This window comes from Carlito syrichta, unplaced genomic scaffold, assembly GCF_000164805.1.
Source record: "Carlito syrichta isolate Samal-C Ts95f unplaced genomic scaffold, Tarsius_syrichta-2.0.1 Scaffold302584, whole genome shotgun sequence".
Lineage (NCBI taxonomy): Eukaryota > Metazoa > Chordata > Mammalia > Primates > Tarsiidae > Carlito > Carlito syrichta.
The window spans coordinates 1-144,179 of NW_007246680.1; the positions used below are offsets into that span (position 1 = coordinate 1).

A 144,179-nucleotide genomic window follows, 5' to 3' on the forward strand; every position below is an offset into this window, starting at 1 on the left:
GACCAGCATTACCCTGATACCAAAACCAGACAAAGACCCCACAAGAAAATTGTAGACTAATATCCCTTGTGAATATAAATGAAAAAAATTCTCAACAAATACTAGCAAACATATTATAGTAGTAGTATATAAACAGAAATAGACAGCAAAAATAACCATATCCTGGGTATTTGTAAATGTGATCATCCTGCCACCACCATGTCTCCACCCCCTGGCCCTGATCCCCTAGTGATAATTCAAAAGGAAAAACTTACACTATGCCTATATACAGTTTACAGAGCCACCTTAAGGGGAAAATGTGGATGAAGACATAACAGAAAAATAAAAACACAAAAAAGAATACCTGGTGCCCCTAAAAATCCGGGATTTCCTGGATATCCTTTCCGACCAGGTGGTCCCATCTCACCTGGATGACCGGGCATTCCTGGTAGTCCAGGTTCCCCAGGAAATCCTGACCTATCCAAGCCAGGAATCCCTGGGTCTCCCTTCAGCCCTGTTTTGCCTCTTCTGCCTATATATATATAAACACATGATTGAATTAATGAATGAATAAATAAATTAACTCACAAATGCTTTTCCCCACTGACTCCAGAAATACTTTATGGCTGTAAATATTTAGTTGTGTGATTTAGGGTAAATTGCACATTTACGTGTGTGTGTGTGTGTGTGTGTGTGTGTGTGTGTGTGTGTGTGTGTGTTATTGTCCCCCACCTGTAAAACTTCTGACTCTATCATACTGTTTCAATGATTCATGCAGTAATAAATTATCTATATTTATAAATATATCTATTCCCGAGTCATACGGGACATTCTGGTATTGCACTTTTTGACTGTCTCTCAGTCCTTAACCTGCAGAAGACACATAGAGCCCCTCACATGGAATTAAGCAGCTGGATGCCTCTGGAAACAATAAGAGTGCCTTTATAACAATTAAGATCTAGGCCAAAAATTTATTTGTGAACATATAAGCAGGATGATAGACCACAGACATTAACTGAGAATTTTTCCCAAAGACATTTCATCAGATCTGACTGAGATGATCCAAAAAGATAGAGGAAGTTATCCATTGTCTGAAACATCTAGCTTACATCATCAGATTTATTTTGATACTATTTCTGTTGTTTCTTGTAAAGCAGTCAACCACATATTTTATTTTATAACTTGTTAAACTGGTACCTTTGCATACATTTACTCTATTTTAATGATAATAAATTTGCCACTTTAACATACTTATAGAAGTATTAAAGGAAAAACATTGATAGTTCACGTGTATACGAATATATATGTAAATATTCATCCATCTATCGTCTATCTATCTATCATCTGTCTTCTATTTTCATATTTGCTATAAAAGATACAAACCAACACACTATACTAACTTCAGGTTACTTTCTTTGTGGGTATACACACTGCTATGTGTAACAAATCCATGACAGCAAGGTTTACATTTCTGAAATAACATTTCTTATTGAACAGTGGTCAAGCCTTGTTGCTGGACAGTTCCCATGTCAAGCAGCAAAGTACAGAGCAGGAGTTCCTACGTCACCTGCCCATTTGGGGACTGGTTTCAAGGCTCTCCTCCTACCTTGTTGCCCTTTGAGTCCATTTAAGCCTGGAAGTCCTTGGGCTCCCCTGGGCCCCTCTATGCACTTTCCTGGAGGTCCTTTATCTCCAGGTGGTCCAGGCTGCCCTGGATCGCCTGCACAAAAAAGTCCAAGATCATATTCAGGTGCCAAAACTTAAGGTCCTGGTATTGCTGTACCAGTCATTCTTCTGTAACTTTTCCCCCCTAAATCATAACTCTATGGAATTCCATTTCTATGCCTTTTGTAGATGGTACTCATGAAAAAGGAAAGAATGAAGGAAGATAAAAAAGGAAGAAAAGTAGGGCAGGAACATGGAATGGGAAAATAATTAGACCTGGTGGTTTCTATTCACTGAACTGAAAGCTTTTTTTTAAAATTTAAATTATATTTAATTTTAAAATTTTTATTATAAAGGTGGGGTACAATTCAGGGTTAGGTATACAAACATTGATTATGCAGGTACCCTTGTTGATGAGGTATGCCCCTCCCTCCCCTAGCAGTTTCCCTCAACTGCCAATTCCCAGCCTCCTTCCCCAGACAGTTTCCCACTACTGCCAATCCCTTTCTTATAGTATTATAATTTAACTAGAAGCTTTATTTGAGAAGAATTCTTCACCCCTAGAGCACTTGTGGATTTAGCTTGCTGCATGTTAGCCAAGATCACAGTGAAAAAAGTAATCACACTTGCTATTGTACCTCGTGGCCCATCAAGCCCTTCATTTCCTGGAATTCCAGAGAGACCTGGAAGTCCAGGGAGTCCAATTTCTCCATGTTCCCCAGGATTCCCTCTTTCTCCTGGAAAACCTGGTGTTCCTGGTTCTCCAGGCATGGATAGTGCTGGTTCTCCCTATGCACAGAAATTATGTTAGTTTTGCTACGTAATGCTTCCAAATCCTCCCTGATATTGACTGATCTCTGCTATGGAGGCTCTAAGTCCCTGTGCACAGCCACCACCATTCCATCAACTACCCTTTTTCAACTCTAGTTGCTGACTTCTCTATAAAATAATGCTTCGGGATATGTAGCCTCCACTTTTCCAGAAGACTGTAGAATTGTCTATAAACAAAAACCTAGATGTCTTTACTTTTGATAGATTTTTCTGACAGTTACTCACATTCCTTGCTAGGGTTCTCCCATTTTAGATACTCAGAGTGTTTATGAAGCCATTAAAGAAGAAACAGAGATGCAGACCCACCTTGTAATACCTTCTATTTTCCTTTCTAAAAAGGAGGATAGTCCTGAGAAACTTTAAAACAATATTTAATATCTTCATCATCCATGAATGTATTGGGTAATTTCTACACCCAAAGAGGCCTGCCTGGTGGGGACATTCTAACTGGACTATTGTGGTCGCCCTTCTCCCCTATGACAGTGTGAGTTTAAACTCTTGCTGACCTTGGCTCCTGGGCGGCCTGGCTCCCCTGGTAACCCAGGCTCTCCCATTTTTCCAGGACAACCCAGTAATCCTTTTGTTCCTGGCAAACCTTGGTCTCCTACAAAGAAAAAAAAAAAACATTGTAGGATTAGTCTTACTGAAAGATTCTAAGCAGAAACTCTCTTACATCTCAACAGCTAGAGGTTATTTTAATGAAATTTGAGTGATGAGAAAACTATTTGATAAATTAGCAATGAAGGACAATATCAGTTCCCAGTCAGATGACATTGGTTCCCAATTTTAAAAAATGACTTTTTCCATTTTTGTTATTTAGCATGCCTATAAGTTTGATTCAGCAGTTCTTCAAACCACTGATGCTGGCGGATCATTTGACTTTGTTTTTGAAGTATTTTTTCCATACAGTGTGCTGCTAAATGAATTTTTAAAATATATATATTCATCTAAACACAACCCCAGATGAGATATACAGCTTCTTCAGCACCCAAGGTAGACTTTCTAAACAGGGATTGCCCAAAAGAATTAAGTCCTAATGCCCTATAGCATCCATTGTGGATTAACTTCTTATGCAATTATAGTAGGAGAATTGAGAAAGGAGTCTCACACACCATCTTCTATGTTGTGGTTTAGAAGAAGAAAGTCTGTTGAAGCAAGGCTGCCTTCAGAGAGTTCCTTCATGCCCATAACTTGACCAATGTTTAATTCATGGTTAGCTGATGGGATTCATAGGTTAAACTGTGAAACTGTAAATCTCCACTTTTAAGAAGCACTAGAGTTAGTTTTGGTTCCCATCATCTACAGTCTTCTTTCAGAGAGTGAATACTTAAAGTTACACAGCTAGGATGAAATTTATTAATGCAGACTCTAAGATTAACTAGGTAAAAATATGAGCCAGGCCTCATTACTTCACAGATCATTAGGAAGACATCCAAGAAACTGGATTCAATATCATTCTTGAGAACACACGAGAAATGTGATTGCTTTCCATTTCAATATTCATAAATTGAAATAAATAGTCCCATATTCAGGAAGAATTCATGTATAATAAACATTGATACCATATTAATGTTTTGGGAAATGAAGCACCCACAAATGCATTATCTTTAGAAATTTTAAATAATATTGAAACAAACATGAAATTATCATAAAACCTCCAGTTCTCTGTGACAACCCAGAGATTGAGGCTATTCATACGTCATCCTGCATACGACTCTCATATACTCATCAGTGGAAGGCCTCAGGCCATTGTTGGAACTCTTAGCATCTAAATTTTTGTGAGAGTATTTACCCTTTGAGGGGAAACAACATTTTTTCCTAAAGAAAAATAACTTTTGGAATTTACTATGAGGAAATCAACTACTTGTGATTTAATAGTTTCTTATTAAAAAATAAACGTATAAAATAAAGTGTATACATGTAAAAAGTGCAGACATTTATTAAGAAGTAACAAGAAATACTTATAATTCCACAATCAAAAAGAATCGCTATTGTCATTTTGGAGAAATTCCTTTGAGTTGTTTTCTATGCATTTTTAACAATACAGTTGGGATAAAATTGCATAAATTAATGTGAATTCTGCCTTTTCACCTAACATTATTGTAAGATGTTTCCCTATTAAAGACTCTTGAAAAACATCATTTTAAAAGATATGTTGCTATTTTAATCACTTTATGTCATATAGTCTATTTATATTTTTATATCTAATTTGTTTTATTTATTCATACTTATATCTTCTAAACAACCACAATAAACCTTATGTTTCAAAACTTTTAAATTTACCCTTAGGTCCAGGAGGCCCAGGAAATCCAATTCCTGAAATTCCTGGTTTACCATCAGGTCCAGAAAGACCAGGATCACACTTTCCAATGGATCCAGGGATACCTTAAAAACACATACACACACATCTCCACATCAGAAACTTTCCCTCATCTTGCTTTCAAAGAAAATTTCTAAGTTTCTCTGTCATCCTATCCCTTTTTGGAAATCAAGAAAAAAATTTAACATAACCCCAACTGTATACCATTTCCCCCCCCCACCCCATCCAATGGAGTAATCGGGGAATTTTTAAAAATATAATGTAATTCCTAAACTAAAATAGTTTAAACATCTTAAACTATATAAGTCTTCCCCCATGCATGCAAAATTATGTTTTAGATCACATTGAGAAAGAAATTAAGTTTTCAAATGAAGTTGCTACGGAAAATATCCTGATTAATTGCAAGTGGGCAAATATTACTTACGCCCCCCAAAACTCCATGAAGATTATTCTGCTCTAGAATTGCTCTTAAGTAATTGTATCAGTTCTCCTTTGGAATATTTATAACAGAAGCACCAGAGAGAAACATCTGAATAACCTCAGAGAACTACAGCAAGTCCCCTGTCTGCTTGCTTGTTACCTGACAGGGCTCTGCCCTGTGCTTTCTTTTGGAGCCAATGAATATATTTTTTGCTTATAATGAGGGCAGTATTTTTCTAGGAGAGTCAGGGTGCTGTCTGATGGCATGTACCAGAATTGGCAAAGGGGATACTCACCAGGTGGACCTTGGGGGCCAGCATGACCAGGGGGCCCTGGAGGTCCTGGGGGGCCTGGAATTGGTGTTGAAACACTGAATTCTCCCCTAGGACCTTAAGGAAATTTATGATCATAAGATTGGAGCATAGACTGAAGCTTTTCATGGATTATAGGGGAAAATATAAGGTGTTTATAAACATATCCCAAAGAATATAAAAAATAGTCTCTACTTTCTCAGGCTTCAAAGCTAGCTTGGGATGACCAGTTGACATATACTTTCTTATTCAATCAACAAATATTTATAAGCATTTACTATTGTGTAAGCCTCATTTTAATTAATAGCCAATATGCTTGTCTATTGAAAAAGAGCCTAGTCCAAAAAAACTGATAATATGAAATTAAATTTAAACATTGATAAATACTTACAGTATATTTACTTGTTGGGTGAATAGTTTTCATGGGAAGATAGCATGGTATACTGACCAAAACAGTAAGATGTGATGTGGGTATGACTGATGTGGATTTGACTTTTGGCTCTCCTACAAGATCTGTGAGCTTGGACACTTTTCTTAACCTCTCTGATAAGCTCCTCATCTGCCATGAGGGAAATAATGCTTACCTAGCACGTAAGAATTTCAGATAATATTCGGATCACAGTGGCTAATATGAAAAACATGTTTAGTGATGTGCTGTTCATATAGTCATTTATTTATAGAAAAAATAGATTTAAATGGTGTGATAAAAAATTTGATAATATATTTTATGACAATGGAATTCTTCACTAAAGAGTCACATTTGAAAATAGCAGAAAAGGCCGGCTCAGTGGCTCAGCTTGTAATCCCAGCACTTTGGGAGGCCGAGGCCAGTGGATTGGCTGAGACCACAGGTTCAAGACCAGTCCTGGCACATTGGCAAGACCTCGTCTCTGCAATAAATAAAAAATTAGCCGGGTGTGGTAGTGTGCACCTGTAGTTCCAGCTACTTGGAAGACTGAGGCGGAAGGATCGCCAGAGCCCAGCAGGTTGACGCTGGGGAGGCACTGAATGTGCCACTGCACTACAGCCTGGGTGACAGAGGGAGACTCCGACTCAAAAAAACAAAACAAAACAAAACAAAAACAGAAAATAACAGAAAAGTGTTTGACGACTGATTAGAACAGGGGTCAATAAACTTTTGCTGCAAAGGGCCAGATAGCTAAGTAACTTAGGCTTTGTGGTCCAGATATACTCAACTACTCAATTCTGCATCGTAGTATGAAAGCAGCTAGAGAGAATACACAAATAAATGAGTGTGACTGGATCCAGTAAACTTTCTTCATGGACACTTTAATTTGAATTTCCTATGATCTTCATGTATCAAAAATATTAAAATTTCTCTCAACCATTTAAAAATGTAAAAACCACTCTTAGCTGGGGACCATACCAAAACAAGTGTAGACTAGATTTGGATTGTGGGACACTCTAGTTTGCTAGTCCATGGATTAGAAAAGCAGCCTCCAAGGTAAGGTGCAGACAAAAATCAATCAATCAATCAATCAATAGCTTATATAGAGAGAGAGTCATAAAATAAATTTACATACATGTGTGGACAGAAATGCTACATACAATTTATAATATGGGGATGTGCCCTCAAAACTTTGTGCTCATGAAGGAGACACTTTAGCAAATGATTTGGAGACCACGAGTTTATTGGGTCTCACCCTTCAAAGTGATTTTAGAAGTAAAAAATGACCTTGGTGGCATTCTTTGTTTAAAACTGTCTGTAGTATGCTAGTCTCATCTCTGTCATACTCTTAGCCATGGATAAACATTAAGGGCTTGATCCCTGCTGAATCCAGGACTATGTTTAGTATATGTGGACCCCTCAAATGACCTGGAGTTAAAAACTGTGATCAGACAACTTTTCTTCATTTATCTTAGCTATTTTAAAGTTTTATTTATAACCTGTGTATTGAGTTACGGATCAAAAAGAACAAATTTGCAATAATGCTGGTGGGCCCTTGGGGCCTGGAAGAGGCTTTTCAAGATCAGTTTCATAGGGTTTTGTCTCCTCTTTGTTTATCATAATCAACTTCCATCATCCCTTAGGATCCATTTTTTCTATATATTTATATCAGTAATAGATACAGACTCTCCTGGGAAATTGCAGTTGAGTTGGCCAGTAATGGGGAAAACATGGATTTTTTTCTGACATATCCTATTTTATACATTCCTTCCCAGTGTCTATGAGCTGACATATTCTATTTGTTAGAAGCAAGTTTCTATGTTTCCATTAGTCTTGAAGGAGCTTCCTTAGCTCTAGAAACTATCAACCCGCTCCATAGGAAAACAGGACTGGAAAGAAAACTAACCAACCGGCTTCTCCAGGTGGTCCAGGGTCTCCAGGAACTCCTTGGGTGCCCTTTGGACCAGGCTCTCCCTGGGGTCCATAGCCAGGTGGTCCAGCTGGTCCTGCAGGTCCTGGGGACCCAGGGCAGCCCGGATCCCCTGGAGGACCCTGGTCCCCCTTCTCACCACTCAGGGCCTGTGACAATAGGAACGTGTTTGGATCTTGCTTCATTCCAGTATCTTCTTGCAACAGGCTTATTGTACCCCAAATATGAACACCAGTTAGGTTGTCAGCGAGATCTTGAATTAAAAAGCAGTTGGCACTTGATGGGAATTATTACTAAATAAGAGCACTATAGGTCTCTGCTGTTTTGTGCTCTTTGAATTTAGCAACATTTTATGAACTTGGAAGTGTCTGGAGTTCCACTTGCACTATCCCACAACGACATATCACCCACATAGTAATAGCCACTAAGTCTAAATTCAAATTGACCAACAGTTTAAATGACTTTAGAGATGATATTAATGGTAACGGCACATTTCTAAATTAAAACCAGTCCAGCAAACCATTATTTCTGTGGTTTTCACCAGGGATTTTTATTACAATGGAGATATTCCACCTGCATTAATTATCTCTCATAAAATGTCTACCCTATTTTTTAAAATGTCACACACTATAAATTTGAAAAATGATATGTATTTTTTTTTTTTTTGAGTTGGGGTCTCACTCTGTCACCCAGGCTGGAGTGCAGTGGCATGTTCACGGTCACCGCAGTCTCGACCTGCTGGGCTCAGACGATCCTTCTGCCTCAGCCTTCCAAGTAGCTGAGACTACAGGTGTGTGCTACCACACCGGCTTATTATTATTATTATTTGATTTATTGTGGAGACGAGGCCTCACCAAGTTGTCCAGGTTGGTCTCGAACCCCTGGACTCAGGCAATTTTCTCACCTCAGCCTCCCAAAGTGCTGGGATTACAGGCTTGAGCCACCATGCCCAGCCTGCGATGTATATTTTATTTTATTTTATTTTGAGAAAGCAGGATTTATTGAGAGAACAGAAAAGCTCCAGCAGTGGAAGGGGACCTGAAGGGTTTGCCCTGATATGTATATTTTGAAGAAGTTGAGTTTGACAAAGTAATTGAAGCCCCCTCCCTTCTCAACATGGCCCTCCCAAAGTAAATTTGACTAGAATTTTAATTATTCAATATCATCAGGTGACTCCTTTTTTAAAAAAGATAATAATAATAGGGTGGAAAACTGAACAAATCATCTCTTTGATTTTGACTCATTTATCTTCTAGAGCATCTTATCTGAACTAATAAGGAAAAATTAGTGAGATGCAAATGAGGGTATCTATTAATAGTAGACCAACAGAATTCTAGCATTGTCATTTTATAAGCATAACTACCACAGAATGAGCAGTCTGGGAGTTTGCCAAAGTCGGGTCTGAGATATGCTGGTCTTGTAGACACTACCAGCCAAAAAGTTAGAAGGGTTTGGGGGAGACTGTATGCCTTATTTACATGTTGGAAAGTTACAATTCCTATTCTGATATTAAAGCGTATGAATCTTTAAATTTATGTACCAAGTTTCCCCAAACCTGTTAGAGGTGGGCCCTTTTTATTGGATAACACAGATTAACCCTGGGAGAAACTGATATTTCATAGAATAGTTGGGGAGCATGCAAACTTCTCACAGATGCATTATGATAAGGGGGGTTCAACCCCTTACTTTATGACATTCAAAAATAGATCCTAGTAGGTATTACCTCTCAATTAAACATGTGAGAAATTCTGTCTCATGAAAAGAGATAAAATTTATATAAACAAATATTTTAAATGACAAAACATCCCATCTCTTTATTTGACTTTCATTCCCCTAAATATCTGTGTGGTTTTACCTACACAAATGCATTTTTAATGCATTTATTTTTCCTTAAAAGAACAGACACTGCCCCAAAAGTATTTACTACAATTTTCCACTATTTGTCACTTTTTGGACTTCTCCATAAATTAATTTGATACAAATCTGAAATTGTAACCTATGTATGAGACAGGTTCAGTATCAGTGTAGAATTTTAATTGGGATAAATCATTGAAGGCTACCTATTTATTTCATCAAAACACTATAAATATTTGCTTGGATTATTATGCTAATTTGAAGATGCCTCATTCTACAATTGAGTGATGAACTGTGCAGAGTTTCGGAGCATTTCATTCATAGAAAGGGTAACTTGAAAAAAGTTGCCAAATACCAACCGGTTCGCCTTTAGGTCCTGGTAATCCTTTCCCTCCAGGAGTTCCAGGAATTCCATCCAAGCCCTTTCTCCCAGGTAGCCCTCTGAGCCCCGGATCCCCTGGGGCACCCACGTGCCCCTCAGGCTGAAATTTTTCACCTCGTTCTCCTTTGAGTCCTGGAGCACCCTGAGCACCTGGGAATCCCTAGGGTAGTACAGAAATGAGTCTGAATTGCTGTCCTTGTGTCAGTCTTAAAAACAGCATCAACAAGAACTTTTCAAATTTAATGAACATGACTTTTTTTTAAAGATATTTTCTTTGGACCCCATATATTTTTTCAAGTATTTTATCTGTTTTGCATTGTTCTTACTGCTTCCAAAATTGGAAAATAATTCAGTTAGACAGTACAATACACACAATAACATATTTTATTAATATAGAACAATCATAATTTAGATTATGTTTTAGTATTGGTGAATTTTAACAAGCGTCTCTGAATAATTTGACTTAAGTATATTTATCTATACATAACTTTCTGATTCACTATAATGAATATTTTCATTTTTAGCAGCTTTATTAAGACATAAATTACACACCATACAATTTATCCTTTGTAAAAGTACAATTCAATAATTTTTAGTAAATTTATAGAATTATGTTATAATCACCACAATCAGTATTATAACATTTCATCACATCCCAAAATTTCCTCAAATTCATTTGCAGTTAATCTCTGTTTTTACTCTCACTCCCAGGCAACCACTGATCTACTTCCTGTCTCTGATATCACTTAAAATAATTTATAAATTCATTAATTTATTCACTTAATCATTTGCACATCAACACAACATTCATTTACTAATTTCATCAACAAGTATCTATTAAGCACCTATTGTCTGCCAGGCACCAAACTGAATACATAAGTGTGGTACAACCATATTTCCAGAGTGTGCAGTTTTTAAAATTGAAACTAATACTTTAAAACTATGAAATCTTACTTACTGGAAATCCTGGAAACCCTACATTTCCTGGGGACCCTGGGCTTCCTTTCTCACCAGCGGTACCTTGTCCTCCTGCAAAGCAATGAATTATTAACTAGTTATTGAACACCAATGCTGAGTAGGGAGGGTGATGCAATGTATAAAGAAAATAGAATATTTTCTTATGAAGAAAGAAAGAACATTTCTATTGTAAAACTTACAATGCAATAAAAGAAAGGGAGCAAATAACTGGAATAAGAGATAATGTAAAAAATAACTCTTGGCTGAACTCAGTGGCTCAGCCTGTAATCCCAGCACTTTGGGAGGTCGAGGTAAATGAATTGCCTGAGGCTTTGGGTTCAAAACCAGCCTGGACAACTTGGTGAGACATTGTCTCTACAATAAATAACAAAATTTGCTGGGCGTGGTAGTGTGCACCTGTAGTTCTGGCTACTTGGAAGGCTGAGATGGAAGGATCGCCAGAGCCTAGCAGGTTGACAATGGGGTGGCCGTGAGCATGCCATGGCACTCTAGCCTGGGCAATGGAGTAAGACTGCACATCAATCAATTAATCAATCAATCAGTAACTCTTAGATCTTTGCTTCTTCAAATTCTCCCTTTTACCATTTAAGAATATATGTTTATTTTGTTCTGAGCACATTTTATTTCTAAAAGTAATATATGCTTACTATAAAAAAATTATACCAAAAGAGAAGACTAAAAAATCATCTGTAAATGAAGACAATGTTTGCTAAATTTTAATGTACATTAGTAATACATTTTTATATCCATAAATTCATAGGAGTGATACACACATTATTTTGGAATCATACTATACATATATTAATAAGTATGGACTTATAGCTTTACTCTAAATGGCTGCATAGTGGCCTACTGCATGGTGAGCTATCATTTATTTAGCTAACTGCTGTCTTTAGACATTTAGACATTGGTAGACATTTTTCAACTGTTAGCTGCTGTAAAGAATGCTATGATAAATATCTCTGGTTGTTTAGTTCTCCAAATTTATCCAGTTATTTCCTTTGTAATATATTCTTAAAAGTATAACTGTAGGACCAAATGGGCACAGACTTTTCTGAGGCTTTGATATGTCTTGCAAAGTTGCATTTTACTATAGAATTTTATATTTCCCATAGGTATTCCCTTTAGACAATCTTTTGGATGGGTCTCAGGTCAATTAGCCAACATATGTTTATTCAGATTCTATTTTTTGCAAGATATTAAGCCAGGATATATTTTGCATAGTAATCCAAACTATTCTACTACTTACATATCTTATTTGAGCTATACCTGGGTAGGCCAAATGTGGAGAAACTAAGGAAAATAGAACTAGCATTCTGTAGCAGTGAGCTGCTCACCTGCCCACCTTGGGCCAAAGGTGAGATTAAAGGGGAGTGCAGGAAAATAATAATTTCTTATATTTTATTATTTTCTCCTCCCTCCCCCCCTCCTTTTTTTTCTTTTAGTTTTTGTTTAATGAAACATTTCCCCCAGGGTCCTGGGCACTGAATAGGAGCTGCATGAGAAACAGTTTCCACCTCCCTGCTTTCTGTCCATCGCAGACCTGTGAGTCAGGGCAGTGGCAGAGATTAAAAGGCCATTATAAAGGAGAAGAGGGGGGACAAATGCCTGTCCTCCATTGGCTATATCCATGGTGCCCACAGCTGCCACCATTAACTTTTATTCTTTGGACTGAAGCACAACCTTTCGGCAAACCTTGTGCCAACGCAAATATCTACCAGACAGTGATAATATTCCCCATTCAGGTTGCCAGGTAGACCTCTGAAGAGCAGAAGAGATAGGTTATAACACAGCGATCAAGGGATGCCAGTATGGAGGGCAGGAACATGTATCTGAATGCCCAGATTTGAGTCCAGGCTCTGCCACTTATTAACTATGCCACCTTATTGCTTCAGTTTCCACATCTGTCAAATGGAGTTAATGACAGCACTTACTTCTGGGAATGAAGTAAGAAATAAAGGAACCAAGGCACACAAAACACTTAGAACAGAGTCCGGCACACTGGCCAGGGCTCTGTAACTTCCGTTCATATTGGTTAATGATAAAAACTCAATGATGACATGTGAAGACCAAGGTACTGATGACGGAGCCATCAAGACTGTGTGTGGTGCACAGGAGAGTCCCTGGGTAGCCAGAGCAGTGACACAAGGGGAAGAGGATCCCAATCAATAAATAGAGATTTTGTGTACTTCAAAGTTTTGCCCATGGCTGGTCCTGTGACTAAGAAAGGGGAGGTAGACAAGCAGAAGTGGTGACAGCCAGGAGCAAGAGTGCCGGGGTGGAGAGTCCTGGTCTGGCAAAGAGTTCTCAAGAGAAGGCCAAGTCATGCTTTATTTAGTTCTCAGAACATTAGCTACAATTCCCCCCCCCCTCAAAAATTGACTTAAAGTCAGGTGTAGTGGCGCACACCAATAATTCCGACACTTTGGGCCAAGGCGAGAGGATCGCTTGAGCTTAGGAGTTCAAGACAAGCCTAGGCAACATAGTGAGATCTCATCTCTACAAAAAATAAAAACATTAGCCAGGCGTGGTGGCATGTGCCTATGGTGTCAGCTACTCAAGAGACTGAGGAGGAAGGATCACCTGAGTCTATAAAGTCAAGGCTGCAGTGAGCTGTGATCGTGCCACTTCACTCCAGCCTAGGTGACAGAGTGAGACCTGGACTCAAAAAAATTTTTTTGACTTAGTGGCTAATTTTTTTAAATACATAAGATTTCAGATAAAAAGTCTTATTTTTTTCTTCTCATTAGAAGTTGGAAGATTTATTAACTCAGGGATAACATGCTGCAGAGTAACAACAGACTGGAGCTGAGTGCTTGCTGACCCATTCAAATATGCCCTCAGTTTACCACACTCCTCACAGCTCTCTATAGTCTCTAGTACTGAGGACATTACCATCTTATATTGCACTCATATCCTTAAGAAGAAAATAAAGCACTGCATATTCTCATGACTATATTAAGAGTGGGAGCATGAAAAAAAAACTGAGAAGAGTCATATCTTTTGAGAAAAAAGGGGAGAATTTATTTCTTTATGGTTAAAAAAAAGGTGGTATGTGCTTTGTACAGCTGCTTCACTGATTTTACTTACCGTTGGTTTCCTGTAGGAATCCATGTTGACCTTTCCTGGCTAACACTATACCTTGCTGGAGTTCAGCAAGTAACATGGAACAGGGAAAAATACCAGTTTTATTAGATTTTTGACTGACTTTATGTTAACAATGTATGTTTTTGAAACATTCCCTCTAGATTCATATAAACCACATCATGACATACAGAAATCTAATATCTTGAAAGAAAAAAAAAAACTTCCAGGCTGTAGACCTATTTGTGCTTGCAAAAACACTTGCATGCAAATTATCTGTACCTGGAATTCCTTTGATGCCATCTAACCCTGGCAATCCTGGGAGACCGGGAGGCCCTGGGATATAAGGACACTGTGTGCACGGGAAGCCTGGTTCTCCTGCAATAAGAGTACACTTGCATTACTTATAGAAAGCACAGTTATTTTCCTACCACACATCGTTTATTACATTTAAACATTTTTTATATAGTGAAAATCATCTAGCATACTTGTACACATTAATCTTAAAAATTCATTTATTATGTCTACTTACCTTATTGTTCTGAGCGCTACAGTTCTGAAAAATGAAATTCCAAAAGTCTAACATAAAATGTCTACTTAAGTGTTTCTCTCCTTGCATAGGCTAAAACCCACATTCTAGGAATATCCAGCAACATATTGCATGGGTGCTAAGTAAATGATTGATTTACAAATAAATGAATACTTTTAGTTTATTTATTTATTTCTTTTGGAAAAGAAGCCATCTCTGACTGGCTGCTATTTGGGATCATTGTTGTCTCAGGGAAAAAGAAAAATCAGTAACAGAACAACACTATGGACTGAACTGACCTTTGGGCCCGTCAAATCCTGGGACTCCTGGAGGCCCTATATAGCCTGGCAGTCCATCATCTCCAGGTGGACCCTTGCGAAAAATGATGTCACCTATAAAAACACAACACCAATGACAATTTTTTCAATGTAGCAAGTGTTTTAATATATATATTATTTTAAATGCATCTCTCTCATCTTTGTATTAGAAGCTGAGTCTTTAGAAGTTTATCTGCAACTGAGAAGACTGATGCATATTGATCAACTCTTCCCTTCACATTACATATAATGTGCTATTTTTGTTACTGAGGTAGTTGATTTGAAACCATTTGTCACATAATCAACCCATGTTATCTTATTCAGTTATTTCCAGTTATTCCAAGGCCATCCCGCTAGCATCTTGAGGCAAAGGATTAAATCTTATTCTTCTGGGTATTTGGGGATACACTGTATTTTCTTGATATACTATAGATGCTTAATACCTATTGAGTGAAACAATGGGTTGTGAGTCAGGGGATCATCTGTTTTCTCCTCATTGCTTATCCACATCAATTGAGTTTGTCATTCCTAAAGCAACTCTCAAGAAAGTTGTTCTCAGTCTTCTGCATTATTTCCTACTATAATATTACAATGAATAACCAATTCTCTTAAACTGGTAAATTGTATTCTGTGACCTAATTTTTGGTCTTGTCATTTTAAATATAAGTCGGAGGCCATGCTGATAAAACTAAGTATTTATAAACAATACCTAAAGCTGCCCCAAATTTCAGAGCAACATTGACTTTGTCATTGAAAAATTGAAGATACTAAACCTACATCTCAAAAGAGACTTGGAAGGCTAGAAATTGTTAAAATCTCTGACCTGTAGAAAAAAGTTTTAGTTTGGTTTTTCTTTGCCTTGTTTTCCACATTGGCCCATGACATAGCTTAACAGATTTGTTCCTGCCTCCTTCCTGCTCTGCTGTCTGGGGCATTCCAACTAAGACTTTGTTGCATTTGGAAAGTAGTTATTTTGCCAGTTTCTTTCCCAAAGAGTGGGGGTAATGAAATGCCATTGGAAAGAACTTGTAAAAATCCCACAGATTGTCAGCCACACTGTGAGTAAGGCTTATTGCTCCTGATGTACACACATCTATCACTGGGCATTGTATACAAAAGGGTCCCATTACTCATCTTTACCTGGTGGTCCTGGAGGTCCTGGCAATCCTGTGGGTCCTGGTGAACCAGGACAACCTGGGGACCCAGGAGGCCCCATGGTATTCTGTCCTGGGGGTCCTTGTTCTCCTTTACTTCCTTTCAAGCCTGGCCATCCAGGGGCTCCTCTGAGTCCAGGCTTTGATGGTCCTTGGAGAAAAGAATCATTTCTTGTATTTTTTTTCCTGATAAATATTTATTTATTTTTAAATTGCAAAAAGTTGATATGTACAATGGAGGGGTACATAAAGCATAGAAAATAAAAAGTGAGCCAGGTTCAGTGGCTCAGCCTGTAATCCCACACCTTTGGGAGGCTGAGGTGAGTGGATTGCCTGAGCCCGCAGGTTCGAGACCCACCTGGGCAGCGAGACCTCATCTCTACAATAAATCAAAAAATCAGCCAGGCGTGTACAGCGTATGCCTGTAATTCCGGCTACTCAGAAGACTGAGGCGGAAGGATCGCTGGAGCCCAGCAGGTCGAGGCTGCATTGGCTGGGAGCAGCCATGCACTCCAGTCTGGGCGACTGAGTAAGACTCCACCTCAAAAAAATAAATAAATAAATAAAATAAATAAATAAAAAATAAATTATAGAAAAAAACAAGTGAATATCCTTGCTTCTTTCATCTGTGGCTTTATATAACAATCACAGTGCAACAAAGCACAGAACACTCCATTCCCACATGGTAATTTATGTAGCTTATTACCAGAAACAGAAACAGGGTTTGAGATATACTACAGTCTTTTATTTAAAAAAAAAAAAAAAAAGGATTCATGAGGAATTCTTTCATATATGCTACTTTGTAGATTTTTTAAAAAATTAGCGACTAGAAGTTGCCTACATTTCAGTGCCCCAAAGTAGAAAGAAAGTTGTAATTGGACTTTAATTCTGCTGATGTTTTAAGTATAAAAGGGCATGGTGGGGAGGCAGGCATCTCCTGAGAGAGGAGCCATGCCCGGTGGTACAAAACCCACCCTAACCCTAAAATGGTGAGGATGAGAGGAGGGGGCTATCTCAAGTCTCTCACAAACAGTTTAACTACTAAGCAGAAAGATGCCACCATCAAAGGGCCAGGAAAACAGCAGGGTGATATCAAATTATGTCTTATTATTTGAACATAAAGGCAAATTCTTCTGTTTGATGTCTGTTTCAGAGTTTTGTAACTTTTATTTTATTTTGGCACATTATATTTGTACATATTGGTGGGGTACATGCAAATGTTGTTACCTACATAGAATGTGTAACGATTAAGTCAGAAAATTTAGGGTATCAATCATCCGACTAACATTTCTATGCATTGGGTACATTTAAAGTTTTTTCTTCAAGTTATTTAAAAAGATACAATACACTGTTGTTAACTATAGTCACCCAACTTTGCTATCAAATATTAGAATTTAATCCTTCTATCTAAAACTGTATGCTTGTACTCATTAACCTGTATTTCTTCACCCCCAACTCTACCAAAAGACTTTCAGAACTAATAAAAAAATTCAATAAAGTTGCAAGATACAAAATCAATATAAACCATAATGAAATAGCCAAAAAAGAAATCAAGAAGGCAATTCCATTGATAATAGTCACATACACAAAAATACCAAAGAACAAATATAGCCAACAAGGTGAAACATTCTACAAGGAAAACTATAAAACACTGATGAAAGAAACTGAAGACAAAACAAATGGAAAGACATCCCATGTTCATCTACTGGAAGAATGAATACTGTTAAAATCACCATACTACCCAAAGCAATCTACAAATTTAATGTAATCCCCATCAAAATACCACGTTACTTTTCACAGAAGTACAAAAAATAAAAGTGAAAAATCTTGAAATTCTTATAAAACCAGAGCTTTGTAATTTTCTACTTGCTGGTTTCTTAAAGAATCCTATTTATTACTTAGGGGCCTGGCAGAGGGAGTAGAAGGTCTTCCTTAATGTTTTCCCAGAGCTCTAAAATATAATTTTTCTCCAATCCAACTTCAAGAGATATACACTGTTAACAGTTGATGTATATTTGGTCACGCATATCATGCATATATAGGTACACATAATATCTATCCATTTTTTTTTTTTTGAGTCGGAGCCTTACTCTGTTGCCCAGGCTGGAGTGCAGTGGCATGCTCACAGTCACCACAGCATTGACCTGCTGGGCTCAGGTGATCCTTCCACCTCAACCTTCCAAGTAGTTGGAAGTACAAGAATGTACCACAATGCCTGGCTACTTTTTTGATTTATTGTGGAGACAAGGTCTTGCCAAGTTGCCAGGCTGATCTCGAACCCCTGGTCTCAGGCAATCCTCTCATCTTCACCTCCTAAAGTGCTGGGATTACATATGTGAGCCCCTGTGCCTGGTTTGTATATACATTTTTTGTAGTGATATTATAGTATACATAAAGTTTTATAATCTGCTTAATTTTAATTTCTTTTTTAAGTTATGAAGTAGTTTAATATTCAACATCATATAGAGGAAAATATGATCAATGGCAGGGCACCTACCACTGGTTTATCAAATTTTTACTCTTTTTCTTTGCTTTGTTTTCTTTAGAAATAATGCAGCACAGTTATAATTGATGGGCCCCTATGGACCCATCCCTCATTCTATTCTTCTTCCTCTCTCAAAAGATAAATACTCTAATGACTCATGGACTAAAATTTAAAACAGGAAAAATAAAATTTAGGTAACTTTATGCAACTTAACATATGTTATGAAAGCTATAATTTTCAACAAATCTATACTAATTACTGTAATATTGCTATTTTCTATCTGTGCCTCCTCTGAGTTTCAAGGTCCCTGCTCATACTCCAAAGCTACCTCTGACCTAACTTCCTGAAAATAAGGTTATTACATGCAGTTAAAACCAATGGGAAGTTAAAAAAGCATTTCTACATTACTTTGTACTACACCCACTCCTTTTTTCACTGTAGGTTGCAAATATAACAATGAAGAAACTGGAAACACTTTTAGATCGATTGATGAAACATTTGTCTTAGGTAAATAATGCAAACAACAGAGAACAATGTATTTTCCTTCGTAATAGAATTTTTATTTGTGCCCCAAGAAATATGGACATACCAGGACTTCCAGGAGCTCCGGGGGGACCACTAGGACCTGGAAATATATAACATTAATTAATTGCTTGCAAAGATATAAATGTTACCCTGTCTACTTTTGAAATCTTGGGTGATAATATAATAATAATTAATAATACAGCATTTTAAATACTGTTTTCTACTCTCACATAAATAAATATTAGAAAACTTTGCTTGTTTAGATAAGTCGCCAAGAAATAGCTAATTACAAGTCTAACACCCAAAAGCAAATTATGCCACCTTATCAATTTCACATAATTCAGCAGAGATTTATTAAGAGTCTGATCTGAGTTCAGCACATTGTTGGTAGTTCAGATGCAAGAAAATCAAACTCTTCTGGAAACAATAAGGATTTGCAGTTAGGCTTGGTAATCCATCTTAGACTGCTTTGACCTGCAACATTCCGTAGGGTTCTAGTTCTTTTAGAACGACTTATAGTAAGTATATAAAATGTTTAAAAATCTATCTCAAGTCTAATTTAGCTGTCATTTTCTTTAAATACACTGGGGAATTTTACTCTTTAAAGCAAAATTCTCCCTTGTAATCTTGTTTATATCAGTGATTTGTCAAGATCAGAGTACAATCTACCAATGCCCAAGGTCCTCCTCCAGACAATGAAATTAGAATCACGGGGTAGGACCTTGACAAAGTCATTATTTAGAAATTCCCAGGGATACTAATATATAGCCGGAGATGAGAGTTACTGGCCCAGAACTTTCAGATCTTTCAAAAGTGATAAAATATAAGTAATGTGAGAATAATTCATGGCACCAAGGATAGATCTTTATTCCAAGAGTCAGGAAACTAGAGCTTCAGTATCCCCTTGTAAGCATCTGTGTGGGCTTGTTCAAGTTGCAGCATTTTGGGGTCTCTGTTTTCTCTTTTGTAGCCCACTGAGATTGTCAATTCCCTGGACTCCTTCCTTTTTCCCTCCTACTAGTGTCTTCTTACCAGACTTGAACTTTCTGCTTTCCCACATAAGGGTAATTTAATTCCCTTCTTGGTATACCACTTATAAGTTATAAAAATTATGAGATATCAAAAATTCAAAGAAAATTAGGAGACATCAAAAAATACTACCTCTATGAAAATGTAGAGATCTCTCCTGCCATCCTTCACTCACCCAAAATTCTAGGTTTATAACCACACACTGTTTATTATCTTGAATGAAAGCCAGAAAAATATTCAGCAAATTCTCTAGGAAAAAATGCATTCTCACCCTGTGGGCCTTGAGATCCTTTGGGCCCTGGTGGACCTGGAATTCCTTCATCTCCCTTTTCCTGGTATGCATCATAATATTCTGTCTTAAAGGAGAAAGAAATGAAAAAAAGAGAAAGAATAGCTATTTATGGACATTTCACCAAATGCAGTTTCTTCATTTTGACTAAAAAGATACCTTCCTTATTTTCCTGAATTTATAAGTTTATATGTTAGCAGGAATATAGTAGTCATGTATATGCAGATAAATAAGTTTAGAAGTTGATCTCTTTGTACCATGATATCATATATTTCATGGGCTTTCAATTAGAAATATTTTATGATGTGACCCAGATCACACACCCACATTTATATATATATGATTTCTGTATACATACACACACAAGCAGAGATATGTATGTATTAAAGTTTCACAGAATAGTGACTTAACATTACAACATATGATCGAACCTGCTACTTTTAATTTTATTCTATTTAACTTTTAAAAAATGCTGGTCTGATGAACAAAATTTATTTTAGAGAATAATGGGATCCACACATAAGAAATACTTATTATTTCTTTAAATTCCAGGGCACCATTGACCTGTAAGAATAGAAGAATATTGTTTCTGACATGCTCAGTGGACCTACTGCTGGTCTCTTTAACCATTTTTTCATAGGCAGAACTTCTTTTGAAGTTAGTAGAAGCTGAAATTTGAGCTATATGGAATTGAGCATAAGAAAATACACATAATGAGGAATGCTAAGAATTCCTCTAAAGTGCAATGGATAGGTTGATAGATTTCCCTTAGCATGCAGTATATTTATCTTGTAAGTATCTGTGTGAGTTTGTTCAAGCTTTAGGATTTTGGGGTATCCACTTTCTCATTTGTAACCCACTGAAATTGTCAATTCTTTGCATGCCTTCCTTTTGGGGAAAGATAGATTTCCTTAGCATGCAGTATATGTATCTCAAAGGAAAGAAAGTAGTGATATAAAATATTTTTTAAAAATTCTTAGTTTTGCTTTTTCTTATACTGCATGAGCCAATTACTTTGTTGACTTTTTTAAAAAAGATGAAGTAACAAGAAACTTGTGGTTAAGCAAAATGTATAAAATCACAAAAAAGTATTTTTATTATTAATAATATAATAATCTCCACTGAGAAATCCATAATGATATGTATATACTTGCTATATGTTAGGTATTGTGCTAAGTGCATCACAAAAAAACCCATTTAATTTTCCTGGAAACCCCATGAAAGTATTTTGGGACAGCTATGATTTGAATGTATCCTTTCAAAATTCAAGTGTTGCTAATGATATGGTATTAAGAAGTGGGACCTCAGCAAAACTATGCCTCATTGGTATCCCAGAGGAAGAAGGGAAATGGAAAACACCTTGGAGCAAGTATTCTAGGATGTTATCCAAGGAAAATTTCCCCACCTCACCACAGATGTGAACATCCAAACACATGAGATACAGAGAACCACTGCAAGATATCAAATGAGAAGACCAACACCTAGACATATAATAATTGACCTACACAAAGTAGGTACAAAAGAAAAAAATCCTAAAGACTGCAAGACAGAAAGGTCAGACTATACCTACAGGGGAAAACCAATCAGAATAGCAGCAGACCTATTGGCAGAAACACTACAAACTAGAAGGGACTGGAGTCCAATATTCAATGCCTTCAAAGGTAAACAATTTCAACAAGAATTTCCTACCCAGCAAAGTTCAACTTCACATCAGCAATGGAGAATTAAAATCCTTCCTAGACATCCAATCCCTAAGAAATTATGCAGCTTCCAGACTAGCTATACAAGAGATACTTAAAAAGGTATTAAGCACAGAAGAAGAAAAAAAAGAATGACTGCACACTTCCTAAGAGAACAGGAGAACAGAGAATACATTGCAACTGAAACTTGAAAACACACATATACATAAATCCAAAAGTTAAAAGAAAACAAAGAAAAAACTTGATAAGAACCTGAAGATCACAATCACATTTCAATAATCAGCCTGAACGTGAATAGACTAAAGGCACCACTGTAAAGACACAGAATGGCAAACTGGATAAAAAACCATTACCCAATAATTTGCTGCATCCAGGAAACTCATCTCACCACAAGGGACACACACAGACTCAAAGTTAAAGGATGGAAAATGAATTTCCAGGTGAATGGATCACATAAGAAGGCAGGAGCTGCGATCTTATTATCAAACAAAACAACTTTTAAGTTATCAAAAATTTTAAATGATACAGGACACTACATAGTGATAAAAGGTTCAATTCATCAACAAGAAATATCCATCCTAAACATATATGCACCCAACACAGGAGCACCAGCATTTATAAAGCAACCACAAAGTAAACTAAAAAAAGATATTGACTCTAACATTGTTATAGCTGGGGACTTAAATACCCCCACTAACAACCCTAGATAAATCATGGAGGCAAAAAATCAACGGAGAGATCTGGAACCTCAACTTGACACTTGACCAAATGGACTTAATAGATACCTATAGAATGCTCCTCTAAACAACCACAGAATATACATTCTACTCATCACCACATGGAATGTACTCCAAGATCAACCATATCCTTGGCCATGAATCAAACATAAACAAATTTCATAAGATTGAAATACTGCCATACACCTTCTCAGATCACAGTCTAATATTAATCAGCATGATGCCGAACAACTACTGGGTCAACATAGAAATCAAAACAGAAATTAAGATTCCTGGAAACAAATGAAAATGAAGAATCATCTTACCAAAACCTCTAGGATGCCATGAAATCAGTTCTATGAAGGGAATTCTATCTCTGTGAATACACATCAAGAAGTTGGGAAAGAATACAAGTTAACAGCCTAACATCACCCAAGGGAGCTGGAAACATGACCACGAAAACCCTAACTTCAGCAGAAGAATCCAGATCACCAAAGTGAAAGTCCAAATATGGGACACAGAAAGACAAAAATATAGAAAAAAAATTAGTAAAACAAAAAACTGGTTCTTTGAAAGAATAAACAAGATTGATGGACCACTAGCCAGAATGACCAAGAAAAAGAGAGAAAAAGCCCAGATAAAATCAGAAATGCAAGAGATCAAATCACAACTGACCCTGAAGAAATACAAAAGATGATCAGAGATTACTATGAACAACTGTATGAAAACAAACTTTATAACCTAAATGAAGTGGGAGACTTTCTGATATCACACAACCTCCCAAGATTGAAACAACAAGACACTGAGACACTAAATAGACCAATAACAACACAGGAAATTGACTCTGTCATGAGAAAACAGCCTACAAAAAAAAAAAAAAAGCCCTGGACCAGATGGCTTTCCAGTGGTGGAATTCTTCAAAATATACAAGAAGGAGTGATACCAATTCTATTGAAAGTATTTCAGGCAATTGAGAAAGATAGAATTCTCCTCAAATCATTTTACGAAGTTAATATCACACTGATACATAAACCAGGTAATGACCCAACAAAAAAAAGAGAACTACAGGCCAATATCCCTAATGAACATAGATGCAAAAATTCTCAACAAGATTCTAGCAAATCTGATTTAACAACATATCTCAAACATCATCCAGTATGACCAAGTAGGCTTCCTCGGTATGCAGGGCTGGGACAACATCTGCAAGACCATAACTGTAATTAAATTCATCAACAGAAGTAAAAGTAAGAATCACATGATTATATCACTAGATGTGAAAAAGCTTTTGATAAAATCTAGCATCCCTTCTTGATAAAAACCCTCAAATACCTAGGTATAGAAGGAACATATCTCAAAATAGTAAATGCCATCTATGATAAATCCATAGCCAGCATATTACTGAATGGACAGAAACTAGACGCATTTCCCCTGAAGACAAGGCTGCCCACTCTCACCGCTCTTGTTCAACATTGTGCTGGAAGTCCTAGCTACAGCAATTAGACAAGAGAAGGAAATCAGGGGTATCCAAATAGGAAAAGAAGTTAAGTGAGTTATCTCTCTTTGCTGATGATATGATCCTGTACCTCAAAAATCCAAGAGAATCTGTCAAAAACCTCCTTACACTGAAAAAGGACTTTGGCAAAGTCTCAGGATACAAAATAAATGTGCAAAAGACAGTTGCATTCTTATAAACCAATAACAAACAGGCAGAGGACCAAATAAAAAGCAGAATCCCATTCACAATAGCCACACACACACAAAATGAAATACCTTGGCATCTTTCTAACCAAAGAAATTAAAGACTTTTACGATGAAAAATGCAAAACACTGCTCAAAGAAATCCAAGGAGACACAAACAAATGGAAAAACATTCCATGCCCATGGATTAGAAGAATCAGCATTGTTAAGATGTCCATCCTACTAAAGGCAATCTTCAGATTCAAAGCAATACCCCTTAAATTACCTACATCATTCTTTTCACAATACAGAAATTCATATGGAAACATAAACAACCATGAATAGCCAAAACAATCCTTAGCAAAAGAAACAAAGCAGGAGATGTCACACTTCTAGACTTTAAACTTTACTATAAGGCTACAATAATCAAAACAGCCTGGTGTTGGTACAGAACAGGTATATGGACCAATGGAACAGGATAGAGATTTTGGAAGCAAAATTTCAATTTCTCAACCAACTCATCTTCACCAACAACCACTGGGGAGAGGAGAACCTCTTCAGTAAATGGTGCTGGAAAAACTGGCTGATAACATGCAGGGGATTGAAACAGGACCCCTACCTATCACCATACACAGAAATCAACACTAAATGAATCAAAGACCTAAATGTATAAGGATCTTGGAAAATGCAGGAGAAACCCTTATGGAAATTGGAACTGGCAAACAATTCCTGATCAAAACCCCAAGTGCCCATGCCATAAGAGATAAAATAGACAAGTGGGACCTCATCAAACTGAAAAACCTTTGCAAAGTAAAAGAAGCTATCAAGAGAGTGGGGAGACAGCCCATATAATGAAAAAAAAATTTGCTAACTGTATATCTGACAAAGGTCTAACATCAAGGATCTACAAGGAACTCAAATGAGCTGAAAGGAAAAAAACAAACAGCCCCATTAAAAAATGGGCAGGCCAGGCTCGGTGGCTCAGTCTATAATCCCAGCACTTTGGAAGGCTGAGGCGAGTGGATTGCCTGAGTCCACGGATTCGAGACCAGCCCGGGCAACTTGGTGAGACCTCGTCTCTACAATTAAAAAAAACATTAGCTGGGCATTGGAAGGCTGAGACAGAAGGTTTGCTAGAATCCAGCAGGTCAATGCTGGGATAGCCATGAGTGTGTCACTGCACTTTAGCCTGGGCACCAGAGTGAGACTCCAACTCAAAAAAAAAAAAAAAAAAAAAAAAAAGTGGGCAAAAGACATGAATAGACACTTCTCAGAAGAAGATATACAGACAGCCCACAGACACAAGAAAAAGTACTGTCTTACTAATCAGAGAAATGCAAATCAAACCACACTGAGATGCCACCTAACACCAGGAAGAATGGCCATCATTAATAAAACAAACAACAGATGCTGGTGAGGAAGCAGAGAAAATGGAATGCTTTTATACTGGTGGGAATGCAAACTAGTGCAATCTCTTTGGAAAACAATGTGGCGATTTCTAAAAGAACTAGACATTGACCTTCCATATGAACCAGCAGTCCCCCTACTGGAGGAACTCAAATCATTCTACAAAAAAGATACCTGCACACTCATGTTTATTGCTATTCTATTCACAATAGCAAAAATGTGGAATCAACCCTGCTGCCCATCGAAACTGGGCCGGATTTTTTTTAATGTGGTACATATACACAATGAAATATTATGCAGCCATAAAGAAGGACAAACATTTGGACTTTGCAGAAACTTGGATGGATTTAGAGTCTATCATACTCACTGCTCTATCACAGAAAGAAAGAATAAAGTACCACGTGTTCACACTCATATAAGTGGACCTTGAACATTTATCATAATACTGTAAGAAAGGGATTGGCAGTAGTGGGATACTGCTGTGGTGGCGACGGGGGTGGTGGGGTGAGGTAGAAATGGGGCACACATCAATAAGAGTACCTGATCTCAAGCCGGGCTCAGTGGCTCAGCCTGTAATCCCGCACCTTTGGGAGGCTGAGGTGAGTGGATTGCCTGAGCCCACGGGTTTGAGACCTGCCTGGGCAGTGAGACCTCATCTCTACAATAAATCAAAAAATCAGCCGGGCGTGGTAGCGCATGCCTGTAGTTCCAGCTACTTGGAAGGCTGAGGCGGAAGGATTGCCGGAGCCCAGCAGGTTGAGGCTGCGGTGGCCGAGAGTGGCCACTGCACTCCAGTCTGGGCAACAGAGTGAGACTCCAACTCAAAAAAAAAAAGAGTACCTGATCTCAAACCAGGCAAAGTGGGAACTAAAGGGAGGTCCAAAGTTTGCCTCTCGATGACCACTTGTATGCCTAATCCTGAATTGTACCCCACATCTTTAAAATAATAAATAGATTAATAAGTAAATAAATAAATAAAAGAGGCTTCTAGCAGCCTTAGGCTAATTTGCCTTTTCTGCCTTCTACTATGTGCGGACATAGCCAAGAAGGTCCTCACCAGACCAAATGCCAGTGCCTTGCTTTTGGACTTGTCAACCTCCAGAACTGTGAAAAATACATTTCTGTTTTTTATAAATCATTCAGTCTCAGGTAGAGTATTCTGTCTACAGCACCACAGAATTGGCTAAGACAGAGGTTCTATGCAGCTGAATCATTTGATGATGATGATTTACAGACTCCGCCTCCAATTCCTGAATCATTTAAAGATGATGATTTACAGACTCCACCTCCAATTACTGAGTTAAATTACTGAGAACTGCATATTTAACAGGACACTCCTTCCTCTTATGACTCTTTTGACACCATGAGCCATTTTTATCAACCTGCATGATTATTCATGGCAGCCCTGCTTGTATACTGCATGTGAGAGCCACTGTCTTTTGAGGTAGAAAATGAACAGACACCAGCACTCAGAGCCTGGGTCCTTTTTTCTCCTCTCCTTCAGCTGCGGAGTCACAGAATATAGAATGTGGCTACTCTGCAGTCAGGAGCTGACATCAAATTCATGTCTGTGCTGGGAAGGGGAGCACTGCCTGCTGCAATGAAGCTTGGGTTGGGAGGATTGGTTTTTCTACCTCTGTATTAAACCCGTGGCTTCTGCTGCCTGAAAGCTCAGGAGTTGTTATATCTCGGCCGGCTAGAGAGGAGGAAGAGCTGACTTCCTCACCCCTTAGTGCCCTTGCTTTATTCTACAGCAGTGGCCCTCTCTACCCTGAAAGCACAGGATTACCTTGGGACAGGTCTGGTTAGACAAAGCTTTTCTCTTCCTCCATAGCCCAGGGTAGGCATTACTAGCACATTCCAGGGACCAAATAGAAATGCTTACCTATTGTTAAATGGGCAAGTGATAACAGCAATTTTTGTTTGTTTGTTTGTTTTGGGGTTTTTTTGCCCTGGTTTGATAAAAAGGTAACTGCTACAATGTGTATCACAAGAGTTAATGAGATACATTGATTCAAAATTTCTTCCATATTTTAAAGGGCTTGATCAAACATAGCATTAATATTGTCTTTAATCACACTTACTGGACCACGAAATCCTGGAGGGCCAGTGTCTCCTTTCCATCCCTACAATGAAAGATAGTTACAAATTATGAATTTGTTAACCCAAAGTATTTTGCTTTCTAAATATACCAACTAATACTTATTTGGTATATTTAAAAAGAAAAATGCGCAATTGAACAATAAATTAATGCTAAAAGTAATGTTATTTAGATGTCATATACAAACCAAATTGAAGTTAAAGGGATACTGATTTTATTTTCCCAGAGAGCCAAATCTGGGTCAGAAATCCTATCTACAAGGTTGTAAAAAAGTGGTTGTTGCCCCAGCAGTTCTCCAGGTTTCTTGGTAGCACCTATCACCTCCAATGAGTGTTCATATGCATTGTACATTCCTGTGTCCTCATCCAGGTTAGAAGCACAGGAAATCCAGGCCTTGGGGCAATTCCCAGTATGCCAGCTATAATCAACTCCCTTTCTTTCAAGAGAAATAATTTCTTTCAGAATTCTATTGGAAGTGATACTGTTTAAGGATAAACCTTGAATCTGCACATATGTCTACATATATTGGCATGTGTCACATAACAATGGTTTGGTTAATGGTGGTTCCATAATATTATTGTATAATATTTTACTGTATCATGTCTATGTTTAGATGTGTTTTTTAGATATACAAATACAATCATGTTACATTGCCTACCGTATTTAGTGCAGGAACATGTTGTACAGGTTTGTAGCTTAGGAACAATAGACCATATCATATAACCTAGGTGTGTAGCAAGCTATGCCATCTAGGTTTGTGTAAGCATACGCTGTGATATTTGCACAATGACAAAATCACTGAACAGTGCATTTCTCAGAACATATGCCTGTCATTAAGCAATGTATGACCGTACAAATTACTTGAAAATGTCTGTAATGCATTGTCAGAAATGCAGAATGCAGTTCCTAAGAGTATTGTGACTCAGGCTGAGATTCACGAAGACGAGCCAATGCTTGATCTCAAATGACCAGAAACTTCCTATAAGCATAGGCATTTTTGAACCCTTTTCTTGTGGGGAGCTGAAATCTCACTGGTTCTAAGTCAGCCAACTTAGAACATACAACAAGTTTAATATCTTTCTCTCAAGAACACCCTTCAAATGTTTAATTTGCCACCTCTCTTTTTCTTCTTAACAATTATACTAAGGTATTTTAATGAAGTCTGTGATTGCAATCCTATGTACCTAGGTCCAGAAGGTGGGAGAAAAGGAAAAGGGCAGACAAAACTGAATCTATTAAAAAAGCCTGCAGATAGGATACTTGGGAGGAAATTACCTTAATGCCATTTTCACCTGTTAATCCTGGGAAACCCCTGTTGCCCTTGGCTCCCTAAAGACAAGAACGCAAGGAAATGATCAATTACATCTGTAGGAAGCAGGAGCCATGCAAACTCATTTTTTTAAAAAAGACTGCTCAGATGACCTCTCTTCACAGTGAAGATGTAAAACTATGACTCTCAAATGTTGGTTTTAAAAACTGTAAGCTTTTTGCTTGTTTATAACTATTTAGTGACTCTGAAAAATCCTTCATCTATTAGGACTGACTATATCCATGGACCAAAGGAAGTCTTTACCTCAATGCCAGGGAAGCCAGGGGCACCATCTTTTCCAGGTTTGCCCTAAAATAAAAGCAAAATATGTAATTTAACAAATACGAATAATGTTAAAACAGAAATTGCAAAAATGCGATCATTTTCTATAGTCAAGAAAGCCTGAACGAGGTTCCCACCTAGGTGTTAGAAGGAAAATCTATTAATTGCAAAATACACAATGACCCTCCCCTCCCAGGAAAGGCAGAAGAAGTTGGAATGAGAGAAATTAGAGAGAATCAAAAGAAGGAAGCAAGGAGATTAAAGACTAAACTTAGAGTTGATGATGTTCATAACAAACTTGGAAGGAGAGTAAAGAAAGCACTGAACAGAGTTATCCTAGAAAGAAAGGGTCAATTTATTTATTTGAAATGTTGGTAATTTCCTGAAACCCAGGAGTGTCTATATTTAAATATATGTATAATTATATATGTGATATCTAAACTGCTTTTGGGTCATACCACACTTTTCCCAATATATAATTTTTAAACAATATATGTATTTAAATCTTTCCAGAATGGATCTGGTTGGGGTAGTAGGCCTCTGCCACTTGTGTCTTCCCAGCATTCCACTTCTGGTCACCCAAGGCCCTATTTCCTTTGGGGAGCTGCTCTTCCCTCACTCTGGGTGCTTCTAATGGGGCTGTCAATCTCAGTAGCCCACTGCCCCACTGACCTGACCAATCACAGTACCTTTTCCTCCTGGCCACAGCCATTTTTCCAGAGTGAGACATAGGACCCAAGCTGGGCCAATTAGATCGATTCCCTGGGAATTTATGTAAGGACACAGGGAGAGAGATACTCTCCTTCTTTCCAGATGCAATTAACTTGAAATTGTCTGCTGCTACACCTTGCTCTTTTCCCCCAGCTCCCCAGACATGGAAGAAGATCATCTGTCAAAGGAGAAAATGAGGCTGATACACAGAGAGAAGCAGAAATGAGATGTAAAGAAAGTCCTGACCAAATTTTTTCAGGCCCTAACGCCCTTGAAAGCTGTTTTAGCCTTGAACTTCTCAGACACTTGACAAATAAATCCCATCTACCAAATATTTTTTTAAATTGTTAATTTATACTAGTTTGAGTTGGGCATCTCATTCTTGCAAACTAAAGAGTTCTGAGTTTTTTCCTGAGAGGAAAAAAGAAAAACAAAAAAAGAAGTTTTTCTTGGCATTTTCTTGTGCACAATAACGAAATGCTGTGCTTGAAGGCTTTCTGTCCTGTGAGGCTCTAGGGATAAGAGCAACTATATTTTTCATAATGATAGGGTCTTTCCATAGTCTGAGCTCTCACCCATTGCCAAATATTTGAAAACGACTTGCAGATGGACTCAAATTCTCTGCATTCATATGACATCCACTGGGTACTTCCCACATGTACAACAGGACACCAGCAAATGGTGTATTTTTTCTCATGTGAATACTCATGTTTTAAAGTGTGTAGCATAAGCAAAATCTTGGTCACATTGCTTATATTTTGATGGCTTGCCTCCAGTGTCTGTTATATGTAAATTTTGAAAACTCATTAAATACTTTTCTACAAGTTTTACAGTCATAAGACTGTTAGTCCTCGAATGTTAAGTAGGGGACTATTTATTAGTTATCTATTGCCATTTAACAAATGACTACAAACTCATCAGCTTAAAACAACACATAAAAAAAGAGTCCCGAGTTCTGATTAATAAAAGCTGCAGACAATGCCAAATTTCCAAATTTACCTGTGGGCCAGGTTCCCCAGCAGCACCCTTCACAGTTCCATAGGATTCTCCAGGCGATCCCTGTATTAATCAGAGTTATGTCAAGTTTGATGAATTGTTGACTTTTTTATCTACATTGATTTTTATTAATGTCCTTTCTGATTATTTTGCCATTTAAAAAAATGTTTAAATGATGAACCACCTAAGAGGGAAATTTTATTTATGAGTATTAAGGAAAAAACAGATGCTAAAAAGGCAGACGCTGGGTATAAGTCATAAGATGGGTGGCATCGGATGTGTGTGCAACAGTGCAAGGATTTCAGCTAGAAGAGGTCATAAAGGAATTCTAGCATATTTATGATCTCTGTGGTCAAATGTTACCACGTTTTAGCCAGTATCAAGATTTATAGGTAAAACATTTGTGAAATTAAATACTAAGGTTCTATTTCATGTGTCACAGAAATAATATGACTTTAGATGACCTACTGAGGTTCCAGGAGGTCCAGCTTCGCCCATCGCTCCCTTGTCTCCCTTCTCCCCCTTGAGCTCCTGCCACAAAAACAATTCAACACTGTTAACAAATGGGGCAAATGAAATTTCACTAGTTATACTTGGAAAAATCCCATCTCTGTTCAATAAACTGGATTTACAAACTACTAAAGTGTCTCATGTTAACACAGCCCAACAGGTCGTCCTGTTTCTCACCTGTGAACCCACTGAAACTACATGCAAACTTCAAGAAAATATATCTGGTGGACCAAATTATATTATTTGTCACAATGAAAATGATCAAAAAATGACTGTGATAATGGTTATAACTGTGAATAAGCTAAAAGTCATTGACTTGTACACTAAATGAGCAAATTTTTTGTTATGTTAGTTATATAGTTATAATTTAATTCTTTGTTTTTTTGTTGTTTTTTTTTTGAGTTGGAGTCTCACTCTGTCGCCCAGACTGAAGTGCAGTGGCCGCTCCCGGTTACCGCAGCCTCGACCTGCTGGGCTCCGGCGATCCTTCCGCCTCAGCCTTCCAAGTAGCCAGAATTATAGGCATGCGCTACCACGCCCGGCTGATTTTTTGATTTATTGTAGAGATGAGGTCTCGCTGCCCAGGCGGGTCTCGAACCCGCGGGCTCAGGCAATCCACTCACCTCAGCCTCCCAAAGGCGTGGGATTACAGGCTGAGCCACCGAGCCCAGCTTATAATTTAATTCTTGAATCCATTTTTAAAAGTGCACTTAAATCATTTCTAATGTAGTTTACTTTGATTTTAATAAACTAAAATTATTTCCACTGAGAGGAATTCTTTTCTGTTTAAATATTACAATGGAGGTTTAATTTATTAGTCAGGTTTGATTGCACTTTTATCACAGTTTATAGATTATATTTTTCCCAATGTGAGTTTTCTCCTGAGGGCATCGTTTTTTTCAAACTCAATTAGTTTCCTTGGGTCATGTACTCTAGATCGAGATTTTGTTCACATAAACTTTTTTCTTTCATTTTTCAGAAAAGAAAATTTTAGATTTTATAAATATTTCTGTTGTCGATTACCTCTGCCAAGTTTAGTTATATTTCTCAAGATTTTTTCCAGTCTTCAACGTGAATTATTATTTTGGTCTTATCAAGTTTTACCATGTTTTGTTTTAACTCTTGTTAGTTTTGTTTTGATAAGTTACATCATTAAAAATTAATTACATGAAGGGGTGACATCTAAGGAGTTTATTTTTGCCATAAGAAAAATGATCTAAAAATGACTGTGAATAAGCTAAAAGTCATTGACTTGTACACTAAAGAGCACATTTTTTTGTTATGTTAGTTATATCTCAATAAAGCTATTGCAATTTATTATAACTAAGACTCATGAAATGTGTGCTTAAAAAGAATATATTTTATGGTATGTGAATTATATATCAATTTATTATTTCAAGCAATTAATTGTAAGTTTAAAAGAGAATAGTAGTTTGTGTTTATTTTGTAGTTAATCTACAAGAAAATTGTTAGCCACAGCTTTAGTTCCTAATTTTTCTCCTAGACGTTCCAGAAACCCTCTAGTGTCTAGGATTGGCATATTATGTTGTGGATTTACTTCTTAGCTTTTAATTCAGTTCTATACTCTGGTCCTCCCAGGCACCCCAGTGTGGGAGCAAAAAGCAAATGCGACTGTGAAAGTGACAGTTATAGTGTCCTTGGTGAGAAGTGGGGGGTCACATTGTCCTTTAGGTTACAATGGTGCATAAAAACGTTTCATTTAATTATGATACTCCTTCATCCACATCTCTAGGTCATTACCATCCAGTCAGATCAGAATCACATTATTTTGGTATCATTTCTTCAAAAATACTCACTGAATACCCACACTGCGTTAGGGACAGTAAAAGAAGATGTGGATACAAGGGTGAACCAAACTTGGACTCTGCTTCTAAGAATCTTGAAAGTTGCTTGCCTCAAATTTTCTCCACCTAATGTTTCCAGGCTTATAAGTGAAGGATGGAAAAGAATAAATCTTAGAGTTTCAGGCTGCCTGAGGGGGCTGGTGTGAGGTAGGCTTAGATTTCAGAGCTTGTGAAAGAGAGAAGGGATCACAAGGACTTCATCCCAGAGATGGATAGGTGCAACCCTAATAACAAAATTACAGTTACCGTTCTGTTATATGGGCTAGTTAAGGTCACAACAACTGTTCCTGGTGGTCCCGGGGGTCCAGTTAGTCCTTTCACACCCTAAAGACAAATACACCCAGGAGTGAGAAACTTATCAATTTCAACATTGCTATGTCTGAAAGAGTTACATTCCCCTTTAGTTCTCATGCAAGAAGACAGAGCGAAAGAAGGCACATCAATTTAAATTTGACTAGTGAATAAATGACATGGGCTGGTATGCTCTGGAACTTAAAAACATCCTGCCTGCTAATAAACCACAGATTTCAAATTACCGGTTCTCCTTTTTGTCCTATCACTTTGTCGCCCATATGACCCTGTTGAGAAAACACAAAACCAAATTATTATTATTATTATTATTATTATTTGAGTTGGAGTCTCACTCTGTTGCCCAGACTGGAGTGCAGTGGCCGCTCCCAGCCACCGCAGTCTCGACCTGCTGGGCTCTGGCGATCCTTCCGCCTCAGCCTTCCAAGTAGCCGGAATTACAGGCATGTGCTACCACGCCCGGCTGATTTTTTAATTTATTGTAGAGATGAGGTCTCGCTGCCCAGGCGGGTCTCGAACCCACGGGCTCAGGCAATCCACTCACCTCAGCCTCCCAAAGGTGTGGGATTACAGGCTGAGCCACTGAGCCCGGCTTCCAAATTATTTTTAAAAAAGAAATAGGAATAGTCTAAATCCATTAATGTAATAGTCATAACCAAGCATTTATATTTTAATCTTAATTTTAGAATTATAAAAGTTAATTAAGCAATTTTTTTAGAGTAGAGCATCAGTATGTTTCTTTTATAGAGAGAGATCTTGAGGTGCAGAAAGCCTAAGGGAAATACTTGCTATGATGAACAATGGCATGCAGTGGTGAGGGGTAGGGAGAGAAACCAGCTCAGAGCACTCAACTTCCTGATGCCCTCATTTTCTCATCTTAAAAATAAGAATGGGTAGATGAATTTTAGGATTCTGAAATTCAGTAGTTAATGTGTAGAATCTAAGAACAGAATTCAAGCTACCTGACTTCACTAGTAATGTAGTGGTAAGAGGTGAGTCTAACCTGAATACAGAGGGTATTTTCTTAATGCCATTTTAAGAAAAAATGGTATTAAAATGGTAATACCTGATATATACCCATAACAAAAGATGAATGTAAGACACGTTTGACTTCTGCAATTACAAGAGGTGCTCAAAATGGTTACAATCAGTTTCCAAACACTTCTGATTAAGGTGAGCTACTGTTGAGCAAATTGTCCACTTGTTGACCAAAGTGTCTACTTGTATCTCTGCACATGCCATTTCAATTTCTTCCTGAAGTACCACCAGTGTCGCCAGTTTTCTATTTTCTATGGTATACCACATCCTTTAAGGTCCCCCAGTGTAGAAGTCAAGGGGTGTCAAGTCAGGAGAACATGAAGGAAACTCAACTTCACTGTTCCATTCAACTTAAACTGTGCTTCATTAGACAAATCATTTTTCCCACATCAACTTCTCATCATCTCGTACCATGTCTTGGAACCACTCACAATACTGCACCCTTAGATCAAGGTTGTCTTCATACAGTGCATGTAATAATCTTAGGATGAAAACTTTCCATTTTGCTGTTTTAAGAATGTGTCATATGCTTGTTCTGCTGACTACTGTCTCACATGCACATTGTTTGGTAAACTTCCGCTGTGAACATGTAAACTGTTCCAATACCATAGCAGAAGAAGCAGGACTTGTTGCTGGGTGAGGCCTTCTGGATCTTCCCTTGTGCACATCACACACATCACAAACATCACACACATCACACACACATCACACACAGTACCATGAGTCTCAAACTTATCACAAATGCATGCAGTTGTGAGACGTGTTGAAGGTTCTGGTGCATACTCATGCTTCCATTGTGTTGTACTTCCACAACATTCTCGAATTTCAAATGCCACTTCAAAATGAACTAGTACTCCTCAAACGACAACCATGCTTCTGCCATTTTCTTTGTCCTGCCTGTCGCATGGTGGCGCTAGCATTCATTTGATTAATGCTATCTTTTGTGCATACATCATAATACACATTGATTCTGTAATTCAATTCAACTTCGAAGAGTATTACATAGATAACATCTCTTTAAATGTATATACGTCTTTTTTGGTACCCCTGGAAGTTCTCTTCACTAATAATGATCAACCCATGACTTCGACCAATATTTGCTTGTTTTCTTGCTCTTAAGTTTGCAGATCTTCTCCCTATTAGCCAGAAAGCTGTGTGGAACCAAAACACTTTTAACCTCAGTTCTGCCATTTACTATCCATTGGGACAATTCACTTAACTTGAACCTATCCATTTCTTGGGGTGTGTGTGTGTGTGCGCATGCTTGCATGTGTGTGTACATCAGTGAAATAATGTGAAAATACCCAATAATATACAAAGCCATCTGATAGTAAGTAAGACACACTGTGCTTAGGACTAATTTTCTGGTGGGGCTCAACCTCACTCAACTTTTTTATACTTAAACTAGCACTTGATCTTTTTAGTAGAAAAACATGTAAGACTCTGCTCAATGAGCACACAAATAGTCATAGTTTACTGACTAGCATAAGATCAGGTTTGGGTTGGTGAAGCAGCCCACTACGAAAATTCATATGATGATGTGCTGTGTGATCAGTAAGATGATCAGGAACAGAAAACCAATGGATTAAGAATCCTTGCTTTTTTTATGATAAGGGACTCTTTATAACTTGAATTAAGACTCTTTGTATCAGGGATCGAGTTGCTGAAATGTAGGGAGAAGAGAGGTAAGAGCTGCTAGCCATATGTCCTTCCCTGCACTTTACAGAGGGGACCTGGCAGTGATCCACAAGAGGAAGCAGACTACGTTTGGCTTCTGGGTTAGTCAGGGTGTTCTGGCTGTTACAGCATATGAACTGTAGTTTACCTTAGGTCCTCTAGGTCCCATGGCTCCTGGAAAGCCCTAGAAAAATCCACAAATTAAAATCACAGCAAGAAATGCACCCAGTCAGAAAACTTAAAAAAAAAAAAAAAAAAACGCAACTTTTTGCTATAATTAATGTATTAGTTTAGAGTCTATAGCAATGGTGATTTCGTACTCACAAAGAATCCTGGAGGGCCAGGTGGGCCCATAGGCCCAGGAAAACCTGGAGGGCCTGGCAAACCCTTTAAATTAAGAGAAAAATAAGAGTAAGTTTAAATTTACTTTTTGCCTAAGAACAATGTCTATTAATTAAAAGCATAATATATTTCAATAAAGTCAGAAAAGCCTAGCACCTCTCCTTTAAGTGGCCACAATTACATTCAACCCCCAAAATTGTGCTGCCAGGACCATCCTGATGATACTGTTTCTAGGAAAATGACCAGGGCAGCTGTTTTGCCTTAGAAGTTTTCAAAAGTCTGCTTTTCTTTCTCTTTCTATCTCTCTCCTTCTCCCTGTTCTTTCTCTGCCGAGGATGCGCTTTCCCCAGATATTTATATGACTCACTTCCTCTCCTTTTTCTTTTCTTTATGCAATTGTCATCCTTTCCATAAGGCCTCCTGATTATCTAAAGTTGTAGTCCACCTTCTGACCCAGACATTTCCTATTTCCCCTTCCCTGCATTATTTTTATCCTTAGCATGTATCACTACTGAACATACCATAAAGTTACTAATTCACACTTTTTTCCTGTTTTTCTCACTAGAATGTAAGCTGTATAGGGGATATATGAAACAGGGTTCTTGCTGTATTGTTCGGACTGGCTTAGAACTCCTGGGCTCCAGCAACCTTCCTGCTGCAGCTTTCCCTAGCAGATGGGAACCGTATCGATGTCATGGATTACTACTATCCCCTCTTCCTGGGTCTCCTGCCTTCAACATTTGGACTTTTAAATGTTTCCTAAGCAAAAAAGCAAGAGGCATCATGTTCTGTATCTTCTCTCAATAGCCTAAATTGGCTCTTCATTGCATCACTCTGCATTTTTGCAGCTCTAGTCTAACTCACAACTCACCATCAATTGCCATGGCTCACCACGCAGGAGTTCGACAATGTCAGCTCGAACTCTGACTCAGGCAGATGTCCAATCTCCACCCAGGAATTTCCACATATAATTCTGAACTAAGTTAGGATATTTCTGGGTAATTAACCTAAAAGTTAATACTTGCGGCTTAGGTCTACCAAAGGGTCCTTTTAAACTGCAAAGTAGTGCACAGACAGCCCCACACATAGTTGTATCATTGTATCATTTGGATCACCCTTAGGCTACATACCCATAGATCAGTAAAGCAAACTACTCAGTGGGAGAGAGTTGCCCTTAAATAAAATTCTTTTGTTTACTATTATGCAAATTTTAAGATAGGGTTGTTATTTAACATTACAGTTTTAAATGATATTCAATGGATCACAGGCACACACCACCATGCCCAACCCAAAACAATTTATTAAAAGCTATATTTTGTCTGGTTTGTATCCTAATATATCTCCAGAGCCTATAAATAGCACCTGGTGCATAATTGGTATGTGAAAAATATTTCTTGTCTAAATGAATGTGCTATCATTATATCACAACACTATTCCAATGACTAGTACATAAATGACAATCAATACACATTGAAAGACTGTGTTGATGTCCCGGAGACAAATCTTTCCTTAATTTCCACAAATATAGATTAAGTGGAACATGACCATCCCCATTAGGTTCAGGAAAGCTTGGGTGACCGAGAGATCAGAAGAGATTTTAAAAATGTATGCAAAATCATCTTTGTATATCAGCATCTTGTCATTTCTTATAATAAGATGAATGTCTTAGAATGAAATGAGGCAGGCATGTAAATAAAATAAATATGAATGTCTATTTAAAATGTTCTTAAGAAAATGAGAAAGACACGGGGAAAAGAGAGCTGAGGGAGAGAATGGAAGAGAGTTGAGAATGATAAGGATCTTCTCTGAAATGCTGTACCTGGGATCCTGGAGTCCCTGGCAACCCGGGGTCACCTTTTGCCCTAAGTTCTGTATCTTCTCCTTTAGCAGGAGCACCCTGGAAAATGAAGAAGTTCACCAAACAGAATCAATGCAATATTTTCAGAACACCTTTAAATGCTTATTCAAGGTCCTACTGCTTCAAGGATACATATGTTTTCTAGGACACAACTTTATAGAAATGATTCAGGATTTTGTAGTTCTTTCACTATGAAGAATTTAAAGTATTTTCGTATTTCTAAAATTGAAAATTTACTGTGGAAGAAAGACACAGAGATGATAAATCATTTCTCAAGATACCAAAATACAATTTTCAAGTTACCAAAATACAATTCTCAAGATACCAAAATGAGTGACAATTCCTGTCCTGAAATGTGTGGCCCTGAGCACGAGGTGGGTTCTCCTCTCCTAGACCCTAATTTCTTAAGAGATGATACAAAACTTGCATTCTTAAGACTCATTTATGATAAGAGCCAGAAGGAGTTGTTTAATAGGAATAAATACCATGTCTCATAATGATTAAGGTCTGAGTTATGAAATCTGATTTGTGATGATTTATATCTCATTGTTTAGTAGGAATCCTCTTCATATGTACAGTTGGAGACTTTCAGTAACAAGATTCTACCAATGATTTACCTTTTGTCCTTTCAAACCAGCAGCACCCTAGGAAAAAGGCAACATATTAGCAACTAGAGGTTAATCAGAAACATACACTCCTGCTGGGTCTGCTCTGTCCTCTGCTATTCTGCATCCTCTCCATACCTTGAACTTCCTACTAGCTTTCACGCATGCTCAGATCTTCTTCCATTTAAACAAACAAAATTTCCTTTTATTCTTTACCTCCTTGCATATGGCTCTGTCTCCCCTTCACCTCACCTGTGAACTTCCCATTTTGTTCATCTCGCACTCATTCCTCAGTCCCAATTCTGCCTTCTGACTCCATCCTGCCATGGAAATATCTCTTGCTAAGGCCAGAAATAACTTTGATGTTGCTAAAACAAATGCCAACATGCCAGTCCTCATCTGACTGGCTTCTCAGTGGCATCAGGTGAACGTCTGTCACTCCCACTGAAAGAGATATTTCCTTGGCTTCCATAATACCCACCTCCTGGTTCTCCTTCCTCCCTCCTTCCTTCCCTCTCTTCCTCCTTCCCTCCCTCCCTTTCTCTCTCTTCTTTTCCTCTTTATTTCTTTCTTCTCCACTGCCCCTCCCCAGTCGGGCTCTCACTCTGTCACCAAGGTGCCTCAGCTCCCCAAAGTGCCAGGAATACAAACATGAGCCACTGCACCTGGCTCCTCCTGGCCTTCTTTCTACCACCAGGAATATTCCTTCTTTATGCACTCATCCTTCTTGATCTACATGTTACTGCTGGAGCTAAGACTCACTTTAAAACCCCTTTTCTCCTCACTGTCACTCCTTGAGTCACCACCAGCTAGGACCTCTGCTCTGAGTGAATCTAAATGCCTGTTGTTCATCTGCATTCATATGTCTCAAAAGCAAAACAAAGTCTCATAGTCTAAAGCTAAACTCATAATGTATGTATATTCATTCATTCCCTATTAGTTGAATGTCTACTATTGGCTACCCCAGATTTTCCCAAAGTCATGACAGATTTGTGTATATGGCCATTTGGCGTAAACTACTTTTATTTATACTTTATGTCTTTGATGAGGAGTTAGAAACGCCAACTTACTGGGTTCCCTGGGTAGCCTGATGTCCCTGGAAGTCCCGGAAACCCTTGCTCACCCTGGAAGACATACAGCTTGTCATTATTCTGAGTTGTTCTAGAACAGCTTATTCAGATATTTTCCCTGTTTCTTTCTTCCAACCTTGAAGTGGTGGATCTAGACAAAGTAACCCAAATTCCTTATGGCTACTGGGTCATGAGGCTGAAGACCAAAAAACCCCATTATCTTAATTAAAACCAGGAGTAGAATACTGTTTCTCAAATTGTGCATAAATGGCAAAGTCTAATTGCGCCAAGAACTTTTTAATTGCTGCTTCCTTCAAACTTTAGTAATTAGTTCATTCACGGCCACCATTCTGGGGAAAAGGAGAGCTCAGTTAGAAAACAAAAGGAAATAAGTGAACATTGAAAAGCTGTCATTCCTTCCCAAAAACTAATTTTGCACTCAGGTCTTTAGTTTCTGATTTCTATACACAACCACAGATGAAAATAACCAGTTGAATCCCTGGGTTTATTTCTGTGGGAGAATTTCCTTAAAAGACACTTAGAAAGCAAGAATAAGGAGAAAAAAAGGGGAAAGGGGGGAGATCCTGGTTTCAAATCACAATGTTGGTTCCAACTAAAGGAATGTTTCAAGGAAAGTCTGTCTCCATCTCATTGCTACTTCACCTTGATTTATTCATTTGACAAAGTATGTATTAATCACTTTCTATGTGAAAAGTACATACCTTAGAACCATTGCATCCTGGTAAACCAGCAAGTCCATAAGGCCCAGGATTGCCCGGGGTGCCCTAAAGGGAAGACCAGTCTCAATGAGGAGTTCTCATCACAAGACACAACACAGAACCCAAGGGAAAGATGGAATACTTAAACATCTATTGAAATATAAATAGCTCACATTGATACAACTCATTGATCTTCTTTAGCTTTCTTATTTAACTTCTGCTTATATGTATATGTGTGTTTATTTAGTTATATGTGGTTTCATTACATGTGGAGTTTTGCATATGTCTATGATCACATTCAAAATAAACATTTCCATTGCCTCTCTCTCTCTCTCTCTCTTTATATATATATATGAATGGCGACTTAAATAGTTGTTGCAAATTTAAATTGTTGTTTTAGATATAATTTCATTAACATGACAAATAAAAGTCTAATTAAAATGCAGACTTAACACATAAGATGTCGATACTTCAGATAAACAAAAGTCTCTTCTACATAAAATGAAATCCCTTCATGTGCTGCTTTGAGCTGGTGAGAAAGGAAGGAAAAAAGAGGAGGGAAGTGTGCCCAAGGGTAACTATTTTGCCATTCCATGTTGTTAAATAGAATATTCCATTCCTTTTGACTCCATTCTATCCTATTCTGCTTGCATTTCAGAAAGTATGATTTGACACATATGTCATGTAAATCTATACTGTAACATAATATGTGATTTCATGGTGCCATTTTCTTCATATAACAAATGTATCAGAACACATTTCCTTGTGCTACTATTTTGACATCTTTATTAAAATGAGCTTTCTTTTCATTTCTCCAGCTACACATTTTCCCCATTACTTACTGGAAGTCCAGGAGAACCAGAAAATCCTGGTAATCCAGTGATTCCCTGAAGACATAGAAAAGAGGAGTGGGTGACAAAAAATAAGACAGTTTTAGAATGTTCAACTTTTTAAAATAAAATTATTTACCAATGAAATAATTGCTTCCTGAAACTATAATTCCAATCATCAGAATGATTGGGAAAACAACAAAAAAGTTTAACAAGCCTTTGTAAATCTTGCATTTATATAACTTTTAAAAAGAAATCATTAACATTGGTTTTGTTTCTTTTGATAGATTCTTAAGGTACAATTTGCATAAAATAAAGTGCTCCGATCTTCTGTGAACCATTTGACAATTGTATATCTATGTGCACTTTTGTATTACCACCATTCTGTCAGATATAGAGCTACTCCATCACTCCAGAAAGGTTCCTTCAAGCCATTTCCTGATCAGTTAACATGTGACCCTAATGTGGTTACCACTATTTTGATTTTGACCATTACAGATTAATTTTTACCTGTTCTTTAACTTCATCTATTGAACCATGCACAATGTGTCCCTTTCCAACATCTGTATTACTCTTACAGCACAAAGCTGATCTTTTTTTAGAGAAGAATGTTCATCAATCAGGATGGACTGGTTTGACTACTAACCCTTACGCCTTTGGGACCAGTGAGTCCTGGAAGTCCTGGAGAGCCCTAGATCCAAGTGAAAAAAGAAGAAGTCAACACTATGAAAATTATTTGACACTAAGAAATCCATATACAAAATCCGGTCTTATTCACATGCCAAGTTGTTTTGCTCTTGTGATTATTTCATTGTTGGTAGGGTTCAGCTGCTTACGTATTTCATTGGAGCTAAAATATTAGTAAAAAAAGACTAACAAAAATTCCTTCCAACCCTTGCTAGTCAAAGTGGAGTTTGGGGCCCATAATATTAGCATCACCTAGAAGCTTGAAGAAATGCAGAATCTCAGATCTCCCTCACCTCCCAGACTTATAGCATGATTCAGCATGATTCCTTGGTGATTCTTGTGCACATTAAAGTCTGTGAAGTGCTGCTGGAAAAGTCCTACATTAGCCAGACAGCTGCTGAGGTCTGATAAGAATGAATGACACTGTTACAATGGAGGATGAGAGTGGCAGCCAATATTTCTGTGCACAAGAAATATTTTATTAATAAAATGTGCCTGACATGTTTAAGTAAATAAATAGCCAAGTAAGGCCTGCCTGAAACAGAGATAAACTTGCTTTGGGCATTAATGCATCCAGTTTTGAGCTCCTGTTTCTTGGATAATAACCTTAAATGGAGACTGTTTTAGCTAGCCCACGTTGTGTGAAAGTTCCATTGTCCAAAAGCCATTTTCTTCATTCCAGAGTGTTTCAGTATGTTTTGGTATTTTTGATTATTTGAGAAAAGGATTGTTACAGAATCTTCTGATGTTACCCTGTCAAGGCCAAAGTCAGCTTCTCCTGTCTGAGGTGGAATTCCTGGGTGTCTGACAGTATTCAAGGTCATTCCCCTTCTCTGCAGAATGCTATTTGTGTGATGCAGAAGGCATAAGAGTAATTTTCAGGTTTACTTCCCCATTGTATATTTATTTCTTGCAGAAAATATATTTAAAATGAAGACAGAACGCTTATAAATCTGAATAATCTTTTTGGTCAGGTTTTCTCTAAGTCTCTGCCTTTGGTCAAATTATCTTTTCTGGCTATATCTATAAGCTTTACATTCTTTAAAATGTGAATCTATGACAACATGGCACACAGATTTTCTGGATTAATTTTATGGAACACTTACACATCATGTAGCCCATACTAAACACTATGTGTTTAAAGTTCTTATTTTAATTCATTGCTGCATCTCTTAAGAAATGCTGAAGACAGAGTAGGGTGCAGAGAACAATTTCTTTTCTTTCTTTCTTTTTTTTCAGTAAAGAGTTGGCATTAAGTTAAGGCTAAGTCCAGGACTTAAGTGGCAAACTCATTCAACCAATGAAAGGGAGATTATGCCCTGGAGGAAGTTAAAGGAATATTCAGATTCCGCCCAAAATATGAATGATTTTTTTCAAAATTATAATCAGAAGGAAGAAGAATTGAAAAAAGAGAATATATACATGAATATGATAGACATGGAAAAGGCACAGTTTCTGGAAAACAGCAGCCTTTTGCATTTCCCCTACAAACTGTAGGTGTAGATTTAGTTTCTTTGGTTTCAAGAATTTGATTCTGGTATTATATATGTGACATATGAAATATATTTTTGGGCTATGCTCTTGTTTCCTGGCACAGAACTTCTAAAACCCTTCTAATATTCTAAAAGAGAGGAATGCAAGGACATCTTTCATTCTACTATTTGGTCTTTGACTCCAGTTCCAGACTCAGAGCTCTTAAATCCTGTGGAATTTCTCCGGTGATTAAAGCATCTTTTGCCTCAAGGAGATGACTCCAGGTGGGCTCCTTCATGGGTAGTCACCAGAAAGACCAAGCCATAATTCGAAGCTTGAAACATTCAGCTCCAGTCCCATCCTCCAGTGAGAAAAGAGAAACTGGAGATAGAATTAATAATTGATTGTGTCTACACGATGAAGCCTTCATAAGAATCCCTAAACTATCAAGTTCAGAGACCTTCTGAGTTGGTGAGCATTCATGTTCCAAGAAGGTGGGCACCTCAACTCCATGGGCAGAGGACCCTGTACTTGGGACATGCCTGGACCTCACCCTATGTATCTTTTCATCTGGTTGTTCATACCCTTTATCATATCCTTTATGCTAAACTGATAAACACAAGGGTTTCCCTGAATTCTATGAGCTGCCATAGCAAATTATCAAACCCCCAACTGATTTGTAGTCAAGTTGGACAGAAGTATGAGTAACCCGAGGACACATTCCTTAGGATTGGTGTCTGAAGTAGGGACTTAGGATTGGTGTCTGGAGTGAAATCTTGCAGCACTGAGCCCATAGCCTGTGGGGTCTGCACTCACCCCAAATATTTAGCATCACAATTGAATTGTAAAATACCCAGTCAGTATCCAGAGAGTTGGAGAATTGTTTGGTGTGAGAAGAAGCCTTACACAATATAAAACTGGATTTGAACTCTGATTTGCCTCTTTTAGTTGTGTGACCCAGGGCACTTTACTTAAGTGCCCTGTCAGTTTTCTTATCCATGAAATGGAGAGAATAATGGGAAATATGGGAAGAGTCACCACAGTCATGAGGAAACAATGACCCAGGGCCCAGCTCAAGGTAGACATGCAGTGTGTTGACTTTGATTATCATTTACACATTCTATACATTATTCTAACAGATTATGAAGTTTTAAAAAGACCCTGAATAGATCATTATGATTATCTTTCACAGCTCATTCATTAGTTTATAGCTTGCTGGATGTCAGTAGTCAGGAGAATGAATGTGTGGATGCGTGAGAAGCCAGGCTTAAGTCTAGCTAATGTCCACAGCAGGAAAGAGCAATCAGCAAATCCAGTGGTTATGCTGTTATTTAGCAAATCCTCTAGGGTATTTATTTAAACAAAGCCCTTTGCTGTATCACAGACTTTAGAATAAGAATGTGTGATGAGTGTGAAGGGCAGTGGGCACTGGATGTTTGAGGGGCCAGGAGAAAAAGAAGAACCCATGAAGGAAGGGAAGGTTGGTGAGGCAGGAAGAGAATCAGGGAAAGGAGGAACCCAGAAATAAAGACAAATGCACATTTGTAGGAGAAGAGAGCGGTTCACGGAACCCAAATCAAAGCATAGGGCTTCAGGTCAGGTTAAGACACAAAAGTATTGATTGGCATTGGCCACTTGATCGTGGTGATCTTTGCAGGAGTGTTTTCAGAGAAGAGGTGGTAGAAAGCAAGTCATTGCTGGCTGAGGAGTGAATAGGAGATGAACAGGCAACGTGTTTAGCTATTCTTTTAAGAAACTTTACAGGGAAAGGAGAGGCAGAGGGAAGATGGCAATCCTTTGGTTATAGGATTGTATTGGTATGGGAAAATATGTGCATGCTGGGGACTCAAAAGGAGAAGTCAACATCAAAAGGAAAGTTGGCACGTGTTCCCACTTAGCCACCTCGTGGAACAATGTCTAAGTGGGAATCCCCACCCTCAGGGTACAGGTGGATGGACAAGTCTTGAATGGAAGCCGAGTCAGCTCATTCTTCTTGCAGGAGGGAAAAAGGCTGGGAAAGGATGGGGCAGAGGGGGAATTTGAGGAACATACAGGACACCGATGTTGTTTTTTTTATAACAGTCTTAGAATAGGATGGCAGTTCTGAGGGCCCAGCCAACCCGGAAGACCAGGGATTTGCCACACACCCACCAGTTGTCTAGATGTGGAACTCTCTCCAGTTTCTCAGCAGCCCAGGAAGCTAGCATGAGGAGGGCTAGGTAGCTGGAGATTTTCCAGGCTTGCAGGATGACATACCTTGAATCCTTCTGGTCCAGGCGAGCCTTCAGGACCTGGAAATCCTTTTTGGCCAGGAGAACCAGGGGGTCCGGGAAAGCCTTTCTCCCCCTATTAAAACCAAAACAAGACAAGAAACGCACAGAACAGCAACTATCCAACAATATACACATGCCCATAACCACTGTGATCTCTTCTTTGAGACTTCATGATGACATTCTGCATATGTTTCTCTTGGATTCAAAATAATAATAATTAGCACTGAACAGTGAGTGCACAGGTAACTGGGAAACTAACAGTTGTTAATGTGTCTAAGACTTGAATGTGCTTTCCTTTGGTCTTGTAGAAACTTCACTTTTCCCCAAATGGTAGGGCTATGTAGAGTAGAACTTAAGGGAGAAAGAATAAAAATGGAGGGGAAAGTCGGATTAGAAACATCAAGGTCAGTGGAGTATTTGTTGAGGGATGCAGAGAGAGTAAAGGTGGGCACAGGAGTGTGTCTGGGGTGTGTGCATCATTACTATGCAGCTTGAAGGGAATATCACCGTGTAGGTGATGAGTTTTTCCTTGATTACACAGGAATTCGTAACATAATCTGCTGTTTGTATTGAAGATGCAGGAGAGATAGCAAGGGTGGTGCAACCAAAAGTGTGAGCTAATCTCTTTTTAGAAGGAGTCAGAAAAGATATTATGGGACAGTATCTAGTAAAAGTGAGTCAAAGTACTTTTCAAGCCCAATGCTTGACACAGTTCTACCAACAAATAACCTTCCCATAGATGTGGGTCCTGGAATTATGTTCATCCCTCAGTATCCAGGGGAGATTGCTTCCAGGATCTTTCCCTCCATACCGAAACCTGTGACTGCTCAAGTCCCTTATGTAAAATGGTGTCGTATTTGCATATAACCTATGCACATCCTCCTAGACTTTAAATCATCTCTAGATGACTTATAATATCTAATATAATAGTTGTGTTGTGTACCGTATTTTTTATTTGTATTATCTTCTACTTTTGCCTTTTTTTCCCCAAAATATTTTTGAAATGCCGCTGGTTGACTCTGAGGATTCGGAACCCATGGACAAGGAGGGGCCCCTGTGCTCTTTAACAGTAAAGGCCACCAGTTGATTTGGTCAATTGGGTCAATTTAGTTACACAATTGGCAAATTAAAAGAAAAAGATCAAGTCAGCTCTTTTACATTGTGTGTGCGCACACACACTCAATAAGAAGATAAATAAAAGAATTTGCTAGACCCCTCTTGTTACTCAGTTACTTTCACACATCCTAGAATAACATCTTGCAAACAGTAGAGACTCAATAAACACTTCCTGAATACAAGATGAATAGCAGAAAGGGGGTTTCCCCATAGAAATCTGAATTCCACTACATTCATAGCTTCAGGAAAAACCTAAATTAAACAGCATGGAAATTATAAAATAGTTTAAAATAGATATAATGATAATCACTAGCATATAAATTATGTGAATTGTTTTAAAGAGCTTAGATATATTCTTAAAATATGTTTAAGTCATCATCCTTCAATATTGTTAAACAATTAGTGTCTCTGAAGAAAGGGTTTGCAAACAAGAAAAAAACCTTAGTTCTGCCTCTGTCTTAATTATCACAAATTGCAAGTTAATGGAGCGAATTGATGAGATTTCACGGCATTCCTTTTTTCCTTGAATTCTGCAATGGAGCTACTTCCTCCCTCCGCTGAATTTTTGCCTCAACTAGTGTGGGATTGTCCACCAGGGGGCGCTCTTGAATCAATGCTGCAGGACAAAATCTGTGGGTTTTATGTTTATTTTATGTCAAAGTGAATGAATCTAGTTGTTTTCAGCTCTTCTCTCCTGTTTAGTAACGTTGTAAATGGTGTACACATACAGAGACTTCTCATAAACGCTATTTTCCCTAATTTGCTACTTATTCCTTACATTACAGGCCAGGGTCATAATTTAGCTGCAAGTATTTGCAAAAGGTATCTGAAGCTTCCTAGAAGACTTTTTTTTTTTAAGGTCAATGTTTATATACAATTACTTTAAAACTGGATGTGGGAAATGGAACAACAGCAACATACTGCAGATCTTTCTGCTACTGATGAACAAAGAGTGTGAATTACTTCATCATGAAAAGAAGCAGCCTTGGGTTTTCTCTTTCTTTACCTTCTCGCCTTTGGCCCCATCACAGAAGCATTGGCCTTTGTCTTTACATACACAGCCCTAGGAAAAGGGAAAGAGAAAGAGTTTTGTTTAGAAACAGCTTGATTAGTCCCAACGGACAAGGCAAAAGCAAATATATTTCTCTGTTCTTTGAGTATTGGACACTATTGATTAGGAGCCCAGTGACATTGTGACAACACGTCAATAGAAATAGAGCAGAAAAGTGAGAAGATGTTGCATGCAGGAGAAATATCAGATGGGTATACATCATTTTTAGGAATTTCAAGTTGTTTATGGAAAAGACAAAGTGAGCTATATTTTGTCTAGAATAGTGCATATATAGTTGAGCCATGAGAAATTGCCATTGTTGAAGGCAGAAAGTGGTCAAACATTGGCAAATTTTAGGTTCAACATAATGTTTATACAAGTATGTGTGTATGTATGAATATAGAGAATATATTACACCTATATGTATATATACACAAATGTGTATATATACATATAGATGTAATATATTCTATGGGTGATTCTAAGATTTTATTTTCCTAAAATAATGTTCAAGACTGAGAAAAGAGAATCAATACCCATTATGTATCTAGTATGTATCTTTAAAGAGAACACATTAATTCATTAGTGCGAGTATCAAAATGTTCTCTCTTATAAAACAAAAACAGAAGATTCTGCTGTGAGCTAGGTGAGGCTTATCCTATCTAACTAGTCATTTTGACACACAAACAACCCCAGCCCTCACACCTGCACATACACCAACTCTAATGGACATCACTTTTGAAAAACATTTCTCTGCCAGCGGAGGAACAGATAACTAGTTTTAAATAGTGTTTTGTTTTAAAATGTGTTTTGTTACACATGACATATATTTTATGGGTATAATTAAGTCTTTTATTTATTCCTTCTTGAGATTAACAATAACTTAAAATTAGTTTGCTCACCCAGGAAATATTATTGATGGCAGAGAAGCTTAGGAGATATGCTTCCTGGTTAGTAAGGAAAATAAAAAGAAATTGCCTAAAGCAAAAAATCTATTTGTTCAACCCAAACAAACAAACCCACAGAAACAACAATATATTTAATTGACTGTATTTTCTTAGTCTAGGGCAGTAGGCTTTGCTGCCACTCAAGGAAGGGGAGTTTCATAGTAATTTTCAGACACTCATCATTGATCATCATCACATTTATATATGTCATAATTTATATAGATGGAAAGTAACTGATTGAAAAGGAAAGTCTATGGTCTCCTAAAAGGTTGGATACTTGACATTTTTAGAAGAGTAAATCTTTCTAATTTTCCTTTTAAAGGTTTGAGGTCATTGAGTTACACCTTGAGTTAATTGTGTTAATCTTGTATTTCTGGATTTTTAAACTTTAATACTAATTGCATTCATATATTTAAGCATACTGACTAAACCAGCAATTATCCAAGTATGAATTCCTGGACCGCCAGCAACAGCAGCACTGGGAAACTTGTCAGAAATGCAAATTCTAGGTCCCAGCCCCACCCACTGAGTCAGAAACTGGGGGTGAAAGAGTGGGTTTCAGTAGTCTGTTCTAACAAGCCTCCTTGGTGGGTCTGATACCTGCTCAAGGTGGAGAAACACTACCCTAAAGTAACACCTCAAATTCCATTCTCTATAGGATAGAGCCAATTCTCTAAAGATTTTTGAACACTACATCATTTGAATCACTAACTTGCATATGTATATGTTTATATATATATATTTTTTCTTGTGATGCCATTTATTCTGTCATTTTAAGAAATAGGTCAGACTTCTGTGCTCCTCACTTTGGGGATGCTTTTGTTTTGGGGCTCAAACAGAAGTGGCCTAGAGACAAGATTCCTCTAGACTTTTGTCTCTTAAGTGTAAGAGCCCGGTGACACTCAGTCCAGGGAGTGGAGACACCTGTGTGCTGCTCTCAAGCAGCACCCAGAGGGAAAGACTGAGTTCTACATGCAAGGGTACCAGACACTGGGGAAGGAAGCTCCACCTGACCTTGACCTTGTGCTCATGAGTGCATGGAGGTAGCTGCCCACTGTTTTCTTTTCTTTTTTGTTTTTTAATTTTAAAGATTAGGATTTGGGATTAGGTATGCACATGTTCATTATGCAGGTACCCTTGTTGATGAGGTGTACCCCCCTCCCCTGGCAGTTTCCCACTACTGCCAATCCCTTTCTTATAGTATTACAATAGCTGTTCAAGGTTCGCTTATGAGTGAGAACATGTGATACTTGGTTCTTTGTTTCTGTGATAGATCACTGTTTTCAAATGGACAACGAGCATCTCTGATCCTTCTGCATCCCAGATGCCACACAACACCTGGATTCTGAACCTCTCTGGGTCAGAGTGGGGAGGGGCAGATGTAATTCTCTAACCCCTGAGAAGATGTGTGTGTGTGTGTGTGTGTGTGTGTGTGTGTGTGTGTGTGTGTGTGTGTGTAAGGAGTGCATGAGACAGGCTTGATTTTTTTTCTTGGAGTAAGAGTCATGCTCACCAAACACAGGTGGAAAACTGGAAGTTTTCTACCTTAGCTTGAGCAAATAAGTGTCTTCTGATCTTCTCCAAACTATGTCAGGCCCCCTTTCCTACACACTCACATAAACAATGCAGTTAGATGTTTAATGCATATTTTCTCTGATGACCACATGGGAGAAGAAATTGTAAAGTCTTGTTCATATCAGTGTCCTTGGTGTATAATATGTCCTAAACAAGTGATTGTGGATTGATCAGATGAGTCAATGAGTGGATGGATGGCTGATAATTTATTTACACCCAACTTGGACCTGGAATTTTAAGACCATGATTAAGATGTTTTCTATGTGTATAAATTATGAACAACTATGATCAAAATAGCAAAAAGATAAAACTAGAGGCTTTGGCTATTTTAACACATGTTAAAATTAACACAAGGTTAATTATTTGTTAGTTGCTTGGAACTAACTAAAGAAATTCTTTTGGAAAAACTTTAAACCCTCAGAAAAACAGTACAAGGAGGTTGGCACATGACTGTAGTCCCAACTACTCGAGAAGCTCTGGCAGGAAGATGGCTTGAGCTCAGGAGTTCCATGCTGCAATAAGCTATGATCGCATTACTGCACTCCAGCCTGGGTGACAGAGTGAGACTCCATCTCAGAAAAAGGAAGGAAGGAAGGGGAAGAGGGGAAGGAGGAAGGGAGGAAGAGAGAGAGGGAGCGAGGGAGGGAGGAAGCCAGTACAATAAGCACCTATTTCTCCTCTCATTTAGGTTCACCAACTGTTAACATGGTGTCTCTCTCTCTCTCTCTCTCTCTCTCTCTCTCTGTCTCTCTCTCTCTCTTCCTTTACTCCCTCTCTCTCACTCTTTTGACAGCAATTCACAAGTAAACCACACACAATATGACACTTCACCTTGCATACTTCTGTATTTGTCTCCTCCAAACAAGAGTATATTTTTATTTAATTACATTATTTCCAAAACTAACCTTAGGTTACTGGTTTTTAAAGAAGCTCTTCAGCCTTATATAAGATCCTCAATGACCACAGGAAATGAAGCTTAGCTTTTAGTCAATCCTTCATTTTGTACTAGAGATTTTGTTCCAGTCAGTGCTTTCACCTGTAATCAATACATGGGGTCTGACCTCAACGAGTGGCTCTCACAGTTGCAAGAATCCTCAGGACCAGCACAGGTGGCCTGGAGGTCAGGGGTGAGGCTGTGTGTGTGAGCTCCTCATCCCGTGAGTCCCCTCCTGCCTGGGGCCGGCTTTCCCATCGTCATCCACAGCAACATGGTTCCTTCTTTTTTGTCATCAAAACCACAGCTCTTGATTCTTCTCATTATTGCCTCTCAGTTTGGATCTTAAGCCTTTGGAGGTAACGTGTTGGTTTTTGTTTCTATTTGGTTTTCACGCTAAGGTAAGATCCTATTTGATCATTTAGTACCAGCTGGCTAATTGAGAAATTTAAAGAATCAAAAACTAACAAACGGATACATGAACAATATTCTTATTTTTTTTTTTTTTTTGAGTCAGAGTCTCACTCTATTTCCCAGGCTGGAGTGCAGTGGCATGCTCATAGACTCCACACTTCAACCTGCTGGTCTCAGGTGATCCCTCCACCTCAGCCTTCCAAGTAGCTGGAACCACAGGTGCACCTGGCTAATTTTTTTGATTTATTGTAGAGACAAGTTCTCATCAAGCTGCCCAGGCTGGTCTTGAACCCCTGAACTCAGGCAGTCCTCTCGCCTCAGCCTCCCAAAGTGCTGGAATTGTAGACATGAGCTACCGTGCCTGGCCAGACATTGTATTTGAACACAAAATATATAAATGCACACTAATTCTTCAATCTTGTGAGACAGAGGCCAGGTCTTCTCTTCAGAAATAGGTCTACTGTTTAGAAGCTGATGGCTTGCTAAATTGTACCCACAACACACCTTTGACCAATTCCAGCTTTAGTTTCTTTGAAACAAGTCAACTACTTAAAGACACTTACCAAACAATCTGAGTATAGAGTCTTTCCTGATACTAATCCAGAACTTTAACTTTTTAAATGCTATCTCAACCATACCTAATTGAATAGTCATTTTCTATAAACTTATTTTTATCAAATATTCCAACCTCCTTTTTACAGAAACAAACATCATTTATGCATTCATAGTTAATGAGTTTGTTATTTAATTAAACTACGTTGTTACAAAAGTAAGTTCAACAGGCAGGAATTAGAGTGGAAACAACTAACTCTTAGCAATCATAAAGCTTATTGGTGAGCAGGTGAGTGGGCTGGTACTAGGGTGAAACCCGAGACTCTTAGTTGGTCTATTGTATGGAAGGCATGGAGAGTTCTGGTTCTCACCCAGCATAGTGTTACAGGTTGCGAGAGGGTCAACTGTTCTCGCTAGTCACATGTGTCTGTCATATTACCTGTGTGCCTGCGGTCAGCCCAGTTGATAAAGAGTCCTGAATTGTGTTTCTGTTCTCGAGTTAGCCAAATAGCCCGAAAATCGTTCCTGCTTTCATTCTCAAATGGGCAAGGCATGACCTGCCTACATAACTGCACAATCGGGCTGACTAGGACTTCAGAGTATGTGACAATGTTGCTGACATGTAGATGCTGCACCTGATTGAATGAACTCAAAATTATAGTCAGGGCATCTCCCTGGGGGTTTTCAGGGGGTTTTCAGCGGCTGCTCTGGAAAAAAGCCCTGCCCGTGTGATACTGCAGAGAGCCTGGCACAGGGGAAGGTGAAGTAAGGCACTGAGTGCTTTTGGGAGGTAATGATAGTGGCTGCCAGAACCACGATATTTTCTCTTAACAATACTATTTTTCCTTGAATAAAGCTTTAAATTTGCAAATATGTTTCAATACATCAAAAATTAAAATAGATTGTTTGACTAAAAGATACAAGGGCTATATTTTCACTCTTGTTAATTTTGACCCACTTTTTTGGAATCACTTTTTTGAAACACTATGACTACTTTAATAGAATATGACCCACTAAAATTACTATTCAAATGCTCAATCACTTATAAACCAGTATGGCCAAAGGCTAACTATTAAGGAAGCATAACTGATGGATATTTCTTAAGCAACACTTTAATGATATTTTCTGCTTCTAACAATAAATTACCTTATAATTTCTTCATAACTTAATGGAGTAAGAAATCATGTGTCATGAGCAGAAAGCTCTTAATAATGATATTATGGCTTTTCTACCAACCACCCCACCAACCCCTCTTCAAGAAGTGACCCAAGATTGCATACTATTTTCCCACTTTTGAATATTAAGTAGTTCAACTTGTGGGAATTGTTCTTGTCACAGTTGCATTTATTTTTTTATGGCCTCCCTTAAAATGCAAAATTCACTTTCTTTGTAGAGAATCTAGAAGGATTTAGAAGTACAGAAACCACAGCCCATGCATACATGGGCCTCTTCTACATGTTGGGTTCATCTGTGTAGGATCTATTCCCAGCTTTGTGACTGCTAGCTGGAGCTTTGAGAAGTTATATAATACTCCCAAGTTCCCTTGTCTGTGAAGAAAGAAATTAAGATCTATTCTACAGTGTTTTTGTGGGGAGGAGTTGAGACCCCATCACTGGGGTCTCTGCAGAATACCCTTCACTCCATAAGGACTCAGTTGCTGGGGCCCTACCCTCTCTTTTTTCCTACAAGATTCCATGCTGAAGCACATTCATGCTGCTGTCTGACCCTTTCTTCCACCAGTCTGAACTAGCCACCCTCCTCCCAGAGATTTCCTCTCCAAGTCCCTTGTCCAGTGCCAAGAACTGGTGCTGATTCTAAGAGCAAGGGTGACAGACTGAAATTATTTTTATTAAATCACAAATGAATTCACTAGTATTTGGTAACAGTCTTATTAGAGAACACTAAGCATATGAGTTAATTAACTAAGCATTGTTTGCACAAGAGCACAATGTAATGGACAAGTATGGCGACAGCAGCTTCAAGGTGGGGCAGGAGGGGCACCATGCAAAGCAGTTGGTCAGTGTCATTCTCCTTCATGGAGAATGATAATTTGTTTTATTTATAAATAATTATATATAATTTGTTTTATCTAATGCGGTATTGGTTAGAGACGCCAATGGTACTTGATGCTTATACATGAAAGATGCCAAATTAAATACGTTACACAAAGACAGCAAACTTGTCCAGGAAACTGGTCAGTTGGCTCTCACACTCATCTCTTGATCTCAACTCTCACAGTGCCCATGTGTCACCCATGTCTCACTGCACAGCGCCTTCTGTGATGAGACCATGGAACACAGAGCTTGAGGGCACCAGTTCCAGAGACGAACTTCCTGGGTCAAAATTTCAGCTTTGCCAAATCACCTGTGTAACTTTAGGCAATCTCTAGTGCCTCAGTTTCCACATCTATGAAATGGGGTCAGATTGGTTAGCATAGGTAAAGCCCTTAGGAGAGTTCTAGGATACTTACTGAGGGCTGTTACTGTGAGCTATTACTAATTAATTAACTTAATATTGCTCCTTAATGCTCATGAGTTGAGGGCTTATCACTTTCACTAGACTCCAGATGAGAACTGTGTCTCAGAGTTCTTTTTTTTTTTTTTCTTAAATATATATTCTTTCTTACATAGAGACAGGGTCTTGCTATGCTGCCCAGGCTGGTCTCGAACTCCTGACCTCAAGCAATATTCCTGCTTTAGTTTCCCAGGTGCCGGGCAGGCATGAGCCACCATGCCTATCCCACAATTCTTTATATCCTCCTAGCACTGGCATACAGTAAAGCATTATCTTTTTATTCTTAAAACTAAGAAAGGATCTCAGCAAACACATAAATTTTTATTGCTCATTAAAAAGACCAGGAAATATGTACGTGTATTTTATTGTTTATTAATGGGCCAGAAAATAATTTCCAAATAACCTTGACTATTTCCTCTTTCTCAAAACCCAGTGTGCCCGTTTCTGTGCCCTACCTTTCCTCCAATCTCTCCTCCCCCACATCCAGCCCAGCCTGGTTTAGTAGGAGGGGGAGTTGGCACTGTTCACAGCTGGTTAACACCCTACTGAGCAGGTCTGTTGATTTTGCATTATGATTATTGACCCTGCCAGTCCCTCTGCCCAGCCAATAGCCTGAGGCGAATGTTTTTGTGTGTGAAAAGAAGAGCTGACCAAGTACAGGCCAAACCGTGCCAGACAGACGCCATGAGCTGTCCTCTGCTGGGCCGCCCCTGCCTGAGTCTGCCTTAAGCAACCTGCCAACCGTGTACCCTTGCGGCATGCCCTCCCATGAAGGAGAATGACACCTACCAACTGCTTTGCATGGTGCCCCCTCCTGCCCCACCTTGAAGCTGCTGTCACCACACTTGGACATCACAGAAATCTCATTGCAGCTGCCACTTCCTATCTCTCAACTCCTGTCCAGAGACACATCACTAGTCTAGACATCTAAACCAGCCACCCGTTTTTGATTTTCTGGATGACAGCAAGCCTGCAGATGACTGATTCTGACAAAGGAAGTGCAATGAGAGTTCTCTGGTATATTCGAGAATAAACAATATGGTAAGAAAGTTTTGTCCTTCTTGTGCAATCAATGGCATGTATACCTATCATCATTAACTCCAGGTTCTTTGTGGGATTTTTTTCTTCCTCTTATTTTTATTTTTATTCTCTTTATCCTAAAAGGTTTTGCATGCAGAAGGAAGGAGAGACCTTCACCATTCATGTGAGATTAATAGACTCCACAGGATCCCTTGATCAGAGCCATGATGGAGGAAATGAACTTCCATTAGCACTAAAATGATATCAGTATGTTTTGAGCACTCTCTCTCTCAGTGCTCACTGCCTCATGTAGTATCTCATTTATATCTTATAACAATCCTGTGAGGGAAGTATTATTATTGGCTCCATCTGATAGATAAGAAAACTGGGATTTCAAGAGACTAGAGTCTATAAGCAACAAAACTGGGGCTCTGAACCCAGGCAAGGCGGTCCCACTCAGGGTCACATTCTCAGGAGCAATGCTTCATTTCATTATTGACATGCTCTGAGGACCCCAGAGGCATTGGGGGAGGGGGAATATGTTTCTCCTCTCTTCATCCTGTCACTGTGCCCCCGATGATGTGATGCTCAGTCCCAGTGGTAAACATAATATTTTAGTTTATGAAATTAGCTGCATAATTCAGGAACTGGCAAACAGTGGTTCATGGGTCAAATCCAGTCCTCTGCCCATTTCTGTATGACCTGTGAGCTAAGATTGGTTTTTATATTTTACATGGTTGAAAAAAAAAAGAAAAGAAAAATAACATTTTGCAACACGTGAAAATTATATAAACTTAATTTCAATGTCCATAAATAGTTTGTATTTCAGCAATAAAAATTGTGTAGATATTTATTTTCTTTTTTGTTACATAGATATCTATATAATATCCTTGATTTTTGCCTCTTGGCTTGTAAGGCCTATAATATTTACTGTCTGATCCTTTGTGGAAAAAGAATGGTGACCCCAGTGTAAATAATCTTGATAACACTTTTTCTGTGGGAGTATAAATGTTGCATTAAAAAAATTAAGATAGAAACTTAAAGAAGAGATCAGCTCTAAGCTCTAGTAAGAGATAGTCTTGGAATGGCAGATGGAAGTCTCTCTCTTCTTCTCACCCCTTCCCTGTCTGCCTTCTCTTCTCCCACTAGACTTCTATCTAGGGCTTGAGGGATGCAGGTAATACAGGGATTGAAGAACCCAGTGGATCATCTAGTCCAAAAGTTTCCAATATTTGGAGCTTCCACAGAGCAATAAAATAAATATGTCTTAAAATGAAGATCAATACAAGATTGTCTTATTTATATTTTTCTAAGTATTTTTTCCAAATGCAAACAAACCAACCCGCTCTCCCACCCACCAACCCACAACAAAGCTATCAACTATCATCATCATATTTTAGAAAAAAAAAGATTTAAGGTCCTGCAAAAAAGCATATAAATGCTCACAATGAAAAGATGCTCCTTTATAACAGAAACAAATAGCATTTACCTGATTGAAAATCTTTACCCTGTTCTCTTTTTTTCTTTCTTTCTAATTTGTTTTGGTCTGGGGAAACCCTACACTGGGGAGCACTAACTTAGCCACATGCACCTTTGCTTGCTGTTGTCGGCCACTATTTGCTTTGTCACCCGCTGCTGCCGGATCTTCTCTCTGAGAGGTGAAAGCGAGCTAATCTCATCCAGTGTCACGCATGCTATTGAGCTAATTTCTGAAAATCTGCCCTGTAACTGACACGTTTTGCTGGAACCAGTACCTCTTAACACACAAAAAAACTGCTACCAATGCAGCAAATGATGGAAAATCCAAAATCCAGACTGGCAGGTAGAGGCACATTTGGGGGCAATCAGGGTCCCTGAGGTCACATGCTTGATTTGTTCATTTGTAGGGCCAAGTCTTTCAGAAAATATCTTTGAAAATGTTATTTACCAAAAAAAACCCTTGGTCTGTATACAAAACCCATCTGTCCCTTTTTCATTTTACAATCATGAGAAACACTTGATGAGACTTTACTTGTTAGCCCACAACTGAATCAGGTCCTTGAGGGTTCTGGTTGATCGTGTCAGAGTGCACATCTTCTGATGGCAGGAAATGTCCCTGGTGGCATACTTGGATCTCATCCACCTGGAAGATTATCCTTTCTACCCTTTCACTGCTTCCACAGGCTGCTGCTTGGCTAACTACACCAGTGATCAAGAGTTTCACACTTTTCAGTTTGGGGTTCTGGGAGAGTGGTGTGGAGTTTTTAGAAACCTTTGTTTTTAATCACAGTCATGTAAAACATTTCAAGAAAATATCCATTTGTATCTGTGAATCTGTAAGTATGAGAAAAGCATGTAAAGAGGCTGAGGGCCACCCTTATGACAATGTCACTTTACTAAATGGATACCTTCTTTGCATTCTAGGAAAGATTCAGATGTCACGTTATCGGAAAATATGGACACTGCTTGAGTAGCAATATTACAAGGGGGGACCCCAAAAAACCCAGAATTATCTTCTGGATGACAAGCCTCTTGTAGTGCAGGTTTCTCCTGCTGGATAAGGGTTCTAGGAATCCATCAACATCAGTGTACCACCTAGCGTTGTTGTGAGAGGCTGAGACTGTGTCTGGCTTCAGTGAATTTATTATTTTTTTTGGAGATTTTTTTTCAACGCCTTTGCCCATTTCATGATGGGTGATTTACAAGCACACCTACTCACACCGTGCTGCGTGTTCAGCAGTTTGTGACCAAAATAGCATGACTCTCATGCCCTAATTTTCCTATACGTCTGGTCTTACCCTGAAAGACTTTTTGTTTATTTGTTTCCTCGGATGAAAAAAGTCCTCAAAGAAAAGCCTTTTACCAACATGGAAGAGGTGAAACAAACAAACAAAGGAAGAAGCACTAAAAGACATCACAATTCTCAAGTTCAAAAAATGTTTTGAACAGTGGAAAAAGTCTCTTGATAGGTGTATTGTATCAAACAGAGAGTGCTTTGAGGATGACTGAAGTTTAGATATGTAAGAATAAATACACAACTTTTTATAAATAAATTCCTGGTTTTTTGGTTTCCCGCATATAAAGAATATAAACAGAAAAAAATAGTCTCATATACGGCAGTCAATCCAGACAGTTGATTAGATATCTGTATAAGTATCCTCTCCTCTTGAAAACCAGAATAATATGATGGATAATGAATTAAAAAGTATCAACTTACAAGACAAGGAAAGCAGGTGAAAAAGAGCAAATGAAAAGTGTCAATTAACTTAGAAAAGTGTCAATTAAATAGATGGCAAGTGGGGTTTTGAGTCAAGTGGAATAGTGTGTTCATGAGTACTTTGACCCATTTCCTCAGCTCCAATAAAAGATAAAATATAAACACGGAAAATAAAAAAGTCACAAACTCAAAAATGAGATAAAGGTTTTCAGGGAGCAAAATGGAAGGGAAGCAAAAGTAGTGGGTAAGTTGATGCCACAAACAACTGGACTGAGTCCAGAAGCTGACTGTGGTACCCAGAAGTTTGGCTCCTGTACATAATCGAGTGCATGTGCCAAGAAACATGCTTTTAACACCGTTTGAATTGGGGTACTAGAAGATTCCCAACAGAGGGGACTCCAGGAAGGTGGGCACACACTGATGGGAAAGAAAGAAAATAAGTAAATAATAAGAGTTGAATAGAGGGTTATGGTAGCCAACATTCAAGATGGCCCCAAGGGATCCCTTGTCTCGATTTTCATGACCCTGTGTAGTCCCTTCCACATTATACGAGGGTTGATCTCTATGACCAATAGAATAGGGTGGTTGGATGATATGTTACTTCTGAGAGTAGGTCACAAAAACACATTGTGTCTTCTGCTCTCTCTCGTGGATTATTCACCCTGGGATCAGCCAGCTACTATACCAAGCAGCCTTGAGGAGAGTCCATGTGTTGAGAAACTGAAGGCTCTGCTAGCAGTCCTGTGGATGGGCTATCTTGCAGGCGAATCTTTCAGCCCCATCAAGCCTCAGATGATCCAGCCAGCATTACTGCAACCATGTGAGAAACCCTGTGCTAGCACTACCCATCTAAGTTGCTCCCCTACTCCTGACCTTCAGAAATTGTGTCAGATAATTAATGCCTGCTGTTTTAAGCTGCAAACTTTGGGGGATAATTTGTTAGGCAGAAAAAATAATGCAGGGGTCAACTAAAACAAAAAGTTTGACGGGATTGGCAGTAGTGGGAAACTGCCAGGGGATGGGGGGCACACCTCAACAACAAGGGTACCTGCATAATGAACATTTGTATACTTATCCCTGAACTGTACCCTGCATATTTAAAATAAAAAAAATTTAAAAATACTAATATAAAATAAAAAGTTTGAAGATAAATTTATGAAATCGTCCCAGGAAACAGGAAAAGAGGTGAGTAAGAAAAAAACTAAGAAAGCTTGAGGCTCAATTCAGTATGTTCAGTATCTGACCAATAGGCATTTCAGAAAGACAAGAGGGAGGAAATTATCAAAGAAATTATACAAGGAATAACTTTCTGAAGTAAAGAAAGTAAATTTCCAGATTGATGGAGCCCACTAAATATTTTCCTTTCATGAGTACACACAACCAAGGCAGATCATCCTAACATTGTGGAACACGGGGGACAGAGAGAAAATCCTAGAAGTGGACAGCAACAGCAACAATAACAACCAATAGTTACATGCAAATGATTTAGAATCAAAATGGCATTGGATGTATCAACAACAATACCACAAGGGAGATACGGCACAAGGCTCTCAGAATTCTACTGTTCAGGCACACTGTCATAGTAAACCACTGGAGGATATAGTCCACCAGAAAAAGGGAATTAGGTCAAGAAAGGAGAAGACATGAGATCCAGAAGACAAGATCTAACTCAGAATGGCTTTCCCAAGATGGCAATGGCACAGCTGACTCAGATCAGAGAAAGAGGTGGGGAGTTCCAGGGGCAGCAACAAGAAGGGATGGATAGGTTGTGTGATGAGTGTGACAGTAGAAAATTGTCAAGTGTCCAAGAAAGTTTATAAACATGAAAAGTAGTGGCTCAGGAGTAAAACAGGTTTCCACAATCATATACTACTGTATTAATTTAACCAAAAATTATGATATAAGCATATTGGGAAGATTCGAGAAAAAGAAAGGAGGTGAGTCATGCAAGAGTCTTCATCTACCAGTGCAAGTCAATAGATAACGTTAAAATTGGCAGATTGGAAATAACTCTATAAGCCTGTTTTTCAGAAATCTGAAGGTAAATAAAGGAAAGAAATAGTTGCTAAAGTTGAAATTGGTTGCCTTTGTGGAGAGGAACTTGGGAGAAAGTAGCCAGGAGAAGGATTTTGTTTTTGTTTTAAGCCACTGCAAGTATTTTATTATGTGCATGGTTTATTTTGTTAAACATCAACAATAAAAGAAAGTTCATCTACATTATTTTTTCTAAAAATAAAAATTAATGATAAAAAGAAAATTTATCTACAATAATAAAAAGAATGTTTATCTCAAAAACAGAAAATTTCCTATTACTTTACATTTAAAATTCTATAATTTGTTCATTGTTTTCTCAAACTATTAAGTATTTACCCAAAGTGATTTCTTTTCTTTTCAATTTGGAAAACTACTAACTTAGTTTTGACTTCCTGGTAGAAAAAAATACAGTAAGAGTAAACATAGGAAAATTTTAAAGAACCATGATTCAGATGTTTGATGAAGGAAGTTTTGAGCTGATAATTCTCTGCAGACACAGGTAAATCCCAGAGGTCACCTGAGTGACTGCTTGCTCTTGGTGAGAGTCCTCTATTGTTACCGATCACAGAATGTTAAAATTGCAAGAGGCCTTAAAGTTCATCTGTCTCATACTCATTCCTAGGTTGGTCCAGATCTTATTTGGAGCCTGGAACTTTTAAGTTTTCAGGTTCCAAATGCAGATGAGCTGATTGAATTTTGGAGAGGTTGCGTGCAAACTTCAAAGCTCAGAGGTTCTGTTTCCTGTCAACCTTTATGCCCAACTCTGACTTGCTGGGAGAGTCAGAGCCTATATCTTTGGGCTTCGTCTTAGGGGAACTCGCCATAGAGAAGAGTAAATCATCATGGCTGAATTGACTCCTAGCTTAGGTTCCTCACTGCTATACAAAATTATCTTCTCCCTGTAAGTGGAGGACAGTAGGTGCTGTCCACTTAACACTTTGATTGGAGCTGTATATAAGCCAATAGATCACGACTATAGTTCTATAGAGTGTAAGAAGAAAATCTGATACCCTGAATTTGCTTTTTTAAAAGTGTGTGATATAAATGTTTGGGATACTTTTGACTCACTCGTTATGAGTAACATCTTTTTTGATAGCACCATTTCACATCAAATGGTGCTTAAGAAAATTCATTATAGTTTCATGGTCTTCCAACAGAAACTTAGAACAATGGTTCTCAAACTTTTATTATATGTAAATTATCTGCCGTCTTCAGCAAACTTACTTTTTTCCCCAGGATCCCATCCCCAGTGAGCAGGTCTGAGTGGTCTAGAATCTGCTCTTTAAATAAGCAGCCTGAGAGATTCTGTTGCAGGGGTTCCCTAGAACACACTTTGAGAACTTCCTTAGTATATCAAAGATTAAAAAGGAACAAAGATTCATCTAAAAAACTATTATACTAACTTCTTTGGTATTTATGAAATAATAAAACAGTACTTATTTTTTTAAAGTATAGGATAGTTGAGATTAATTATCAATTTGAAATACATTCCCCAAATTGGATTTTATCACTTAATTAAAAGTATTTGCTCAACACCTTTGGCCATCGGTGCCAAGTCCAACTCATTGGCAGGATGCAGAAGGCTCTTTGTGTTTTGGTGCCCTCCATTGCCCCAACTAAGAGGCCACTGTTCCCCATGGAGCTACGAGTGCTGTTCCTGTCCACGGACACTCTATGCTCTCTTCCACATTCCTGTGCTTTTCCATACAGTTTTTTTTTTTTTTTGGCTGGAAATGCCCGCTTCTTACTACCCCTTAGTTGACTTGGCTAAGTGTTGCTCATTCCAGAACAGTTCAAAGGGACTGCTTTCTGGAAGACTGCTTCTCTAAATCCACAAGGCAGTTAGTTGCTCCCTCATCTGTTTTGTGCATAACTGCTCTTATAACACATATCTAATTATACTGTAATTATTTGTTTACATGCCTTTCTCCATCACCCCACAAAGCTCCTCCTCGGAAGTCATATCTTGCTCATTTTTGTGTTCCCAGGAGGGGACACCAGTTCACTGTGAGGAGAGGGAAAATATCCTCTTACCTGCCGTTAGGTGACTTCATGGGCTTGTTTGATTATAACAGGAGGCCATCTGGACAGAACCTGAGTGGCAGGGGTGGGCGTCGAATTGAGAACAGGCTGAGAATGGTATAAATGAACAAGAATCATGCAGAACAGGAGCAGTTCCGGAGAGGGAAAATGTATAGCGAAATCTGAAAAGTAACAAGCCCCAAAATGTCAGGGAGCTGGAGGACTTCAGGAGTAAGACTGGGCATTGGGAACCTTTCTGTGTTGAGTGTGCTTAAGAAGTGTTTTATTATCATTATTTATTATTTTCAGATAGGGTCTTGCTATGTTGCCCAGGCTGGTCTCAAACTCCGAGGCTCAAACAATCCCCCTGCCACAGCCACCTAAGTAACTGGGACTACAGGTACCCACCACTGCATCTGGCTTAAGGAGCACTTTGAACACAAGAATACTCAATTAAATTATCTGCCTGTGCTCAGAGAAAAGATGTCACCTTCGAAGCCATTTTCCCTCAAATACCTTTTTTCCTAGTGTCCAACTTCAAATTTATTGTAATCAAATCCAGAAGAGATGTCATCTATTTATTCATTCAATGAATATTTATTGAGTATATACTAAGCACTATTCTAGATATGGAGGATATGAAAGTTTGTATTCTTTTTTTTTTTTTTTTTTTGAGTCAGAGTCTCACTCCATTGCAGGCTGGAGTGCAGTGGCACACTCATAGCTACACCAGTGTTAACTTACTGGGCTCATGCGATCCTTCTCCCTCAGTCTTCCAAGTAGTCAGAACTACAGGCCCATACTACCATGCCTGGCTAATTTTTTCATTTATTGTAGAGACAAGGTCTCACCAAGTTGCCCAGGCTGGTCGAAAGTTTGTATTATAATGGGAAGGAAAACAATAGAAATATAATAATTTATATTAACTAAACATAATTGCTGAGAAAAATTGATGCAGGAAAAGAGGAAATGAAATGCCGGGGTGGGTTGTGAACATTTAGATAATGTGGCCAGCAAAGGACTCACTTGAGAAGGTGACTTTTGGAATAAAGACCTGAAGGAAGGGAGGGAAGCAGCCACTTAGCTGCATAGACACAGTGGGATTTAAGCAGGTTTGTGGTTTTGCCAGATGAGTTCCATCAAGCAATAGCATTGTGGGCATGTGCAAAGGAGTGGTCATGATGACTCTTTGACCATTGAATAAAATTCAATGAGGAGGGAACATCAGAAGCAAGGAATAGTGCCAGTGTGATAGATAAAGGAATTGTGGGTACCAGTGAGATTTTAGGATTGTTGGATTTGGAGTCCTTGGAACAGAGTGGAAAAGAAGAGAGGGTGCTCAGAGAGGGACTGTGTTTATGTCAAGGTCAAGAGTGATGTCATGCAGGGGAACTGGTGACAGAAGTTGAGCAGAAGACGAGATGACTTCAATGGCAATTTCACGACAGATACAAGTGTTGATAATTCCTCTGTGCTGGGCAAGGTGAAGCTGAGAAGATGATCACTTTAAAATGTGCTTAAGAGCCGGGCTCGGTGGCTCAGCCTGTAATCCCGCGCCTTTGGGAGGCTGAGGTGAGTGGATTGCCTGAGCCCGCGGGTTCGAGACCCGCCTGGGCAGGCGAGACCTCATCTCTACAATAAATCAAAAAATCAGCCGGGCATGGTGGCGCGCACCTGTAGTTCCAGTTACTCGGAAGGCTGAGGCGGAAGGGTCGCCGGAGCCCAGCAGGTCGAGGCTGCGGTGGCCGGGAGCGGCCACTGCACTCCAGTCTGGGTGACAGAGTGAGACTCCAACTCAAAAAAATAAAATAAAATAAAATAAAATAAAATAAAATGTGCTTAAGGAAAAATTCCACCAATGATATCCATCCACAACTCATTTGGACAAAGCTACAAGCTCCTCAAGGCATCTGGTAACTTCTCTGATAACATGAAGATGAGGTCATAATTTGCTCTGAGTGATGAGACTCTCCACTAACACATAAAAACTTTCAATGAGTGTAACAAATACCCCTGCACCTACCACCCTGCTTTGGAAATAGCACATTATCAACACAGGTTAAAATCCCTCGTGTTGCCTCTGAATCTTCAATAAAGTTTGTTATATAACCTTATTCTACAGAAACCGAGGGAGAAGCATTCTGTTCTGCTCTGGTCCACTAATGGAAGAGCAGTTGTGGAAATTGAGATGTTGGTAAGAGTCAGTTTTCACAAGTACAGGAAATCAGAAGGAAAAGCTACCAAGAAAATACAGGCCCCAGGGAATGTGCAGAAGTCTTGGGGCAGAATTTGGGCTTCCCACAGATTTGAGATGGTATTCAAGGAATGCCAAGTAGTTTTAAACCTCAAAGGACAGGATACCCCTGGATAGCATTGGGATTACAATTGCAAATAGAAGATGTTCAACAAATATTGATGACATGAAAAAATAGATTACAGGGTGCTAAATACACAATGTAGGTCATAGGTGTAAATTATTTAGCTATGTGAAATATATAACTATTATTAAAGCAAATAAAAGGAGATTAAAAATAAACCTGGGAAAATGTCGAGAAGAATAGAGTTCGCCATGGCACTGAAAATGAACTATGGAGAGAGAAGCGTATAAATACAATGATGACAGCTGAAGCGAGACGTCATACAAAAATAAATAAGAAAATGGAAGCTATGTCTCTGGAAAAACAAACACTTGGATATTTTAGATATTTTAATGACTGGCTGAATTTTTTTTTTGTCATCCAGATGACTAATACAAAGTAAACAAAATCTTAGAAGCAGATAGATGAGAAAGCAAGGAAGGAATTAATTAAAATTCTTAGGATTGGCACTGGGAAAATAATGCACCAGCTGACACAGTGTAGGATCGGGCATAGGAGGGGCTCTGAGGAGAATAAGTGCGGGGCCAGAAAAACAGAGTCAATGGAAAAGGCAAAGATGAGAGTCAAATAACAGGCCAGAGGGTAGAGATTTCATTCTAGGCTCTTTTACTGTAGACTGGAAGATGAGAAATTCTGCACAATGGTAACATCTGTTTTGTAGGAATACAAAAGGATATGAAAAAGGAATTTTGATTAATTCTGAATTTTAGAACCAAAAATACAAGCAGGCAAATAGAAAATGATTTAGAATGCAAAGCAATTGAAAATCAGGTCACAAGAGTTCTCACAAATCATTTGAAACTTTCTGAGATGATTGCAATTTCACCTTTCCTAATATTTGCTTTTCTTTTCTCTTAATATTAAAAATATGTTTTTCTTGTTGCTAAAATAGAGTTTGATTGTCCAAGTTGGATCAAAAGAGCAGGCATCTAGATAGCTTGCTTCCCTGTTAGTTTTGGAAGGAAGACCACAGAAAAAACAACAAAAGCACATTTAAATTAGTTTTCTTAAGATAGAGATGGAGTCAGTATCATATCCTAAAAAAAATTCAACATTTTTGCGTGTCATCTTTTAAAATGTGTAGTTGCCTTTGGAAAACCTTAAAAGGGAGTTTAGCTATTAAGGCAAATTCCAAATAATGTTAGCTATATGCATGTACATATGTGTATATTTGTGGGTATATATATTATATATAGGTGTGCATATATATATGTATGCATGTATATATGTGTGTGTGTATAGATCAGTAAAATGGTGCATCTGTCCCTTAGTGAGGCTTTGGCAGTTCCTCTGAGGACCTCAGTGCTGTGGGCTGTGCTATAGTCATTTTATGGTGTTAATATTCATTTATTTTAACAGTTATTTTCTCAAAGAACTAAAAGTAGATCTGCCATTTGATCCAGAAATCCCACTACTGGGTATCTACCCAAAGGTTGTTATATAAAAAAGACACCCATGTTAGCATGTTCATCCCAGCACAATTCACAATTGCAAAGATGTGGAATCAACATCAATGCTCATCAACAAATCACTGGATAATGAAAGCATGATATTATACACCATAGAATACCATTCAGCTGTCAAAGAGAATGATATAATGTCTTTTGCAACAACTTGGATGGATTTGGAGAACATCATCTTAAGTGAATACAAAAACAGAAAACCAAACCCTACATAAGCTACACTAAGATCTACAAAGGCATAGAGAATAGAATAATGGACATTGGAGACACAGAAGGGGGAGGAGGGAAAAGGGTGAGGGATGAAAAATCACCTCTCAGGTACAATGGGCACAGGTGGCAGTGGTGGGTACCCTTACAGCCCAGACTTTTTTGCCACTATGCAGTGCAACCACATAACCAAAAACTATTTGTGAAATAAAGAAAAATAAGTTATGTTAACTCTTGGAGTTTGAATGTGCATTTTTTTTTTTTTTTTGTGAGTTGAAGTCTCACTCTGTCGCCCAGACTGAAGTGCAGTGGCCGCTCCCGGCTAATTGCAGACTCGACCTGCTGGGCTCCGGCGATCCTTCCACCTCAGCCTTCCAAGTAGCTGGAACTACAGGCTCATGCTACCACGCCCAGCTAATTTTTGATTTATTGTAGAGATGAGATCTCACCAAGTTGCCCAGGCGGGTCTCGAACCCACAGGCTCAGGCAATCCACTCACCTCAGCCTCCCAAGGCACGGGATTACAGGCTGAGCCACTGAGCCCGGCTTGAATGTGCATTTTAATGAATGGATTTGACTATTGTAGCAGTGCTGAGACTATCTTCTGTCCTTGTGCAAGCACAATCTTGTTCGCAGAAGCATTCGGTACAATAGAGCAAGCAAAACCAGTAACGTCCACGATAATGTTTAAATTTAAGGCCTCCAAGTTTTATTGCTTTTTCTCCAAAGAAAAATATTTAGGTCCCATCTCAGATTATGGTAATCAAGGATTCCGTATGAGTACATTTTTCTTAAACAATGTATCCCTACTGTTGAATTCGGTTCCTGAAACCACAAATTTAACTCCTGAATCTTCACATGATAAATAAACTGCTAGATGGCATACTGAAAATTTTCACAATTTATGGATTCCCTGGACAAAGGGAAAGAGATTTTTAAAATTCCCATCAGGTAGCCATGGTACATTAAGCATTATTTTTTTCTGTTGGATATCAACTTTCTCTATAGCCCAAATCTACAGACTGTGGCTACTGGGCACACATACGTGCATAAAACAGGACTACAGTCAGGAAGACAATATGATTAAATCAAGATGAGTTATGGCTCAGCCTCGTAATCCCACCACTTTGGGAGCCTGAGGCGAGAGCATTGCCTGAGACCGGGGGTTCGGGATCAATCTGGGTAAGTTGGTGAGACCTTGTCTCTACAATAAACCACAAAAACTAGCCGAGCATGGTGACATGTGTCTGTGGTTCCAGTTACTTGGAAGCCTGAAGCAGAAGGATCACCTAAGCCTGGCAAGTGGAGGCTGTGAGCGTGTCGCTGCACACCATCCTGAGTGACAAGAGTGAGACTACAACGCAAAAAAAAAAAAAAAAATCAAGATGAATTATTGCAAATGTTTAAAACCAGCTGCTATGCCTTTATAATAAGTACACTTTGCTGCTTGCTGAGTACGTGCTTACAAATTGTTCACAAAAGAAGCAAGATGGTGAAAGTTCACTTAGATTGGTAAGGTCACTAAACCATGCACAATTATTAAACAGGAAACTCATTTGAATCCGAGACTGTTGGGAAACATGAGATACTCTATGGAAGAGCAATTTCTAAATAACTGAATTTCACCTCTAAAAGTGCCCAAACTTTGGCTATCTGTCATTAATATCACAGGATCCTCTGTTCTGTAAATAGACTGACAAATGACATAACCCTCCTTTTCTAAACACTTTTGCTGTCACTGTGAACACTTTTGTGTCCTAATGGATTCCTGGTACATAACTGATGAGCTTTTTGTTGAGTAACATTATAACATGTGTGGAGATATTTTATTCACATCTATATACTTTGATTGCAGGATGGGATATGTTTTAATGTTAAGTATACTTTTTTCTTTTTTTGAAGGGAGGCTCTTCTTGTGGTATTAAACATTCTGCCTTCCCTTTTTTCTACTGTTGCTTCCCTACCTGCAGCTGTCTGTACCACTTCCATATTTCTAATTGTTTTATATATGTTACTGATTAAGGAAGCTTGGTAGAATTGCTTATAAATTCAGAATAAATAAACTCAGTAAGGTCTGAGAGCCTCAACTATAAATGAAGTTCAGAAGCTTTGTAATATTGTCCTGTTTTTTTTAATCTTCTAGATAATTGAAATTGCTGGGTAAGGGTGGTTAGATAGCTAATAAGTAAATTTTATAATAAAATATATAATCATATTTTAAATATTCTCTGATTAAAGAAACTTATGGAAAAATATGCACTTCATAAAACTTACCATTTTAGCAATTTTTAATGTACAGTTCAGTGGTTTAATACATTAGCACTGTTGTATAACTATCCCCAGAATGCTTATTATCTAGCAAAACTAAAAATCTGTACCCATTAAACCATAACTCCCCTCAGTCCCTGGCAGCCACCATTTTACATTCTGCCTCCATGAATTTGACGATTCGAAGTACTGCATATAAGTGGAACCCTACACACAGTAGCTGTCTTTGTGTGACTTGCTCATTTCACTTAGCATGACATCTTCAAAGTTCATCCATGTGACCACAATCTTATTTGTTTTATCATAAATAACACTTTTAATATCAAAAGAGTAATACAAACATCTATGAAAGGTAAGTTTACAATATGCACCTATGATACAAGGGAGTATAAATCTGCATGCAAAACAACATTTCATAAGATGAGTTGGTTACTATACATTATGGCATATCAATACAGTGGAATATTATGGCAACACATAAAAAGGTAAGGCAGATCTATATGATAATATTTTTGTAAGAAATGTAAGTATATGCACAAAAATTCTGAAAGTACATACATGGAATGGTTAAAAATGAGCCCTCTGAGGGTACAATTAAAGTGACTATTTGACTTTATACTTTCTTGAATCATTTAAAATTTTTGAGTGTATATTATTTTGTAATTGAAGAAAATAACAATAACTTTAAAATGTTTTTTAAAAAAGATGGTGATGAGGGGAATAGTAGGCTATTGACCTATTCACAAAAATAAAGAAAGAAAAAAGACAAAAATTACCTAGAAAAGGCTATGCTTTAAGTTTAGTTAATGTAAATTTTTCACTTTAAGCCTGCATTCTAAGCCAATTAAATAAACCAAAACATATCCAGTGTAAGTTTCAGACATTCAAGAATGAGTCATCCTGAAGACAAACATTTTCAGGCACACTTTTCATTTTTGTAGAGTTGGCAAATGGCGCCGTTTGTAATCATTAGTTAATGATGTGATAAGAAAGTTCTTAAACCAGACACCCAGACGGTAGAGCCCTAGGAGTTTGCAAGAAGGCTCTTCAGAATACAGGACACAAAATAAATGAGAAGGAGGCTAACGATATCCAACAGATCATATTTCAAAGGGCTGGGTAGCAATTCTCAAGTTCTTCACACACAAATTTGAATTTTTTTTTTCTCTTTATACAACTAGTGCCTATAATTCATAAAACAGGTGTCTGAAGAATGGAAAGTCAGTTGCATTTCCCCCTATTAGGGCTATAAAGTGTTTTTAATAGGCTCTGGATTAAGGAATTTAAAAAATGAAAAAGACACAAATTTGGGCTTATTCTATAGTGACTTGAATTTAAAGCAAGAAAGACAGAAAACTTTATGAAGTTGAGCTCTCATGAAAATGCAACTCTCTTTAAAATGTTTAAGGCAGCCAGGCTCGGTGGCTCAGCCTGTAATCCCGTGCCTTTGGGAGGCTGAGGTGAGTGGATTGCCTGAGCACGCGGGTTCGAGACCCGCCTGGGCAGCGAGACCTCATCTCTACAATAAATAAAAAAATCAGCCAGGCGTGGTAGTGCATGCCTGTAATTCTGGCTACTTGGAAGGCTGAGGCGGAAGGATCGCTGGAGCCCAGCAGGTCGAGGCTGCAGTGGCTGGAAGCGGCCACTGCACTCCAGTCTGGGTGACAGAGTGAGACTCCAACTCAAAAATTAAAATAAAATAAAATAAAATAAAATAAAATGTTTAAGGCACAAACCAACACATGTCTAAATCAAAGAAGATACAAATGACAAAATCCACATCACAGAAGACTTCTCTGATAGAACACTGGAAAAATTAATGGCATGTTTGATATACTCAGAGTTATAATTTACTCAGGTTTGAAGAAGCTCTAAGAATAACTCATACAGCCTTTTCATCTTCAAATGGATAAAAATTATAATATTTATGAATAATTTTAGGTAATCATTTGGAAAAATTCAGAATGCATATTTAAGGAACTCTACACAGACACTGCATCGTATTAGATTATTGAGAATTCTTGCATCAGTTGCCATTCTTAATTTTGTGATTTGGTGCCAACAGTCCTTAAGGCATAACAGACTTCTCAATAGGTGGTAGATAAAATGAACCAGAATCCAATATACTTAAACTGTCTTCAGAACTGATCATCCAATACTTACAGTATAGTGCTCATTTCTTTCTAGGAACACAGTTTCACCTCTGGTTGTTCCTAATATGCAACAGAATCATTGTTATATTGGGGCTCTAACTTTATTTTCATACATCTTTTATCACTGAAAAGGCAGAAACAAGAATTTATATCTTCGACATATGGTTTAGAGCCTGGGTCAAAAACTACAGCTTGCGGGAAAATCTAGTCCATCCACCTGTGTTTGCATGACCATTGAGCTAAGAATGGTTTTCTATCTCTAAATGTAAAAAGGAGAGTGGTTTTTCCAGGGGGAATAGTTGCTGGAAGAATTGAGGACATTGCCTCTTGGCCCACAAAATTTAAGATATTTACTATCCGCTTCTCCAAAATAAGTTTGCCAATCCTTAGTATATATAGGACAGAAAGAATTGAAATTGAACAGAGAGCAAAGAAATGAGTTGTTTTTTAGACTGTACGACCTTGGGCTGGTTAAGTATCCTCTCTGGGTCTCCACACTCTAATACATATGTTTTCTTAATTTAATTCTAGTTTGTGTTTCGGCCTATACTTTGGCTATTTAAGAAATCCAAAGAAACTTAATTTTCACTGCACTAAAAAATAGCACTGTGACCTTGATTTGCTTTGGAGGAAGTGACATTGGGTCAGGATGAAAGGAAGTAATTATGGTGTTTATAAGTTTTTAAATGTCAAACCAAAAAGTTTGGCCAAAACAGGTTTGTTTATGAGTGGTGTAGGCTATTCTGATGGAGTCAAGAGCCATGTCTAGTACAAGGGTCTTGAGTTTTATTTTAACCAAGTTTACAGTCTCCAGTTAGACAATAAAGGCAATGTCGTGTCTTGACTTTGAAACTCCTCAACTACTTTCATTAAATCATGGAAGTTTACTCTATGTTATGACCTCAGAGTGAGAGTGGAGAATGTTCTTTTTGCAGTAAGACAACAGCAAAAGTCATGCAAATTGCAAAGCGCCATTCTAAAACATATATGGAAGTACCACGAGCCCATAACATCAAAGCATATCTGAGGAAAAGAGACAGGGAGGGAACTTGCCATTCTCCATGTCAACACTTATTATCTAAAGCGATTGCAATGAAGACACTGTAGTATTGGTGTACAGATGGGCAAATATACTAGTGGAACAGCCTAGTGAACCTAGGGATACTCCTTGCATAATGAAAACCTCATATATGGCAGAGTGGGCACTGCAGTTCCCCTGTAAAGGACAGATTGGTCAATAAATAGAGCTGAGTCAGGCAGTTTTCCGTATAGAAAACAGTGCAAAGTTTCTCCAATTCATACTTATAAAAAAAAATCAATTCCAAATGGATTAAGGACTAAAATGGGAAAAGCAACATTTTTAACCTTTTTTTTTTTGAGTCAGAGTCTCACTCTGTTGCCCAGGCTAGAGTGTAGTGGCACGTTCATGGCCACTGCAGCCTCCACCCACTGGACTCAGGCGATCCTTCTGCCTCAGTCTTCCAAGTAGCTGGAACTACAGGTGGGCGCTACCATGCATGGCTTATTTTTTGATTTATTGTGGAGACAAGGTCTCACCAAGCTGCCCAGGCAGGTCTTGAACCCCTGAGCTCAGGCAAACCTCTCTCCTCAGCCTCCAAAAGTGCTGGGATTACAGGCTTGAGCCACCACTTCCGGTTCATTTTTAACCTTTTAAGAGGAAATTTAAGAGGGGTAGATTCATGACCTCAGGGTAGGGAAAGATGCTGTAAACAAGAAGCAAACAAAGACTAGAAGCAAAAGATGTAGGCATGTTGAGAACCGAATGCCATTGGGTCAGTCTGGTGGGAGTGAAGGGAGTAGGAAGGACAATTCTAGATAGTCCACTGGAAAAGCAGATGACTGGCATCTCAGTATGCCCATCCAGACACAGCTGAACACAACCTAAACCACGCACTGTCGGGATTATCCTGGGATAACTTCCCAAGTATTCCAATATGTAACAGGAATTAGCATCATGTTTGTGACATATGACTGTGGCTGGAAGAGCCACTTTTTCTCAAGTCATGTTTTGTGTGTTCACAAACAGTTGGCTTAGGCAAAAAAAATTAGGTTCCCAAAGTCTGCTGGTAATGCCCCTGCCCTTTTCACTTTCCCTTGGCAATTCCTCTTCTCTTTCCTTCCTTCCTTTTCATTTTAAGGAAAATTTTCATGAAAACTTTAGGTAAAACTGAATTTTGACATATTTGGAATATTCACACATATTACCAAGTTCTTTTGCTTCTCATCTGTTCCTTAATTTTTCCTTTCCTTTTGTTTGACTGGGGTTCTTTTTTTTTTTTTTTTTTTTTGCTCCACTTTCTAGAACTCTGTGTTGCTTCTTTCTATATATACAAGTGTGTGTGAGAGAGATAACGAGGAGGAAAGAGATAAGAAAGTAAAGAAGAAGTGAAGAGAGAGACATTCTTGGAAGATATAGTTACTTTTATGTTATACTAAAATGCATTTTTAAATTATGTGTTCTATTTGTATGGGGTTATCATCTTTCTTTGTTCTTATTTTCCTGTTTTTCTAAGGCACCGAAAAGTTCTTTTAGTTTAGAAACCCGGGGTAAAAGGCAAGAGATGACAAGAGTGGAAAGAGTTAGGGGTGTGAGAAGCAAGCCCCTGCGGTTGCCTCTCCTGGGCTCGGTTTGGGGCCCTCCCCATTCACAGGCCTGCTTTTCCTAGCTCAGGAAAAAGTCAGCCTCCACCCTCCTTTTGAAAAATACCCTCCTCCTCCATGATGTCACCTGGGCTTCCTCCCAACCACAGAAGTGGTGACATAGTACAAGAATGCAGTGCAAAGGTTTTGTATTAGTTAGGGGTCTTGAGTTTAAATCTCTACTCCACTACTTTGTAGCTGAGCAAACAAACCTGTGAGTTTGTTTCATGATCTGGAAATGGGGTGATGATAAAGAATACTTCCTCATGGGTTGACATAAGGTGTAGCTGAGATGACATGTACAAATGCAAACTGGCGTGTAAATGTCAGTGATTATCATTTTTGTGATCCTGGAGTCAAGCTCCAAGCTTCTCAAACCTTGCTGTGCATACAGATCTGTCATGGGTCTTGGTAAAATGCAGATTCTGACTCAGCAGGTGTGAGGCAAGGCCTGAGAGTGCATTTCTGATGAGTTTCAGGTGGTAGAAATGCCCATGGTACGAGCTCATGGGCCACAGGTTGAAGCATCTGGCCATTCCTCCTGTTCCTTGAAGTTCCCACAATTACTCACTTTTGTTGCTCACCTGACCGTCTTCCTGCTGTCCTCCCAGTCCTCTCCTCAGTCCTCCTTCTGTCCTATCAAAATTTCACTCAATCTTCAGAACCAAAGTCTAAGATGATTTTTTCAATTTTTCTGTAAACATGATTGCACATTAGAGTCACCTGTGGGAAAATTTTCTAAACCCCTGATGCCCCAGACCTACGAATCAAAATCCCTGGGGACTGTACTCAGTCATCAGTTTTGTTTTTGTTTTGTTTTGTTTTGTTTTGTTTTGTTTTGTTTTGAGTTGGAGTCTCACTCTGTCGCCCAGGCTGGAGTGCACTGGCATGCTCACAGCCACCACAGCCTCAACATGCTGGGCTCAGGCAATCCTTCCGCCTCAGTCTTCCAAGTAGCTGGAATCACAGATGCACGCTAACATACCCTGCTAATTTTTTGATTTATTGTAGAGATGAGGTCGCCTCACCACGTTGTCCAGGCTGGTCTCGAACCTGTGGGCTCAGGCAATTCTCTCACCTCGGCCTCCCAAAATACCGGGATTATTGGCGTGAGCCACCCCATGCCTGGCAAGTCATCAGTATTTTTAAAGTTTTCCAGAGATGACCTCCTTTGTAGGGCCCAGGGTGACAACCCTTGCCTGAAAACCTCAGCTAAGCTGCTCCTAATTTCCTCAGATGTGATGCATTGACTCACCAAGATACTTCTCTTAGGACATTTGGCATCATGCTGTTTTATTTAATAACATGGATTCTTGCCTTTTTATACCTAAGAAAGTGAAAGTTCCTCGAAAATGGAGCCTGTGTCTTAATAATGTTTAACGTTCGATTTCAAAACATAATTATTGAATTCAGTTGTATATTCACATGAGTTTTAAGCATTATGGGAAGGAACATAGTACTATTATTGAAACTTTTGAAATAATTTACTTGTTCCCATGTTATTTTAATTTAATCAACAATAATTTCAGCAATAAATAAATATTGTCGAGAAATTGTTACATGCCTGGAGTCATTTCCAACTATAACAATAATATCCAATATAAAATATTAATTATATAACTACGAGATGCAATAAAAACATTGTATGTCCCAAGGCACTGAAAACAAATTTTATTATGTTATGAAGAACTAGCATAACGTTTGTGCTTTGCAGAACTTGCCAATCTGGAACAATAGAATCTTATTATTGATTTTTATTTTAGTTTTTAATTGACAAAGATGGTATATACTGTATTTATCATGTACAGCATGTTTTGGAATATGAGTACATTATAGAATGGCTAAATTGAGATAAATAATATATGCCTAACCTTGCATCATTTTTTGGTAATTTTTATCTTTAGTACATAGATAATATTTCAAACTATGAAAAAATATATATATCAGTTGTTTGAATTTCAAAGGATGTAATAAAAAATAGTATATAAAAGTATGCTTTTTTTTTCTGAATCGGAGTCTCACTCTGTCAGCCAAACTGGAGTGCAGTGGCACAATCATGGCTCATTGCAACCTTGACCTCCTTGGCTCAGGTGACCATTCTGCCACAGCTTCTCCAGTAGCTAGGTGTACAGGCATGCACCGCCACCACACCCAGCTTTTTTTTTTTTTTTTTTTGTAGAGATGGCATCTCTCTATGTTGCCTAGACTGGTCTCAAACTCCTAAGCTCAAGTAATGCTCCTGCCTTGGCCTCCCAAAGTGCTTGGATAACAGGTGTGAGCCAACATGACTGGCCAGTATGCTACTTTTTTTAAAAAAGTAAGCAAATTAACATTTCTGCTTAAAGAAATTTCTGTTCTTTATTTGGAATGTAATTGAATGCTTCCATGGTTTCCACTTACCCACTGTAAAAAATAAACCAAAAGGACAAATGAATCCTGTCACATGTCACTGCTATTAGCACCAGTACTCAACCTCATGCACTGTGTATATGACCAGTCAATCACACTGGAAATATTAAAAACTTACTTGCTTTTGAAGATCTGTGATTATGTGCACACACACATTCACAGACACACTTGATATTGCAAGTTTATGTTCTGAGGATCTAGACATACAGTGGAGGGAACATTTTAGGTTTTCCTAACGGAAGTTACGCACAAGCAGCTTAAGAGATAAAGTGTGATTGAGGCAAATCTGGGGATAAATTTGAAAAACCCTGGCTACTTGGTCCTATGTCTAGCTAGGCGATTGTTGGGTAATAGGATTAAGCTAAGAAAGAGGCATTCAGAAGAAAAAATACCCACACCAAGGAATTCCATCAGTCTGTCTTTAGAATCCTAAACATTCTTTATATTTTGAGCCATCTTTTGCATGGGTTCCTTTGTGTATGGTGGAGTCTAACCAGAAAGATGAAGGAATGTCTGTGAGAGTCCCTGGCAGGATAAAGGAGAAGAAAAGGAGAAGGGGGAGGCATGAAGGGAGAAGGAACAATACTGAGAATACAAGATGAAGAGAGAAAGAGAGAAAAGGAAGAGAAGAAAAGAGATCAATAAAGTTAGTACCAGGTTAGTAATAGCTTAGAGTTATTGATCACATGATACGCATTGTTCCAAGTACTATTTGTAATAACTCATTTAATACTGACCATGTATTACAAATGAGAAAACTGAGACACACAGAAACTAACTAGGTAATTTTCTGAAAGTCACCCAGCTAGAAAATGCTGGATTTGGGATTCTCGGATTTGAATCCAGGAAGTTTAGGTCTGCTATGAACTCTTAAGATGCCACTCGATTTTAGTGCTGTGAATAAAATGTAAGCTCCGCACTGCCAAAGTTCTTGCCATTTTTTTCCACTATTGCATCCTCAGTTTTTATTTAGATGGAATGTTAGTCAATGAGTTCGGTCCTGGGATTGCTCTAGGTGCTGGAAATTTAGCAATGAATATTACATCTCCCATGTTTAAGAGGCTTATATTGTAGGGGAATGGGCTCGATGGATAAATATGTGTGGAACATTGTTATTAAAAAAAAACTAGAAGATAAAAATTGACTTTTCCCCTGTAATATGTCACTTTAAAAAATCCCCACATCTAGTATCATCAGTTCACGACAGTCAGCAAATTTTGGATGCCAAAGAAAGCCAGCCCTAATCATAGATGTTAGGGCTTCAAGAAACGCATAGAGTAGGAAAGGGTGAAATTTTATAGGAAGGACAATGAAACATGAAAAAATACATAGGAGCAGCTACAAGGAAAATACAGACAAGTATAACACAGCTCTCTGAACACAGGTGAGCTGCATACCACAGGTTAGCCAGGACTGATAGTGCCCTGATATTCACACTCTACAATGTTGCAACACATTCAAAACATCAAGTTCCAGCAAACCTTTATTTACCAGTGTATAAAAACAAAATAATCCTGGAAAGGAATTCCACACCTGGATTTTCATGTTGTTAACCAACCTTAAAATAAAACTGCTAAATACTACTGGCAAATCATTTGAAGTCCTTTTACCAGCATTCAGGTTAATGGTTAAAGGTTGGTATTTAAAATGTACTATAGTTTCCATTCCATACTTTAGTTAATAATATATTATTGTGTGAAAATATGTCAAAACAAGTAATGGCAAACTAGGTTAATGCCTCATTTGGGGTCAGGAGGTGCTTTTAGGACAAAGTAAATCTGTTAATCCATTTCCAATAGACAAGAGTAATTAATTTCAATAGGAAAATACATACAATTGGAATGTTTGAGTCCCATAGATGGTTTTAAATTTCTCATTCCATTCAAATCCTTTCTATTTTATAGTTGAAAAGGATCTGGCTGTTCCTCATCGGTGTCTGTAGTAACATCAGGTATTTCTCAGTATTCAGAATGAACCATTTGTTTCTCTAAACACATGACCCCACACCTTGGATTTCACAGTCTATTGAAATCAAGGTCAACTGGAAACTAATATGCGGCTTCCATTCTTCTTTTAGTGCCCTCAGACTTTAACTAAAACCATTGACTGGGAGGATAGCACCAAATACAGTGCAAGTCTGGGATATGACAACTTTGCCTTTTCAACTCAAAATATGTTGGGCTTTTCAAATTTTGCTTTTTGATTCCACTTAACTATGTCAACTTCTATTAAACTACCATTAAAATTTTACCAGCAGACGAATTATTTTCCCTCCTCAGTGGAAAAGTTTTATGTCCTAAAACTATTCATGAACTTATAAATACAAGCATTTTTTCTCACAGAAAATATTCTCTTGCTCTTTATACAGACATTAAGTAAATACTGTTCAACTTTTGCTTTCTTGGTTCTTTCTTCTTAGACTAATTGGCTATAAAAGGACAGTCATCAAGGTAACATCTCAATTTAATTAGAAGAGATTTGTCCAAAAACCCTATTTTTAAAGACACACTTGGCAGTAGTGGGAAACTACTGGGGGTGGGATGGGGGGCAGGAGGTGGGATTAGTAGCAGTGGGAAACTGCCAGGGGAGGGAGGGGCACATCTCCTCAACAAGGGTACCTGCATAATGAACATTTGTATACTTAACTCTGAATTGTACCCCATGTCTCCAAAATTAAATAAATAAATAAGATACTCAAGGCACTTCATTATTACTTTAAAATTAAATGTGAAAAATATAATTTCTAATCCAATCCTAACTAAATTTAAGAACAATTCTTTCAATATTTTTGGATTTTAAATACTTTTATAATAACACTTTAGAATGAATGTGAAGCAAAGCCAAACAAAAAATAAGCAGAGAATTGAGGAGAGTTGACATTTGTAATTGAACAGTGAAGCCATCACCTTTACTGTGAATTAACATCATGTAATTCATGACAGAGACAAGTTTACAAGTACAACACAGAGAACAAAGATATCTGCTTTGTCTGTGCATAAGCTTCTAGACTTTATAATCAAGATCTCAAGCATATTAGTCCTACTTGTGCTGTTTTATGAATCCTAGCTCCTATGCATACTAGAAACATCCACCAGAACCTTCCTTATTTTTTAAAAAGAGGGCAAATATTATACCTATTTGCATTCTTTAGGCACCAACTGTGTGCCATAGCTGTGCTTGGAACAATGAAGAATGTTGGTGTGGGTCAGCCTTTTACAGAACAGAGGTGAGATGAGAATCAACAATTGAACAATCAAGAGTTGAATGCTGAGTAGAACTAGCATTGTGGAACCATTGGAAAGAGTGAAGTGCTTTAGTTGCTAGCCACCAGGAAGGACTTTGTGAATGCAGTGGGATCTGTAGAATGTTCTAATGGAAAGTAAATGTAAATTAAAAAGAAAAGCCCCTGCCTAGACACACATACACACACAGTCAAGTTACAATTTTGGCTTCTGTTCTTTATCTTCAATCCACATCCAGATCACAGAAGGAAATATCTTCAGATGGCGAGGTGTCAGGCAGTCACCCTCTGCCAGCGTTAAGCTGTGTACCCCTGGAACAGGCATCAATCTCTCTGGTCCTCATCTTTCTTAGACTGAGCAAGACTATCGCTGTGATTTCTTCTACTTCTGACATTCTCTGATGAGTTCAAATCACACAGATGCCTACAGAATGTGGTACTTTCTAGGCTGTGAGTAAACATACAACATAATTTTTTTAACTAACATGTAAGATAAGCACTTGCCACAACCTTCCTATTCTCTTAAAAAACATTGAAAGCATGATCCACCCTTCAGACTAGTTTTCTAACATTTTTATGGGCACAAGAATTACCCAGGGAGCATGTTAAAAACACAAGTCCTTGAAGCAGAAGGATTGTCTGAACCTAGCAGGTTGAGACTTCCGTGGCCATAAGCATGTCACTGCACTCCAGCCTGGGCAACAGAGTGAGACTCCAACTCAAAAAAAAAAAAAAAAGAAAGAAAGAAAGTACAAGTCCTTCTGCGCTTCTCCCCCACCCCTAACCTATTCTCATTCTGATTCATTGAGTCTGGGCTGGGGCCACCAGTATGAATGTTTCCTCTGGGTTGGGCCCAGGAATCTCAATATTTAAGAAGTACTCAGGTGCTTCTGATGCCTGTGGGTCATGGACAAAAATTCAGAAAGACTGAAGTAAGGGATTAATCCTGACCCCTGGTCATTTCTCAAGCTGAAGACTTTCAGGGACTTTAGAGAAATTTCAAATCAATCTCTCTGGAATGCTTCAGATTAGAGATAAATCCTTTAGGTCTGTTTGATCCAGTCACAGTTGCAGGCTGAATGAGCCAAAATGAACTGCATCAGGACATTGATTACCTGGGTATATTTGAATCTCTAAAATATTTCTTTTCTGCAATAAATGTACGCCAGGAGCAAGGATTTCCAGAGGTAAAGATTTCCAATTTGCATCAGCAATGGAAACAACCCAATTCTGGGTCTGGAGGTGAGATGGAATTGACAATGAAATTCGTACTAACTCTACTATAAAATTACCGAGTTTGCAGTTACATAAGTAAATTCTGCAGAGGAATGTGAGACTTTTCTATTTTAAATTTATTTTTATTTTAAAGATGTTGGGTACAATTCAGGATTAGGTAGAAAAGCGGTCTTCGTACAGGTTAAGTTTGGGCCTCCTGGGATTTTTCTTGTGATAAACATCTTACTCAATGACCCATTGCTACACTTACAATCTTCACTTACTGGTCATGTGCTCCTCTATGCCTAACCTGGGTTTTTCATTCCTTAATTCAATTTGTTCCTACACTGTCCCTCGGAGTGAAAACAGCTGTTACTCTCCACTGGAAAATAAATGAACAAACAGAGAAAAATCCTTTTACATCTATGGGAAATATTAAAATAATACTTCAACTTTGTCATTTTATTTTCAAGTGTTATAAGCACTATCTTCTGTGAAGATTCTTGCAGTTTTAGAGTGTGAAGTTCCCTGCCTACAGTCACATCTCTGCTCTATGCCAACCTGGGTGTAATGACCACAGGGTAAGGCAAAAGTCCCTGGGTCTCTGTCTTGATTTCTGCAACTCAGTGGAACCATCTCATTTTTTTCTGTCATTTTAGTACATCTATTTCCCTTTCCCGCTATCCTTTACATTGATTCTGAGAGAATCTCTCTAAAAGGCAAATCTCTGTTGATTCCCTGCTGCAAGCCCCATACAGGTTTTCCGTTGCATTCAATACAAAATTGAAATGCTTTTAAATTGCCAAAAACAAAAAAAGAAAAATTAAACAAGTCAGGGAGGAGCATTCATATATATGGAATACTTCTTTCTCTTTCTATGTCCTCTCCTCTCCCACTCTGTAAAACTTATCTTACTGTAACAGTTTTGTAATTAGTTTTGAAACTTTTAAATCTACCACCACAACCAGTTGGAGATCCAAACTTCTGCACATAGACTACTTATGTACCAATCCTGTCTTGTATCCCACATCTCAGTAATAAAATAATGAGAGAGAAAATAATAAATCTACCACCACAATGGGTTTTCCTTGAGGTCAGGGTATAGTTTTTTTTCCCATTCATTTTCATATCTCCAGGACTAGCACATGGCCTGGGGTGTTTGTTAAATGAATACTTTTTTTTTTTTGAGTTGGAGTCTCACTCTGTCGCCCAGACAGGAGTGCAGTGGCCGCTCCCGGTCACTGCAGCCTCGACCTGCTGGGCTCCGGCGATTCTTCCACCTCAGCCTTCTGAGTAGCTGGAATTACAGGCACACACTACCATGCCCCGCTGATTTCTTGATTTATTGTAGAGATGAGGTCTCAGCAAGTTGCCCAGGCGGGTCTTGAACCCGCGGGCTCAGGCAATCCACTCACCTCAGCCTCCCAAGGCGCAGGATTACAGGCTGAGCCACCAAGTCCAGCTGCTTTTTTTTTTTAAGAGCAGGTGAATGAAGAAATTATTTGACATGATTGTCTAAAAAGGGAGACGTGTAAGTCATGTCCTTCATTTGAAGTGATAATATGAGTAACATTTGTAACAATGTACTCCAGCTTATTTGGTTCATTTGACACATAGTTTAGTACTTTATGGATATAATGGTTTATGTTTTCCATAAACAATACATTGTATTCACATTTTTAAATAAGCATCATGAAAATTTTTAAAATCAATATTGGAGGTTAAGAACCTAGTTCTAATCAGACTCTGAAGGTCATTCACAAATCCAGGCTTGATTAGACCTTGATGCAGGAAACAAGCTTCTCAGCTCCAGACTTTGGTTTCAGTGGCACGAGTGGTAACAATCATAAAGCTAGCTGCCTTCACTATCACTTACAGAAGATGACCCACATAGATAGTTGAGAGCTGAATTAAATCTATTCTAACCAAGAGAAAAATGCAACAGTTCTTAGACCACAAACCAACAAGCGGGGCCTTGCTAACACTCAGGCTAGAGTCAAATGGTGACCATTTTCAAGGAATTTGGTATTTTGACTGTTTTTTCACCCGGGCAGAAACTTGATTTCCACAACTTACAGAGGACATGGAGAGGCATTATATTAGAGGGATCACCCCAGAGTTCTAGAGCCAGGTTGCTGGGCTGACATCCCAACTCCACCCTACACCAAAAAGAGACCCACTCTGCATGCAACTTCTCTCTCTGCCATTTCATTAGTAAAATGAGATAGTTATTATAACCCCCTGAGAGTGTTGGGGGCATCTAATGCATAGACACAAAAGGCTTACCACAGTGCCTGGCACAGAGTAATGGGCTCAGCAAGTATTAAGTATTATGATTACCCTTCTGTTTCCGCTTTCCCATGGTGTGTGTGTGTGTGTGTGTGTGTGTGTGTGTGTGTGTGTGTGTGTGTGTGCATGTGCATGTGTATTGTATGAAATGACTGGAAGTTTTCTCAAATCCTTTCTAGTAACTTTAGGGATAAGGTTATATTTTTCTCCTTTGACCTAAACATGATCAATTTTATAAATAAAAGTGTTAAATAACTGCATTTATGAAATGGTAACACTTGGTGTTTTATTCTTTCAATATATAGTCACGTGTCACTTAACAATGAGGATATGTTCTGAGGAATGTGTTGTAAGACAATTTTTATCATTGTGTGAACATAACAGAGTGTATTTATACAAGCCTAGATGGTAGACCCTCCTACACACCTAGACTGTATTATATAGCCTGTTGCTCCGAGACAACAAACCTATACAGCAGGTGACTGTAATGTACGTTGTAGGCAATTATAACATAATGGTAAGTATTTGTGTATCGAATGTAGGAAAGATTTAGTAGAAATACAGTATAAAAGATAAAGATCAAAATTGTGCACCCTATAGGGTACTTATCATGATGAGAGCTTGCAGGACTGGAAGTTTCTCTGGGTGTGTCAGTGAATGAGTGGTGAGTGACTGTGAAGGCCATCGCTGCACACCACTGTATACTTTGTAAACTCTGTACACTTAGGCAACACTAAATTTACACAAAATATTTCTTTCTTCAATAATAAATTGATCTTAACTTACTATAACTTAAAAAAGCCTACAGTTTCTCTATTTTATTTTATTACTTATTTTAATTTTAATTTTAAAGATGTGGGGTACAATTCAGGGTTAGTTATATAAAAGGTCATGTATATGTAAAGTATGGGCCTTACTTTGGTCTCTACTTCATCTGGTTTGAGATCAGATATCCTTATTGATGAAGTGTGTCTTCCCCTAGCTTACTGTAACTTTTTACTTTATCCATTTTAATATTTTTTTAACTTTTTGATACTTTTATAATAACACAGACTGAAACACAAATATATTGTACAGCTGTATAAAAATATTTTCTTTCTTTTTATCCTTATTCTGTAAACTTTCTTCTATTTTTAAACTTATTTATTTACTTTTTAAACTTTTAAATTGCAAACTAACCCAGAGGAACTCAAACCATTTTTATAAAAAAGGATACCTGCACACACGTTTACTGTAGCATCATTCATAATAGCAAAAACATAGAATGAATAATGCTGCCCATCGAAAGTGGGCTGGATTGCTGGGCTCGGTGGCTCAGCCTGTAATCCCAGTGCTTTGGGAGGCTGAGGTGAGTGGATTGCCTGAGCCCGCGGGTTCGAGACCTGCCTGGGCAACTTGGCAAGATCTCATCTCTACAATAAGTCAAAAATTAGCTGGGCATGGTAGCACGCACCTGCAGTTCCAGCTACTCGGAAGGCTGAGGTGGAAGGATCGCCGGAGCCCAGCAGGTTGAGGTTGCAGTGGCTGGGAGCGGCCACTGCACTCCAGTCTGGGTGACAGAGAGAGACGCCAACTCAAAAAAAAAAAAAAAGTGGACTGGATTAAAAAATTTGGTACATTTACACAGTGGAATATTAAACAGCCACAAAGAAGGATACAGTTATAGACTTTGCAGCAACTTGGATGGATTTAGAGTCTATAGTACTCAGTGCTCTTTCACAGAAGCAAAGAACTAACTACCACATGTTCTCACTCATAAGTGGACCTTGAACGTTTATCATAATACTGTAAGAAAAGGATTGGCAGTAGCAGGAAACTGCCAGAGGAAGAAGGGAGTGCACATAGCATCAATAAGGCTACTTGGTATCAAACCAGGCGAAGTGGGGACTAAAGGGAGGCCCAGACTTTACCTGTATGATGACCACTTATCTACCTAATCTTGAATTGTACCCCACATCTTTAAAATAAATAAAAATAAATTTTCAAAAATTACAAGCTAATACACAAACACACACAATTAGCCTAGGCCTACACAGGGTCGGGATCATCAATATCACGGTCTTCCACCTCCACATCTTGTCTCACTGGAAGGTCTTGAGGGGCAATGACATGAATGAAGCTGTCATCTCCTGTGACAACGTTTTCTTCTGGAATACCTCCTGAAAGTCCTGCCTAAGGCTGTTTCACAGTTAGCTTCAGGTTTTTTTTAATGTTTTTTTTTTTTAGTAGAAAAAAGTACACTCAAAAATAAACACAAAATTAATAATAACATATAATAATAAATACATAAACCAATGACATAGTTTGTTCTCATTATCTCATTGTTCTCATAGTTGTACTCTGTACATAACTGTATGTGCTATACTTTTATAGGACTGGCAGTGCGGTAGGTTTGTTTATACCAGCATCACCACAAATGATGTAGTAATGTACTGTGATGTAGGGAGAGCTATGGTGTCACTAGGTGGTAGAAATTTTTTAGCTCCATTATGATCTTATGGGACTACATAGTATTTGCAGTGTATCTTTAACTGAAATGTCATAGTTATTCAGTACATGACTATACTGGGTTTTTGTTTTATTATTTTTTATTTTTTATTTTTTTTGAGTTGGAGTCTCACTCTGTCACCCAGACTGGAGTGCAGTGGCCACTCCTGGCCACCGCAGCCTCGACCTGCTGGGCTCCGGTGATCCTTCCGCCTCAGCCTTCCGAGTAGCCAGAATTACAGGGGTGCGCTACCACGCCCGGCTGATTTTTTTATTTATTGTAGAGATGAGGTCTCGCCAAGTTGCCCAGGCGGGTCTCGAACCCGCGGGCTCAGGCAATCCACTCACCTCAGTCTCCCAAAGGCACGGGATTACAGGCTGAGCCACCGAGCCCGGCTTGTTTTATTATTTCATGTCATTTTGCTAAAACAATTTTCAGGTCTTTTTCATCAGGACACCACAATTTCGGATTATAATTTTACTCTGCTGCACTATCTTGCACAAGTCCAGATTTGGTTTATGATGATTAGTAAAATAAAAATGAAAAGGAAAAATGAGGACCTTATCATCTTTCTCTGTGCACTAGAACCATTTAATAGCCTAATACTTAACTATTTCTGGAAATGATGAAAAAATTCACTTGCAACAACTTTGGGGTAGAGACTTCCTTTCAGGCTAATTAGTAGGAAATGTTTTCCTCTTCCAAGATTATTGGCTTATTTAGATCTTCTGTCTCTTAATGTTGATAATATATACTCTAATTGAAAATCTTTTCAGTTCATCCATGTTTTCAAATTCATTAGCATGGTACAAGCAAACTATTTTTACTTTCATTCATATGTGTTGCTTCCATATTCTTATTTTGTGTATCAGTGATTTTTCTATTTTTCTTTGATTTAAGAGCTAATGTTTTTTCTATTTTCAAATATTTTCCAGACACCTAGCCATTGTGTTTATGAATTTACAATTGTTCTGCTTTTCTTTGTGCTCACTTTGAAAAAATGTTTTTGCTTAATTTCCCCCTTCTGATTTAATTTTCTCTATTTGAATTTTTTTAAAAAAAATTTGTGAGTTGATTGTTTACCACATGGATCTTCTTTAGCATATTAAGAATGTGCTCCCAAGCAGTGACAGGTTACTTTCTTTCCTCCCTCAGGGCCTGCTCCTGGTCCTGGGGGCTGACTGTGAGGACCACACAAAGGGACACAACACAGGGCTCCTGAGCTCCCAGGCTTCTGGCAAGAGATCAGAGGGAGGGAGGAAGGAGAACCAGGTCAGGGTGTCTCTATTTTCCTGGCTTTCTCCCTGCAAGGTCACCTTAAGCCTCTGGTCCCTCTACTTATGGTCCCTGCATCCCTCAAACAGGAGGTCAACTCAATACCACTCTCTTTCTGGGTTCCAGGAAGGGAAGCAAAGGTAGGAACAGTGACTACAGTACTACCTGTGATGATGTGCCCGAACCTTACCTTTGTGAACATTGTCCCTGTAAATTAGCTCTGCTCAAATTATCCGACTTTGAGTGTGTCATGCGTTTTCTACTGGGATGCTGATGGTACAACAGCATGCACTTTCTTCCTTCACTTTAAAACACAACCCTTATGACTTTATTCCTAGTTATCTCGTAATTAATATTCATTCAAAGATTTTGCCATTGTGATCTTGATTCCCTCCTTAAGCTAAGAGTTATACAGGAGAAGGATTTAAAATGCATAGGAAGGCTTTTTGTTGTTGTTTCTAATTTTATTGCATGTAAACAGATTTTGATCTTTAATTTCTCAAATTTATCTAATTTGTGGAATTCCTTCATCATTTCTTTGTGGTCAAATCATGGTCAATTTTTATAAATATTCTTTGAGCACTGGAAAGGAAGATATATCCTTGTATGTAGGATACAGAGTTAGACATATCGGGTGAAACTTATTAGTTGCATTACCCAGTTCTTCGAGACTAGAGCAACTCAAAGCATGGGTCTCAGTTTCTTACCTGTTCATGACAAGGTAAGGACAGAAATTGAGAGCAAGCATTTAGAAGGCCCAGGGCAATTTGATAGAGCAATTCTATGCTGATTGAATCCAAAATAAAATAATTGGACTTGTATTTTATCTTTTTATTCTATTTTCTTGTCATTTATTTCTTATTATATTTTATGAAAGTATTGGTTTTCAATAGAATGGAAATTAAAATGAAACAAAACAAAAATATCTTTCACTATAGAATGTTTGTGAAATGCTATTCCAAACTCTTATTTAATCAACTTAATTTGTCAAGTATTTTTTTTATTCACAATTTACTCTCACTCCTCGAAGGACACATGAAGTCTTCCTCTGTGCCCTCTAGACCCACCGTAAACTTCCCTCCAACCCCTCACTACTACAACCACCACAGGTACACACTGAGCAAAGTCCCAGGAAAAGGGACACTTGCTGAGATGGAGGATCTGGGGCATGTGAGGCTGTCATGCAGTCTCCCTACAATGATCATGGCTGCCAGTTTTGAAGACATTCAAAGGCCCAATACCAATGCTGGGGCAAGGGATCATGTTTATACAGCATTACTCCCTTCCACTAGAAGCTGACGTGGAGCCAGGTAGATGAGAAAACTGAGGCCTGGTCTTGGTTTTCATCCTGCCCTAGTCAGGTTCTGGGGAAAACGAAATGAGCAAGTCACATATGATAGTGTGTGCTAACTCACATTTAACATTTCAAAGCATTAAGCACACATGAAGATATTAAATAAAGTGATAGGTGACAAAGATAAGTAGACACAAACTTAGGCTTCTTCACAATTCTGTAACTGGGTTTGTACAAGTTGTTCAAGGTGAAATAGGTAGGCAGCACCTGGAGTGATAATTGTTTGGGATTAATTTACCACTATCTGTTTTTCCAATACATTTTGTAGGTGAATGGTGCAATGTAACTTGACATTTATACTCAGTGAGAGAAAAAAAATGAATAATCTAATTAAGAGCAGACTAATTCTTCCTTTTATAATCTTTACTTTAGAGAATGAAGAAATTGACTGTTATACATTCACAGTTAGAGACATTTAAAAAAATATAACTTTCTTTCCTTCAATTATTTTTTTTTTTAACTGTCCATGACTCTCAAGTGTCTGTTTTTGGTAAGGGCACTGCTCTTAAAGATACTGCCAAATTTATCTAAGGTCTTTGTGCTTCATAAAATCATTTGTAATATTCTAAAATTTTTCTATTACTAGTGTTCCAGGAATTAATTATGATAAAAATCTGTATTTTCAGTCTTTATCATTACCAAAGTAAGAAGATGATTTCCCTTCAAAGTAATCTGAGATTTTACCAGTAGTTGTAAACACAGTTGATTTTTATTCGACTTACATGTACATTTCTTGAAATTGAAGGCAATAGAGTAAAATTTTAGCTACATCTGTCTCTAAGATGAGTAATTTGGCAGACTTTGAAATCTGATCATTCTGATTTGCTGAGTCACTGTGATCATCTACCACAGCCTCTTGGCATATTCTTCCACCAGGGGAGGGCCATGAATGCATCTTGGATGGAGCCATTCAGTATTTTATGTGACTGATGCAGAGTGATTTTGTGAACTATTTTTCAAAACACTTCTTAGCTGATTGTATTTCCTGCCCCTTAAATTTTTTTTGCTTTGATTCTGAATTCAGAAAATGAATCTTTTGTCTATGCCAAGAGTCGTAAATTTTGCATCCTGGACATGGGAATTTCACTTCTGGGAATGGGTACAAAGAATATAATTCTAAATCTGGAGCAGTATCACATATAAATGTGATCATAGCAGCATTATTTGTAATAATAAAAAATTTGCAATGCTCCAAATGTCCAATAGGAGCAAAGCAATTGAAAACTTGAATGTTAAAAATTGTTTATATGACCATATAAATATTATTTATGTAGTCTATTTTTGTAACAGAAAAAAATACATAAAATAAATACTATACATAATAAAAATATAAAAGAAGAAAATACTAAAAACATTGGCATTTTCATAAACAGTTAAACTATAATTGATTTTTTCCAAGTTTTTAGAATTTTGCACATTTTTATTATTTTTGATTTTTAATTTCATTAAGAGTTGGTACAGAATTGCTAGCATTTTCATAAAATAATTATTATACTTCAATCAGCACATTTAAAAAATTAAGATATATTACTTTTATAACAGAAAATCATTAATGGATTTTGTTTTAATTAAATATTTATGCATCTCTACCTCAAGGAATACTCATTTGTTATCTATTTTTATCTGCAATAAAAACCTACACATATTTCTAGGTAATATGTAAAACACCTTTATCTATTTATGTGTTTGCTTTAGATTGCAGAAGTATTTCCATTTTACTTTTTCAGGGATGGGTACAGACTGTTGTGTTACGTCCATGTTTTAAAAGAGCATCAGGATCTTCAAACGATGGGATTTAAGTCATATTTGCACAGCCAGCAGAGTAAGAGGGTGTCATGGGCAGACAGGCAGGGCGGCAGCAAGGGAGAGGCATTGTTCTCTTGCCTCTGGCTTGTGAACAACCTGCATGTGACTTGCATTAAAAAAATGAGAATTGATCTCAATATTTACTTTTTAAAAAATTTATTTTATTTTAAAGATGTGAAGCACAATTCAGGATTAGATATACAAGTAGTCATTGTAAAGGTAAAGTTTGGGCCTCCCTTTGGTCCCCACTTTGACTGATTTGAGATCAGCTACCCTAATTAATGTTATGTGACCCCTCTCCCTCTCCTGGCAGTTTCTGGCTACAGCCAATCTCTTTCTTAAGAGTATTATGGTAAATCAATATTTTCTTGTTTGGTGAATATTTTAATTCATTTCCCAATAGTGACCACCAGTTAGAGGCAAAGAGGCTGAATATAAAAAAAGTTTGGTTTTTTTGTTTTTTTTTTTTTCACTTGACATCTTTCTTCCTTCCTCTTGATAGGAAGCACATCCATCTCCTTGGCTACTGTGATTGCTTCAGAGCATGTAACTCCAAATTGTTTTCTGAGAATTTCTGGGAAATGAAACTTCCTGATTGGGGGGAGGGAGAATTATTGGTAGGGATGACTTCTCTTCATGGTATATAACACACCAACACAGCGGTGTATTGTTGAGACTACAAGGGAAAGCAACCTTAGGATGAAGCAGACATCATATAAAGAGGAGGGGCAGGAAAAAACCTGGTCTTTGATGATGTGATTAGAACATTGGGTCTAGCCTCACCTGAAACCCTCATGATGTCTGAATTTTTAAGTTATGGGTGCAAATATTTTTTAAAAAACATTGTTTACTCCATTTAAAATAGAGTCTGTGTTACTTACAATTATAATCTGCAAATTTGAACTCTGTGGTTTTAAATTTTTTATTTGATAAAAGGAATGCTTACAAACATAGACAAACCTTCTATGGATACTAATTTGCAATATGAACATAGCACAAATTCCTAGGCAAGTGCAGTGCTTTGATGCTAAATTTGGGAAGATGCAGAGCCATCGGTCATCATCATGTCTTGTCAATTAGAATGAAAGAACTCACAGATCTGCTTACTCCTCTCCATCCTCTTAGTTATTGCCCTGCTTCTGGCCACCTCCCTCTCTCACTCAGATCATCACTGCAGCTCTGCTTCTCTCTGTTTTCTCCCTTCCTCCTCTGTTGCTAACCTCTAACCCACTCCTCACACCACAGCCAGGCTGTTCTTTCCAAAGCACAAATCTGATCCTGGTTGAGTACGCTCAAGACCCTTCTGAGCTCCCTATTCTCTTAGGATCAAGGTCAGACTCCCTCATATGATCCTGCTGGATGGAGCTTGCCCTCCTCCTCAACCTCCCTTCTTCTTCCTTCCCTTGCCTGTCTCTCTCCAGACACTCTGGCCTTCTCTCTGGCTCTCAGACAGAAAGCTCAGCTAGGCATGGACTAATTTCTCTACCCAGAAAATTTTCTTCTCCCATTCTTCCTCATTGGCTTTCAGTGATCAGCATGGATATCACTTTCTTTGGGAAGGGTTTTCTGATATCCATTATGTTCTCCTTCTAGAACATTCTCTGTCACCATGTTACTGTCCTATCATATGATATTACAATTGCCTGTTTACTGGTCCCTCTTAGTAGACTGGAAGCTCTGTGAACAGAGGTCCACGTTTCTCACTCTCATGTCTCCAGCTGTAACATAGCACCTAGCACACAATAAGTGCCATATGAATATATGTTGAATATATTAATGAATTAGAAAATTATTTATATGTTACTTACACATAACACTATATACATATCAATGTGAAAAATTATATGCTACATGAATATATGTGTGTCTAATTCAGAGAATTATTTCTTTGGTATTGCAGTACATTTAAGGGATAATGTTTCTAGTTTTAAACAAGCTAAAACATTTGGGTTTTGATTCCATGAATCACAGAACCTGTGCCAATTTTCTAAGCAAACTGCTGTAACTCTGTTACGTGAGATGGAGTGGGGGAGAAGTGCTTTAAAAATAGCTGACCGGATATCCCTCTTGGTGGCCTGGGTTATGTAAAAGTATTTTGTGTTAAGCCAATGCCTCACAATGAATCGCTGAGCTTTGAAAAGGCTATTTGGGGTCCTTTTTCAGTGTTAAATATCTGCTTATAAAGGGGATCAGACTAAAACTCTCCTAGAGAAAGGATACAATGTCCAAAATGTTATCACTTTCTCACTACAGATACTTTAAAAAAATTCTGATGTTGATACTGAAAGTGATTTTTCCTTTTTTTTTTTTTTTAAAACAAATTCTTGACAACTTATTGAAGAAGTCAGGGTACCTATAAAGAAGAGTTGCTAGACTTGGGCTTAACATACTTTTCTATTGGAGTAGAACAATCAGATAATGTCTGATGTTACTAACACCTACTTTAATTTTTTAAAAGGTGTACTTTGGGGATATGGTTCTTCTAGACTACATAAAAACAAAGCAATAGTGTATGTTGTTTGTTATGGACCACATAACAAACAAGTTCTTGGGTACAACTGATGGGACCCATCAGGTGAGTCCACTGTGCTGTAATATGTTCTGAATCAAGAACTCTATCAGGCCAAAGATGAAATGACTCGCTGGACCAATCCAGTTCTCTCTGGAGATGCAGGGAATGAGGTGCTTGGCAGTCGGAGTGGAAGCTAAGACAGAGAGAAGGCAGAAAGCAGATAAACATACAGAAGATATGAATGAACAGAAACCACGAAGAAGTGGAAGATGAGTGGGCAGAAAGCTTGATAGGACCCTCACATGGTGGAGGGGGCTGGTTGTCTGCCACAGGAATGGCAGAAGTAGAAATCTTTACTGAGTTGCTACCGTTGACGCGACAACGGGATAAGGAAGTCACAAAAGCTGCATATTCCTAAAATAATTTCCATGATCTATGAGACCTGTCTCAAGATCCAGATGCCTGTTTCTCCTATTGCTAAGGGTGTGTATTTACTAAAAACGTATCATTGTTATTTTGTTGAGATACTGATCTTTGTCCTACTCCACTTCCCCAAAGAAACCTCATCCAGATATATAAGTGCAAACCAGCATGCATACCCATTTGAGTCACACACAGATTTTCCTTACTGCTGTAATTCCACCCTGCCATGGCCACACCATCAAAGTCCATTCTTACTGGAAGGCATTACTGGAGCACCAGTCTCTTCCTAGTTAGAGCAGCGTGATCACCATCCTCCACTCTCATCCTCCTTCCAATGTTCTCAGTTTGCAGAAGACTCTATTCAGAAACTCAGTAAGTTAATATCTGAGGGGTTACCGGAATCCAGATTCATGAAGAAGATGGAAGAATTACTCTACTCTGATAGGGTGGTCTAAACATTAAAGACAGTGCATCATCATGATTACAAGGGTAGAAGAAATGAATTGCTATGCACTTGCAATTTTACCATGCATACTAAAAATATCTGGAAAAATTTTTTTTAAGTGAGAAGAGCTCCAACAAGAGGAGTTATTCCAACTAATTAATTTCTAACGAGTTGTTCCAGGAAGCAGATTAGTGCCCTTATAAAACAGATCCAAGGGAGCTTGATTGTCCTTTCACCATGTGAAGATGCAGTGAGAAGGTGCCATTTATGGACCAGGAAACAGGTCCTCACCAGACACTGAATCCACCAGAGCTTGATATTATACTTCTCAGCTTTGAAAACTGTGGGACATAAATTGTTGTTGTTTATAAACTATGCTGTCTATGGCATTTTGTTGTAACAGCTCAAGCAGACTTAGACAGGAGCCTTGTATATTCTTTACTTGTGTCCTGAAACAAGAACATTTCATCTGATAGGATACTCCTCAAAAATGGATGGTCTACCCTCTCTCTCAAGGCACACCAATTCATTAACATCTACAGATGGTGGGGCCTACTTAATCCCTTAATAAAACCAAACCCAAGTTCTTCCTAGGTTGGCATAGAAGAGGAGCATCTTTGTGAGAAGGACTGGCTGGGCTTTGTAACTCTGATTTCAAGTCTACCAAATTCAAACTCCCCTTGGGGGCCTCTCACTACTTGCTGCTACCAGCACTAGCCTGGGCTCAGGAGAACAGAGGCCCTCATGCCACTATTAACACTGGCCTTTTGTATGGGGTGTGTGTGTGAAATTACATTCTTTCCTTAATCCCAGTGGGACAGCCAAGACAGGGGTGTCATCATAATCCTCATTGTTGGACAGTCAACCACACCACCAAAAGAGTGAACATTGTTTGACTTTTTTTCTTGGTTTCTTTGACTTCTCATCATGTAATAATATGCCTTGTCTCATTCCGTTCTTACAATGGCACTGTGATAGAGGGCATAATAGAAGCTTGAAGATATAGTAGAAATTAAACATAATAAAATGATCTAACCTCCAATAAATACTAATAAATATTCTCCAACCTCCACCCCAAGGAGGAAAAAATCTTTAGAAATAGGAGAAACTAACACACAGTCAGCCAATGATTAACAAATTATAGTCTACTCCTATTCTGTCAAGGTTTCCCCTGCCCAACACTGGGCAGACTCCCTGTAGGAGATGCTGACTCCTTTCGTATCTGGAAACTCTTCCAGTGGCCTACAGGGCTGGAATTCCAGGTTGAGGAGGGTGATGCTCAGAGACAGGCAGGCATTCCCTCTTCTCCCTCTGTCTGAGTCCGTGTTTCTACAAGAGATTTCCAAGGGCCATTTGTATCAGAATCAACAGGTTTGTTACAAGAACAGATTTCCAGGCCTCTACCATAGTTACTGAGCCAGAATCCCTGAGGATTTTGCTAGGAAATCTTCATTTTCAAATAAGCTCCTTAAAAAATTATCATGCACACATGTTTGAGAACCACTGGTCTGAGTGTTTCCTTATGAATTTCGGTTCTCTTTTGACTTCTTCCCTAACTGTCCAGAGAGAGAGTATTCACTCTCTTCTTTGGGCATCAGAACTGCACCAAATAGTTACATAGCGATGTGAGTGGGGCTGGGGAATTGGTGCTCTGTATAACAAATTAAAGAAAATATATGGCCAGGCTCGGTGGCTCAACCTGTAATCCCAGCACTTTGGGAGGCCAAGGTGAGGGGATTGCCTGAGCCCACGGGTTCGAGACCAGCCTGGGCAACTTTGGCGAGATCTTGTCTACAAAAAATAAAATAAAAAATAGCTGGGCGTGCTAGCGCGCGTCTGTAGTTATGGCTACTCGGAAGGCTGAGGCAGAAGGATCGCCAGAGCCCAGCAGGTCGACGCTGGGGTGGCTGTGAGCATGCGTGGCGAAGGAGTGAGACTCCAACTCAAAAAAACAACAAAAAAAAAGAAAATATGTATTCCCTTTATAGTTGAAGATACACACTACGTTAAACTTACATTTTGCATTGTTTTTGTAGTAGTAATGACTAGTTTGCCTATATTAAAGAGCAAGATCAATTTTTAGGTTGCTTTTATTCTCACATAGACAAAAGGTAACCAGCCCACATGGACATTTTTGTCTGATCTTGGCATATTAACTTGTAGCACCATACAGCAACTACCTGGGGTAATTGCCAAGAGTCCTGTCTCAAAGCACCCATCTTTCATTTTATCAATAATCAACTAAACCTTGCACTTGACTAGAAGCTTTTTATTTTTTGCATTTTGGTTGACTGAATCCACTTTAAAAAAAAATTCCACCTAATGTCAAAATTCCAATGAGGCAGCTATGCAAAGTAGGAGTCAAGAATGTGTACACAGGTTTAGAGAGAATTTTTCCAAAATGTGCCTAAGGAAAAAAAAATTGGCTTTTTTATATACTTAAAATGTTCTACATGGTTTATTTGGTTCTGGGTATGAACTTTAAGCATGCTCAAATTTTGTTGTAGTTTATTAATTTGATCCATCACTATTTCATATTTTAAGCTATTTGAAGCAGTTAAATAAAGTATTGCTGGTGGAAAAGGAAAGATGATCCCAAAAGGTAAAAATATATACTAATAAATATAAACTCGGAAATGAATACCAAAAAATAGTACTAAAAATATTGACCAGGTCCTTCTTGGTGTAAAAAGTAAGGATCATAATTTCTCAAGGAGCATCAGTGAGCAGAGGCTAAAACCAAACTGGCATTCAAGGTCACTTTGGAAGGATATACCAACAGTTAATACCCTAATAGTTAATCATTTAAAAAAATAGATTGATTGAGTCAGCCTTGGTTTTACCAGGGCTGACTCTCATTTGTATATACAAAGTGCCTCACAGTTTGCTGATAAGCAAAATAATTAATTAGTAACTCAGTTCTCACGTTCCCAGTCTATCTTGGGTAACTGCCAGATGAGTTTCCTAGCAAGGGTTTACCCATGTGCACTTGCTGGTCTGAATTTGTTGCTCCTGAGTGTACTTTCCTCACTTGTTAATATAAGAGGCTTCTTGGCTGGGGTGGAAGGTTGCTGACCCACCAGTTCTGCTGGCCAGACTATTGTCTGGATTCCTGATACCTTGCCAGGGTTTTTAGGTGGCAAGCAACAGAAATGATTTGGGCTAACGCAATGATAAAAAAGGAATTTGTTGGAATGACATGGAGCAGCACACAGAAATTGAAGAAAAGTTAAATAAACAAGCCTCAGAAAAGACCAGCCCCAGGGCTGTTGTGAGAATCAAGGTACAAGAACTAACAGAAAGTTTTTGCAGGGCACTGCTGTCAGGATGAATAAGCTCCTTGCACTCTCAGTTGAAGATTCAAATTCCTGGGAGAGGGCACTTGACTGGCTTGGCTTAGGTCCTGTGGCCAATCTGTTGACTAAGAGCTGACAAGCAAGGAGGGGAGGGTAGTTCCCTAAAGTCAAACAGAAGTAGGAAAGAATAATTGTGAGAAAAAAATAGCAGATGTCCTTGTTTTCTGGTGTCTCCGGTTCCCATCTGCCTGCCTGTTGGCCTTGGACATACTATTTCATGTTAGCTTGGGGTTCTTCTGGCCAAGTTTGATAACCACTGAGTTTGAGTGAAACCTCTACCTGGATGATCCCCAACTTCTGGTTGGATCTAAATCTTAGGTCAGGTACAATTCCAGTGAGTCTTCTGCTCTGTGTTTTCCTGGTTTCTACCCACTACCTTGTTCTGGTCTTTGGCTCCTGTATCTGCCTCAACCTCTCATTACTGCTTGGGATTTTTAGATACTCCTGGGCATCATTTTCTTTTTTAAAATAAAATGGCATATATTTTTCATAATATGATGCTTTGAAATATATATATATTGAAATGGCCAAATCAAGCTAATTGACATATGCTTTACTTCATATAGTTGTCTTTTTGTAGTGAGAACACTTAACAATCTACTCTCTTAGCCTTTTTCAAGCATACAATATATTGTTACCAACCCTAGTCACCATGTTATACAATTCCTGGGCCACCATTTTCTGAAAAAGTCTCCAGATTCCCCTGTTGTTAGCGGGTCACTGGTACCTTAAGCTCTTTTGCCCCAAATGCTTATTTTAAGTGGAGCAATTCAAGATACTTATCTATATAATTTCTTTTTTTTTAAAAAATAGCGAACAAGCAAGTAAACAGAATGACTTTACCTCCTTTGAAAATACACTATCCTTAAGAATGGATTTACTCAGAAATTACTTCACACTTGTTTAAAAGTCAAATTTTTCATAAATCCAGAGTCAGTGAATACAATGTCATCAGGAACAATTCTAATTTAATTTAATTCACATTTATTCCTATTGGTAAATAAAAATTGAGAAATTAGAACAAATACCCTGTGATAGAATTAGAATCTCATTTTTGAAAATGTGTATCTCAACTGTTTCCTCTGTATGCTGACATAGAAATTTCTTATTGTGTTATTGCATCTGGACCCAAGAGTACATAAAATAAACTGAAAGAGCTTTGACTCCTGGACTCCACCAGGTAAAAACTGGAAAATGACTTGGTCAAATACCGTCAAATCCTCTGCTTACCACTATAAGTACTTACTGAACTTCTAACACATGCCAGGCATAGTGCTAACCTTTTACAGACATCATTGTATTTAGTCATCACAGCCATCCTTCAAGTTTGTCTTATTATTCCCATTTTACAGATAAGGAAAACAGAATCAACCACTTAGCCAAGATCATGCAGCTGGTTCTTGATGGAATGGGTTTGGTAATGATGAACTTTCTAAGGATCTTCTCAAACAAGTTTGGTCTGTGAAAAAGTTTTGCATGAGAAAACGAGAAGAAATTATGGATTTAGAGTTCAAGGAGAAAGTAAAATTGGAACTAACCATTCCTTCATTTTATCCTAACACATAGTTGTTTCTCCTGTAGGAGGCCCTAGAGCAAGGGTGTGGAAGAGCATTTCTTGGGGGACTTGGTTTGCTGTGGTGGCTATGATAGAACATGGTCACCGTCAGAGTCAAGGTGCACCATTTAAATTCATTAGAGAGTTAGGGACCAAAAAATACTGTCCTTCATACTAAATAAACAGGAAAATTAGAGACCAACAAGCGCTTACAATAACAACACAGAGCAGCCCACTCTATTTAGACAAATTCAGTGATCTATCCAGTTGAAAAAGCACAGCAGTTTCACATGTAAAAACAAGTCAGACTTTAGGGAAGCTTCTCTAACTATTGCTTTGTGAAGGTGAACTTTATTAAAACAGACTCCCAAGTAAATCATTTACAGTTTGCTAGTTGACAGATGTTAGAGTAATAGGTATTTGTCTTCTAGTTTTTATGCCCGAAAATGTTAAACACATTGCAAATGTTAATTTGTCTAAATATAAAGTCCTTTAATTGTATATGTGACAGCTAAAGGGTTGTCTGATTGGTATTTTGATTCTATAGAGGCAGGTCAAAAGTTCCAACATTTTCCCCCAATCTAAAATCTTGGGTCTTAAAATCTTGATTTCAAGTCTATTTTCTTTTCCTGCACTACATCAGCTTCTGAGATAATAATGCAGCCATTATGTAACCTACTTCTGAGACTAACATGCACTATAATGTTTATCAAGTTACTTGCTCTACTTGATATAAGGAAGTCAGTTTAGTTTTAACTTAGATGCATGGTCTAAGCCAGATAAGCCTTCAAGAAACCAAGAAAAAAAGTTCAATAGATTTTAGGCAAAAATATTCCCTTCTAGGAGGTCATGACAAATTAGAGAATCAGTAGAGGATGAGTGAAGTGGTGAAGGAAAGGAGAAAATTGTTCTTTGATACATTAACTAAAAATTATCTTCCAGTGATTAGAATGATCTTAAACCAATTTGCATGACTTATGGTGGTTGAAAATAGGAGGTTGCTGAACCTACCTCATTCCAGATTCATGGCTGCCATGAGTCAGGGTAGGGACACTGAGAAATGGTGGGCCAAATGAGGTTGGAGTCTTTAAATCTTTATTTGTGGTCATAAATTGTGTCCTTCATCATCAGATCTTGTTCTAAGAAAATCCTAACTGCATCCAAGATATTCCTATGGTTTATTTCTGAGCTTCTAACACATGCCAGGCATAGTGCTAACCTTTTACAGGTATCATTGTATTTAGTCTGATTTCAGCAGAATTGAGACAAATCAGTGGGGGATGGGGTAGTTTGTTATAAAAGTAATGCTGGGAAAATTGGCTGCTTGGGGGAAAATTTTTAAATTTAGATCTTCAACTTACAGCAAATCATATATTGGATTAAATAAGAAAGAAGATAGAACATATATAAAAATGCTAGGCTGAGTGCTGTGGCTCAAGCCTATAATCTCAGCACTTTGGGAGGAACAGGCAAGAGGATTGCCTGGGCTCAGGGGTTCGAGACCAGCCTGAGCAAAATGGCGAGACCTTGTCTCTACAATTAAAAAAAAAAAAAGTAACTGGATGTGGTGGCACATGCCTGTGGTTCCAGCTACTTGGAAGGCTGAGGTGGAAGAATCACCTGAGCCCAGCAGGTTGAGGCTGCGGTGACCGTGAACACGCCACTGCATTCCAGCAGCCTGTGTGACAGTGAGACTCCGACTCAACTCCCCCCAAAACCCCAAAAAACCTAACTCTAGTTATATTTACAAGATAGAACTTGGGGTGATTTCATTTTCTTTTCGCTGCTCAGTATTAAAACTGTGTCTATTATTTGACAAGTAGAACTTGTGGTATAAAAAAGCCAAAAAATTATACCCATTGCTCTAATTAATAATTCTCTTACACTAATCTATTATGTAAAATCAGCAGCCATAAAAATAAACTAAATCATGTCTTTTGCAGCATCATGGATGCAGCTGGAGGCCATTATTCTAAGCAAATTCATGCAGAAATGGAAAATCAAATGCCACAAGTTCTCACTTTTAAGGGAGAACTAAACACTAGATACACATGAACATAAAGGTGAGAACGACAGACCCTGGAGACTCCTAAAGGGTGGAAGGAGCAAGGGAGCAAGGATTTAAAAATTACCTATTGGGTACCATGTTCACTATTTGGGTGTCAGGTTAAATAGAAACCCAAATCTCACATCATACAATACACCCATGTAACAAACCTGCACATATCCCTCTGAATTTAGAATGTAAAAAAATTAGATATATTGACAAAAAACTCAACATAACATTGTTAAAAACATAAATAATTTAGGTTAAATTATGGTATATAAACATCACAGAACAGTATGCAGTCATTTTAAAGGTATATTTAATGATATGAGAAAATACTAACAATGTCCTAAAATAGGATATAAAATATTGTGTGTCACATAATCTCATTTTATACAAATATGCCAAAATATGAATACTGGTACCCCCTAGGTCCTTACCTTAGAAGTGATTTTTGTTTTGTGTGTTTTGTTTTTACATTTATCTCGTATATAAAATATTCACAAATGACATGTGTTGTTAGGGAAAAAAAAGATCAGTGTATAAGTCATACTTATGTTCAATCTGATAATTAGATCCAGTGGCTTCATTTTGAAACCTTGCAAGGATTCATCCTCTGTTTGAAGGATATTTCAAGTTTCCTTAGCACAGTGCATTGCACTTAAGGTGCTCAGTAAATGTGAACAACATGAATTTACATGGCTGAACTTGTTGCAGCTGATTACGCAGTAATAGAATTTTAGGGAAGATGCATAGCTTCTCTTTTTGGATATATATCAAAGAGTCACATATTTTAAAGAAAAGAAAGGAAGAATTTATTATTAGATACTACCCAGAAATATCTCTATAATTAACAGGTATTTCAGCTGAGGTTGCTGGTGAGGTCACCATAAAAGAACTGAAACCACTGCCTGAGTTTTAGCCTCAGTATTTACATGGCATGGTGTAAGGTAAATAAACCGTTCATTTTTTTAATGGGGACAGTTCTAAGGGAGGATGTCATTTCTGCTGATGTTTCAAATAATGTTATTAGAAAATACCAGCAGTAAAGAATGCACTGAATAATATTTTTGAAAACAAGAAACTCCTTAATACATTCCAGGAAGTTGATACTAGGTCACAAAATAAAAGGAGAATTAAACGAGTATAAGAAACATATTTGGGCTACTGCTTTTCTGATATTGAAACTCATTCCTGTCTCAGTAATACTTGGCATTTGTGGAATGCTTGGCTGTGTGCAAAATGTGCAATTGTATTATTTCAGGAGATAGGAGGGGGGATTTTATCTGCCACATTTTGTGATTGAGGAAACGGAGAATTTGAATTTGAGTGACCTTGGAATTTTCGTGACTTCGCCCCCAAACTATCACAACAGCGTCTTTCTTCCGGCCCAAATGAAGGGTTCTTACTGCCGCTGGGCACTGCCTCCCTTGGATCCCAGGGTGCCTCAGATGTCCTTGCCTGCATGACTGCCCTCGTAGGGTCTGGGGATGCTGCTCATTCAGGTCACATGGGCTCTGAATGTTCTGTCTCTGAAAGGCCTGAGCAGGTCACAGCGAGTAAAACTGAACGGTTCCGTGGGCACAGCCCCAGGCACAGCCAGTCCTCAATAAATCCACCTCTAGGGCTTCTGCCTTTTCTGCAGCAATTAGAGAGGGTTGGCACCTGCGTGCGATATGCAGTCTGGCTTCCAATCAGTAGGCACTTCATCTCTAGATTTCAGATATGGCACTGTTTTTAGTTTTTGCCACTTTTCGGAAGGAACTGAGAATCTGCTTTTGCCCAGGATGGCAAAATGAGAATCCAGTCCACGTGTATAAACCTTGAAGTACTGTTCCTAATCACTGGCAGGACTCAGCTGGGACATAAGATGGAAGAAGGTAAAAGCACCACTCAGGAGCTATACTTGTTGCTTTCTGAACGCTTTGCCAACATTTTTCAACACTTTAGTTAGAAGATAAGCTATGTTTTCAAGCCACTGAAATCTTACTACTTTCTAGCTCCATTGCTCTTACATATCCTGCAAGTTCTCTGTTCTGTGTATTTACCAATCTTTATTCCTCCTTCTCAACTCCACTCAGAGTTTGCTTTTCCATCTTTACCCTGTTACAGCATGTGTAATTTTATTTTTATTGTCTGTTTGTATCTAAGCCCCTCACTGGGTGGCATACTCCATGAGGACAGGAGGCAGGGCATGTTAGTTTTGACTTGCTCCCAGAGTGTAGCACTGTCCCCAGTACATAGTAAAATGTGGAGAAATACTTGTTGAATTAATGAATGAAGCATTCAGTATTTCATCAAATTTTTTTTATTCTTATGCCAAAAGATCAAGACTCTACTGATTCCTTATGGACTTTTTAGTTAAAGTATTAAAATGTCCATCCAATTTTATGAACATTCATTGGGGACTAGCAATATTAAGTGGGTTGCTAAGATCTGAAACCACAAATATGGATGAGACAAGTTGTCAAAGAGTTGAGCAGGGGAGAGCCAAGTAATACTTCAGGAAATAAAAGTAATTAATTGATGCTTTTGATTGTAAATGGATAAGAGTGTCAGGAGTCATTCATCTTTGGCAACCAAAGCATTTTAAATAACAAACTTAAATATTACTTACATGATAAATACAGTGGCACCTGACAGTTTTTTTCAATTATCTGGGGAGATTTTGGTTGCAAGAACCTTACCAAACATCCCTAGTAATCAGAATTCCCAATTATCAACTCAGTTCCTCCGCTAACTTGATGAATAGCCTTGGATCAGTCTCTTGTCTATAAATCAGGAATGATATACCTCGCTGCCTAACTCTCAGAAATGCACAAAATGAGACATTTGGTAAGAAAGCTTCTGCATACATAATTATTGAAATATGATTTTTATAAATGTTTATCTTCAAGGAGTTCCATTTTAGTATTGCAGTAATCTTCCTTTACTTGAGGGGGATACATGTCAAGAACCTAAGATAGTACTGAACACTATATACACTATGAGCAAATTTCTTTTTCCTTCTTCACAGTTTCATGAATAGATTTGTTCTCACCGTAAATCTTGGCCTCAGAATATGCTTTTTTACTTTCCTTATCAAGAGGAAAAGCTTTATCTTTTCACTTAAAAGAAGCACTTTATGACTTCTCTTTGGCAAATCCTAATTGCCAACACCACGATCTTTGTGCTTCAGGAACAATATTAGTATAAGGGCTACGTGAACACAAGCCCTATGATACCAGGGCAGTCATCTGATAACTGAGATGGCTACTGAGTGGCCCATGGGTGGGGAACAGATGATGTGGATCTGATGGACAAATGGAGGATTTGCATCCCTGGTGGGATAGAGCAGAATGGCACAAGATTTCATCACTACTACTTAGAATGGCACACCATTTAAAACTTATGAATGGTTTCTTTCTGGAATGTGCCATTGAATATTTGGGGACCATAGCTGGCAAGAAACTGAAATTTTGAATTGTGAAACAGCAGATAAGGGGTGAGGGGCTTATTTCTAAATACATAATTAGAAATGACCAAAATGTTCCATAGGAAGACATTACTTAAATAAGTTATGGCACCATTCTACAATAAAGTCCTCTGTAGACATTTAAAAATTATATTTAGAATAGTGAATGACACAAACATTTTCACCAGTCTATTGTTAGGTGAAAAAAGAAAAATGAAAAAAAGTCTAGATAGGATTAGGTCAAAATGTTAATAATAATAATAATAATATAATCATCATCATCATCTTTGGGTAATATAATTATAGCTTTAATTTTTATATGTCTTTTTGTACTTTTAAACATTTTCAAAATTTTGTACAACACACACAACATTTTATTTTATTTTATTTTATTTTATTTTATTTTATTTTATTTTATTTTATTTTATTTTATTTGAGTTGGAGTCTCACTCTGTTGCCCAGACTGGAGTGCAGTGGCCGCTCCCGGCCACCGCAGCCTCGACCTGCTGGGCTCTGGCGATCCTTCTGCCTCAGCCTTCCGAGTAGCCGGAATTACAGGCATGCACTACCACGCCCGGCTGATTTTTTTATTTATTGTAGAGATGAGGTCTTGCTGCCCAGGTGGGTCTCGAACCCACGGGCTCAGGCAATCCACTCACCTCAGCCTCCCAAAGGTGCATGATTACAGGCTGAGCCACCAAGCTCAGCTTCCACGCACAACATTTTAAAAAAAGCATGCACACTCTTCAGCTTTCCCAATATTATACATAAACAAACAGCATAAAATTCTCCTATCGTCCTGGCTAAAGAAAATAAATATCTTGCCTTGTTTTCTTGGGTCTCTTCAGACATACTTTGTCATTTGATACAAAGGGAGAATACTCAGATTTTTTAACTTCCCATTTGTGGAACTTTTTTCTTGAGAAGTTCACGTAATAACAAAAATATCCTGGTGGGAAAAAAGCCCAGTGACCTGACTGTTTTGTCTACAAAATGACAAAATCTCCCAATGTTTCTAAATACACTTGAACTCATGTTTAAACATTAGGATCACGTCTCTAAAAAACCAATTTGGAGAGACAATCTAATTAGCAAACATGGATCTCAAAGATTAAAAATGGAAAATTTCTGACTAACCCCCAAACTACCAGCAGAATGAAATATTTTTAAATGGCTACATTTAAATCATTATTTCACAACAATAATTAATACCAAAATGTTTAGAATATTAAAAATCTTTAAATATATGTGTGGAAATTTATATATGTATGCACATATACGCACATATATAATACTAACCATGATACATGGAAATATTTATTTTTATACCTATGAAGTTTCAATAAGTAGATATATATTTTTCTTGAATATACATATTGAATATATATACCTTGGACATATATATATTGAATATGTACATGTATTTCTTGAATATTATATATAGTTGAGTTGGGGGTCTCACTCTGTCCCCTAGACTGGAATACAGTGGCACAGATCATGGCTCACTGCTTCCTCAGCCTCCTGGGTTCAGGTGATCCTTCCATCTCAGCCTCTCAAGGAGCTGAGACTACAAAAGTGCATGCCACCAAGCTCAGCTACTTTTCTAATTTTTTTTTTTTTGTAGAAATGAGGTCTTGCTATGTTGCCTAGGCTGGCCTCTAACTCTTTGGCTCAAGCAATCCTCCTGCCTCGGCCTCCAAAGTGCCGGGATTATAGGCATGAACCACTGTGCCTGGCCTCAAGATTTATTTTTGATAGTCTGATATTATATATATGAAGTGCTAAAAGTGGACTGAATTTTTTTACCTTCTGTGTACATAAATTATTATCAAATTAATTGTACTGAATGAATTAACAGGGACAGATTGAGCAACTGCTGTGCTGATCTAGACTGGCTCCCCTCCCCTCCTTTTCTGAGGAGCTCTTTACTTTCTTCCAGGTCCTTAACTGGGTTTTTTCCTTCCCTGTCTTAGAGCCCTCTCTTGCATGAGCCAATATCAGCTGTGACAAGACCTCCTTGGCCAGGCTTAGCATTCTTGCCCTGGGCTTCACAACCACATTTGGCAAATTCAGACCCATCCTAAGGAGGCTGGGGTGAAGAAGGAGATATGTGTCACCACTTTATATGTGGGTTCATTCCCAAGTCACACTGTCCTGAAATAGCATTAACACACTGCCTTGTCTCCTTTTGCTAAAATATTAATTTATTAAGAGTAAGCATTAAAATTGTATCATAATGAGCCTCGTACAGGCCTGCGGACTTATTCCACCTATTCAGGGAGCAAGTTTCCATCTTTAATTAGCATAATCACAATGAACCTGCCCTGTGGCACCCTGACTTCCTGTTTTCCACTTTCCACTTCACGCTAACAAGGTACTCAGCATATTCCCTAAGGAACATCTATTCCCTTTATAAGAAATAGATAAAGTTAACTTTTAAATTTTATATTTAATTAATTAGTCTTTAAACCCCTGTTGGTCTTGATTTTATTCTTTGACAACCCAAGAGCAATAAAATTAGAAGGGTCTTGCCTCTCTCCATCTTTGAGGGCCCTGGCCTGGGTTTTTTCCCTCAGCTCTTCCCAAGGCTGTTTCCACATCCAGCCTTAGTCTATGTGCCCATTCTCAGAATGCCTTCCCATCCACCTCTTCCTATGGTTAGAATCTCTCCTTCTCCTTAGTACATCTTATTCTTTTCTAGCAGCAACGCAATCTATAGTTACATATTTGTTTGTTTACTGGACTGGTGTCTGTCTCCTAACTACATCATGAGTGGGGATTCAGACTGTTTTATTTACCAATGAATTTCCAGAACTTCTCCCAGTACCTGTGTCTTCTGTCCTAATTTCTGGCTTTAAATAATTATATTATATTATATGTGCAATAGAATAAGAACTAGAATATAAAAGCTCGATATTTGCTCTGTACCAGGCACTGAATTGAGCACTTTGTCTGCTACAGTTATATTGTCATCATTTTCAGATAAATAAAATAAACCGTTTTTGGAAATGACTTAGCTAGGGAAACACTAAAGTTATCATCTGGCTGGATCCTAGTGATGATCTGATTTATAGTTTAAGATGAAAGGCAAGATGTGATGAAGTGTTGGTTTTTAATATATTTCCTCTTACTACCATTCCTTTTTCCAGTTATTTGCTATTTTGCTATTTTCCAGTTATTTGCTATTTTGTGACACGTTTTCAATTGTTTACAAATATATCTTAATCATATTACAAATTACAATGCTAATTTGTGTATCTTTAAACATTGAAGCCAGAGCCAACTATTTTAATTATCTGAAGGAAAAAGTTGCACAGATATTTAGACACAATGCATGCTGATTTATTGCCTTGAATTAAAGCTTGTCATTTTGACAAGTATTTATTTCTGAGGGCAAATTGTCAAACAAAGTATGTCCCATTCACAGATATGACCTCACAGACTGTTCCCTCCTCTCTCCTCTGGGTATCATTTACATAGACCCTCACTGTCCAGGACAGTGACCACGTGTGGTTACAGATGCTTGAAAATGTTGCTTACCTGAACTGAGATATTTTAGGACTGCAAAATGCATGCCAGATCTTAAAGACTTAATGTAAAAAATATTGTAAAATATCTCTTATTAATGTTCTTAGTAGTGATTACATACTGAAATGATAATATTATGAATGCATTGGTATAAATAAAATATGTTAAAATTGATTTCATCTGTCTACTTTTAATGTGGCTACTGGGAAATTTAAAATGACATATGAGGCTCATAGTTATGGCTCATATTTCTCTTGTATAGCAGGAACACAGATGTTTATTATCTAAACTTCTGAAAGTGTGTGAAGTACACAGCTATAGAACCAACATAATTTAATTCAGTCTTGGCTAGAAAATTGACCTGAAGCCAGAGGCCTTAATTAGCAGTTACGTGGGGAACATCGGGACGAATGGGAAGACCAACATGTGCTTTGAGAAGACAAGAGCCAGCGACTATATCTTGGGAGACCAACATAGAACCTGGAATGAGGTTCTTTCTTATTTTGTACTTATTTTGTTACCATAAAGTGAAGTTTCTGTCTAATCTTTTTTACAAAGAAGAGAAAAGAATTTTCTGTTGTATCAAGAGGAGTTTATTAATAGTTCCTAAATCCTATTGATGTGTAACACTGAGAATGTTTATTATTGACATTATATCAGAACTAAGGTTATAAACTATGGTTGTCACAGAAGGTTAAGTTTTGTCCTCCAGGCTTTACCTACTTCATTTGGTAAATTTGCTCTAACTCATTTTTTGGGTCAAAGGGTTTCAAGGCCTTCTCTGTATTTGTAACCACACTTGAGACAAGTGGCAGAATGCTATGAATCGATTGTGTCTCTTCCACTCCCAAATTTGTATGCTGAAACCTTAACCTCCAATGTGACTGTATTTGGAAGCAGGGCCTTTGGAGGTAAGGTTTAGATGAGGTCATGAGGGTGAGGTCCTCATGATGGGATTAATGTCCTTGCAAGAAGAGTCTAGAGAGTTAGCTAGCATTCTCTGTCTCCATCCAACTGAAGATGTTACAAGAAGTAAGATGTTGGTAAGCCAGAAAGAGGACCCTCACCAGCCCATGCCCATGTTGGTACCCTGATCTTGAACTTCCCAGTCTCCAGAACTGTAAGAAATAAATGCCTGTTTAAGCCACTCAATCTATGGTATTTTGTTATAACAGTCCAGGGTGACTAAGAGAGATGCCGACAGATCCATTCTACAATATTGCAGATTGGATTTTCTGCAGTATACACATCAGTTATATAAGGTCTCACATTTGCTACTTAGAGATATCCTCAAACATATGACCATAATATATACACCTTAGGTGGACTCCCACAAGTGCCTATCTCCAGTGTTAGCTACACTTACACCCTAAGTATGACACTAGGAGTGCACATACATTATCTCAAAATGAGTGAAGCTACCAGTATAAAATTCATAACAGGCAAAACCAAAATATAGCACTTGAAATAAACACAGATGATAAAGGTATAAAGAAAAGCAACAAAGTGATTACTAGAAGTCAGATTCTAGTTTAAGGGAGGAAAAGGGATTGTGCCTGAGACATATGAAAGGGTGACTTCTGGAGTAGTCAGTGCTCTGTTCCTTGACCCGAATTGTCTTCACATGTATATTCAACTAATAAGCCATAAAACCCTACATCTGTTAGTGTACTTTTTCATGTTTGTGCCATATTTAATAACAGAAAATGTTTTAAGAACAGACATTATGACCAATTAGAGTTTATTCTATAGCAAATCAAGAATGGTTAAATATTTTAAAAGTAATGTACTATATTGACTGACTAAAGAATAAGTGATTTTCTTAAAATAGATGCAGACAAAATAAATGACAACATTCATATCCACTCATTTGATAGAACGAATAAAACAATATTAGGGAGAGAGAAAATCCGTAACCTGATAAGGAGAATCTAGTAAAACTCTACAACAACAAAAAAAAATAATAAAATGATAGAAGCATTTCCTTTAACTTCAGTAATAAGACAAAATTATCTTCTGTTACTGCTTTTATTTAGCAATGAACTAGAAGAACAATAAGACAAAGGAAAAAAGATATAAATATTAGAAAAGAAGAAAAACTATTCACTGACAATATGGTGGTCTACACAGACAATTTAAATGTATCTACAAATTATTAGAAGTAATAAGAAAACTCAATAAGATCAGAAATTAAAAATAATTCGCATTTATATGCACTATCCATGTGTTTATGTTCCAGTAACAAGTAGTTAACCTATATGTTCAATGCAATACTAATAAATGTCCCATAGGCATGTTTGATGAAGCTTTGACAAGCAGATACTAAAATTCAACCAGAAGAACAAACATGGAAGAATACCAGTGATAATTTTAGAGAAAGACAACATCAGGGATAACTGTTCTATCTTGTTCTTTTCCTACCAAATATAGGTTTAATATAAATATAGTGATCAAAATTAGTGTGGTGGTGTTGTAGAGAAAAAAATGGGATCAATGGAATAGAGAGTTTACAGATAGGCCTATCTATGAATGGTTGCTTGGGATATATGTTTGCAGATATAACAGTGCCAAACATTGAGGGAAGGAATGTATTATTTGATTAAAAAAATGTTGGGACAATTTGTCTTCTATATGGAAAAAGATGTAATCAGATCCCATAAGTAGAAACTCATTAAGAGATCTAAATGTAAAGGGTTAAATTGTAAAACTTTTTTTCTTAATGTAGGAAAACTTTTTTATAATCCCAGGAAAAGAAATAATTTATTTGACAAGGTGCAAAAGACAAAATATTAAAGAAAGATATAAATGAGATTATAGTGGAAAAAGGTATTATACCTAAGGTACCAATAACTAAATGAAAAGATAAACCAAATATTGGAATACAATATGTGCTCTACATTTAATGGCAAAATTTTTGTATCCAAATATACAAATAACTTCTAATTACTTAGTAACAAAAGGCAAAGTTTATAATAGATAAGTAGGCAGAAAGTTGTGCATGCATTTCACACTGAGGGAAATGTAAATGGTCAATTAAAATAAGAAAAGGTTTACAAGCTCACTGGTCAAAACAAGATCTCATTTCACACCCATTAACATCTGAGCACACTAAGTTTTGCCAAAGATATGGAGAAATAGGTACTCTGGACACTGTTGGTACAATCCCTTTGGAGATCAACTTGATAATTATCCTAAAAAATTTAAAATATGTTTTCTTTATGAACCACTTAAGACCTCAAATTCTAGTTGTCACAGTGGTACCTATACAAAGATATGTATTGCAGCTTTGTAAAATGAAAATGTGAAGACAAACTTACTCTGTTTAGGGGGATGAAAAAGAAACCAAGTTTTATTTATATAATTGGATACCATGCAGCAATTATTACTACAAATAAATTCTATCTATATGTATCAACATGGACAAAATCCAAAAACATAATATTGAATGGTAAAAAGAAGCTTTGATAGATATGCATAATGAGAAAATATGTATTACATTTGAAAGACCACAAAACAATAATATTTATTTTTTTGTGGAGACTCCATATACACACACAAACACATACACACACAGAGGATAAATACAAAATTGTGCAGGAGAATGATGTACAAAAACTTTTGGGGATGGAAGAGGAATTAAAGATTGTGTATATGACTTTCTGTATTCATATTTTTTTCTGTAGAGAAATTAATCTGAGAACAAAAAAACTCTAAGCTTATTAACATTTGCTTAATCTCAGACAAATTCGTGTCTGTTACTTTACTTTGTTTGAAAGGTTTTCTAACTCAACTGAAATTTTTTAATTAAGAAAATGAAATCATGTCAGAAAACCTCCTCCTTAAATGCAGCTGTTTTTTAGCTTTTGGTATTTGCCGCTTATATTTCTGCTCTGTCTGGAATTATAAAGCCAAAAGAGGAAGGATAAACCATGACATCTTAATTTGTGAGCCTCGCCTTACCTAGAAGTTGAAGGGGTTTTCTATACCTCCACTCCCAGATCTATAGCCTGAGGCAATAGCAAAGTGCCTCCTGTCTCAAGTGGGTGAGCAGGGCCCCACAGTTATAGAACTTGGGGACAGGCTCAGCAGCCAGCCTGGAACTGAATGCCTGAGCAAAACAGCAGAGGTATTTCACTCTGGGTGCATCGGTACAAATTGTGTGGGTGGACAGTTCCACCCTGTCTAAACTTGGCATGTAAGTGCTGTCTTTCTGTTTTGAGAAATGCTAAAGTAAAACTGGAAAAATTTAGAGCAAAACATGTCCTTAACTAGTGTAATACGAAGATAATGAAATATGATGACTCAGAGGCTAAATTTAGTCTCACTTATACATTGTTTGGCTCACACTATGTTTTTTTTGTAAAGTTTTGACTTGGTTGCTAATACTTCGAATTTGAGACGTTTCTAATATAAACTCCGTTGCCATCTTTTCTCCTGAAGTGATTCTGACATGACTGGACCAGTTCTAGAATGCCAACAGCTGGCTGGTTCTGAAGATTGCCCCCATCTCTTTGCCTCATTCATCACTTCACCTGCTGCCTCAGAGGACTTTCTACTCTCTCATTTTACAGATGAGACAACTGAGGGTCAGAGTAGTCAACTGCCTTGCCCAGTGTCAGAGTTTCTCTGTGAAGGGAGCCATGTTGGTCCATGTCACCCAATGATCAGTTAACATGTTGTGATTTTTCTTCTTTAAGTTGAAGGCACATTTCATGATTTTAATGCATAGTTTCTGTATAACCCCACAGGTCCACTGAAAATGATAATCCTTAAAACATTTAACAAAGACTTACTTCAAGTGATGAGAAAAACAATGCAAATAGATTAATTGTAATATCAGCAGAAGGTCACCAAGCTTTGGCGAAACTCAAAACAGAAAGTTTTGCATGTAAAAATAATAAGGGAATATCATGGTAGAATTGGAAATGAGGCTGCATGGTCCCACAGCATTCCTTTTTCAAGCTGATCCTTCTACGAGTACAATGTCCCACCCCTTCCCAATCTCAGTCTTCTTCTTCTGATTCCAAAAAGTTGTACAAACCCTGCTCTGAAACTCTTCCTCAGGCCTACTCACAACATACATTGCCTTTAGAATACCTTAGCTTTTGGATTTATTTATTTCTGGCAGATAACCCACACTGGCTTGGATGAGTTTTAACTCTCACTCTGGACAGTGTTTAATTACCTGGGCTGGGAATTCTTAGTCTATGCAAGAATTTTGTTAGAACCAGCTACATGAAGAGATTACATAGATTACAAAAATCCTTTAGAATGTGAAACACTAACTACCCTAAATGTAAATTGATAAAGGAATGGTTCAAATGACTTTGGCATTTTGTGAAAGACTATGCAACAGAGCAAAAAGAAAAAGAGGTAGATCTTGAATACTGACGTGGACAGATTGCAACAGTAGGTTGCAAAAGGATATGGTGTACAGCATGGTATTGATTATGTTAAAAAACACAAACAAAAACATGTAGTTTGTGGGGCCATATATATGTATGTAAATGAATGGGAAGTATCTGGAAAAAACATGAAAGCCTTGGAAGTAGGTACTTCTTGGAAGACAGGAAAATCGAAGAGTTATGAGGGTGGTCAAAGGAGGTTTTAGATTCATCTGCAATTTCTAAATTTAAAATTTAATTTAAATAGAAAAAAACTTGTATTATATGTGGCCATAGGTTCTAAAACTTCTTATTTAACACACAAATATTTCTGTGACTGTTTCCAATCATAATCTTAATCATAAAATTTGTAAACCATCTGCTCATCCTTGGAAATGAAACTTACCATATCATGTTATCACTCAAATTAACTTAAGTGTTAAAACAACACAAAGCATCTGAAAAGTTAAATTTCACTTTCACTAGTTAAAAATCAAGTAAGCCCATTCTAGGAGGCATCCTGGATTTGAGGACACACGATTTATCTTTAATGGCAAAGAATAGGAATTATGAGGTGGATTTAAATGAATTCAGGATCACTCAAATGCCATGTAGAAATCAAATCAAAGTGACAGGTTGCTCAATGTATTCTAACCTGAGTTTTATTTCTAAGGTGCTCTCAATTTTTCAGTGATAGCATTTGCTTTTCCCAGCAATTGCAATGGAACACTGTAGAGCAAGTTTTGACAAGGAGGAAACTCAGCCCCAAAGAAGTCAGAGTCTGGTGTGAGGTCATGACTAGGAAGTGGCGGCAGGGACTTCCCGCAGGTGTCTCTTGCCAGCCCTCGGTGCCCTCAGCCGGGCCCGGCTGCCGGCTGTGATTCACCAACGGGTCGTCGTGCGCCTCCGTATCCGGCGTTCTCACGTATCATCCCTGGCAATTATCTATTTACTTACTGGCTGACCTCTGAGACCCTTTCCCCGCATCGCTGACGTCTAGGGAGCTGGACAAGCCCGCTCCTCGCCTCTTCCTTCAGCCCCGCGTTCCACCTGTTCCACGGCATCCCCGCCACCTCCCTTCCGCGCTGCCAGTCCCGAGACCTCCGTGGAGCCCGTAGCCGGGCCACTGACCCGGCAGCGGTTCAAGGACAGCGCCCTCGCGGGTGGGATCAGCCTGTCCCCGGACGCCGGGTGGGGGGTCGCAGGGCGGGTGGTGGGGGTCACAGGGCCCCGCACTCACCTTGCTGGCCGCAGGCGCCGCCGCCAGGAGCACCAGCAGGAGCGACAGCTGCAGCACCGGCGGCCTGGGCGCCGTCCTGGGGCGCATGGTGGGCTCCCACTTAGGGCCCCGGCGCGTCCAGGGACCCGCAGGCTCTCGGGCCACCGCGTCCCCTGCGCGGCGCGGGTTGGGGAGCCCCGGCTGCGAAGTTCGCCTCGCTGGCCGGTCAGGGCGGGTTTTGTAGGGCTCAGTCGCGCGGTCCGTCCCTCCCCACCCAGGCTTTTTGGTTGTGGCTCCAAGGGAGGGAAGACGTGGCTCAGGTCCCGCCCTCGTGCCCCCTCCCTCCCGACTTACCGGGCAGTGTCCCTTCGATCCCGGGCATCGTGCCCAGGAGGCGAGGAAGGGCTGGGCGCCTGCGGGACAGGTGGGCGCGGATCCAGGGCGAGGGTCCTAGGAGGGGATGCTCCCGAGGTCTCGGGGCCCAGGAGGGATGTGGGGGTGCAGGTTGGAGGGGGGAATTTCGGGGTGTGCGGTGGGGAGGTGGCTGCGCAGGGTGGAGGGAGTGGCCAGCGGCCCTGCCCAGATTAAGCGGGAGGCGCGCTGGGCGCCTGCACTCGGGAGGCCCCGCTTGCTCGCAGCGCCCGCGGCCGTGCATCTGGCCGCGTTCCCCTCGCCAGCCCGCCTCCCACTGCAGCCGGACTTGGCCGTGAGAGCGCCGGGAAGAGGCAGCTGGTCGGGGTGGATTCGGACGAGGCGGAGCCGAGAGGTGTGCGTCTGGCTGGCGGGAGAGGCGGCAACTCGGGAGCTGCGGGCGTCCCCCGAGGTAAGGCGCCCCAGGCTGGGCAACCGCTGCCCCCGGGCCCGGAGCACCTGCCTGGGAGAAGATGGGGCGGGGGTGGCAGTGGAGGAAGCGTGGTTTCCAAGGGGTGGCGGACCGGGCTGGGGAGCTGTGGCCCGGGGGGTCACCAGAGGAGAGTTTGTCTGGCTCCCGGGCTCGTCTGCCTGGGGCGCTGTGTGTTTTGATTAATTTGGAAGCTCGAGTTACCGGTCTGGCACTCGGGGCACTCCCAAATGCCAAGCGGAGGAGGCAACTGAGGAGAAAGAGAAAGCCCATCCTATTCTCTGCTAGGTTGAACTGGCTTTCCAGGCCAAATCTTATCTGCGGAAGTGCCGGGGAAAACAAGACCCAACTCTGGTCTGGGAGTCTCCCTCCCGAGAGTGCCCTTCCTGGAGGTGGCCTTGGATGCAAATATGCGGTCTCTGGCTTGTTCGGGCACCGCTTTCCAGCGGGCTCTTGCCCTTCCTTGTGCCACGGACCACTCGGCTCCCGCGAGGCATTTATATCCCTTCTCAGAATAATGTTGCTGAATGCATAAAATACAATGAAATCCGAATCAGTTTTATGGAAATGCAGTGATCGAGTACTAAAGTCATGATATGGAAAACCACGGGTATCATCATTATTGCATTAAATAGCTAGCTCTAACGGCAGGTCTGTCAAACAACTGTAATAAAGCAGTGATTGCTGTAAATGGTATTTTGAGATAACAGCTCAAATTGCAATGTGACACGGAAATACCAGAGTGTGCAAACTCTCAAGAACTGCCCGTACGACGGTGGTCTGTTGCCTCTAATCATAACTGAAGGACATGCTGAACTTCTGTGAAACATCAGTAAAAAATAAAGATGCCTTTTTTTTTTCCCCTGGGGAATTCTGTCCCCAGGTTAAGAACCCTTGCTTTGGAGCATTGTGGCTGATATCTGCAGTCATTAGTTGTCAAACACCAAGCATGGTCGTTCAGCGGGTCACTGAGTAGAGGGAACACCTTGCTTGCAGTTAGAATCAGAGACCACTAGTATCTCAGATTTTGTAGCCATGTAGGTAGTCAAAACCGTTAACAGGGAATGAAGACATTCCTCTGCTCCCTCTTCATTTTGACTGTAGAGTGAATTTTACATACTTCCTTCTGTCTTTTATGCCAGTGATTCTCAACTGTGGCTGCACATTAGAATCTTTTCAGGAACATCTAAAAATTCTGATACCCAGATCGTCTCAAGTCAATTATATCATGGTGGGAGTCAGGTAACAGGGTGTAGTTAAGCTCCCTGGAAATTCCCATGTTCAACCAAGTTTAAAGAGCCACTCTTTTCATGCACATTTTGGCTAGTTGCATTAATTAGGGTCTCTTCTTAGTGGAAAAGAAAAGAACATATATTAAGCTCTTTATTAAGACTTAGGAACATTGTGGAATTTGTACCCAAACCACAGAGGTTGCAGTGTGGTACTTAGCAGCTTCTCCCTATTGGTAGGGAAGGTTCCTTTGGAAGCTTCTGCTATCCTTGTAGGATAAAACAGCGGGTGGTATGCGAATTAAGCCATAGAATCCAAGAATTCTGAGAGGTGCACAATAATCTTTCACAAACTGACATTAATTCCTAAAAAAAATCATGATGCTAATTTTAAATGTTCCTTCTCTTTGCTGAATTTTAGAAGATTTCTCAATTTGAATTTTAATTGCCTTTTCCTGAGACCAAGTTATTTTGATGGAAGACCAGACTTGGCTTTATCACCTTTGGAATAGGAGGCAGCAATCAACTGCAAGTCATTTCTGATGCAGGAACAAAACAGGAAAGAAACTTATGTAAATACTGTAAGAAAGAAGCAAAAGTGAGAGCTTGATCTCTGGGAGTGGACTCTGGATTTTTTAATCCTTTCCATACTTATTAGAGTGACCTAACCTCTCTGGGCTAGAGTCCTCTCTTCTGTAAAATAGGGATAATCATGGTACCCACCTCAGGGAGTTGTACAAATCTAATAATCCATCAAAAACCCTTTGTCCAGGTCTTCATATAACAATCACATATTGGAATTTGATTCTTCGGTTGTATAAAGAAAAACAGGTGGCCCTGATGGGAAATGGTGGCACAGGGTAGAGATGCTTTTCTGAACCCAATACCAAATGGGTAAGAGACAAACATAGCCCATGAGCTCCCTTGAGGTTAATACATATCCAAGGCTTCTAGAACTTTGCCTTGGCATCCTGGGACCAGCAGCTTTGGCATCCCGGAGAGCTTGTTGGAAATTCAGAATCTCAGATTGACCCCAGACACACTGAATTAGAACCTACATTCACCAAGACCTCCAGGCGATGTATACACACCTGAAACTTTGATAAGTGGCTTAACTAAAAGCCATCTTCAACCCCCCACCCCCATTCCCCACCTCTACACCTCCCCACAATACCCACATCCTCTCCCTTAGTACAATGTTTGGTCTGCTCACCAGGTAGTGTTAACTGGAATTCTTGATTTAAAAAAAATGTCTTGAGGTCAAGAGATGGTTCTTTACAAGTAAAAAAAGTAAAAGGTGAGGAGGATGGCTCTTTTTTGCACATACAAAAGACACAGAGACTTCCAGTTTTGACTTTGATAGCATACATTTTTGAATAAAATGAGTTATCATTGCCTTTGATAAACCCTATTTAATTACTTTCCCCCATTTTTGTAAGGGCACCATGTCTGTTTTCTGCACATTGTTTAAATATGTTGTATCTACTTCCCTATATTCCAGTGTAAGCCCCATTTGAGCAGGGTCTTTTTGGCGTTTTTGAATGAATGAAGTTGTTGAATGAATGAATGGAATTTTTACTATTTGCTGAATTAATGAGGGGGTTAAATGACTTGTCAGATTCACCCAGTGTTCACACTCAGGCTTTCTGCCAAAGTTCACGATCTTCCGCTAGCCTTCACTGTATGAGTGTAGGGATGGGCCTCTGCTTTTGATGAGATACACTTCTCCGGGCTCCCCATAGCTGCTTCTTTAATCTTCTTTTACTTCATCTCCCCTCTTAGTCATCCCTTTTCTTTCAAGAACGTTCTCTCTTCAACACCTCTGAAACAATTAGACTCCTACCTCTTTCAGAATTTCGGAGTGATTACCAGTTCATGTCAGTTCCTGCCATGACATCTCCAGATTCTTCCACTGCTTCTCTAAACTCCAGGCTCCTGCCCCTAGTGCCTTCACTGATCATCAGTAGATTATACTAGCTGGTTGCCTCTCCTCTAAGTTTTCTCCTCTGAAGCCCATCTTCTATGGAATTGGCAGAGGTGCCATTTAAAATTGCACATTGAGTCGGGCTCGGTGGCTCAGCCTGTAATCCCGCGCCTTTGGGAGGCTGAGTTGAGTGGATTGCCTGACCCCGTGGGTTCGAAACCTGCCTGGGCAGCGAGACCTCATCTCTACAATAAATTAAAAAATCAGCCAGGCGTGGTAGCTCATGCCTGCAATTTCGGCTACTTGGAAGGCTGAGGCGGAAGGATCGCCGGAGCCCAGCAGGCGAGGCTGCGGTGGCCGGGAGCGGCCGCTGCACTCCAGTCTGGGCGACCGAGTGAGACTCTAACTCAAAAAAATAAAATAAAATGGCCCATTGTGCTAGCAAGGTCTGGTGACTTTGGGGGCAGTTGCAAATAATCCCCAAATCCAGAGGCCTGCAGTCATGGGAATTTTCCCGCCATTTACACTAACATATTAATGGCAGGGCTGGGAGATGTAAGTGGAGCTGGGAGCATGGCTCTGCTTATTATTGCCACTCAGGGACTTCCTGAAAATTCCTTTTCAAGATGTTCTTCTCTGATCGCCTCAGAAGGAAAAAGAATGTATCAAATCACAAATCTTCATACAAACTTCCACCTGGATGTGATGTTACATTGCTCACCTTTCATTGTACAAACTGGTCATGTGATCATGCCTGGGAAGAGAGCAGGGGAAATAGGTGAACACTAGTAATACCCATTCCATCATGTCACTGGTTTCTTTAAAAGTTCCAGAAGTTCTTCGCCTTCACAGCTAATTCCACACTTCTTGGAATAGAATACAGTGGCCCCAAATAAACCTTTTTGTTTTATCTCCTGTGTCATCAAATTCACTATACCTACTTTCTTACCTCTCACTTTTGTAACTGCTGTTGCCTCCACCTTCAGAAACCTCCTCCTTTGTGTGTCTGGTGCAACTACCTGTGCTTTAAGATCTAGGTCAAATAGCAAAGATTATGATTCCTGTGAAGAACTTTCCCCAGACTTTATTATGTAGCACAGAAACGGTGTCAGGTAACTTATTTTTCTGAATTTCAAAGCCTTTGAGGGCAGGTATCTAATTACTTTTAGATATAATTACTGGAGAATTTTAAAGACAAATTTCTTGAGGTATATGTGCAATAAACTGCATCCACTTAAAGTACACAATTCAAGGATTTTTCACAGATGCATCCACTCTGTGAAACCAGAACTACAATTAAGCTAAAGGACTTTTCTATTGCTCCCCAAAGTTTCTTCCTGCCACTTTGCAATCTATCCTTTTCTGCACCCAGAAATGGGTTATTATTATTATTTTCTTATTGGGAAATGTGTTTAATTTTCAAATATTTGGAACTTTGCTAGATGATTTATCATTGAGTTCTTATTTAATTCTTTGCAAGATTTCGATCTTTTGAAATCTGTTGAAACTTATTTTAGATGCCAGCATGTGGTCTATCTTGGTGAACATACCATGTTCACTTGAAAAGAATATATATTCTGTAGTTGTTGAGTATAGTGTTTTATATATGTATTAATTAAGTCAAGATGGTTGATAGTGCTGTTCACATCTTCTGTGTCTTAACTGATATTTTGCTTTTTTCTATCAATAACCAAAAGAAGAGTTAGTTCTAACTACATTTCAGAATTTGTCTATTTTTTCAATTAGTCTTCCAATTTTTGCTTTATATATATTGAAGTGCTGTTGTTAAACTTATATATATATTTATATTTATGGCTTCTTCTTATATTAATTTTTAAGTCATTACCAAGTGTTATTTTTTATTGAAGTTTATTTTATGTGCTATTAATATAGTCATTATGCTATATGGCTTAAGCTTGCTGTTTGTTTGCTATATCTTTTTCCAGATTTCTACTTTCAATCTATTTGTTTCTTTGATTTAAAATCTGTATCTTATAGGCAGCATGCAGTTGGCTTTTGCCTTTTGAAAAATTCAATCTGAAATCTTTGCTTTTTCCTATTGAAAAATAGGAGTGTTCAGTACATTTTCATTCAAAGTAGTTAATATGGTTATATTTAGATCTGTCATTTTTTATTTACTTTTTATTTTTCTCATGTGCTTTTTTGTTCTTTTTCTTCTTTCCAATCTTCTTTTGTGTTAATGAAATATTTTTTATTATTCCATTTTAATTCTTCTACTTGCTTTTTAGTTATGTATTTTCATTATTTATTTAGTGGTTACTCTAGGGATTATAATATACATCTCAACGTTTTCCAGTCTTACTTATAATTACTATTGAATTACTTCAATTCAATCAAATTCATTGGTGTGTCCCCAGTGCCTAGCATGGGAGTTGCCACAAAAATGAGAAGTTGATAGGTATTTTTTGAATTAATAAGAATCATAAATTCTCCTACTGGGAATATACCTGGAAGAACTCAAATCACTCTATGAAAAAGATACCTGCACATGCATGTTTATTGCAGCACTATTCACAATTGCAAAAACATGGAACCAGCCATGATGCCCATCAAAAGAGGACTGGATTTTTAAAATGTGGTACATATACACAATGGAATATTACACAGCCACAAAGAAGGATAAAATTATGAATTTCACAGCAACTTGGATGGACTCAGAGGCTATAATATTGAGTGATCTATCACAAAAACAAAGAATAAAGTGTCACATGTTCTCATTCATAAGCAGACCTTGAACAACTATCATAATGCTATAAGAAAGAGACTGGCAGTAGTGGGAAACTGCCAGGGAAGGGCAGGGGCAGGTGTGGCAGTCGTGGGAAACTATCAGGGAAGGGAGGGGCACACTTATCAACAAGGGTAACTGCATAATGAACATTTGTACACTTAACCCTAAATTGTACTCCACATATTTAAAATAAAAAATTTACTCAAAAAACAAAAATAATCATAGATGTTCATGTTGTATTAAAGGTATATGGAAGTGATGTCAGAAACCATTTTTTTGGTTAATGTCAAGCTAGTCACCAGAGAATCACTTCAAATTTTAAACATTATTGCGATTTGAATGATGTGTGTTTACAAATCTTTTTTTTTTTTTTTTGTAATTTTCATATGCAGACAAGATTCTACCTATTATTTTAGTCTATTCCCAAAATTTGTATTTTGGTTGTAAAAACTTAATATAGAGTTCTTTCTAGTTTTCAACTTTAATGTCTGAAGTTTCATGGAACTCTTTACATTTTTGTGAAACTTTCAACTACAGTTTGTTTTGGCCAGGATGTCCACATGACATCCTCATCCAAGGCAGAGCATCTTCTTGGCTCTACTCAGCTACGTGCCAATAACTAAAGTCCACATCGGATGTGTTTTTATGGTTCATAATACACTATGAGATGGCATAATTCTGAAATCTAGGTTTGGGGAATGCTCTCGAATCTGCTATGAAGTTGTGCATAGAACAGGAGTTTAGTTCTATGTCCTGTCTTTTAGGGAGAGAACTGCTAAAGGGATCTCGGCCTCTAGGAATCAACTCCTGTCAGAAGCAAGGGTGATATAGAGGATAGGCAGAAGACATGAATGTAGCTATAAGGAAAAAACAAAGCAACAAAAAAACAAAAACAAACTAAGTGCTAAGCTCTTCTTAGGAAGGATCTAAGACTCATATGAATTTAATCTTCCTTCCCCACAAAGATAAAGCTTCCCTCCTATCTTGGAACCTGCTGCACCCTACTGTAGTATTTCTACTTTACCTGAAAGTTCATTTGGTCTTGCTATGCTGCCCAGACTAGAGTGCACAGTCCCACTACTGATCAGCACAGAAATTTTTATCTGTTCTGTTCCCTACCTGGGCTGGTTTTTCCTTAGATAATCTATGAATCCCCACTCCTGGGAGGTCACCATGTTAATGCCAAACTTAGTGCAGACATCCAATGGACATAGTACACTACAGCCCAGCACTCCTGAGCTCAAGCAATCTCCTTGCCTCAACCTACTGAGTAGCTGGGACTACAGGCATGGGCCACAACAACTGGCCATTTGAACATTTTTGTGAAATTTCTTTCTGATTTTTCCTTTATAGTTGCCTTAAATGCTTAGACATTTCATTAACCCATATTTTATTTAGAAATGTTGCCTTTAAGATTTCTGACATCCTAAGAAAATTTCTAGACTTGAAACTTTTAGACTTGAAATAAAGGACTCTACCCAAGAACTCTAGTTCTCTGGGATTCACAGGAAACAGAATGTCTTTGTATCAGTGGACGATTTGCATTTAGAATTGACTCTGTGCTACTGTTGTATTGGGACTAAAGTTGTGCTTTTTATTCTTTTTTTTTTGAGTCAGGGTCTCACTCCGTCACCTAGGGTGGAATGCGGTGGAATGATCACAGCTCACCTCAGCCTCAACTTCCTGGGCTCGGGCGATCTTCCCACCTCAGTCTCCAGTTTAGCTGGGACTACAGGTGCATAGCATCATGCCTGAATAGTTTTTTAAATTTTTTTTGTGGAGAAGAGGTCTCGTTAAGTTGCTCACGTTGGTCTTCAACTCCTGGGCTCAAGCAATCCTCCCACTTCAGCCTCTCAAAGTGCTGGGATTACAAGCATGAGCCACTGCACCCGGCATAAAGTTGTTCTTTCCAGAAATAAATTTCCTGAAATCCGCCCATGAAATGTTATGAAGCTGTGCAATGTAGTAGTTAATAAGGAAGAATGTGGAGTTTGAATCTTGGAAATATCACTTACTAGCTACGTGACTCATTTACAAAAGGAAGATACATGTTACTTACCTCCTAGGGCTATTGTGAAGATTGGACATCTGTGTAAAGCCCTTAGCATGGTGCTGAGCATATGGGCGCCCTCTGTAAATGCTGGCTATTCTCATTTCTTTTGGTGGGAATGACGATAAGATGATGATGCAAGAGAGAGGGAAGAAAAGGAAGAACAAGGAGAAGGAGGAAGAGGAGGAGAGGTAAAGCGAGGAGAAGGAAGAAGAGGAAGAGGGAGAAATAAAAGGAGGAGGAGGAGCTTCTGCCACCAGCTTCCTGACTGATAAACCAAATACCAGTTTTTTCCTAGTGTCCTCTCAGAGTGAACTCATGTTAACTCTGTGATTCTACCTAGAATTGCCCTCCTGTCTACCTTCTCTTACACTAACTGAAGATTCATCCCTCACAATAATTTGTCTTCTGATGTTTGAAAGTTATTTCATAAGATAATGTCATAGCTTATTTCTTATTCTCATTTTCCCAGATCTTCCTTCTTTCCTACATGTCTTACCCTCTTCCTGGGGTCTGCCCAGGTGTTCTCTTGTTTTCTCTTTTATACCTTTTCACCAATATATTGTCACTCTTTTTGTCTCCATCACAGATTAGAAAGGAATGAAAGAAACATCGATTGAACTGCTCCCACATGCCAGACACTGCCTTAGGCACTAAGTTGTACTTAAGTCACTCAGGTATTAATTTTATATACTGAGAAATCAAGAGGGATTAAAACTTACTCAAAATTACACTATCATGTGTACACTATCATGTGTACACTATCGTGTGTTTTTAATTATATGATTTATTAATTTTATGATTGTCATAATCAAGATCCAAACACAGTCTTTCTAACTTCAAAGTCCTACTTTCAACCACTAACCATGAGAGCACAGAGTAGCAGTGGAGAAAGAAGGCAGAAAGTTTCTGCGGGGAGAGGCCAGGAAAGGTAAGAAACTATCCAAAACTAATGCCAGTCTCATGCTGTAGTTAGGGGTAGGCCCTGCTACCCACCCCTAACTACAGTGGGTTGGAATTGTGTTACTGCCAGAGCTCGCTGCAAAGGCAGTTCTGGGAGGTCTGAAGGGTACAGAGAATATAGGTGGCATCTCCAGCCCACCCAGGGGGAGAAATCATAGACCAAGAGAAACCTGTAAGATTAGTGTTTTTGTCAAGAAACGTGAGAGCATTTTGAATCAAGACTGTCATTCTTAACTTAGAGGCAAAAGGTACCTCTGGTCAGTTGTATATTTTTGGAACATGTGTCACCTTTGTGTGGTCCCAAGTAATGACATTACTATGGTTGCTGTCAAATTTCCTGATGTTATTGGGAGAAACTCTCAAGGAGAAAATGATAATAAAAGCCTATATTGCCAGAAGGGTGGGCGATCTGAGGTCTGGTCCAATTGCACTAGCAAACTCAACTCCAACGTCAGCTGAAGATTCTGCAGCCCCCTCAAACAGCTCAACTGAATGTTTAGGGCAGGGGAGATAGGGATGGACTTGGCCATAGTCCAGCACATTCTGATCAAATTGGAACTCAGAGTAGTATCAAGAATTTACTTGCGTAATTGTCCAGTTTTTCTTGTTACTTCTCAGAGAACATGAGGCTCCAACCACATTTCAATGGTCCATGGACCACACAGACTCATGACTGTCTTAGAAAACCATGTAATGAAACTGACCATTTTTGTTAAAGAGCAAAAACCAACCCAAATGCCTTGAAAGTCTGCAGATAGAACCCACCCAATGAAATGAAATTTTAGAAAGAAGAGAGTCAAGTAACCAGCTTGTATGTGGGGAAATGGTTAGGTTAACTCCGAAAAGGAAAAGTAGAAACTCGAAAAGTTTCCAAGTGGATCCAGGTGAATAGGGCATGCCATTCCTTTTTTGGGAATGCTTTCCTAACCACTGAGGTCCTTTGTTTATTTCTCTATGAAAGCTGAACATTTAAGAATTCTATTTTGGAAAGAGAAATGTATATACAAACAGGTATTTAGACAATTTAGAAAAATGTATCCTTGGAAAGTGAGTCTTTAGAGAGCTCCATGTCAGAAGGCCAACAAGAAAAGTACATGTAGTCATTGAGTTAATAAGAAATTATTTCACTGAAAGAACAAAAAAATCATTAAGCAAAACTCAAAGTTTAATGTTACTTGGTAAGAGAAAGACATTATGCTTCTATTACCTTTCTGTGAGTGGATGCATCCAATAGTCTTTTGTTTATCTGGTCCCCCAATCTTGGCCGTTGCTCCCCTCCTCTCCAGTTGATGAGAACCTCAGCAGGGTGTATTTGTTTTCAAGATTGGGTTGCAGAGAAAACACATTCCCCTTGGTAGAGATAATGACTTGGAAGATCTCAGATCTTGTTCCCAACCCTGGCATTTGGAAAACATCAGGCAGAGACTCATTAAGAGTCCCAGGGGAATTGGAGTTCAGAAATTTTCATAAAGGAGTGAAGGGGGAAAAAAATAACTCCAGAGAGTTGGAAGAAAATAACAAAATGATATTTGGTGAACATACATGCTAGAAACTACTGCATATGTATGGCTGCAGAGAAAGAACCTGTGGCCCTAACTTGGGTCCGTGAACAAGGTGGAGGTCTAAGGCTCAGGGTGCTTATGTTCAGTTTCTTTCTTGGGAGGAGGAACAGGGGAGGAAGTGGGCTCCCTGTTAGGGTGGAACCAGATGTGAAGGGTGGGGCTGTGCCTTCTGTCCAACTGGGCAGTACAGGTCAGTTTGCTCAAGTAAAGGGAATTGACTATAAGATTCTATATCAGGAATGGCAGCTCTCAGCAATAAACTAAACTTCATCCTTTCATAAAACCATCTGTCTCTCTTTTTTGCATTTTCCTCTCTTGATAACAGCTTATTTACGCTTACTCAAAGTATCTGTTTCCTCTAAATTCAGGCTTGTACTTCACCTCGGTCTGTCTCAGCCTTCTACCTTGGGCATTTCTTGATGCATCTTTCTTCTCTCATCTCCCTCTCTTCTCTCAGTTTCCTAATTTCAGTTCTCCCAGAGGATTGATCTATATTCTTCCCTTGTACCACCCCTAATCCAGAGTGAATTGTAACTTAGCCAAGCTCTGGGTTGGGCTGCCTTGTTAGTGGCTTATCTTGGTCCTTTCTGTGTGGCTAGGGAGACAGGATCAGGTGACAGAAAGCCTAGCCATGCCCTCACATAGCTTGGCTGAAGGTGGGAGCTCTGATGCAGCTGTAGAGAAAACTCTTTTCTTGAGAATAACAGTTGGCAAAATGAAGCATGCCCTTTGAAAGGTACAGGACTTCTGTATATGTATCCTTGTTGATGAGGTGTGGCCTGCCCCCATCTCCAGGCAGTTTCCCACTACTGTCAATCCTTTTCTTATAGCATTATAATAATTGTTCAAGGTCTGCTTGTGAATGAGAACATGTGATACTCAGTTCTGTTTCTGTGAAAGATCACTCATATTATAGACTCTAAGTCCATCCAGGTTGCTGTGAAGTTCATGATTTTGTTCTTCTTTATGACTGTATAATATTCCATCGTGTATATGTACCACATTTTTTTAACCAGTCCTCTTTTGATGGGCAGCACGGTTGGTTCCATGTTCTTGCTACTGTGAACAATGCTGCAATAAATATATCAGCAGGTATCTTTTTTATAGAGTGATTTGAATTCTGGGTATATTCCCAGTAGGGGAATTGCAGGGTTGTATAGAAAGTTGATTTTTAGATCTTTTAGGAATCACCACACTGTTTTCCACAGAGGTTGTACTAGTTTACACTCCCACCAACACTGTAGAAGTGTTCCCTTTTCACCACATCCTCTCCAGCATCTGTTGTTTTTTGAGTCATTGATAATAGCCATCCTGACTGAAGTTAGGTAGTATCTCAGTGTAGTTTTAATTTGCACTTCTTTGATAACTAGTGAGACTGAGCATTTTTTCATGTATCTGTTGGCTGCTCATATGTCTTCTTTTGAGAACTGTCTATTCCTATCTTTCACCCACTTTGTAATGGGGATTTTTTTTTTCTTTTCAACACGTTTGAATTCCTTGTAAATCCTAGATGTTAGGCCTTTGTCAGACATATAATTGGCAAATATTTTTTCCCAGTCTGTGGGCTGTCTTCCTGCTCTCTTAATGGTTTCTTTGGCTTTGCAGAAGCTTGTCAGTTTGATGAAGTCCCACTTGTCTATCTTATCTCTTACAGCATGAACACTTGGGATTTTTTATCAGGAATTGGCTGCCAGTTCCAATTTCCAGAAGATTGTCTCCTGCATTTTCTAAGGTTCTTATATAGTTTGAGGTTTTACATTTAGGTCTTTGATCGATTTAGAGTTGATTTTTGTGTATGGTGATAGGTAGGGGTCTTGTTTTAATTTTCTGCAGTGGTCAGCCAGTATTCCCAGCACCGTTTACTGAATAGGTTCTTCTCTCCCCAGTGGTTGGAGGTGGAGGCTTTATCGAAGGTGAGCGTGTTGAAAAATTAAGGTTTTGCTTCTGGAATCTCTATTCTATTCCATTGGTCTAAATGCCTGTTCTTGTACCAATACCAGGTTGTCTTGATTATTGTAGCTTTATAATAGAGTTTAAAGTCTGGAAGTGTGATACCTCCTGCTTTTTTTTTTTTTTTTTTTTTTTGCTGAGGATTGTTTTGGTGATTCATGGTCATTTATGTTTCCATATGAATTCCTGTATTGTCGTTTCCAGTTCTGAGAAGAATGCTGCTGGTAATTTAATGGGTATTGCATTAAGTCTGTAGATTGCCTTGGGTAGGATGGACATTTTAACTATGTTGGTTCTTCCAATCCATGAGCATGAAATATTTTTCCATTTGTTTGTATCATCTTTGATTTCTTTGCACAGTGTTTTATAGTTTTCATTGTAAAGGACTTTCACGTCTCTGGTTAGGAAGATGCCAAGGTATCTGATTTTTTTTCTGGCTATTGTGAATGGTATTATGTTTATCATTTGGGTTTCTGTTTGTTTATTTTTGGTGCACATTGATTTTATACCCAGAGACTTTGCCAAAATACTTTATCAGTGCAAGGAGGTTTTTGACAGATTCTCTTTGGGTTTTGAGGTATAGAATCATGTCATCTGCAAAGAGGGATAACTTGACTTCTGCTTTTCCTATTTGGAAAAGCAGATCTCCTTCTCTTGTCTGATTGCTGTAGCTAGGATTTCCAAAACTCTGTTGAAAAGGAGAAGTGAGAGTGGGCAGCCTTGTCTTGTTCTGGTTTTCAGGGGAAATGGTTCCAAATTCTGTCTGTTTAGCAGCATGCTGGCTGTGGGTTTCTCATAGGTGACTCTTACTATTTTTCAGTATGTTCCAACCTTGCCTAGATGTTTGAGGTTTTTAATCAAGAAAGGGTGCTGGATTTTGTCAAACACTTTTTCATGTCTAATGATATAATCATGTGGTTTTTATTTTTACATCTGTTGATGTATTTAATTACATTTATGGTCTTGAATTGTCTTACTTTTGCTTTTTGAAAGAAAAGCACCCCCCATCCCATCCCCATCCATCTTCACATATTACCACTCTACTTTGTTCCAGAGTATAAGAATTGTTGGACCGAAGGAAGGGCAGTGCAAATGCCAGTGTGGAGTTCTGGAATCACAAGAAGTACAGTGCTAATGCTCGTGCAGAGAATTGGAAGTGCTGTACCTACTGGCCCCACATTCCCTAGGTCAGGGCCTTTCCAACTTTTTGCTTTCAACACAGTTGAAAGAAAATGCATCCGCTGGTAGTTCATCCAAAATAATCCTTGATGATAAATGACAATATTGCTTTTGGGTCATGTCTCAGGTCATTCGGACTGCTATAACAAAATACCTAGGACTGAGCGATTTGTAAACAAAAGGAATTTCTAGCTCATAGTTCTGGAGGAGCTGGGAAGCCCAAGATCAAGGTGCTAGTAGATTTGGTGTCTGGTGAGGCCTGCTCTCTGCTTCATAGATGGCTCCTTTTTTCTCCATCCTCTCATGGTGGAATGAAGGGGCAAACAAATCCCTCCACATCTCTTTTATAAGGGCATTAATCTCATTCCTGAGGACCTTATCCTTATTCCCCACCCCTAAGTACCAGCATATTGGGGGTTAGGTTTCAAAATATGAATGTGGGAGTAACAGACACATTCAGGCCATAGTAGTGTACTACTTGACAGAAGTTCGAAGATTGAGTGACATTTGGGCAACAGATTTTTTTCCATTCACAATGCCCTACTTATGTTGAATAAGTTTTATTAGAACCTACAACTTTGGAAATAAAGATAGAAATAGGATTGTTGTCGAACGTCTCGTTTCAGTAGGAAATTTTTGATTTTGGGCTAAATAAACTAATTGAGGAATTAAAATACCCAATTAATTCATTAACAACTACATTTCCAATAGAATTTGTAGTTTTAATTTTTAATAATTGTTATCAAAGTTTAAATTTATGTATGCTTTTGATGAATTATACTATTAATATGAATATACTACTAATAAATATAATGAAAGATAATCCAAAAGAAAAAGTCTTGTTAAGACTTAGAGACTTATAATAATAGGAAATAGAAATATTAAATTTACATACATATTTTTGTTGCAGAGAAGTATAATAGGGTGGGCTATTAAATATGATTTTTATGTATAAAAATATGTTAGGATACATGTGGGAGAGTGGGATGGAAATATAAATTCAAAAATAAAAGTAAGCAATGTAAATTTCTGTTAAAGAGCTTGTGTGCATATATTTTAAGCTGATGATGGTAAAAGTTAAATTGCTGTGACATTCTGATTCATTGCATACATCTAAAATAATGCTGCAGCAATTTTATCTTAAAGGTCACATTTATAATACTCCAGAAATTATATTCTTTGTTACTATTTAAAGAGAAGATGAAGGTTTTAGATGTTAAAAAGAGAAGAAAGAGGTACATAGTTTCAAAACTCTTATAGGAGTATAAGAGCAAAGAAGTCTGAGTGACTCTCCAAGCTGGAGTGTCACTAGAAAGAAGGTATACATACCAGAGTCCACAGACTCTGTTTCTGCCACTTATTAGCTCCGTGACTTTGCACAAATTACTTAAACAGATCTACTTTGTTTTTCCTGCACAATAAAAATAATACTGTCCTTACTAAATCATGGTGAGTTTTAGTAAGGTGACACTCTTAGCAGTGAGTCCTACATGTCATCAATGTATCAGTTTCTCTTTACTTCCCTAATGCCTTTGTGAGTCCTCTCTCCATCCCTCTCATTCTCCCTTCCTCCACGCTGTCAAGTACATCCAAAGTCAACCTCCTTTTACATCGCCCATTAAATATACTTGGTTTACATTCAAAAGTCCCAAAGTTTCTTCCATAAGTTCACCCAACAAACACATATGGAGCACTTAACTACATTCTAGGTACTATGATGGTACTGGAGATGTATCTGTGGATAGAAAAAGGCAAAATCCCCATTATCATAGAGTCCATATGATAAGTAAGTACATGGTGGTGAGAATGCATGGTTAATACCAGCATTATGGCGTCCTTTCACTGCCTTTGGTTAATGGGAGACCAGTTACATTTCTGCAGATTGGCCCATCCATTCCTCTATCCATCCGACCATCTGTCCATCCATTCACCCAACCATTCAGTTAAAATGTACTGAGAAGCTCAAAACCAGGCATTCTTCCTCCAGAAGATGACCACAGCAATACTGCATTTGAATAATATCCTCCTCTGTACTTTTATCACAGTATATATGCAATTAATTGTATCATATGTCTTTTGGGGATTAAAACACAAATATTTCTGGTTTTCTTTAATTTTGACAGTTTCCTATTTGTTTAAAATATCAAATGTGATTTGAATGATTCAAACTAATTTGTGTTTTCTTCCCAAAACAATATGTTTTATTGAGACTGTCTTCTAGAATGTAACTAAAACAAATTTAAAATTATGAATTTAGAGATACAAAAAAGATCTAGGTATTCAAAGTGATTCTGTGTCTGCTTGATTTTGAAATTGTATTATGGAATGTTGTTCTACCACTTTCTTAGAACACTAGTCTCCCATAAATACAGCATTGAATCAATTTACCCAGATTTTATCCCCAAATTTCAAGCTATCTTATAATATTCAACACTCATGATTTCCTTCTCTCTCCCCAGTTCTCATAGGGACAGGTCTTTAAAAGAAGTCAAAGCTTTTAAAATGAGACATTTCAATTCTTTGAGGTGAGGAGGTTTTTTTTTTTTTTTTTTTTTTTTGAGTTAGAGTCTCACTCTGTTGCCCAGACTGGAGTGCCGTGGCACACTCACGGTCACTCCAGCCTAGACTTACTGGGCTCAGACAATCCTTTCTCCTCAGCCTTCTAAGTGGCTGGAACTACAGGTATAAGCCACCACACCAAGCTTATTTTTTTATTTATTGTAGAGACAAGGTCTTACCAAGTTGCCCAGGCCTGTCTTGAACTCCTGAGCTCAGGCAATCCTCTTGCCTCAGCCTCCTAAAGTGCTGGGATTACAGGCTTGAGCCACTGCACCCGGCCTGAAGAGATCTTTTATCAAAGTAAAGAGTTCTTTGGGTCAAGTTCAACATTTAGAAAATATTTTATTGAGATAAAATTCATGGAATGAAATTCATCTCTTTAACTCTTTTAAAGTTTACAATTCAGTGGTTTTTAGTGTGCCTATAATGTTGTAAAACCACAATTGCCATCTAATTCCAGAACATTTCCACCCTCCCAAAAAGAAACTCTGTACCTCCCAGTTCTTTCTTCTCCCAATCCTTGACAACTACTAATCAATTTTTCATCTGTATGGATTTGCCTACTCTTGACATTTATTTACATGAAATCATAAAATACTCATGTTGCTTCTTTCACTTCGCATGTCTTCAAGATTCATCCATGTTTTAGCATATGTTAGTACTTCTTTCCTTTTTATGGCTGAATAATATTCCATTGCATGGATAGACTCCATTTTGCATATTCATTCACTCATCAATGTACATTTGGGTTGTTTCCGCTTTCTATTATGAATTATGTTTCTGTGAATATTCATGTACAAGTTTATGTGTGAACATGTGTTTTCAATTCTTTTGGGCTTATATCTGGGATTGGAATTGCTGGATCATATAGTCACCCTATGTTTAACTTTTTGAGGAACTGCCAAAATGTTTTCCACATTGTTGTAACATTTTACATAAAAATATTTTATATGTATTTTCTGTATGTGTGCAAACTGTATATTTTTATACTAGAGGTTTCCTTTCCTAGTTTTATTATAAAGTAAAAAAAAACCACTTGAGTGATTTTTAACTTGGGTGTTCAAGGGGAAAAGTTAAATAAAAGAAACTTCCACTTAGCAAAATGAAGCAATTATCTCATATAAGATGTGTGTGTGTGTGTGTGTGTGTGTGTGTGTGTGTGTGTGTGTGTGTGTATAATCTTGCCATTGCTTAAAAAACTTATGATATATAAAGTATTTGAATATTCTCATTTAAAATTTGATATTTATTCATTTTAACTATCATAAAGAAATATTGTTGGTTGAAAAACCATTGAAATTCTTCTTGGAAAATATTTTCATTACTAACTATTAAAAAGAAAGTAATAACTTTCAACATTATAATGCATACTGTACTTTAAGAGCTACATTTATATTTCACAGAAGTAGATTTTAACCCAAGACACAGAACCTCGCTTGCCAACGAGAATCTTCTAGAAGAGAAGAGAAGAGAAGAGAAGATTGGCAGAATTTTTTTAAAGTGCCAAGACTTGCCTGTGAAATCGTCTGCGTGCATAGTATTAATGAGGTGCTTTTTCAGATGGACCAAGCCCTTGGCCACAGATCCCTGGTAAGTGTCCTCAGTGTGGTTGCCTGCTTTTATTTAATAATTTCTGTTCAGTGTTGGTTCTGTAGATATAAATTATCTGAATCTTAATGTGTCAAAAAGCCAAATCATTCCAGAAAGCTATGAATTCTGCCTTTCATTTTGTGACTCATTTTTGTTATTAAACCCCAACCTGGCTGGGCTCAGTGGCTCAGCCTGTAATCCCAGCACTTTGGGAGGCTGACGCGAGTGGATTGCCTGAGCCCATGGGCTCGAGACCAGTCTGGGTAACTTGGTGAGACCTTGCCTCTACAATAAATAAAAAACAAGCCAGGCATGGAGCGTGTGCCTGTAGTTCTGGCTGCTTGGAAGGCTGAGGTAAAGGATCACCAGAGCCCATCAACTGGACACTGGGGTGGCCATGAGTATGCCATAATGGCACTCCAGCCTGGGCAACAGAGTGAGACTCCAACTCAAAAACAAAAAACAAACAAACAAAAAACCTGAGCCTCTCTACTTTCCCTGAAATATACGTAAATGGAATCCACTCAACGAAAGTTCTCTGATTCTTGCTCCAAACTACCCTCCAAACTACCCTCCAAACTACCCTCTTAGTTCAGTTAGTTTCCCTTGCAACTTCCCTCCTTCTAGTTGGTTCCAGTTAATGGCATCTCAGATACACTGGTCTCAGCAGTGCCCCTGAACAAAGCTGTCTCCCTGCCTCCCTCCTCTGGTTTTAATTCTGAGAGTCACCTCCATTCACTCATCTTTCCATTTGAGTCTCACCTTTAGAGTGTCCCCACCATCCCCAGCACAATGGAGACCACAAACACAAAGGGGGTTCAGCACATCCTTCTTGGCTGATTAAAGAGAGAAATCGTAAGATGGCAACCAGGAAGGGGGAACACTAATCTTGTCACCAATGACAAGTCAGCTGGTAGCAGCAGGCTGTTAGAAAGAAAAAGAAGTTTTCTGGAATTAATTTCTTTGTTCCTTTTCTTTTTGTTTCACATAAAAAGGAACAGTTAAAATTAACCTGCATTTTTGTTTTTCTGTAGGTTACTTATATTTATTCTCTTTTCCGTGCAACATGTATATGGGGTAAGTATATTCATTAGCTTTGATTGCATGTTGAAAATTCATTTTATCAAAGGTGTGATTTTTGTTGTAGTTTCAAACAAGTCACTCCCGGGGACTCAGTTTTCTCATCTGTAAAATGGAGGGTTGGATTAAATAAACTTTATATTTCTTTTATATTTCTAGTCAAGACTACTTAATGAATTGCCTAGGTATTGAAGAGTTCTTTATCTTATCTTATTTTAATTTTTACTTTTGAGTTGGAGTCTCACTCTGTCACCCAGGCTGGAGTGCAATGGCACGCTCACAGCCACCCCAGCGTTGACATGCTGGGCTCTGGCAATCCTTCCATCTCAGTCTTCTAAGTAGCTGGAACTACAGGCATGCGCTACCATGCCAAGCTAATTTTTAATTTTATTGTAGAGATGAGGTCTCACCAAGTTGCCCGGGCGGTCTCAAACCCATGGACTCAGGCAATCCACTCGCCTTGGTCTCTCAAAGTGCTGGGATTACAGGCGAGCCACCAAGCCTGGACTTATTTTACTTTTAAAAAAATGTAATTGAGATGTTACTGTGTTGCTCAAGTCAGACTGCAGTGGCACAATCACAGCTCACCGCAGTCTCGATCTCCTGGGCTCAGGCTATCTTTCTGCCTTGGTCTTCCAAGTGGCTGAGGCTACAGGAACATGCCATTCTGCCCAGCCAATTTTTTGATTTGTGTAGAGATGAGGCCTTACTATGTTGCCTAGGCTGGTCCCAAACTCCTGAACTAAAGGAATTCTCCCACCTCAGCCTCCCAGATTGTTGGGATTGCAGGTGTGAGCCACTGCACCTGGCCAGGATTCTTTATTTTATAACTAAAATATTTTTGGCAGCAAGCAGGATACAGCTGGGTTGTTTCAAGATGGACTCAAAAAGTATGATTAAAATGTAATATTTTAGCACAGAAGAAAGATAAGCCTAGAACATTCAGTAATAAGTTCTCTTTCTTCTGCTTTCTCACTAAAGAATCTAAGTTATTAAACCCAACCTCAGATGTGTTTGGGGAATCCCATTATAGGCTGCCGGTGACTCACACTGATCTTGAGACAACTGAACTGGTTTAAGCCACTCTAGTGAACTCCTCTCTATTTGTTCTTACTCTCTACCTTGGATTTACTCAATCCAATTTCAGTGATGCAAGTTTTTGAAGCAAATCAAAGTAGAAAATTGCCTTCTGTTCTCTTTTCCCCATCAGCTGGGAGCAGAAAGCACTTGGGCAAGGAATGCAGAGCCTGTAGTTCTTGTCTCTGCTGATGATTCATCCCTTAAACCTATCCAAGACTCAGTTATCTCCTGTGTTAAGTAGGGATGACAAGATTGCCCAGCTTAGTTCACAAGCATATGAGAGCATCACCTGAAGTAGCAAGTGGAAAGGCACAGCACATGTATACATTATTCCTATGTCTCTTACCTATTTTTTCTAGGTTCCTTTTTGTATTGCATTCCTTTTTCAATCATGAAAGTCTGCAAAGTCCTACCTTTTTCTTCATTTCTTATAGTCAACGCAAGTCAATATAATCCCTGAACCAAAGACTGTTCTATCCTGGACCCTCCTATGAGCTTGTGCTATGCAGAGCTTCTGGAGATTTCACACAGGGTGTGGCTAAACTACTGTTGGGCTTTAAAGGAAGCAAGACCAATTGGTTTGGTAACTGTGCGAGGAAAAGATGGTGTTTCCCATGGGGATTTTAAACACACATACTTATTGACACAGGAATGGGTCTTTTGGGAGTTTGTCCTATGTATTTATTCTGACTTATGCACAAAGATAAATATCCATATGAATACTAATTGCATGGTAGTGCTCAGTAGTGAGAGAAGGTAGCTACCTAAGAGTCCAACAGTAAAGACTGGTTAAACAAGATATGGTACTTGGTGTGGGGGCAAGTCGCATGCATGGCTTCAGAATGATTTTGAGACTTACCATTATGTGAAAAATACGAAGTACAGAGCAATATATCATCTGAGTAAAAATCAAAGAAGTCCCAAATCACCAAAACTATGTGTGTCTGTGTGCACATTTGTGCACATGTGTGCCCAAGCACCTGCATATGTGATCATTGTGGGAATATGCTTATTGATGCCCAACACTGATTTGCAAAGAATTATCCTATAAAAGAGGGAACTTGGGGCCAGTGTTAAAAGAGAACATTTCTTTTCCAGTTATGCTCTTTTGAGCTATTTGAATTTTTAAATCATGTGCCTTTTTTCAAAAGAGAAAATAGAAATGTAGTGCAAATTATTAATCATCTCAAAATTAATAACTTCTTTTCTTGAATTTTCTTTCTTTTTCTTTTTTTGAAAAGTTGGAGTCTCACTCTGTCGCCCAGGCTGGAGTGCAATGGCATGCTCAAGGCCACCCCAGCGTCAAACTGCTGGGCTCCAGCGATCCTTCTGCCTCAGCCTTCCAAGTAGCTAGAACTACAGGCCCAGCTCATTTTTTATTTATTGTAGAGATGAGGTCTCGCCAAGTTGCCCGAGGTGGTCTCAAACCCGCGAACTCAGGCAATCTACTTGCCTCGGCCTCCTAAAGTGCTGGGATTACAGACTGAGCCATTGAGCTAGACCCTTTTTTTAAACTTTCTATAAGACAAATATTTGTTTAAAAATACCTGAGAGAAAACAGACAGTGACTTTTTCTTTTTGCTCTTTGAAAAAGAGTAACATTAATTTTTGAGAGTGTAAGTGTATTCCTGACAAATGTGGTTCATACTTTGAATGTTTAGTTGTCAGAGATATCATCTTTATCTTTTAAAATAGGTTTATATAATCTATTTTTGAGGTGCAAACTCTCTATAAATTCACCCTCCTCTTTTCAGTGTTTCTTGGGTATGCTCATGCATAAGAACTTTGTAGAGACCCAAATCCCCTTGTCTAAGTCAAAGCTTTATTGACAATCCCTGTTTCTTAATATAACAATTCCTGTTTGTTTATTAGAATCTGCAAATCTATTTTAAACCTATTTTAAACCGATTCTTCCCTGAAACATAACTTTGCCAAACATCTCAGTGATGCTTGGCAAAAATAAGCAAAAATAATAATAACAAACCTGCCCTTATTATCAAGTCATCTAATCAACTGACCTTTTTTTTCCTCTGGTTGTTTTGATATTTCAGTGAACAGATGGTAATGAAGCCCAACCTTAAATGAACCCAAGTATTCAGAGTAGTTACTTTAAGTGCTTTCATGCTGTCCCGACCTGGCCCCTGGCATTTAATTTTTTTAAAGTCTTATCAGGGTTTTGAATTTAATATTTCTGCATTTATAGATAACAATGTTACTCAAAACTCAAGAGGCATATATTTCTGAAACTTCAAATACATTATAAAACTTAAATTATCTCATTGTTTGGCTCTTTTCAAGTTTCAAATTCTTATATACTTTTAATAACCCATGAGAATTTTGTTTGTAAAGATGTCTTTTTAAATTAACACTTAAAGATATTTTATTTTGGATTGGGCCTGAGCATGTTTTTCTTAAAAAAAAGCCAGTCTAAATTGTGTGATTGAAAAGAAAATATATATTCTGTATAGCTTTCTTTCCCTCCTATACACACATATATGAATATACACACGTATAATCACATACACATATATATAATCATATGTATTGCCTTATACCTGTGCATATAGGTACATATGTATATACTTATATGTATATATGTCTTTATGAGAACTATAAATATTGGTTCAGTTGTTATAAAACCCTTTTCAGGAAAGGGAAAAGGGATTCACCCAGAACGGTGCTCGCTGACCACTGCCAGATTCTCTGTTCTGCAAAGCTGAGAACCCCATTGGTTGCTCTCTATGAGGTCTCTTGAACATTTATTAACATCTCGTCTTTGTTCTGACAGCAGCAGTTAGAGCCTGCTATTTTGTTTGTGGTGAAGTATTAGGTCAAACAATTCTTTAGTTAAAATTACTCTCACAATCTTACAAGAAAGGAGTGTGTTATACAAGCTTTGGACAAGTTTTGAGTCAGATGAATTTTTGAGTTTTCCCATTATACATTGGTCTAAATTCTTAAGTTTACAGCCTCAGGTTTAAAAAGGTCTATCCATTATACAAGATGTTTGGTTAATATATAAATATTGCAGTGAGGACTGGACTAGGCAAGATCATGCACCAGGCAAAGTTTATCTCTGATGCCTTCTTGATATTCCTATCCATGCCCTCAGGGCCTAGCACCTAGAGCTGCTTTGTGGGGGCTTAAACCACCACTCCCTCCTCACCCACAGCCTCAACCTGGGAATGTGTGCTCAGTGCTCATTCCAATGCAGGTGCATTGTGGTGACTCTGTTTGTTCTTCGGGCTCTAATTATGGAAACAGTTACTCTGGGTTATACTTTGTATTCTTCCTAAAGGGCATGTGTGTGTATAGGGTGACTGTCTACAGAAAGTGTTGAAGAAAAGTTAACTAAAAGTAGGAAAAGGTCCAAATCATTCAAGTTCAGGAGTTCCTGGTTGAAGAGCACATTAGAGGAATTATCCTGAAGTCTTTGCAAATTGTAGGAAGAACAATTTCTATCTGAAGCCCAGGGCTGTGACTGGAAAATTGTCCTAGCAAGGACAATTTGATGAGAAAGACATACCCTAGCTGATTTTGAAAGTTAAGCAAGGAGACTCTGAAAAAAAAAAAAGGTAAAACCTTTAATTTAAACTAGACTCCATTGTGGACTTACAGTTTGCCTAACTGCATAGTTTATTTCTAGGATTGTTCACATCTTAGTAACTTAAGTCTTATCAGGAGAGAGAAATTGCAGAAGATTCTAGTTAAAGCAAAATGGTTTTAGAAAGATACTCCACTCCCCTCCCCCCGAGTGTACTTGGTTTTGGAAGCATCTTGCTCATATATCAACTCTTATTATTAAGCCGCAGTATACATTCTTCACCTTTTTATATATCAATATTAGTCTTTTCTCCTCACAATTCAAAGGTAAACCGAGAATGCTTGTTATAATGTATATGTTATGTGCCGACTGAATAATGAGTACTGGTAGACTAAATAAGATGTTTCACTTTCCAGAGTGGGAAGAAATACATTGGTCCTTGTGGAGGAAGAGATTGCTTTGTTTGCCAGTGCTTTCCTGAAAAGGGGTCTCGGGTAAGTGCTGTAATAGCCAACGTCAACACCATACGTAAATTTTGAGCTCTTGTGAACATTTAGCATTAAGTAGTCCCAAATTCTTAGTATGTTTTAGTTGTTGATAATGTTTATGTCTCTTAAAGTCGTGGTTGTTCACATTCTCTTAGGCAATCCAAATTATCTTAGACAGTCTAGACTTAGGAGAAAGTTTAGGAAGTGTCAGTCCACTCAGTGTTTTACATGACACTAGTCTTGTGAATTGCACTAGGAAGAAAGAGTCCTGTTGTCAAGTGGCATACTAGGCACCACCATGAAATATCAGTATTTTAAAGGTTTTGAGAGGTACTGCAGTAAATGGAAAAAAATCTATTTAGCTTTGTTTAGGTCTTTCCAGACATGTGACCACAGGACTCTTTATTGGATAGTACCTACTGAAATCTATGGAATAGTGTGGGGTGTTTTGTTTGCTTGTTTTGTTTTGAGCCGAGGTCTCACTCTGTCACCCAGGCTGGAGTGCAGTGGCACAATTGTTGCACACTGCAGCCTCAAACTCCTGGGCTCAAGTGATCCTTCTGCCTCAGCCTCCTGAGTTGCTGGAACTACAGGCATGCACCACCACACGAGACTTAATTTATTATTTTTTGTAGTGATGGAGCCTCACTATGTTGCCCAGGCTGGTCTCAAACTCCTGGGCTCTTGCTATTCTCCCATCCTGGCCTCCCAGTGCTGGGATTACATTGCACCAGGTTGGAATCGTGCTCTAATTGAAGTGATAGTTGACATTTATTATGTGCCAGGCACTGTTCTATGTGTTCAAATTGCTTCAGCTGATTGACTTCTCTCAACAATCTTCTTATCATACCACCTTTGCAGTGCAGGAGACCAAAGCCCAGAACAGGTTAGTGCCTGTTCAAGTTCACCCAGAACAGTGCTCGCTGAACACTGCCAGATTCTCTGTTCTGCAAAACTGAGAACCCCTTGGTTGCTGTCTATGAGGTCTCTTGGACATTTATTAACATCTCCCCTATGTTCTGACAGCAGCAGTTAGCAGCCCATTAGTTCATTTGCGGTGAAGCATTAGATCAAACAATTCTTTAATTAAAATTACTCTCACAATCTCACAAGAAAGGAGTGTGTGATAGAAACTTTGGACAATTTTTGAGTCAGATGAATAATTCTTCTGTAATGCATCTTAATCCATTCAGGCTGCTGTAACAGGACCATGACTGGGTGGCTTAAATAATAGAAATTTATTTCTCACTGATTGGGAGGTTAGGACTTCACTTGTAATGAAAGTAAAACATTGTAGCTGCTGGGTTTTAGCATCCCTTTTGAACTCGAGGGGGCACTTTAATCTGCCAAGCCTCAGTTTGCTATTTACCCCCATCGTCCTTCTCTTCTGTGTCCTTGGGCTGTTAAAAAAAGCACAAGTCACTGCATGTGTAAAATGTGCACTTTGCACTCTGTAAAACCTTTTTTGGGTGATGGAGCTCCCAGGGCTGAGCTGTACTGATGAGCTATGTGTGTGTCCCTGTGTCTGGGTGGTCAGGGAGAACGGTGTGTGCAATACTGGGGAAGCTTGCCCTTCCTGGGATGAATGGGTCCCCCACAGGACAGCTGCACGTCGCTGGTGACATTTTCCAGCTGAGGATTTGGGAGCATGGCTTGTGCGTAATAGGGAGGGGGTTTTCGAGGATGGACTCCCAAGTCCTCAGCAGTCAGCCAACCTCCTGAGACACAGTGACTGCTGAAGGTGGACTATAAAAGCAGGGATACACCAAAATCCAGAGTTTTGGGGGTCTACCTGAGGCTGTATAGCCATGAGTGGGATAGCTGCGTATTCCTAAGAAAGGACATCCTCCTTACTTAAAGTCCCATGTCAAAGCTGCCGTGTCTACAGCAGCTGTGGACAGGCCCTGTGCCATGGGACAGCCGTGATCAGCAATTTCACTGGAGACTGGAGCTAGAGTTTGATGTGGAGTTGGGGCAACATAAGGTAGAAAACCAGGAGGGCGAGGGGCTCCTTGAATGCCCATACAATAAAGCCCAACCTCATCGATGCACCGCTGAAGACCCACAGTATAGCCTCAACTTGTGTTTTCATTTATAATCCCATCATAGCTCCTTCAAGAGCCCTCCCAGCTGCAGCAATTGGGCCCCTTGCTTCCTCTTGAAGATAATTTGAATATTCCCACGTCTCTACCCTTTTCTGAGTGCTTTCCCTCTTCCACTCTGCCTCTGTCTTTCTCGTTCTCCCTGCAAAGGAGCCCAGTGGAGATGTCACCCCACAAGGCCTTCTGACCTATCCCAGCCAGTACAACATCGCGCCTGTGGGACCCCCTAGCAGGCTGCATAACTGGTTCTCTTCCCTCACACTTCTCCCACCCTTCTCTGTAGCTCCGGTTGGGTTTGAGCATGGTTGTACCCGACCCTCTTGATTAGATCGCAAGCAGGTACTCCTTAAAGGTGGTCATGAGAAGACGTGTATCAAGTTTATTCTGATTCCTGATCCATGGTGGATACTCTAGAAAGTTTATCCTGACTCCTGACCTGTTGTGGACACTCTAGGACTATAATTTGCCTATCCTTGCTTCTTCCTTTTGGGAACTAGAGGTCATTTTTTTTTTTTTTGGTAATTCTTTGGGATTATCACAGATATCACATAATAAATCAATACATTAAAAATGTAGACTTTAGCCTGGACAGAGTTTGGGAGACTGAGCTGTGGTCAGGCCAGCGTGCAGGGGATCCTTGGGGGATCAGCCACACCCAAGTGAAGGGGGGACAGAGTTAGTGAAGGGTCTCTTCCCAACCCCTAGTCTGTCTTCCCTACACACTAGCATTCAAGCCTATGAGGAAATGTAAAATCTCACATAGTTCGGACAGCCTTGAGAATTTTAGGATGGGGTCAGAAATAAATGCTTTGAGCAGCAGCAACAATAAGACTGTCTCTGGGTGCAGACCTTTTAAAGGCACAGTGGCATCCTGGAAGAGCTTGAGGCAGAGGGTGGGAGCCTGAAGCTTACCCCTTTGGCGCTTTCCAGGTTCAGGGTCCTTACCTGGAAAATAAGCTTTGTTCTAGAAGGCTGGTCTGTCCCTCTCAGCTTCAGCAACTCTATGGTTCTGTGATCCGGACATGGGTTTTCATGTATGGCAGCTATTGAATTGGTTTCCAAAATGACTTATCAGAAAATTCTCTAATTGTGATAAAATGCCAGAGAGTTCTTGGAGGAGGAAGTTGAGGGGGAAATAAAAAAGCAGAACCAACAGCCTCAGGAGTTAAGCCAACAGATCAACTTTGCCAACTTGCAGTTGTCACTAATTAATAGGCCCTAATATTTCTCTGAACCTCATTATAGCACCTCTTTAATAAAGGTTTTATACCATTTTTTATCAGTTTCAAGGGAGGATGATGCTGTATGGGGTTGATGGTTGTCTCCTTGTAGGGAAAAGTATGTGTCCTTGCAAACTAGGATGGGACCCTTTTATATGTTCTACTTCAGTAACTAGGTTGATTATAAAGACACCTCCTATAATATTTTTCAGAATGTAATACATCCATATTGTCTTCCATTTATGGGAGCTTAGCAAAGATGAAATCAACAAAACCTTGTGATGTGATGGTTTTATAAACAAGAAGCTCAAATGGCTTAAAACTCAAGAGTGATCTTAGTTTTTGTTTTTGTTTTTTGTTTTTGTCTCTTGGTTTTAAACCCAAATCAAACATTAGCGAGTCACTCTTCCTCTTGGGAATTTCAAATCACTAAAAAATGTACAAGTATTTTTCCTGCAATCTCATTCATTCATCCCTTACACTCCTAAGAGCTTGCATTCCATGATAAAAAAGGAATTTGCTTGGGAAATTCTAATTATTGTTAACAGTTTTCATTTCATTAAGTTATTTGCACTCAGAGTTCTGGAACTCAATCTCATTATCACTCACACAGCTGTACTCTAGGACACTTTCTAGCTGCAACCTGATAAATGGTTCACAGCAAGTGTTTTTATGTCCCAAAGTTCCACTGTGTTCTGTTTTGATGTAAACAGGTCAGGTCCCAGGGACAACTACAAGTTGGCAAAATTGGTCTGTTGCCCCAACTCCTGAGGCTATTGGTTCCACTTCTCCCCCATCCCTCTTCATCTTCTTCCTCCAAGAACTCTCTGACTCATTTTTATCACAATTAGAGAATCTTCTGATAAATGAAGTCCTTGTCTGAGATGGCAGACTCAGGTGCCTTTAAGAAACAGCAGA

General features: G+C 38.6%; 2 protein-coding genes across 2 annotated transcripts in view; one reads left to right on the forward strand and one right to left on the reverse strand.

Annotated features, from left to right (window-relative positions):
• Positions 1-343: 343 nt before the first annotated feature.
• Positions 344-116,265, reverse strand: LOC103259286 (collagen alpha-3(IV) chain-like; the record flags this gene model as incomplete). The annotated part of the gene is made up of 33 exons (XM_008056969.1): positions 115,506-116,265; positions 115,173-115,444; positions 48,769-48,825; positions 46,630-46,719; positions 42,860-42,904; positions 42,226-42,270; positions 41,387-41,449; positions 40,665-40,718; positions 39,607-39,633; positions 38,951-39,028; positions 37,114-37,176; positions 36,938-36,973; positions 34,302-34,343; positions 34,012-34,089; positions 31,859-31,921; positions 31,394-31,453; positions 29,666-29,710; positions 29,368-29,421; positions 28,076-28,117; positions 20,474-20,558; positions 19,238-19,273; positions 16,150-16,314; positions 14,992-15,084; positions 14,446-14,541; positions 11,060-11,130; positions 10,079-10,261; positions 7,846-8,014; positions 5,512-5,604; positions 4,759-4,860; positions 2,982-3,079; positions 2,283-2,433; positions 1,586-1,699; positions 344-511 (listed from the first exon to the last, which is right to left on the reverse strand). Coding segments are annotated over exons 1-33 (3,598 nt in total), but the record flags the coding sequence as incomplete, so codon positions are not given.
• A 10,207-nt stretch (positions 116,266-126,472) lies between these two features.
• LOC103259283 (collagen alpha-4(IV) chain) overlaps positions 126,473-144,179 on the forward strand; it is a 141,276-nt gene continuing 123,569 nt past the window's right edge. The window contains exons 1-4 of the mRNA XM_008056966.2: positions 126,473-126,659; positions 133,561-133,747; positions 134,782-134,824; positions 139,868-139,945. Coding sequence (XP_008055157.2) covers positions 126,473-126,659; positions 133,561-133,747; positions 134,782-134,824; positions 139,868-139,945 — 495 coding nt within the window. The remainder of the gene's footprint in view (positions 126,660-133,560; positions 133,748-134,781; positions 134,825-139,867; positions 139,946-144,179) is intronic.